At 31.6% G+C, this 144,179-nt stretch overlaps 2 protein-coding genes across 15 annotated transcripts; both read right to left on the bottom strand.

Annotated features, from left to right (window-relative positions):
* Positions 1-6,328: 6,328 nt before the first annotated feature.
* LOC143052108 (uncharacterized) lies at positions 6,329-33,898 on the bottom strand. The gene is made up of 10 exons (XM_076225081.1): positions 33,816-33,898; positions 33,151-33,206; positions 26,647-26,695; positions 26,136-26,338; positions 23,637-23,923; positions 14,727-14,867; positions 12,246-12,497; positions 11,453-11,562; positions 10,984-11,125; positions 6,329-8,498 (listed from the first exon to the last, which is right to left on the bottom strand). Exons 2-10 carry the CDS (start codon positions 33,176-33,178, stop codon positions 7,734-7,736), a joined length of 1,977 nt encoding a protein of 658 aa, XP_076081196.1. The 5' UTR covers positions 33,179-33,206; positions 33,816-33,898; the 3' UTR covers positions 6,329-7,733.
* A 4,087-nt stretch (positions 33,899-37,985) lies between these two features.
* Positions 37,986-141,409, bottom strand: LOC143052106 (unconventional myosin-Va-like). 14 transcript variants are annotated; one of them, XM_076225066.1, is made up of 46 exons: positions 141,241-141,409; positions 132,800-132,907; positions 120,072-120,183; positions 117,684-117,740; positions 116,992-117,136; positions 116,131-116,287; positions 115,588-115,718; positions 114,994-115,088; positions 114,317-114,424; positions 112,386-112,492; positions 109,809-109,940; positions 109,279-109,412; positions 108,815-108,896; positions 107,863-108,003; positions 103,682-103,891; positions 102,730-102,867; positions 101,900-101,929; positions 99,190-99,287; positions 98,528-98,614; positions 96,869-96,980; positions 96,209-96,253; positions 93,948-94,159; positions 92,883-92,997; positions 91,843-92,034; positions 90,838-90,927; positions 90,138-90,362; positions 88,993-89,086; positions 87,741-88,003; positions 86,765-86,845; positions 84,145-84,306; positions 83,325-83,501; positions 79,507-79,630; positions 78,567-78,608; positions 76,997-77,186; positions 56,196-56,316; positions 55,569-55,586; positions 52,292-52,369; positions 51,897-51,990; positions 51,132-51,281; positions 50,550-50,701; positions 49,986-50,075; positions 48,620-48,770; positions 46,700-46,833; positions 46,090-46,247; positions 45,018-45,189; positions 37,986-43,639 (listed from the first exon to the last, which is right to left on the bottom strand). In XM_076225066.1, exons 1-46 carry the CDS (start codon positions 141,265-141,267, stop codon positions 43,403-43,405), a joined length of 5,778 nt encoding a protein of 1,925 aa, XP_076081181.1. In that variant the 5' UTR covers positions 141,268-141,409; the 3' UTR covers positions 37,986-43,402. The 14 variants fall into 14 exon arrangements, with proteins under 14 accessions (XP_076081181.1, XP_076081188.1, XP_076081183.1 ...); XM_076225073.1 differs by lacking the exon at positions 83,325-83,501; XM_076225068.1 differs by lacking the exon at positions 101,900-101,929.
* Positions 141,410-144,179: the final 2,770 nt, after the last annotated feature.

Below are 144,179 nucleotides of genomic sequence, written 5' to 3'. Positions count from 1 at the left end.
ATGGACTTACTGTTCATTTATTTCCTGTATTGCCGCGGATGATACTGCCGATTGTATATCAAGTGATGGTGAAACGTTGGTAATCGGTAGCGGTGACAGACAGAGTACTAGAGTGAATGTAAATGACATGTCTCATACAATCATAGAAGGAATAGAAAGAGTGGGTTATATTTCATTATTTCAAGAAAATATCTATGGTACCATTCTTAGTGGGAAAAAAGTATGCTGCTCTAAAACTACTGGTGAACGTCTGTGGACATTTCAGTACCAGGGCATTGATTATTCAGCAGGAATTGCATTAGACATGAATGGCTTTGTTTATATAGTGTCGTGGTAGTATCTCCTGATGGGAAAACCTGTAAGACCATACTATCAGAGGCTGATGGAATCAAACGTCCTTATGGAATAGACATAAACAGAGAAAGAAGAATGATGATAGTGTTTACTAAAATATTTGAAGACAGCATCTATGACACAGCTATTGTGTATGAAATTTAAAATTGTATTCTATATTCTAATATGACGTACTTGATTCGCTTCGTAAACAACACCGTGATAAAATTCCCGATATATCTATACTTAGCGCAGACTTAGAGATATACATAATCATGGATGTCAAAATATACCCACGTAAAACCACATGTATCTGAACCGTTTTAAAAACACTGTGCCGATGTTATGTTTCAAATATTGCAATTTAAAAATTTAAAGTACTTTCCGTCTTATTCGGAGGCATAACAAAAAGAATTAATGCAAAAGAAATCGAAAAATCTTCAACATTCAAATAAAATAAAATTCCGCGAAAGTTCATTTATGCATTTGGTGCATTTCGCTCCTTTTAAAATATGAAGTCATATAAATGAATACGCTAAAGCTAAATGTTTTTCTGTTACGTGAACCATCGACATTCATAAAATATTGCATGAAAATACAATTTTGAGTTTCTATTCTATTGCTTTAATCGCATATTTACTGATTTCAGCAAGTCAACATGGTGGGTCCTTAAATCCGAAATGTCAATTGTTTGGATTTGACGGTAGCTTACAGAAAGATGTAGATCAAAAATGGCAATTGTTTGATTTGAAATTTAAAAAAGAATTAAATCAATTTTTAAAGCTGTACTTTACGAAATGATTTATCCAAGCTACAGATTTCTAAGAATGTTTTAGCTTTTATCTATCAGGCAGTGAAAAAGCCCTACATACTGCATACCAATTCTCGCAACAGTTTTTAAATTACTGTATTTGTGCTATTAGAATCGAAATATATCATGGAAGCCATAGATTTTTTGTAAGTTTACACATGACCTTGGCCGTGCTAATCGTTAATTTTATGAACTATTTATCATTTAGTTCTTTAAATAAAAGTATAACTGTAATGTTAAATGATAAGAAGATAATTACAATAATGCGCGTTTATAGAGACAAGATGATGTGTATGAGTGCCAATGAGAAAACTCTTCATCTAAGTCATAATTTGTAAAAGTAAACCATTATAGATTAAGGTACGGTCTTCAACAGCAAGCTATTAAGGACCCCAAATATTACTATTGTAAAACCATGCAAACGTTCGTTCATTTTTCATATGATAAAAAATTTAGATTTGTTCTCAGATAACTTAGCATAGCGTACTAAATATCAACAAAAAAACAGGTAAATATCAAAATGTAATAAAAACAAGTTTTTTGAAGCAGCTTCATTATTTATCCCTATTAGAACTAAACAATTTATTTGACAAGGTTCTCTCAATAAGTGATAACTTCGGCTAAGTAATATCTTTTCTGAAACTGTATACATATATCATTCAGCAAATCCAATGAAAATCATATGTCTTTCATCTCATTTTTTTGTAAAATTGCGTCAAAAACTTCGTGTAGAAAAAAAGTGTTTGTAAACATTACATTAATTTCTGGACCGATGGCCGGTCTAGCTATGAAAATACGGATTGTCAAACAGCAAACCGCCCATAAAACATGTGAAAAATAATCTTTATGATCTTATAAACCATCTTTGAAGGCTAAATAAGCACTGAGCTGTCTAAAAACTATTTTTTTACACAATAACTTTCTTATTTGAAAAATCCGCCGGGGCCAAAATGCGAAACAAAACTCCTAACTGTGTATTGCTACCTCAAGAAGGTGTGTTTTATATCCGAATAATTATGTGTGCTATTGAAATCGCTAGTTGTTCTTCGTCGTCTGTAGTTACTGTTAAACTTTTATTAGAAATAACAAAAATCACAAAACGTTGTTAAGACTTTAGCCGCCGTCGCCGAAAAATCAATTCCTGTACATGGATTAATTTTTTTTGTTAGCACTTGAATATAAATTTATTGCATTTAAGCTAGGCTTATGAAACCTAGTTGAAATGATGAGCGATACATGCTCCTTGTGGCCTCTTTTTATATTTGACATGTATGTAGATCGGCGTAAAGCAACCAACAATCAATCAATCTCAAAAAGGTACTAAATTATAATCCTGGTACCTTTGATAACTATTTCGTCGCAGGCGTGATAAAAATCTGCTGATTCGCCCATGTGATCTAATTGTAGTGCATTGCAATAATAATTATATAAAGTTCGAGATTGCATGTTAGTTACGTAAGCGCGTCACTGGTTTTTTTTTATATCATGTGGTGTTTGTCGTTGATAAAATATGTTCGTTGTTGTTCTGCTGTTTACGTGTTGGGTCGTCTATTATATTATATGTTTGTGCGCTTTTCTGTGATGAACGTTCTTGCGTGTGTTTGTGCTGTATTTACATGTTAATGTCACCTAGTGTTGTAATTTAAGCAATATTTTTCAACGTCGTCATAAGGAGGGAGGTTTAGCTTGCCATTTAATCAGGTTCAACTCACTATTTTGTCTTAACATACGTTATCAAATAGTTCGTTCTATGTATGTTACTGGTTTATTTTTGTCCACTTCAGTGTTCCAGTTGTTTGTTTGTTTTCCTCTTATAGTTGATGTCATTCATGAATGATCCTTAGATAATGGGGATTAAAGTTTGTAGGAATTAATGTCCTGCCGTACTTAGGGTTAAAGACCTTGGAGTTCTAAGTTATTATAAAGGTCTCGATTAGAAGGACGTTTTAAGAATCTCATTAGAATTGACAGTAGAAATGCAGTTATAATTTCTATCAATCATCAGTAGGACATTTAAATTCAATGGTGTGCAAATGAAGATACAGCTGGAGGTCCATGGGTTTGAACACTAGAAGTCCAAAGTTGAACAAACTTTTTATTGGGAAAATCTTATATTCATTTTTTTCAGAACATGCAATGGGAGTCCAGTCATATTTTACACGAGCCTGTTCATGCCACACATAAATAGAGACTCCAGCAGCCTGAATCGCACCCATATTCAACCGGGTCTCATTTGACTTGGTTATAGAAACAAGTTCTATTATGTGCAAGTAAATAACTTTAATAAAGCTTGATCGATTCAGTGTTCAATGTTCTCAAAAAGAGAATGAATTTGTCTACGCTATAAACTATGGCCTTACTAACGACCATTTTGAATTTCCTATCGGCTCAAAAAGTGACAACGCTTAGGTTGTCGTAATTAGGACATAGCGAATAGAAGCTTGTGATTCGGTGGTTGTCGTTTGTTGTTGTGTTACATAATTGTGTTTCGTTCATTTTTTGTACACAAAAAAAATGTTAGTTTTCTCGTTTCATGAAATTGTTTAACATTTGTCATTTCGGAGACTTTTATAGCTGACTACACGCCGGTTGTGCTCATTATTTAAAGCATTATGATGACATATAGTTGTTAATTTCTGTGTCATTATGTCTCTTAGCAATCATACTACATAATCTTTTTTATATATAGCGATGTCTTTATTACGACTGGGCCGTGTTGTGTCGTAAAAACGAATGACCCTTATCGGCTTCCGATCTTGCCTGAAATAGACACACAAAAAAACAGCTAATATCATCTTATGTAAAATGTAAAAAAATATAGATGCATTATTTTGTTCGTGGTTTTGTAATTGCTTTTTAAAATCGAGAACTGTTGCAAATATGTTTTGGTCAAAAGATCTTAGGGAGATATTTTTTCTTTCGAATTTTTCTGGTATTGAAATGTTACACCGATACATTTGTAAGGTTCATTATAATAATTTCCTTTATCAAACCTGTTACTGTAAAAGTGTGATCATATGGTTTTTATTTTAGATTTAAATTGTACATAATTTAAAATTTCCGGTGATTTTACAAATGTACCTGTGTGCATTGCGATTGCAAATCCTGAATCGTCTTACTGTTTTCTTGCTGTTCTTCTATTGACCTCTCTAAAATGTTTAGTGTGGCGAGTGTACCTCTCTCAGCATTTTGTATGAAATGTTTCAGGAATCTATGAAATTTAAAAGTGTAGTGTTCATTTCACCGTTTGTATTGTTTGCTATTCTAGAATTTATTGTGATAAACGAGATAACCCCTGGTTTTCAGCAAGCTTCGGGTTGATCTTCAGTTTTCTATGTAGTGGTTTTTAGAAATGTATTTTTCGTTACGTCGTTCTTAGTAGTCAGGGGTACACCCCTGTTCATGACGTATGTACTGATTCAGCTTGTACGAGCGTATGGTGTCAATTGAGATATGCCCACGTTTTAAGATGGCGCAGAGGATATAGTAGTTTTGAGAAAAAAGTGAATTGACAATTGGAAAGTTCAAATTTTCTTTTTGAAAAGATTTTTGATTGTAGTTGTCAATCGGTGTTAATATCAAAGTAAAGGTCAAGATATGAAGCAAACATTCTAGTTTCTGTAGTATCCTTTATCACAAGCTCACTGGGGTATTTGAAATGTAAGTACTGACTGACAGACATGTGGGTTAAAGAGAGACAGGAAATCTTCAAAATATATGAATTTGAATTCAAAGAACTAAGCAAAATGGTTTTCTTTAGCTCTTTGAAAAAGTTTTGCATTTCCAGTTGTAGTGTGAACTGTAAACACCATTATATTTTGTAGACTTATGCATCATTCGTATCCACTTTTATAATAAACAATTTCCAACCAAACATAATGAATATCCGCGCACTTTTTTGACACAGTTCATAAGGCCGTTAGTTTTATGGTTTCAATTGTTTGCCATTGTCATTTCGGGGCCTTTTTTTAGCTGACTTATGCGGTATGGACTTTGTTCATTGTTGAAGGCCGAACGGTGACCTATAGTTGTTAATTTCTGTGTCATTTGTTTTAAACAATTTTACCTCATTAAATATTTTTACATTGTTTTTAATTTATAGTAGTTCCGATAAAATTTGTATGATTTTGGATCAAGTAGAACACACAAATGTCCCCGTGTACAGTAATTTTTACCTTCATGATTTGTCATCAAAAGGCTTATAGGATTATCTTTTTCGCCTAATACATAGAACATTGTGTGTGATGTTTGAATGAAACAAAATGGACAGATATTTAAGGGCACCTATTGAATAACAAGCCAAACTGTATTTCACTAATGATCTGCATTGGAAGTCAAACTTGTTGACTAAAATCCAAAATAAAAATAAATACTGCCGCGTGATCATATAGCTGGACAACACGTATTATTTCATATAAAAAGGATTTGCAACCATAATCAAGTGCAGAAAACAGCCGAAGTCCAACACTGGGTCTTAAACACAGCGAGAAAATGCCGCACCGAAGGCTGCATTTTTGTTCCTCTCCCAAGTCCGGAGTCTCTTGCCTTTGTTAGTCTTGCATGATTATTAATTTTAGTTCATTTATATGTTTCTGACTTTAGTATGACGTCTATCATCACTGAATTAGTACAAATTTTTGTTTAGGGGCCAGCTGAAGCACGCCTCTGGGTGCAGGATTTTCTCGCTGTGTTGAAGACCCATTGGTTTCCTTCGGCTTTCTATTACTTTTTAAGTCGATGTGTTGTCTCTTTGACACATTCCATTTTCATTCTCACTTCAATTTTGCATAAAAAAAATCCCATTAATCGATTAGAAAAAATAAGAGGTACATAATAGCATTATGTAATTGCGAATCCATGACAGTTTGATAAAACCCATTCACAGGTTAAGGAGGAGATGCGAATGAGGGATTCTATATTATAATATGAAAGTCTGTGAGAGACCCATAAAATCATTTTGATCAAAAAAGTTAAAAATAGAATGCGGTAGAATAGTGACAGAGTTGCATAAGGAATTCTTGTATGTTTGAATTAAATATATTTATTAGTTAAGGAGTAGGTGTGGATTGGGGATTCAGTAATCTGTGTTCTTGTATAGTAAGGCCTAGTCATCATTATGATCAAAAGATAAAAACAGGAGATACAGTATTTTTTTATTGATTTAGGTGACAACTATCTGGTCTGTAATCAAATATGTCTACGAGTGACTTTCAATTCATTTACTGTCAAGAATATATACACCTGGAAAAAAGTATTGCAACACTTCCATTTAAAACAATGTAAAATGACATGATTGTATAGTTTGGGTTTTACCAATTCGTTAATGGTTTAAAGATGTATAAATGCATTGATAATTTCCTTCAACACTGCAAAGGTTTTCGTTTCAATTGGGATTGAAAGAGCATTCATTTTCGCATAATTAGTTTATTCCATATTAATTTGTATTAGAAATCAACTGTGATACAGTCATGGAATCATTCGTTTGTTATAAATTATCAACATATTTAAGAGATATACACGAGTTTTTGAAAAAATGTATATATAGTTTTTTTGTACAATGAGTCTAACGAAATTTATAATATAGATGATTGTGAGTTATATAAATTTCCTATTTGGACAAATTCCGATAATCTCGCAGTCGGTATTCATCGTTCATTTTTAATCATGAGACTTTCCCGGCCTTTTATAAGGCTCTCAATTCAGACTTTCAAGTGAAGATTTACAACTTGATACTTAAAATTAATTAATATGGTGTTCATTCAGATCAACTTCTTGATTCACAATAGTTTCAATGCCCGTACCAAATCAGAAATATGACAGTTGTTATCCATTCGTTTCAGGTGTTTGAGATTATGATTTTACTTTTTTTCAAAATCTGCATTAATGTTTTCGAAGTTACGGTCTGCCATTTGACAACTGTGTGAAATACACGTATGATATTCTGTTTCTATATTAATAAATAAGTTAATATAAAACTAACTGCAGTATTTGAATAAAAAGAATAAGACTTCTGTTTAGTTATACTAAAGAGAAGTGCAAATACTAGGGATGTCAACTCGGTAGAGATTTACTAAATGGTTACTCGTTGAATTTACCGAGCGATAAACTGTTAATAATCTAATCTGATGCAATTAATCATTTTATGAGGGTCGATACAGGGTACAAGGAATTTCAATTTGTATTTAATAGTATCATTTTGTCAACTTTTTTCTGGGACGTAGCGCGCGACATGTTCTACATATACCTCTGTTTAGAGGAATTTTAAATAATAGATAACGGAAACATTTGAAATGTATTTTTATTTTTATCAATTTTGATAAATATATAATTTCCCGGGAGGCGCTCGTAATAAAAATATTTTTTGTGTAAACTTAAGGTGACTTCCGATACTAAGAGAGATAACAACGTTTTACTGATGTAAAACTGGTTCCCTGTTTTTATCTTAGGATATGTCGCCTATATATCTGGGTCACGGTAACATTTTTGGAAATCGATACTCGATAGTACTCGAGTACTCGTTGACATCCCTAGTAAATACTGATTCCAACTGTAATATTGTATTTGTAACATTTCTTGTGTGCTTTCAATATCAATGACTACTAAACTCAATAATCCTTTCAAACTTCTCTATTGCTTCATGGATTTGCCGGATTTTCTCCCCCAATCGCAAATATGAGCCTTGTTTCTGCTTGATAATCTGATATTTTTTAAGAAGCATTTCGTTCGTTAAGAGCATACTGTCTATACGATTTGGCAAATGTTTATCAAAAATACGGACAATCACCTCGTCGTATTCTTTACCAAATGATGCTTCGAAGCTTTTATTCAATGATGGCAATGAAACTCTAGAAAGGAACATATTATATGCATCATCTATACGAAAACCGCGATAGTCGACACCGGCAAGATAACCTCCAATCAAACATGGTAAAGATATAGGAAGACACATCAAAGAAATTGCAATAATATAGTGTAATGTAAAAGGTAAAATGAGTATCGTCAGCAACACTAATGCACCGTCGGCCATAGTAAAATCTGGTGTCATTTTTCCTGTCATACTTATCTCAATTTCATGTAGTTTGGACTCTATATCTTTGATTTTTGATCTAAGATGTGTGTCGGCCGTTTTAATGATTGATGTCGCCTCCTGACCTTTGCACCATTTTTCTATTCCTTTTTTAAATCGTAATTTTACTTCTTCTTGAAGACTTGTGTACGCGATCTCGCACATCTGTTTTGTACCAGGAGGATTTAATATTTGCTCCCGTCCATTACGTGAGTGAAGGTATGCATGTAGCTTCGTTGTGAGTGAATGAATGATTTTGTATTTGTACTTTTCCAATGATTCTCTTGACTGCCAAAGTAAAAGAAAAAGTTTCATAAATCACAATTCATTTGTTGAAAAGTATATTTTAGTCGCATTGTCTATATCGCTTTGTTGGTCTGCATAGCCATGGTCAATTCCATAATTGACCCGGTAAATAAAGATCATGAGGAAATGCCTGTACCAATTCAGGAAAAATCAATTCCTGTGTTTCGCTATTCATGGCTTTCGTCGCAGGCGTGATACAATCTGTTAATTCGCCCATGTGATCTAATTGTAGAGTATTGCGATAATAATTATATAAAGTTCTAGATTGCATGTAAGTGACGTAAGCGCGTCACTGTTTTTTTTTTTATATCATGTGGTGTTTGTCGTTGATAAAATATGTTCGTTGTTGTTCTGTTATTTACATGTTGGGTCGTCTATTATATTATATGTTTGTGCGTTTTTCTGTGATGAACGTTCTTGCGTGTGTTTGTGATGTATTAATGTCACCTAGTGTTGTCATTTAAGCAATATTTTTCAACATTGTCATAAGGCGGGAGGTTTAGCTTGCCATTTAATCAGGTTCAACCCACTATTTTGTCTTAACATACGTTATCAAATAGTTCGTTCTATGTATGTTATTGGTTTGTTTTTGTCCACTTCAGTGTTCCAGTTGTTTGTTTGTTTTCCTCTTATAGTTGATGTCATTCATGAATGATCCTTAGATAATGGGGATTAAAGTTTGTAGGAATTAATGTCCTGCCGTACTTAGGGTTAAAGACCTTGGAGTTCTAAGTTATTATAAAGGTCTCGATTAGAAGGACGTTTTAAGAATCTTATTAGAATTGACAGTAGAAATGCAGTTATAATTTGCATCAATTATCAGTAGGACATTTTTTAATGGTGTGCAAATGAAGGTACAGCTAGAGGTCCATGGGTTTGAGCACTATAGGTCCAAAGTTGAACAAACTTTTTATTGGGAAAAACTTATATTCATCTTTTTCAGAACATGCAATGGGAGTCCAGTCATATTTTACACGAACCTGTACATGCCACACATAAATAGAGACTCCAGCAGCCTGAATCGCTCCCCTAATCAAATTCTATCATGTGCAGATAAATAAATTTAGTTAGGCTTGATCGATTTAGTGTTCAATGTTTTCAAAAAGAGAATAAATATGTCTACGCTACAAACTATGATCTTACTAACGACCATTTTGAATTTCCTATCGGCTCAAAAAGTGACAACGCTTAGGTTGTCGTAATTAGGACATAGCGAACAGAAGCCTGTGATTTGGTGGTTGTCGTTTGTTGCTGTGTTACATAATTGTGTTTCGTTCATTTTTTGTACATTAAAAAAAGTGTTCGTTTTCTCGTTTCATGAAATTGTTTAACATTTGTCATTTCAGAGCCTTTTATAGCTGACTATGCGGGAGTTTTGCTAATTATTGAATGCATTATGATGACATATAGTTGTTAATTTCTGTGTCATTATGTCGCTTGGCAATCATACTACATATTCGTTTTTATACATAGCGATGTCGTTATTACGACTAGGCCATGTTATGTTGTAAATACGACATAAAACAAATTTGAATGACCCTTATCGGCTTCCGTAGAAAAAATGATCTTGCATGAAATAGACATAAAAAAAAACAGCTAATATCATCTTATGTAAAATGAAAAAAAATATTGATGCATTATTTTGTTTGTGGTTTTGTAATTGCTTTTTTAAAATCGAGAATTGTTACAAATGTTTTGGTCAAAAGATTTAGTGAGGTTTTTTTTCTTTCGAATTTTGCTGGTATTGGAATGTTACAACGATATATTTGTAAGGTTTATTATAATAATTTCCTTTATCAAACCTGTTACTGTAAAAGTGTGATCATATGGTTCTTATTTAGATTGAAATTGTACAGAATTTAAAAGGAGTAGGTTCAGTAAGACCCCTTTTTGGCCCCAAAATATAGCAGTTTTTCAAAATTGTTAAAATGTAAACTTTTAGTTATTTATTGGACAGTAGAATGCTTATGCTACATAAATATGGGCTGTTTTTGACAATACAATGCACATATATCGGGTACTAGCACCATTAAGTCATGCTAAATTACTGAAATCTTCACAATTCTAGCATTTTAGTTACATTTTAGACAGTTTTCGTGTGAAACGAAAGTGGCCGCATTCGTGTTCATCCTTAATATTGAAATGTAAGTTGTATTTTATGATAATGCATAACATATATAAAGGTTTAGGATGAACACGGATGCGGCCACTTTCATTTTTGACAAAAATCATCTGAAAAGTGACATTTTTCGGCATATTTGGTAGATTTTTCATATTTGAGCTTGAATCGGGTTGTTTTTAATGACTATATCAGTTAAAATCTTTCACATAAATTAATTGATTCAAATGAAATAGACACTTAAGTGTTTAAAAAGTGGTCAAAATCTTTCGTAAGATAAACTTGAAATTTGAGGCCAAAATCGGTCCTTACCGGACCTACTCCTTTCCGGTGATGTTACAAATGTACCTGTGTGCATTGCGATTGCAATTCCTGAATCGTCTTACTGTTTTGAAATAAGATTTCTTGCTGTTCTTCTATTGACCTCTCTACAATGTTTAGTCTGGCGAGTGTACCTCTCTCAGCATTTTGTATGAAATGTTTCAGGAATCTATGAAATTTAAAAGTGTAGTGTTCATTTAACCGTTTGTACTGTTTGCTATTTTAGTATTTATTGTGATTTAGCGAGTTTCATTTCAGTAAATACAAATAGCAATAATAGTATTTCATAATATATTATACAAGTCTAATTGAAACTAATTTGTTTTTACATATCTAAGACTAAACAATGAGCATATAGCAAGTGTCAGTTAAACATAATTATTTATTTCTTTAACATCCGGGTTTTTTATCTGTATGAAGCGTCACGAAAAATACCTTAAAAACTAGAGGATCTTCAAAATTGTGATAATCCTATAAAAGAAAAACGTAAATTAACCTGTAATAGTATTCAATTCTCTTATTTTCATTCTTTTCTATCGTTTTCGTTAACACGGCTTCAAATCTCTTGTATTCATCAGTAAAAAAGTTCTCTATCCTTTTTCGTACCTGAAAAAAAGGATTTGATATCAAAATAACATGATTGAACAAATTCAAAAAACTAATAGACAATAATTCCCTAAGAATAAAAGCATATTTTGTTATTGACATATTACTCTGGGTTGACTGATTATGTACAAATCATTTTCTTTGTCATTTCCTATCACTTGGTCTATACTACTGGACGGGGAGTGCTATTCACGGAGGGAATCATTATCTGAGTAATTCGGTACTTACCGTATACTTATTCAAATTTTCACGTTCATAAATTAAGAAATTGTTTTAAAAAAAACAATGTTTAAGCTACATCAGTCAAAGTTGAACTTCGTTGAATGTTCCAATTCTGTCTATGAAAATAAAGAGATGTGGTATGGTAAGTTTTTTTTTTTGTCATTCAGTTTCTATCGTGTTGTAGCATATTTATCCATTTCTATGTAGTTAATGTTAAGGTTCGAACGTTCCTCATGAAGGTAAATCCAGAAAAGTTCTCCTGACGCACAAGATGTATTAATTGCGTTCAAGGAAATGTCCTTCCTTGTTTTTAAAGAAAATGAAATTGTTTATTTTCTGCATGATTATTTTTCATGACGTCTAAGAAGTCCCGCTGAACGAAGAGTAAAATGTAGGTGTTATGACCTCAGACAAATCTATATATGTGGATGGGAGTTATAACGATCACAAAAAGTGTGTACCTGTGCTAAGCTTACGCGAAATACATTCTCAATATTAAAAGAGCACCAAGCTTTTTCTATTTTTTTTTGGATTAGCTTCCACGTCCGTGTGTGTTGGTCTTCTTTTTTTACTTTGCCATCCTCGTCTTCGTCTGATGATGGATCGTCATTTTCGATAGCATCCCACTGATTTGTTAAAATCAGGATCTCTCTTGGATCAAAACAAGGCATTTTTTCTCGATTGTTCATAATGGTTTTAAAAATTTTCAAAAGCTGAAAAATAATAGTTCACAAATAAGGTTGTATCAGCCATAATAATAATATTAATATTGATTGTATATCTTGAGCATCTAGTTTTAGAATATCATGGATACGGTTAACCATGCTAGTGTTGGCAATTTGATCATTATAACTGAAACTCAATTTACTTGTCTAAGGACAAAATACACAGTTCAAACTTGGAAAAAGATTTTTAATTCAACTTACAATTCATAAAAAAACAAATCATTTAGCAAAACAAGTTAAAATGTGAGATATTGTTCCCTGAAATATCCCACTATAGTTTTTGAGATATCCCATGAACGTGATGTTTGCATAATACTGATTCATTCTTTAATATAATAGCCAAATATGATATTGTCGTTTCATTTCTCAGGCAATTATGGTCAGTGATTCTCAACATTTAGATTTAGATCAAGTTATCGATAGTATTAACTACCTATAAATAGAAACGAAAAGCATTCTCACAAATAGTATAATCCCATTTTTTTTATAGAAAACTTGATTTAGAAAACCAAAACCACACGCAATATTTTTCATGCTCTTTTCTAGATTTACCGCCGAATATTTGAAAGTCAAGGAAGTTCAGGAATCGAAACGAACAATTTTAGAAAGGTTTGTTGTAAATCATGTCTTTACTTTAGTACTGACTACTGAGCTGATGATACCATCAAGAAATTATAGTATACCAGCAGAAGACGGGTGGCGTTGCAAGAATGCTACAAAATATCATGGACAAGACAGGGTGGTTGATAGACGAAAAACAAATCGACAGAACGACAGATGACTTGATAAAAACCATTTTATTGTCCTTTTGTTAGGCAGAAAACACATAACCTTTCTAAAAATAGTGATTATAATATTAGAGTAAATAAAGAAAGAAAACAGTAGTATACCGCTGTTCAAAAGTCATAAAACGATTGAGTAAACAAAATCCGTGTTACAAACTAAAACCGTGGGAAAAACATCAACTATAAGAAGAAAACAAAGGAATAACAGGAACACTGAAGTGCAACAAAAACAAACGAACTATTAGATAACAACCGCCATATTACAGATTTGGTATAGGACCTTTAGAGAAAAAATGGTGCTTTGAACCTGGTTTTATGGATATCCAAACCTCCCGCTTATAAGGCAATGTTAAAAAAAATATCGCTAAAAAGAAAACACTACGTGACAGAAATACAACACAAACAAACACACAAGAACACGCATCATAGAAAACCCGACATACATACATGCTAACTGCAGAACAATAACGAACATCTTCCAACAGACAGCACAGGACATCACAAACACGGATACACTTACCCAACGAATATGTAATATTAACTACATACAAATATTTTCACAATACCAATCCAAACATTTATCATGACACTGACGATATATTGAAAGAACATTTTATAATTATCGAACTACAAACGATAAGACGCATAATCCGACCGAAACCACAACATAAACATCAACATTCGATATACATGAATGTTGGTTATATAAAATACCTAGACACGTCGTATAGTAATGCAAATGCACACTGGGTAACACAGACATATTCGGGTTACGTTCTGTCTTCTGTTTGTAAACGATATGGTGTACTCAACATTGTTTTTTTGTTAAATGATATAATTTCTTTTAATTTGGAAATTTACTAAACCAATGGAATAGTCAAGCTTATTAAAATAGTTATCTATAAATGTGTTGTTATCATAATGTAACATGATGTAATACAAATGTAAGTGCAGACTCAGAGGTGATTATTGAAAGCGTTAACGTTTGCATATCCAAGGCAACTATGGCTGTTTGCAACGATGTTTACAAACTTTTATTATAAACGCACCAACAATCTATCCAATGAGATCATAATAGATTATCCAAGGCTAAGGTTCGAACTTCCTCAGACAAAATTACTCTTTGTTGGATTGGACTTATATCTGTGTGTTCCTCTTAGTCATAAGCTCCCTTAGTCTTAGATTGTTTATTTCTCATAAAACCAAATATGTACAAAGGTTACAGAGAAGTTAAAAGCAGGCATACAAAATATAAATAATAATAAAAAATAAATAAATAAATAAATAGATAAATAAGTATTATCTTTTTGTTTTATTTGTTTAAATTGTAACGGTTTTTGGTGAAAGCTTATCCGAAAAAGCGCTTCGGTGCATGCACTTAATTTAATTATTTCAATTTGCAATATATGTATGATACATTTGTAATGCTTACCCTATTTTCATGGATTCCTCCGGTTTCTTTAGCATTTACTACAAAAACAAATGACACTGCATGTGGCAGAAAATGCAGTAAGATGTTTTGCAGATTGTCATCCTCCCCTATTCCGGGTGTGTCTACAATGATGACGTTTCCCTTAAATTGTATAAAACATATATTGATTTTTTTACAAACGGAATTGAGTTTCAAATAAATTGTCTAGTCGTTACTTTTTTAAATCGTTATAGATTTTACTCTCTCATGAGTTAAGCTGCTATACCTGTGTTTATTTGCATATGATCATATGTTTTCTAAACATAGAATAAACAGCTGCGCCATGTGCGCATGATACGCAATTCGTCTTGTGTGAGTAGTTTTATGCAATAATCATAAATAGTTTCTGAGATACGGCGCGAGATGTGAAAAACAAATTTTTTATTACAAAAAACTCAATAACTTTCAAATAAAATTTTGAATCAACACCAAAAAGTATATAGATCTTTAGATTAATATAATTAAGAAGTGTGTGAAGTTTAAAACAATAATCACAAATCGTTTTTGAGATATAGTGCGACATCTGAAAAATACACACCACTGTTTTAGTTATACAGTCTCGTAACTCAAAAAGTTTAAATCCTATTTTCACCAAAAAGTATACAGATCGTTTCACCATCATAAGAATAAACTCATCATAGATACCAGGATTAAATTTTCTTTTTACGCCAGACGCGCGTTTCGTCTACAAAAGACTCATCAGTGACGCTCGAGTCAAAAATGTTTCAAAAGGCCTAATAAAGTACGAAGTTGAAGAGCATTGAGGACCAAAAATTCCTAAACGTGTTGCCGAATACAGCTAAGGTAATCTATGCCTGAGGTAGAAAAGCCTTAGTTTTTCAAACTTTGTTAACAGTTAATTTATAATTATGAACATATCACTGATAACTCATGTCAACACAGAAGTGCTGACTACTGGGCTGGTGATACTCTCTATGAAACAACCATGTTAAGTTTCGTGAAATTTTTATAAGCGGTTATCAAGTTACGGTGCAGCATGTGGACGCCGAACAGACAGACGGACAGACGGACGCCGGACATTTGTATACCGTAATATGTCCCGCAAACATTTTGACGAGTGTATAAAACATACAAAATGCTATGAAAGTCTATGTTCATTAATGGAAAACATCGCATACTGCTTAAAACACAGCTATGCAATTTGAACCTCAATTCAAATGTCAGATATCTAATGACTAGTCAACTTACTCTGATTCAGAGGGTATCCATATAAAAGGTTTATATGAAGAAATGTCATAAGAGTGTCAAGATATTTGTTTAAGGATGTTATTGTACACCTCTGAGGGGCCAAAAAAAAATCTACAATTAAACTTTTTGTCTTATCCTGATTTTTGGGTTTATATGACTGTAAAAAAAATCATTGGTGGAGAAAAAATCATATGGAGATGCACTTCTTTTTTTTTGAGTCGGGTCCGATTTTCTTATTTTTCTTTTTTTTTGCTGCCGTTTTTTTAAAGGGGCACTAGATGCCAAAATTATTTTTACCGATTTGACTCAAATTCTCATATTTTATTTATAACAATATAAAACATTTTTTCAAACTATCAAAAGTATAAAATAAAAAAATTACAGGACATGGTCTCAATAAGATGTAGCATCGTTTCGTGTGAATTTTAGCAAAGACGCCATCTAATTAACCCTTTAAACATCTAATAACGCAACTTAAAGCGCAGCGACGACTTTGGTGTACTGTTTACAAACTAAAAATTAAGAAAATAAAGTTATAGCCGTGAAACTTTTAAAATTAAATTGTAGGGTTTATCTTTTAAGGATTTCTGATACGAATTTTTTTAATAAAAGTAAATCATACAATAGACATTTTATGATTTTTTTTCTCGACTTACATAAACAAACATATGAAACTGACATGATTGATAGTGTTTTGAAAATGCATGTTTGTATTCTGACCTTTTGCTCCAGTCTAGCAAACATTTCCAGCTTGTGTATAAATATATATTGTTCTGTGACACTTAGTGAATGTTGAATGCGTTGTTAAAGTCAAGGTAAACAAGAAGTTATTGTAACAGGATGCTGTTACGAAGTCTCCCAAACAAAGCTCCCATAACTCGCCATTTATATGGTCCCATGTTTATTTGATTTGATTTTTTGTCCAATACAAGAATATATATGGCTTACGGGTGGGGATCTCCACCATTTACAAGTATTCAAACAGGAGGGGGTGGTGGTAACCCCAAGAGACTTTACCTACATTTCATTTGATTTGTTTTATTGTCCCATACAAGTATATATGTGGTTTAGGGGTGGGGATGTTGACCGTTTACAAGTTTGCAAACAAGAGGGGGTGGGGTGACTCCCTCAGGACTTCCCTTTTATTTCATTTCATTTTTTTTATTGTCCCCTACAAGAACATGGTTTAGGGGAGGGGATCTGGACTGTTTACAAGATAAAAGCACATTCTCAAATTGAACGGGGTGGGGGTGACCCCCATGAACTTCCATTTAATTTCATTTGATTAGTTTTATTGTCCCATTCAAGAATATATATGGTTTAGGGGTGGGGATCTGGACCGTTTACAAGATAAAAGCATATTCTCAAATTGAAGGGGGGATGACCCCCCAGGGACTCCCCCTATATTTCATGTGATTTGTTTTATTGTCCTATAATCATTTCTGAAGACTGCATATATCTATCACTTACAGTTTTTAAGTTATATTCATTTGAAAATTTTAGAAAATAAAATTCCATAGGGTTCTATAGTAAACCCCTCCCTCCTTTCTACCCCCCAAAATACCCCAATGCACAAACGAAACATTGATGGCTCACCTAGACATGTTAGTCTAACATATTGTAAAATCCTAAGTAAATCTGACAAGCCGTTTAGGAGAACCGCCGCGGACAATTTCATTTTTAAAGTGGCGGAAGAAGAGTAAGAATAACTAGATTTGTAATTGCTAGCAATAACGGATGGCACCCTCGTCCCCCCATTGCCAGGCGAGCGGCAGCCATTTTGGAAATTACAAAGTCAAAGAGTGCATCTACACCTGCAAGTTATCATTTTTTTAAAAATTCATTAAGTTTGGAGCATTTTGATATTTGGACAATTTTGCTGTTTCCATGGTTACGGCGGCCATTTTGGAAATTCCAACTTTCAAATGCAACTCCGCACATGCCAGTCACTATTCTTGTAAAGTTTCATCCAGTTTGCAGCACTTAATTTTTTTTTGAAATTTTGAACATTTGTGCTGCAACCATGGTTACAGTAGATAATTCCAAAATTCTAAAAGCAGACATCTCATTGCCACATGTCATGTTATATATCAATACAGTTTCATTTACTTTGGTGCTCTATTCTCTGAGAAAATGCTGATTTTTTGCATTTTTCCATAGGGTCAATGCAAAACTTGGCCCCAGTTACCATGACAACGGCGGCCATTTTGAACTATCCATATATTGTCTTGACATCTTGGCATACTGGAGAACATTTTCATAAAGTTTCATCCAGTTGGATCTTATAACGAAAGAGTTAGAATTTTTGATATTTTAGCTGTTTCCATGGTAACGGCAGCCATTTTGAAAATTCCAAAGTCAAACTGGAAATCAGCACATGCCAGTTAACATTCCTGTGGAGTTTCTTCCAGTTTGGACCACTTTGATTTTTTTCGCATTTGTGCTGTTTCCATGGAAACGGCGGCCATCTTTTACCATTCCATAGCAAGGTGCACAACTTCAAATGGGGTTCCTCATTATAGTTGAGTTCCATAATCATTGGTCCGTTCAATTCTGAGAACTCGCGCGGACAAAATGTGTGGAAGAAAAATAAGAAAAAAAAGAAACGTAGAATAACAATATGTCACCTCAACTCCGTTGAGGGTGCCATAATAAAAATAACTAGATTTGTAATTGCTAGCAATAACGGATGGCACCCTCGTCCCCCCATTGCCAGGCGAGCAGCAGCCATTTTGAAAATTTCAAAGTCAAAGATTGCATCTACACATGCAAGTCATCATTTTTGTAAAATTTCATTAAGTTTGGAGCATTTTGAAATTTTGGACAATTTTGCTGTTTCCATGGTTACGGCAGCCATTTTGGAAATACCAACTTCAAAATGCAACTCCGCACATGTCAGTTACTATTCCTGTAAAGTTTCATCCAGTTTGCAGCATTTTAATTTTTTTGGAAATTTTGAACATTTGTGCTGCAACCATGGTTACAGTAGATAATTCCAAAATTCTAAAAGCGTACATCTCTTTGCCACATGTCATGTTATATATCAATACAGTTTCATTAACTTTGGTGCACTACTCTCTGAGAAAATGCTGATTTTATGCATTTTTCCATAGGGTCAATGCAAAACTGGGCCCCAGTTTCCATGACAACGGCGGCCATTTTGAACTATCCAAATATTGTCTTGACATCTTGGCATACTGGAGAACATTTTCATAAAGTTTCATCCAGCTGGATCTTATAACGAAAGAGTTAGAATTTTTGATATTTTAGCTGTTTCCATGGTAACGGCAGCCATTTTGAAAATTCCAAAGTCAAACTGGAAATCAGCACATGCCAGTTAACATTTCTGTGGAGTTTCTTCCAGTTTGGACCACTTTGATTTTTTTCGCATTTGTGCTGTTTCCATGGAAACGGCGGCCATCTTTTACCATTCCATAGCAAGGTGCACAACTTCAAGTGGGGTTCTTCATTATAGTTGAGTTCCATAAACATTGGTAGGTTCAATTCTGAGAACTCGCGCGGACAAAATGTGTGGAAGAAAAATAAAAATAATAAGAAAAAAAAGAAACGTAGAATAACAATATGTCACCCCAACATCCGTTGAGGGTGCCATAATTAAAAACCAATTGTTCAGAGAACAATTGAAGGTGTTTCCACTGAAAACAATGTATTTTAATATGAAAGTTGTAAAATTAAGTTTAAAATGTCATTTCAATCGTCAACTGATAGGTTATTGTACGCTGATTCCAGAAATATATGGTTTCTATACAATATTTTTTAAATAAGGGAGATAATTTGTTACTTTCGGTTTGAAAAATGTTACTTCCGATAATATTTGAATATTTAATTGACACTGATTCCAAAAAGATCTGGTTCTATATACTTTTTTATTAATAAAGTACAAAAATAGCTACTTCCGGTTTACACAAGTTCACTTCCGGTTTTTTTTTCAAGCTTAAATGGTTTGATACCTTTCGCCAAAAGTCTCATGGATATATCATGTATAATTATGAGGTGAAAGCAAAGGTCAAAAACTAGAACGTCAAATTAATCTATGACCTTGAGATCAATTTCAAGGTCATAAACCAAGGACCTCAAATCAAAAGACCATAGGACTTAATTATATTTGGTTAATCAGTTATATCACCATACACGTATTTTTAAATAGGCAGTGTCTGCGCGTACCCGCATGTGGGTACGAATAGTCAAATTGCCTTTCTAGGCTGCACGTACCCACATCCGGTTTTATAATAAAATGCCGTCGGATCGGGAATGAAACGTGAAATATATACGGAATTTGTTGCAATTAGTGAATAAATTGATTAAAACTACTCAGAATTTTTATAAATACTAGAACACACCCGTGATATCGCGGGTCCGTGACTGAATTAAAGTATATAACTATGCGCAAGCATTATTTTAGTATTAGTATTGTCATATGATAAAGTCATGCCGATTATAAGATACACAGTTTTCTCTGCTTTCAAATCTTTCTGTTTGAACCCGTCCAACTGGAACTTATCAATTATTGGTAATATTAATTATTTGGAAAACAAAAGGTCCTGAAATGGGGTATTTTTTAATCAACAACATTGTCCTATATTAGTTATAAATAAAGTTGAATTCTTTGATTCGCTGTTTTTTTTACGTCATGCCCGCTAACAAATTGAAAACTGTACCTATACGCCTTAGTTTTAGTCCAGATTTTAAGTATTCGTATTGTTATCTTAGAAAGTCTTACTGATTAAAATACTACAGTTGGTAACAATTCGACAATTTAGTAGTGTCAACCCTGTGATTATGACCCGTGTATATAGCATATTAATCCTGAATACACCGTTTGTTGGTGCGCCTGTCAGATGCGGAACATACAGATAAGGTAATAGGTAACAGGTGAATATACTATTGGTGTCGGTATCGGACTCGACCGGAAAAAGGCCGAATACAAGGTATTTGTTTTAAATTGTAGTTTTTAATCGAATTTGCCGCGTTTCTTTTCAGGTTTATTATTCATTATTTCTAGTTTTTGTATTGTAAATCGTTCTTGATATTAAGGATATGTCTAATTTCAGTACTTTCCAAATGTTTAGACTGACAACATTTGAAATGTGCAGGGTTGAAATCTGTGCCAAAACAATCATATTGGATATGTGAAATTTGTTAGAAATCTTAACTATAGTTACATGAATCTTTTATAATTGGTTTAAATTGATTTATTACTTGCTTCTTTAAGTTTTATAAACTCAAGCTTTAGTTTTAGTAGTTTTATATATTCTTAAATTTCAGTTTCTGTTTTACATTTTACTTAAAGATTATTTTAAAATATCATATGGGTATATTTTTAAATTATTAAAATGTTATTCTTTAAATTTTCATTTAAATTTTATAATAGTATTAATTTCTATCATGTTTTTCTTTTACAGGGACTGTACAGTTTCATTTTACATCATTGTGCATTTAATTTTGCAATGTTTATTTATATCATTATTTAATAAATGCAATTTGAAAATATTATTTTTCATACTCTTCACTCTTTCTACCACGAAATCCCCATATTATCGATAATTCCCGTATATATTTCACGTTTCATTCCCGATCCGATGGCATTTTAATAGAAAACCGGATGTGGGTACGTGCAGCCTAGAACGGCAATTTGACTATTCGTACCCACATGCGGGTACGCGCAGACACTGCCTTTTAAATACAAGAGGGGAGAAAACTCACTTTTACGTTCAACGTACCCTTGCAATCAAAATTTACGTGTTACGACATGTCGCAACTAACAATTTAGAAAAAATAATTTGTCGATATCTTATACAGTTTCTGGAAATTAGTGGAAATAAGCCAAATTCAAAAATTGGAATATGACCTTGACCTTTGACCTTGACCTAATTTTTTGGACCAAGGACCTCAAATCAAAAGATCCTTGGTCTTTAGCACTTATGGTTTACAAGATAGAAATGCATATCACTTATATCAAATGCATAAGGGGAAATAACTCTCATATGGAGCGTTCATATCACTTCGGTCAAAATAGGACAAATCATGCGAAGGATATAACGAGCAATTTTGTAAAATAAATTTGTCATAATATTTTACGGTTGCGAAGGAGATGCGCTAACAAGGAAAACAGTGTTTGGGGAGATAACTCCTACAAAGAAAAGTATTCGTTTACGCAGGGTAAATTTCAAAAGCGCATAAACTGTTCGATATCATATACCAAATATCTAAGCGACATATTGCGAAACAAATGTTTATCGCAAGAACAAAATTAGGCGGAAGAAAAAAAAAATAATCAGAAGAAAAACAATAGGTCTTTCCACAGAAAAGTGGAAAGACCTAATAAGAACTGACCAAAAACAATATGTCGCCAAACTTTGTTTGGGAGACTTAATAAAAGATTAGCATTCCGTAATTCGAAAATGTTGATCTTCACTCAACTGAATTAAAGCCGGCACAGTTTAAAATACTTGTAACCCACTACGCAGGTCAGTCCGTGTCCATCACATTTTTTTATATAATTTCTTTGTTGACAGAAAAAAATATTACAGTCATTCCTTAAATCATTGAACCGCTCTATCATTTAGTCATTTTACGTATTATGTTAGAAAATAAAAATATGAATATAAAACAATGAAAAAATTTGGTAAGTCCGAAGCACCTTTTTGGATTACCTTCATCAGAAACATTTAAACTTAAATGTTGAAATCCAATGATGTAAAAAAAAAACCATAGAAACATTAGACCAAAAGGGCAATTTTGTTCTTATGTAGTATTGTGTCATAGATCACTATTGCCGTAACTACAACAGGGACACCACCTGTCGTGTTGCTCATTTTGTTGCAGATAAATTACTAAATACGCGCGTTTTGTCTACAAAAGACTCGTCAGTGACTCTTGAATCAAAAGAGTTACACATGGAATTGCAATGCATAATGAGAAGTTGATGAGCACTGAGGAGCAAAAATTCAGAAAGGGTTTTCTAAATAAAGCTAAAGTAATCTATGAATTTAGTGTCTGAAAGAAATTATTTGACCCAATTGTATCAAAACAGTATTTGAACATGATCGTTTAAGTTTAAACAAATCATTACCGGTTGTTTTAAATGATCTAACAACAAAAGTGCAAATGCATCGATAGAATTATTTTATATTTTTGAAATCGACCCAATTTCTCAAAGAGAGGCGATAAGGAAAGACAATTCAATTCATGTACTAGAAAGAAACTGCCATTCAGTTAAAGGTTGTGTAGTTTTTAATGATTTTACTGTAAATGGTGATGTGTTAACCAAATATGAATGTGGCATAGTTCGGTCTCAATAAGTTGCTTATGGAGCAAGACTTTGATTAAAAAGTACCAATGAGTGTAGTGGTTTTTTTTTTATTATGCCCCACCTACATACATTATGTTGTTCGGTCTGTGTGTCCGTTCGTTTGTTCGTCCATCCGTTCATTCGTCCGTCCCTTCGTCTGTCTGTTCCGCTTCAGGATAAAGATTTTAGTAAGGAAGTTGAAGTCAAAACAACATGAAACCTATTACATATATCCCTGTGACTTGATTTTTCTAATTTTAATGCCAAATTAGAGTAATAATAATTTGAATCACCATGATCCTGAAAGCTATATTACTGATATACTTATTGTTGATATTCAAACAGTTTACCTTCAAAATAGGCACAGGTAAACACACATCCACATAATAGTGGTCTTTGAAATCCTTTGGTGATTGAGAAATATTAGTAAGCCTTGCGATGTTAGATTTCAGCTTTTTTTCATCTTGTACTTCTTCCCTTTTCGTTAGAGTTTCATCTTTCGTATAACATTTTATTTCCATTTTTTCCGCATCCCTAATTCTAATGATTGTACCAGTCGTTGGTAAATTACCTGTTTCGAAAAGTTTTTTTCCAACAAGTTGATTTATGAGAGTTGTTTTACCAGCACTTGTTTCGCCTAAATATAAGGAAAGCGTTATCCGTGAATGCTACATAAATAGATACAGATGTTTTACCCGCACTTGTTTCCCCTATAAATGAGGAAAGCGTTATCTGTGAGTGCTACATAAATACATATAATTGTTTACAAAGTGGTTGTTAATAAAACGTATACGACTAACAGTTTTCATCCTGTAACGGAACCTTTAACATGTTGGAATCAAAAATATTTAGAATTTACTTGCTTTATTCTGTGCAGGAGTTTGACTGTTGTCAAACAAACACAAAAAAAGTTAATGCCTGTAAGAAAGAATACATATATATAAATTGTTTGATAAATGAGTTTATTCAAGATATTAAATATATTTGTACCATTCAAGTCAATTACTTACGCGTTTTTTGGCAGGTGATCATTATTGAGTGTTATGGTGTCGTGGTAAAGATTTTTATATATGCATATAGCTTATTAATACCGAACTGTAGCACTATTGGTAGGAAAGTTACCCGTATAACATTGGAGCGATGAAGTCTGAGTAGTATATAAAAGTATATTTAACACTTTAGAAAAATCAACAAGTATAGAGAATATCTGCTTATATTCCATCCCTTAATTATTGGAACAAGCTGAATCGACTAATAAATGAAATCATCTATTTATTTCTGACATTCGCTTTTATTCATTGTTTACATTTGGTAAATTCTGTTTTAGGAGAGTAAATCAGATTCAAACTTTAAACTCTATATGCATCGTAGTGGTTTTCCAAGGATACATATGACTACTGTAAACCAACTTATTTTCGCGAGTAGAAAAATAACACCAATATAAATCGTTTCGAAAATGTAAAACTTGGATCTTTCCTTCTTAAGCTATATCATATAAATTTGAAAATCGCGATACTAAATAGCCGCGAAGTGGCCTAGAAATCGTGAAAAGCGACATGACGTATCCGCGACATTAAGTTGGTTTAGAGTAATAATGGAATACGGATTAAAACAGACGGATTTTGTGCAATTTCAGTTTTTTAATACATGAATAAAATGGATTTTAAAATTCAAACAAATCATTATAAGAATGTATTTGTTTGTATACTGATTTTTTAATCCATGCTTTAACTTTTTTACTTATACTTATAGTTTAGTCAAATTACTATAATAGTTTTCCATGTGCATCACAACTTAATTATACAAGAAATATTCAAATATCTGGTTAGGATTGAGAAAAATATAAAAATATTACATGCAACTTTTATTCAGAATAATTTGAAAATAAAATCAACAGTTTGAACGAAAATAACAACTTTTCTCTTTACAAAAATATTAAAGACCAATAGTTTTATCTAAGATATCCAAATTTTGGAACAAGACGTTTATTTACAAAAATTAGAATTAGTGACCATGATTTACTCATAGAGAAGGGTAGATATCTAAAAATACCTCGATACAATAAAACATGTCCAACTTGTAAAACCCTAGAAGATGAAAATCACTTTCTCCTCTAATGTCAAATTAATAATGTTTTATGTATAAAACTTTTTAATGACATGGCAATAGATAATTCTATGTTTCCAAATCTATCTGATACTGAAAAGCTAGTAGTCTTACTAAATCTTTCAAATATAAACGAAGTGAAAAAACAGGTTCTTTAATAAAACAGTTTTTAGAGCTGAGGACATGGGACTCTTAGTTATTTTTAACTATATATATATATATATGTGTGTGTGTGTGTGTGTGTGTGTGTGTGTGTGTGTGTGTGTGTGTGTTCAACTTAGTTATTTCATTGATGTTGTTACTTTTGTTTATGTCACAAGTATAATTTTACTTTATGACAGTAAAAAATCATTAATTATTATTTATTTGATAATCTATGCTTGTCACAATGATTTAAAACCGTTATATTACAATTTGTTTTTATTTAAAGAATAATAGGTTTTGACAATCAACACATACACTTTTTTTTCCGTTTTTCCGTAAAATGATGAGTGCCGTCTGTCATTTAAATCAGTGGTATGCTAATAACATTAGCGCAAAAATGTGAAAAATAGATTTTGTAATAATGTACATAATCAAAATGAATATCATTTTATGAAAAGAATAGAATGAGAAGCGATAACATAGAGACTCTCATACATGAATGCGAAACAATGACAGGGAAAAACAATTGGATGGACCTGCATTTAAAGATGAGTTAAAGTAAACCGTGTTCAAAGATCACAAACGTAAGGCTTACAAACCTACTACGACGATCCCACAATCATTTCTTAGTAAATCGCGCTTTGCTGCCTGGAATATTGCCATGTAGTTATGAAAGGCTTTGTCTAATTCTTCTTGTAAATCTTCTGCATAGTCTGGCGATCTTAACATATGTTCAACTGTTTCAAATATTACTCCCAATTCTGTTATTTGCTGGTCTGGAGACGTTTTTGGTGTCGAAAGCCTAAAATATATAATTCATTTTACATGTTAATTCTTCGTTGATTGTCGCGAGGAATTATTTTATCTAACACTACTTATCATGTTATATGCATATATTGGTTATTCTAATAATTCTAATATTTTTAAAAGATTAAAAGAACAATAGATTTTCACTGAATATCAAATGTTTTTTCGCATTAAACAGAAACCTAAATGTTTCTATTGTCGTAATTGTCGAGACAAAAGCAATTAATATAAGACAATACGTCTTAAGTGAATCAAAATCAATTTGCAATTATACTTTATCATATAATATAAAAACTCATTTACCGAGACTGAAACGATGCATCTGTATTGTTTTCCTTTAAATCTCTTGTAGCTGCAATTGTATAGCAAACATCACAGTTACCAAGGTTACTGCATGAGTTCGTAAAAATGCATAAAATCTTAGATAAAACGTCAACAAACAATAAAACATATTCCCGTTATATATATTATAGTTGTTTTAATACTACAGTGCTGAACAGTGAAACATGAACTAACACACACTATGACTTCATGTATTACGTGTTGTTGTTTTTTTTTGTTTTTTTTTGTATTGCAAACACATTGTTCAACATACCTTTAAGGTATAACATTATTGTTATACTAAATTTTGTCGTCTTCATCCAAGAACTCTTTTTGATAATGCACATTTTAGATAATCTTAAAATATGGATTTGATTGCTTTTACTGTAAAACTTATGTTTGTCATTTGTACTTTCAGATCTAACCACATCACACATTCACATACATTATACATCATGCTTTGATTGAATAAACAGTTAAACTGCTGCATCGCTATGTCCTTATAAGGCCAGGGCAGTACACATAGTAATTTATATGACTAAAATCTAAAATATGCACTCTTTATGCAACTGAGAAGATAATTTTAAATGCAAAATTGGATAACAAAAATTACGGAAAATGTCATCTTTATTTGTTAGTATTTTGATACCTCACTAAACTTGTATGCATATTTGTTTAAGGGCCAGCTGAAGGATGTCTCCGGATGGGGGAATTTCTAGCTGCATTGAAGACCCATCGGTGCCTTTCGGCTGTTGTCTGCTTTATAATCGGATTGTTGTCTCTTTGACACATTCCCTATTCCCATTTTCTCTTTTTTGTAATTGTTACATTGTTACCTTGATAAAATAATTCTGTGAACAAGTGGACAAGTTAAAGAATACGGGACTACCTCTACTAACTTAAATGCCACAAATTGTTGAAAACATTTATCCCCGAGGACATCATCCGCCCAGTAGCAAAACTAAAATTGCATGAATTTAAGAAGATCAAACAGAAAACTGGCTCGGACGTCGCCAAGTATAAAATGGTCCGAAACAGACGTCACTATGGACACGGTGTCGTCTGATACGGCAGGTGTCCCGCTCTCATCACCAGACATGACAAATATCTCAAACATGACTCATTCAGATCAGGCTGCAAAACTTGTAAAATTTTAATGACAGATGCTGAATATCCACTAACAATTTGACCAAGAAGTCATATTTTACCAGAAGTTACGGAGATCTGAATTGTAAATCGATAACTGTCGTCTCAGGATTAGAGTGCAACTTTGCGGATTGGTATACGTCGGTGAAACGAAAGGAAGGCTAAACAAACTATGTGCGGTCATAGATCAGACATTTACCTCAATGCTAACGACATTCTATGCCAGCATTTCAATCAGCCCGATCATTCCATCGTTTCTATATATAAAAAAGAAGATGTGGTATGATTGCCCATGAGACAACTATCCACAAAAGACCAAAATGACACAGACATTAACAACTATAGGTCACCGTACGGCCTTCAACAATGAGCAAAGCCCATACCGCATAGTCAGCTATTAAAGGCCCCGATAACTGTTCGCATTATCGAAAAGATATACCATAGCTCCAACAGTCCTAATCTTTCAACGACTCTCCGTAGACAAAATGAGGACTACTGGATTAGACAATTGGGAACTGCGACACCTTATGGTTCAAATGACAAAATTGATGGTATAGGTATTCTATCTAGTCCTTCGTGTAACTCGGTGAATGTGATGAATATTTTCAACTCGACTCCTCGACGTAGACGCAGTCGTGGTCATCGTCATTATACATCACCTTCTATGCACGATGTCTCTATTAATGACTTGCTGCCATTTAGACAAAAGCTGTTAGGTATTCATCACATTCGCACGAAACTTTATTCATTACCCCTTTCAAAACTTCATTCTCTGTTCAATTTATGTTTGGAATCCACTGTTACAAACCATCATTCAAACCAATACAAACTTGAAGCTATCATTTCGGATATTGCAAGTCACAGACTTTTCAAGCCAGTCCGCATTAGAAAAGATGAAAAAGAGAAAAGATCTTTCCTTAATCTTTCCTTTGCCAACAAAGGTCTCGATGTCGTCAACTTAGGCAATGTCCTTCATCATAAATTAGTTCAATCGAAAATACCTCCTTATTTCAAAGACCAATCTGTACCAATTATTTCTTATACCCATACCAAACCGATTGCAACTAAAATTACAAACACGTTTTGCAGGATCTCGTTATTGACGACTTCAAGTCTAAACCTCCTGATTGCACTTGTTCTAGTTCCAATTTCACATATAATCCGACTGGCAACGTTATTACCGGTGACTTAAACATTTTTATTAACACTTATCTACGAAATGTGTTATCGAAAGGTCCGACACATCGTGAGCCTAAATCCATCAATTAAGAGATAACTGTATTGTATTTGAAGCTTTAAGGACGTCGATCGGTAGTTTTACTGTCACAAATTTAGTTTACCTGGCGACGCGTAGAATGTTTGACTATAGGTCTGTTCTATGTTCCTTTGGAATTTCAACCAAAAATGAAGAACTGAATCTTCAATCACTGTATTGGATACATAAACTACATAAGTGTCTTTACAAACAACGGTATATTGATGGGTCTTCCAAGTGCTCCACGAAACCTCTTTCTAAATTATTAACATCTATTTTATCAGCAATCAAAGACGGGCTTCAAAGTTATTGTGAAACTGCCTATTCTAGAGGTGGCGTGAATCAGATGTGGATACTTTAAAATTCCAAAGATCTTTTAGAGTATATATAATCTAATTCTCTTTCATCTTGTAATAGTATTAAAACATTTGACTTTTCTACTCGTTACACAAGAATTCCACATTCCAAACTAAAAGACAAATTGAAAGAGTTGGTATTGCTTTGCTTCATAAAAAAGAATGGCCAACGTAGATACAAGTATCTTGTCTTAGGGAGGGATAAATCCTACTTTGTAAAGGATCACTCTGATTCAAACAATAAATTCTCTGAAACTGATATTATCAAGATGCTTGATTTCTTGATTGACAACATATTTGTTACGTATAAACGAATTAGGTTGATATTAGGCTGTTTCAAGAGACTGTCGGCATTCCAATGGGAATAAATTGTGCCCCTCTATTTGCCGACTTGTTTCTTTATTATTATGAGGCTGACTTCATGCAGGAACCTCTTGGGAAGAAAGATAAGAAGTTAGCGATATCCTTTAACTCTATTTTCCGCTATATAGATGATGTTCCCTCACTAAATAATTCAAAATTTGGTGACTATGTGGAACGCATCTATCCCATCGAACTAGAGATAAAGGATACTACAGATACAGTTAAGTCGGTCTCATATCTTGACTTACATCTAGTAATTGACAATGAGGGTCAGTTGAAAACAAAACTTTACGATAAAAGAGATGATTTCAGCTTTCCTATTGTGAGGTTTCCATTTCTAAGTAGCAACATTCCAGCAGCCATTTCCATTTCTAAGTAGCAACATTCCAGCAGTATGTATACGGGGTATATATCTCCCATATATCTTCCAACTTTTTGGAATTTTGGATCCTCAGTGCTCTTCAACTTTTTACTTGTTTGGCTTTATAACTATTTTGATATGAGCGTCACTGATGAGTCTTATGTACACGAAACGCGCGTCTGGCGTACTAAATTATAATCCTGGTACTTTTGATAACTATTGATACGATATTCCCGTGCTTGCATTTCCTATCATGATTTTCTAGATAGAGGGTTGCTGCTCACAAGGACGCTATTAAACCAAGAGTTCCAAATGGTAAAGTTGAAATCATCCCTTCGTAAATTTTACGGACGCCATCAAGAGTTGGTTGAGCGTTATGAAATAACCGTTTCACAAATGATATCGGATATGTTCCTTACGGCGTAACGACAATCCCCTTACCTTTCATGAATGTGACCTACCGCATTAGACTATTTACCGGATAAGTTATCACATAAGCAACACGACGGGTGCCACATGTGGAACAGGATTTGCTTACCCTTCCGGAGCACCTGAGATCACCCCTAGTTTTTTGCGGGGTTCGTGTTGTTTATTCTTTCGTTTTCTATGTTGTGTCATGTGTACTTTTGTTTGTCTTTTTCATTTTTAGCCATGGCGTTGTCAGTTTATTTGCGATTTATGAGTTTGACTGTCCCTTTGGTATCTTTCGTCCCTCTTTTAAAAGATTTATCTTTTTATGCGTCCATTATTATAATGGCATGTAGAGTTATAGCTGAGGCACTTTTTTGATAAAAATGGCGTGTCACAAATTGTTATATCTAGCAAAAACGGTTTCCTTATGGAGTTGACCACAGGAAATTGTAAGATTTATGTACATGTTAAGATGTTTATTTTGATACGATATTTGGTATTTTTGAAGTTGGGTCATGCAGTTTGTGATTGTTTAGAGCTTTAAGTGCAATTTCCAATTAAATCCACTGACCTATTCTTTATTCTATTCTGCAAGTAGTACAACTTACCTTGCACTATGTAGGACACCAAAATTCAAATGATGAAAAAGCAGTATTTTCGAATTCTTCACAGGTCAACCGTACAATATCATTGATTTTTTTTTTAAAGTCCCATTAACTGAACCTTCGCGTTTTAGTATATTTGCAACCGTTTAAACGGAGACGCCAATATATTGCATATTTAAAATGTTAAAAGTTTCAATATCTCTAGCTGATGTACTTATGGTCTATTTCTTACACAAGTGAACTGTTTTCTGCAATGCTATTGGGTTTTCTTATGTAAATGGTGTTTTTTTCATCGAATAATAAGCCTACAAGTCAATACAATTGTACCCGCAACTATTTTCATTTTTCCTCTTGTCAAATTGTCAGGACTGATAAATAGTTGTAGGATTGTCGTAGCAGGTTGAAATGGTACCGATATTTGAAAAGCCAATAAAATGAAAGCATGAGTTGTTTTATGCACACAGATTACACGTATATTTTTCTAAACATATTGCTAACGGGTTCAATTAATAATGTACCATATACTTCTCTACCTTTAATCCACATTCTTCCGAACATTCAGGCTTTTCTTTTCTAGGTATACATACACAAATTTGTTTCCGATACACATAGTTAAAACTTGCAATAAAAACAAAGAAGTGATGGAATAGAAAATGGAATTGAGCACACTCTGATTGTCGATCACTTTATGAAATCGTTAGAGACGATAAACGTGTCGTCTTCGACAGCAAAAGTGACAACACATTTTTTTTTGGTCGTTTTTTTTCTAAATATGGAATACTTTTCTGACTTTTTCAAGACAAGGAAAACAGTTTGAAATGTTTTCTCTGTAACCTTTTATATATTCATAAGGCATGACAATCAGTGCAATGCTAGAACTGCATTTCTATGGGATGTTTTTAGCTGCTTTATAGATACCCAACATAAATGCAAAATGAAAGTTTATTAATAAAAAGGCACTCCGAGAATGTAAATTGCATTTATGATTTAACTTAAAACATTAAGGGCTGACATAAAGCTTAATTGATATTTATGGACAGTGGATGATTTTAAAAAGACAATAAAAACATTCAAGGTCAAAACTGAATATGACCTGCAAATACTTAAAATGCAGTTCTTATTCCGAGTATTTGTTTTCAATATGTTAGACTACGATCAACGTTCGATCTCTTATCGACTTCCGCTTCTCAAATCGACGTCCAAGTCGGACGTCACAATAACATAACAATCCAAATCGGCGGCCAATTCTATGTCCTTATAATTGTCGATTTGAGGAATAGACGTCAATTAGAGACCGGGCGTCGGTCTGGGTTTAACATATATAGCGCATGTTAAGATTAAAAATATAACAATAGACAGAAAAGGTCTTCTATGGAAATTGCAATGGAGTCAAAACAAGATAGTGATGTACAAAAGAAAAAATACAGAACTCCAAGGAAAATTCAAAACGGAAAGTCCCTTAAGAATTGGCAAAATCAAAAGCTGAAACACACCAAACCAATAGGGAAAAAAACCTGTCATATTCCTTATTTGGTACCAGCATTACTTTATGTACAAAATTGTTGTTTAGACCTGGTTTTATAACTAGTTAAACCTCACACTAATTGGACAGTATGCATTTTATCATAAAAGATATAAGAAGATGTGGAATGAGTGCAATGAGACAACACTCCTTCTAAGTAACAATTTATAAAATTAAACCATTATAGGTCAAAGTACGGCCTTCAACGCCGAGCTTTGACTCACACCGAACTGCAAGCTATAAAGTGACCCCAAAACTACTAGTGTAAAACCATTCAAACGGGAAAACCAGCGGTCTAATCTAAATAAAAACGAGAAACGAGAAGCACTAATGAACCACAAAAACTGACGACAACCACTGCACATCAGATGTTCTGAATTTTTTGGATACTATTAAACTATTTATTATACTTTTATTTCTAGGATCTCATACTAATGACGAGCTAATAAAGGAATCGATTTTCTTACCGGTATCACCCTGGTTCGATGCAGCCATGTTGATTAAAGTACCATGAAGGTATTTCCTACAATGCAATTTAAAACAATTATTTGGACATTTAGAAATGTATTCGTATGCATTAATAAATGGCTTGCTTGCTCTGACAATCTGGTTATCCTTGTCAAGTCATTTTGTTTCTGATTTTCATACTTCTTAACAACCAAGGTAATTTTGTATCTGATAATTTTTTGCGGATATCCTCTTCAGCTTAGTTGTTTTTATTCATGCGATTCCCTCAGTGAGTAATCGTTTGTTAATCGATTAATGAGATTAAAATATCGGTAAACTACTGTTGCCTTAAAAACCTTCACCATAAAGCCGGAATCCTAAATTTGATAATATACGTTAGTGCTCTTTCTAGAGATAAACAATACTTTTTTTTATTGTGAACAAATTTTAATATGAATGTGTAATCATTTCATAATGTGTCATGGAAAATATCAAAACAGATAAAATAAATTATCTATACATCCTACATTTTCTAAATAACTTTGTCGATAGCAGTTCAAATGATGCTGATGAGACGAGATTTACGATTTTCAAACGTGTATCCAGTACAAATGAATATGATGTTTCTATGCAGATACCTTGGATTTTGTAAATGTATTTCTTATTCCGTTCATCCTATTCTTACCTCTAAAGTTTCACTTCTTCTCACATTTGTTTGTACAAGATAAATCTCATAAGTTTAGAAGATAAAGAGAACTGGTTCGAATTAGATACATTTCGGTCATGCAGATTGCGACATCGCGTGATCAAAATAAACTTTAATCGCTTAACTTGACACACTTAAATGATAAGGAATAGATTATACCAAGGACATATAGACAATGCATGCTTGTTAAAAGTCAAGTCACTTTACGGAACGTGTACCTATTCAATTGATTATTAATTTGTTCTCGTCCTGAATTTACATTTAGTATTTGCTAGTGGATGTTTATACACTAACCACCAAAACAATCAGAATAGAATGTTTCTCATAAAATGGTGACAAGTGTACGTTCTTGTATACATCATTTTATTCTATTTATTGAATAAATGTATGACGTGAACATATCTCAGTTAATGCTCTTTTGTGCTTCAACTTTTTGAACAGGGGGTGTGCTTCTTACACAAAGACCTATTCAAACAGATGTACGAGGAAAAACGACTGAAATTTACAATATATAAGTCATTAAAGAATTGGTTCTGCTATACGATGTGTCGGTGTCTCAGCTTACTAGCGACTGCCATCTTGGATCTTTAGATACAAGTAAAGTTGTCTGGTTTGTAGTTCCATCCATCCTATTATGGATTTTAACATTTTTATTTAGTGCGAATTTGCATGTGATGAGTGCATAACATGAGAGGTTTACCCTGTTACTGATTTTGGAGTAAGCGATTCCCTCATTCATTTTTTTTTTATCTCTTCCTCATCGATATGCGGGATTTTCTCTTTTGACCTTAATCTGTCCAGTGTCTGTTATACTTTTCACAGTAATATGACGTCATGCCATCCCAAATTTATGGCAGATTTTTTAGAATCCTAATCTATGGCAAGCTTTATATTTTCTTAATCCATGGCGGATTTTTGTTGTTTCCAAATCTTGGCCAGATTTTGTGCAAATGTAGAACAAGGCAGAACATATAAAATCACTGACTTGTCTTAAGCAAGTTGAAATGAATGACAACGAGAGCATTTATATAAACATTTGTAAAATAAAAAAATCCATAATGGCCAACCAAATCGTAATGTCAACCATAAACAAGTGTAGAAGTGATATGTCATAATACAGAAATCAGGATTAAAATGATCTTACTCGAAAAAATAGGCATTTCCTAATCTGTGTCTGGTACCTGTTTAACCCATTAATTACCCAACTTTAAAAAAGGAAGTCACTTAACAAACAAGAAAGCTGCCTGTTTTTTATAAAAAAAAAAATTTCTGACTTTTCGCATAACATTTATTTCAGCGTTAATCTTTTTTAACTGGTGACGACTTAAGTCAAGGTGGTATCTTGTAATTTCATTTTCTAACTTTAAATACTTTACATACTTAACCAACCGTAGACGCTAAATTATTTACTATAACTTCATTCCCAAAATATCCACTACTAACAACAGCTGTGCCTTTCTTGGTCGCGGGATTCGGTCAATACATCATATAAGTATAGTCCCTCCTATGAATAAACGATTACATCTTCCTTTAAACATCGGAAAATTGTTCTAGAGGGAAAGTGGAAAGTGTTTTCCTAAGTATTTTAAACACAGGACTTCAGCAAAGTTTAGAGAGCCAACAACTTTGCTGAAGTTCGCGACGAATTATAAAGCGTTTTTTATTGTGACGTTATATTTTACTCTTTTCCCCGGAAAATATCGTAATTCCTAAATCTGCCTTAGATTTGACGAAAACAAAAATCTGCCATAGATTTGATTTGTTTGGCGTTTGTAACGTCATATTCGCCATAGATTGGGAATCTGTCATAGATTGGAACCCGCCATAGATTTGATACCTACGTATATACATGCAGGAAGTCATTTTACCGTGCTTTATAGATCTTGCTGGTTATTTTTGCTGTGTCTGTCTATCTACATGTACTATAGTTATCCAATCATTAGTAAATACGACATTATGTCAACAAGTTGGCTATCAAGGGCAGTTACACATTGAAGACAAGTGTTTTAGTAGTTTCCGTCATGTAGGCATTCTTGTAAATTTTGCCTTTCTTTTTGCACTTCTCTGTTTAGACATATCAAAAATCATTTATGTTACGGATGACTTATTAATTTGGCAATGGATTAGATAATTTGTGTTGCAAAATCGCTTGATTACACCTAACATATTTGATAACACGACGATGTCGCGTGTTGAGCAGATTTTCTTACTATCTATCTTATTTCATATAAGTAACATTTCGATCTAATGTGGGTGAAATTGGTCATGTGCATTTATAGATGTTTTTTAAATGTAATTTATGTCACATATTCATGTTCATCACATAAAAGTTTGTTTATAGTCTCATATTTTTAAGTCATCGAACTGGTGATGATCAGTTTCGTTTTATCTTAAGTTGATTTAAAACATTTCTGGAATCGATGTAATTCAAAGCGTGACATATCTGCCTAAAGTTAAAAGAAACCAATCATCTCTTTAAAGTATTTGTCTGGAATATGCAGGCAATAGTTGCCACTGGATGTTAAGCCAATAACAAACAATTTTTGTACTTTGAGTTCATAAGTTACAGTTTGTTGTCTGCATTTGGAAATCATTTCGGTGCAAGTGTATTTTGAAAATTTTTAGTTAGTATCAGTATGTGTTTACATTTTAATCTTCGTCAAATTATTTATAGATTTTGTTTGTGTGATAAAAGTTAACCTTCACTATGGTCAGTTCAGTTTTATTGTACTTAAAATATACTGACGGGCATAAAAAAGCATCACACAAGTTTTTTTATTATTTTTTTTAGATTGTGATATATCCTCATATTAGCCCAGTGGTCAGTACGTCAGTGTTGACATGAATATCTATTATATAGTCGTTTTAATTAAAGAACCTTAGTGAGCACGCTCAAATACCCCACGTCCCCACATTGTCATTGGTGAAATAAAATAGGTGTAAGAAAAAAAAATGTATAAAAAAAATTGAATCTGCAATATTTGTATGGTCTAACCCAGATTTAATTTCATATCAATATACACATCTACATAGTATGTCCTTATTATCTACAAAGTTTCATTAAATTATGTTGTGTGGTTTCAGAGGATTTGGGATGACAAACTGTTGCAGTAGTATATTGGGCAAATAAGTACAAAGGGGTGTAACTCCTCTAAACAAAATTGAATTGTAATTTCCTGTCGATATGAACAACTATTTAGTATGTCCTTATTATATGAAAAGGTTTTGTGAAATTCTGTTGTGTGGTTTGAGAGGAGTTGCGATGACAAGAACAGGAATGACGGACAGACGGGTCAAAAACATTATACCCTCCGCAACCCGTTGCGTGGGGTATAATAAGATTCCAGTTGACAAAACTTTTTATTTTTTTTTAAAAACTAAGGATTGTTTATCCCATGAGTAGATTACCGTAGCTGTATTTGGCAAAACATTTTTTTGGGAATTTTTGGTCCTTAATGTTCTTAATTTAAACTACTTACTTGTTTGGCTTTATAACTATTTTGATCTGAGCGTCACTGACCAGTCGTATGTAATTTTTTTTAGTATTTTTCTTTCTGAAACAATTTTTTCAATCCATTACCACCCTTAAATCAGTAAAAAAGGTTGCATTTCCATGTTGCCAGGACTTAAATCTGGGTTAGACCATACAAATATTGCAGACCTGGAATACGCTTAGATGGGGTTGCTAGACATTTTCACGTCTGAAACTCCTCTTACTGTCCTAACACGTTATAACAGTACAGGTAGACGGGATTGATTGATGAAAAGTCACTACCCGATCAATATGGAGCGACAAATACATGGCAAGAAAATTTGGTTATGCAACGTTATTTTTGAGACATGTTTATGGCTGCAACAGCAACTGCTGATCAAGTGTTTTTCCAGTAACATCAAAATGTGGGAGTATAACCTATTCTTAAACTTATTTAACCTAAACTTATAATGTGCCTGTTTAAATGAAGGAACTATGCTGCTGGATTTCCTTTCTTACTTTTATATTTTTTTTTCTTCTCTAAAACAACACAGGGTGATGATTGAAGGTCTTTAGTAGAATATAGATATTACCGGTGTTCTTTTTTCGGCATTTAAGAGTTCAACAAAGTAAGACTGGTATATTGACTATATGGGTTGTAAGAAATAAAACAAACATTAAGCCTGGCAATGGTTTTATTATCACAGATTTACCATGGAATGTCATACTAGTACAAAATATTTATTGCCCAATTGGTTTGTTAGTTGTTCATGTTGAATACAAGGAACAGTAATAAATCATAATTGTTTTACTGCAAATATAAAATTCTCATCTGTAGGATGTCTTACATTTGTAACATTTTCATATTCAATTATATTTATTAAGTAGAATATCATTTGGAAGAGCATGTTATCCAGTACAACTCAGAAACCCAAATTTCATCTTTTCAAAATTAAATAAAAAGCCTATATCATGTTAAAATTTATACAATAAAATCCTTGATAATTTTTGTTGACTATCTTGAAATTTATTATGAAGAACAATAATTTAAATTCTGTAAAACAAATTGATAAGATTGTGTTTATCAGGATATTGAATTATCCAAACATTTCTTTTTTTTCAGTAAATTACACATTGATGCTGCCTTTAAAAAAATTATTGTTTGCTTGTTTTATTAAAAGAAAAACATCCTCATAACTTCACTCAAACACTTTGTCTTAATTATTCATTTAACAAAACAATCTATGGTTTTGACAAATTGACGTGATAGGCGTTTTTGGTTCCTCTTAGTCTATTCTGGATAACATCTTATAAATTGTATTTAGTCAGCATCCTACATTAAAGTCATATTGCAACATCTACAGTGAGTTGTTAGTACATCTAACATCAGTATCTTTACCCCTAATACTGACAAATCATATATATACAAGTTCAGGCTATTCCATTTAATTTGGAAGGGTAGGACAGGATTTATTGAAAGTAAGAGGTTTCTGAAAATCCCTTCCTATCCTTAATAAACTGAAAGTAAGAATATTGATTAAAGGGTTTCTAAAAATCCCTTCCTCATCCCAATTTAAATGGAGTAGCCCTTATATACTATCATAAATTCTGAAAATCCCTTCCTTTATACCCCAATTAAAATGGAATAGCCCTTACATACTACCATAAATTACGCCAATATACAGCATTACATTGACCTACAATTTAAATATTACAAAATTATGTGACCTACTTTCATCTATGATTTAAATATTATAAAAAACTGTTGTGATTTTATATATAATATACTACTACTGTTAGAAATGAATTGTGCAATTCTAATTTCATTTGATCAAATACAGTCTTTAAAACATTTTAGGCGCTAAATCAAAAATTGGCAAGGTGGAACTTCGGTAAATCTAACTTAGAGAATTGGAATCACAGATTCTTGCAAGTTTCTTAATTAAGATAAGGAGAAATTATTTTAGCCACTGATTTTATAATGCACAATACCAATTTGAAGATCAGTTTTATATTTATTTTTGAGTCAGTCTGTGAACTTAATTTTTAGTTACAGACAAGTATGAACTAAAGGGCTGTACAAAATTGTTGGGCTAGACTGTATACTGTATATGTTTACAATATAAACTTGTATAAATGCAATATAAAGGATTAGTTTAAAGACTAGACATGTCAGTATTTGATACTGATTTCATGAGACTAGACAACATTTAGTCATCTTGTATATAGTGATGAAATATTAGGTACAGCTATTTTACAAAATCTGGTATATAGTTATTAATTTATTAGTTAAGCTAATTAACTTTTCCAAAAAATATAGTGTAAAGTTACAGATATTCCACAAAAGCTAATACTTAGCAATACATTATTAGTTATAGCTATTTCACAAAATTTGGATAGTGTTATGAATAATGACAAACCTTAATATTCATGGAGGCATCACATTACAAAATTTTGAGGTAATGCACCATCTGGTTACACCAATATTAACGCTTTTCCTAAATATAAGCCAAAACTGTTTCTGATTAAATGTTATAGATGAAAATAGTATCAAAGTTTCAAAGTGAAACGAATATGAAAGTTCAAAGTCCAGTATAAAACTGATTTAGAAGATTTGATGACATCTTATATCGGTGGGATTCAATTTACAAAAGTATAAAAAAGCATCTATAAAGGTGTCTAGTTTAATAAGATATTTACCAGCAATCATATATGTTTAGGTAGATAAAGTTAGGGTATGAACTAAGATTATTTGATTCAACAAACATGGTATCATGAAAATACACAAATGAAGTGTCCATTGAAAAATTCTTTTGGCAAATGCAATCCATTTTCTTTTATGAAATAGGCGAGATGTTATGTCTGAATACCATATTTGATCATTGAATGGTCAAAAGTTCTGTATAGTATAAAGTCAGTCAGTAAATCTGTTTCAAGTTATTTTTTCTAACAGAGGAAAATACATCATACCTGCCAACATTCCAAAATGCCAATGGGTTTTTTACGTGCAAGATGGCTGTTATAGTTCTACAAAACCCTTAAAGCGGCCTTCAAATTTATTTTATATTCTTATTTGCTTCTTCATACTTTTACAATGATAAATCAATGATAAAATTGATTGTCTTGTTTTAAATTGTGGACAAAATTCCAATCGGGATCCTCCATGGAGAAAATCCACCTCAAATAGTGACAGGGCCCAGGTATGAAACATTCATCTCATCTTTTGCAACATGGAGTAATACAGTGAACTCAACTTGAACCATCTTAACTGGTGTATACTCATATCACAGAGACTCAAGTATAAAATTCCATCAAACATCAATAAAGTTTTGTATAAAAAGTAACAAAGTAAAAAACTTGTATCTTAGAGGTACAAAAACTGCTCACAACCAAGAATTCTGATCACATTTGGCAGTTTATCGTTGGTTTTACATATTAGTATGAAATACTGTGGATTCATTTTTTTTATGGGTATCAATTTTCATGAATTGTTAAAAACTTGCATATTCGTGGATATTTGAATTCAAGGTCTTTCCAATCTCTGTATACAAAGATTTCTAAGATATGATATTCATTGAATATTTGAATTCATGTTTCACCAGTACCCACGAAAATTGGTATCCAACAAATAATAATGAATCCACAGTATTATAAATTAGTCCTTTTTAAATATAAACAGTTGCTGCAAATTCAGAAATTAATGAAATGTGTAAATACAAATATGCCATTAGGTTCAGTAAATGAAACCATGTTTTAGTCAGTTTCACCTTAGTTTGTAATGGAATTTGCCATTTTAGTCATATTTATAAAATTTGCATACACATGAACTAATTTAAAATTAACAATAGTAAGACAACATCAAAATGTCAAAATTCTAAACTAAATCTCTGAATTATTTCATAGTCGGGAATGGGTAAATTATTGTAAACAGGGAAAAAATATACTGGAAAAACAGATAACAAATCTGTCAACAATGGAAATAAGGTATCTTAAAATGTCTCAAACATGGAATAATTTGTCCTAATAGAGACATAAGTAGCTTGACCAAATTATTATGCTACATTTTTTAAACAGCACTATTTTAAACTTTAAAAATCATTATCAACAGAGCAGCTTCCCTTTCATAGAGTTATTTCCCTTTTCAATGAAATACAATAAAACTGAAGGTATTCAGAACCTCACAAAATGCAAGTCCTGAATATTTGCGCATAATGAAGTATCATAAACAATACTGATTTAATGCATTATAGCATACATTATTAACCCTCACCAGACAAGAGACAAGTCTTTAAAAAGGGGAGATAACAAATATATATGTTTTGAAATTAAGGGAATGGAATTCAATAAAGTAATTAAGTTTGAGACAGAAATAGCGAGACATGGCTTTCATGAAAACAATCCCTTCCTTTTGACTTCTTAGTACAAATAAACTTGGTATAAAACAGTAAAAATATATATAATAAATCTGTATTACTTTTTATGATGGTAAAAAGATTTCATTCTGTAGAAAAATGAAAATATTTCAGAGACTTTAAATGAAAGAACTAGCTAAATACTACTCTAACTTTCATCCATTTTGATTTGTACTATTGGCCTTTAACCGTCAGTTTCATTTAATTTGTTTTCAATATTAGGAAAAATGTTGAATAATTCAATGAGACAAAAAGCACTCTGTATATAAATCAAAAGACATATAAAGTCAAACATATAGTCTTAAACAATACACAAGCATCTTCAGAATATTATAATCTTAAAACAGATAGTTTGTCAATCTTAATTGGTGATTTGAGTTTTTTTACAGACAATTTGTAGAAGAGACCTATTTAGCATCTTTCTAAAAGTATTTTTGGTAAAACAATTTACTACCAACATTTATTGTCTTTTAACTTCCTCAAAACTGGGGCAATTTAAAGCTTAATAAATATTGTATGGACATTTAAAATTTTGAAATTTGATGTTGAACTCTATATGTCTTGATTTTCAAGTGTTGTTTTTTAAGTTGCTGTTCAATTTTACTTATATGAATTGAATTTATGATTTAAAACAAAGTAATGGTCAATATTTTTAAAAAATACTATTCAACTTTACACCAATCTTTATACGACATATCACATTTTTACAAATTAAAAGAAACTCATAGCTTCAAGGGCCATATATAAATACACATATACCATATATGTACATCATGCCAAAAGATAAAAATAACGCTAATAAACTATCATATACTATACATAATAAATATATAAAACATATCATCCCTAAAAAATTAACAAATAATTTACATTAACAAAAACATTAAAAATATGATATGTAAAAACTGTCAGACAAACTCAATGAAAGAATGAAAAAATATGCAATTCCCAGCAAATTTACAGGCAAAATATATATATGTAGTTGTGTAGAATGCCACCTTGGAAAAATATATTTTGTCCCTTAGGTCAATGAAATTAAATTCTCCCCATCAGTTTTTTCTTTTCTTTTTAAAATTTGGTTACAAAAACTTTAAATTAAGGCTACCTGTTGCAAAAAATAAAATCTAAGCAATTTTGAAATTATGGATTTTATAAGAAAAAAATATCTTTTAATTTCTAAATAATATTCTACCTGTTCTTCAAGATCAACATATATTTTTAAAGGGCTAGTAATTCTAAAAACAGAATCAAATGAATAAGCTTCCTTTAGAATAGTTCAAGCAAGAAGAATTAATAATAGATTTTGTAGAAGATGTTGTTAAATCAACTATTATATAAGAAAGACTACACAAATATGTTTCCATTATATTTCTATTAATCTCCAAAAGCAAAAAATACTGTTTGTAACATTAATACCAGAATTCAGTGGTATATTTAGACCTGGTATAAGGGAGACTACTTTTCATGTCAATAATGCGTTAAAATAATCAAGTTTCAGGAATGCTTTTAAAGCCCTCATGTGAAACGGATGTAAACTTGATCTATGTTACTTCAAAGCTTAGAATTCATTTGTGAGAATCATTGACACAAACGCACAAGTGATTTGTAGAATTATACCCTTAACCTGGGTCTCCCATCTTAAATTAATAAATAAATAAACAAATTTGATTGGTTCTAAGTAGTTAATGTCTGTTGAGAAAACCTAAATGTAGTTGTTCTGGGACATCTATCGTTTCCATGGCTATACTTGATGGATTGAACGGGAATGTTACTGGGAAAGTGTATTTTGTGTCCATTAATAAAGTGTTGTCGGCTTCCTGCCGTCCTTGTAATTTCTTCTGAATCTTCCTAATGAAACTGACTGGTACACGCTCTTCAAACTCATCAACTGGGGTGTACAGATTAAGTATCTTAACAATCTGAAAGAAACCAGAATAATAAATAAATAATAAATAAAAATTATAAAGCGGCATAATATACAAAACAATTAACGACTTAACATAAGATATAATGAGCTTTTAACCAGCATAAGACCAGAAGTAACAGATAAGCAGAGATAGACCCAATAAATAATTAATTTCAGTTTGAATAAATAATATTGGTTAAGTATTGCTCAATCTAGTTTTCTATGTTGTATTTTGGTAACTGTTGTTTGACATTTTCTTTTTTGCCAAAGGCATTGTCAGTTGATTTTTTACTTAAGAGTTTGAATGTACCATACCTTTGGTATCTTTTACCTCTCTTCTATCATAAATTTTTCCTAAGCATAAATTTCTCCCCTCAGCAAGCTATGTACTTAACTGATTTGATTTTGATATTTTGTGATTTAAGGAGGCTCGCGGGTTAAGGAGGCTCGCGGGTATAAGATGTTCAGAAAAAAATTAAACATTTATTTTTCATTTCAAATTTTATTTATTACCTTTAGTAGTTGTGACTATCATATGGTACAAAATTCCTTTAAAAAAATCAATTCATGTTGGCCCCATGTGACTTTTAAAATGTAGATATCATTGAAAATGCTCCAAATTATCTCCCTTTGGTGCAAAAATGCCATTTTTTGGCATTAACATTGAAATACCTTTTTTAACTCATCGGTGACCTATATTTTTTATTGTTGTTTTCGTAGAAGCTGTACATAAACTAAATAATTGTAAAATTTAAGCGATTTCTGTAATTTAGTTCTTTTTTTATTTCGATATTACCGCTATTTCTGCTATTAGTTCAACTGAAAAAAGGGACATTAACAAAAATATATGCTTCTTTCGAAGGCAGATTGTGAGCGTGAATGAAAGGTGACCCCATTAATTTATTTTATTTTTCTATTAGGTATAAGATAAAGTTCATTTATAGAAAAATATAGAGAAATCCTATATTAAATAAAAAATTTGATTTAGACCAGCTTAAAGCCACTTTGAAGCACCTTTTATGCTATTATCTGGCGGCCAGTTTTTATTGATGAAGGAAGCCAGAGTGCCCGGAGAAAACAATCAAGCCTCTAAAGGAAAACTGACAATTCTAGTCCATATGAATCCACATGAGCAGGTTTCAAAACTCAAAACCTCAGTGGTGACTGGCTAGTGATAACAGAAATAAATACTTACCGTATAGCAGGGTGCAAATTTTTGCTTATTTTTGCAGATAGAACAAAATACCAAAAATAAATTCAGCCAATTTAAAACGGCACAGGCAAAGATATTGTTTAAAGTTTTCAATCCGCCAAAATATTTCGTATACCCTATTCAATGGAACACTCTCAATACGGTATACCACATGGCCACTGAGGCCACTGAAACCTACCTGTGGAGTTGTTAGTTTAGAACACATTTCACATATACTGTCCACATCAGCATCTGTTTTCCTGGCCTGTAATAACTGGGAGGCTTGGGTAATAGGTTCTAATGCTGACAGGGCACCAGATTCACCTAGTTTGTTGTCACGTAACCACTGTTCTAAATGGCTCAGATTGTATCTGGAATAAAATGAGTGTAAAAATAAGCAAACTGTTTTATGCAAAACAAGGCGAGCAATAGCTGTAATGCAGCCTTCAGTGGAACCACAATCTGTTGATACCTGTAACTTGGCATTGCACAAGGTCATGTTTTTCTCTGACTGTAAAACGTCTTTACACTAAATCTATTGGATGTTGGATGTGTACTGATTAATAATGTAGTCTCAGATGTTGGATATTTTAGTGTGTTATTGGCTTTCAACTAGCTGTAAGTAACTGCGAGCTCTCTCACATTAGTAATTAGTGTCTTTTAGTTGTTAATAAATGTTAACCGTACCAATTTTTCTGCACCAGATGTGGATTTCGACGATACATGTCTCTTCAGTGATATACATGTACCCGGCCACGCCAACTCTGTGTTTTTGTTAGATGTAATTCTATTTGTATCCATCTTATGAGTTAAACCTTTATCAACTAGTTTTTATAGTTCTTTCCTATGTTGTATGAGTGGTGATTTGTATAGCAGAAGGCACTTATCCAATCTCTTTCCTTTTGGAGTTACTATGATTCCCTTATCTTTTTTTTATAAGGTCTGAACAACCTTACATTATAATTGCCTAGACACTGATTGCTCAAATTGCAAAACAACTTGTGAAATCTGAGCAAAATTTCTGGTCACAAAAATGTGTTAACAAAAATTGTGTATTCCAAAACCTGTCATTCCTTAGTCCTACACTGGTCCCAATGTTATAAGTCATATATAATTGACTCTTAAGGTGAGTTGAGGCTTGTTAAAAGAGTTAAGTTAAGTGTATGATACAAATGCACTCCCACATTCAGTACAATTTAACACAATTCTCTGGCCGCCATTAGTGTGTTGGATTAGACAGGTTGTACTGTAACTCTGTATGTATACCATACCTGATCTGCATTCCTTTCGACCAATTGCACATATCTTTACGTAGAAGTAGGTTGTTGAGAGCACCAGAGGCAACAAAGTAATATAACTGTCGGAAGATCTGTTTAACCAGTTCTGGGTCCACGGCATGCTGGGCTAAAATCTGACTGTATTTGTTCATCTGAAACACATTTTTTTTATATATAATGTTTACAAGCAAGTGAACCATAACTCATTTGTTTGAAGTATCTGTGTTCAAATTTGATTCAATATGGAAATGTCATGGATCCTTATCATTTCGAAGGAATGATCCTCTTTCGAAAGAAAGTCAAAGGTCCTCTATAAGGCATTAGTGTAAAGAATTGTTATTCCTCAATTTTTGTACTTGTTCCTTCTCAGAAAGTAATAGATCCCAGATATCTGAACTACACAAATTTGACCTACACAATATATTAACACAAATTCCCTGAAAAGTAACTGAAACTTTCATATGAGATATACTGAAAATCTTATAATGTTATTAAAATTCAAAATGTGACATTTTTGCAAAACCTTTAAGGTTGCAATTCTTGCAATTATAAAACATCGCCAAAACGTCTCATTTTTTGTAATAAAACATGTGATATAACTTACCACTTTCATAAGAGAATCTAGAGACAGTTCTTTTTCCTCCAGTTCATTGGCATTGCTGGAACTTCTTCCTCTCATACCTGAAGGTTTGGAAGCAGTCAGTCCTGCTATGGCTTCATGTTCTAATACTGCTGGTACTGAAATTGTATGACAAAAAGTTAGAAATAAACAAGAAAACACACTGTCAGATTGAATAAATGTTGAAAGGATTAACGAAAAAGGTTTTACTATGTATCATGTAAAAGAGGGGCAAAAGATACCAGAAGGAAAGTCAACTTAGCATTATCAATGATCCATGACATTATGGTCATGGTCAGTTGATACATGCAACACTGACATATACACCTTACAATAGTTCCATAGGCATTAACCAAATATAGTTTCGCAATTGCTCTGGGATGATTCCATGTGTTTTCAAATGGGTCCCTTGAACATCAAATTGGGAATTGTTATCCCAATTAGGATTTTTTTATGCATACAATCTAAGACAAAATAATATCATTTTCCTGTAAAGACGGAAAATGTATATTAAGTTTCACCTGTACAGTGATTGTAGAAGTTATTGGATTCAGACCAGGGAAGTTGTAATACATGAATAGCATTGCACATGATGCACTATTATCTTAACTTTGGTAAACAAGGCCTATTACAAAAACATATATACCAGCTAACATAAACCTATGGCAAGCCTTTTAGCTATTTATTCGAATTTCCAATTATCTCAAACTATATAAGATATCTAATGAACTATTATATTAGATATCTTATAAAGTTTATGATATATCTTGAAGTTAGATTGAATAGCAAAACGGCTTGCCATATTAACCACTGAAAAAAATCATCCATTGGGTATTTTGTCAACAGATCATCTTTATAAACTTACCTTGATTCAAATGGATTTCAAATTGAACTGGCCAATTGTTGAATTCAGAAAAGCAATTACAAAAGTTTATATACCTAATTGATAAGATATTTAAAGCAATTGAACCAGTTAACTTTAAAATTATTTGGATTATTTTTATATCTTTTGAAACAGTTACATAATGATGACATCGTATTTCAGGGGGGAGGGGGGACTCATTTCATGAATGGTCTATCATCAATATTATTTTCAACAAAAACATACCGGCTATTATTTGGCGATTTGCTTTTACGAGATCGGCGGCAATTAAAATTTATTCATCAATGTCAAACAATTTTTTTTACCGAGGTCTGCTTTGACACCCATTTTGGCAAAAAGCATGTTTTTGATCAACCTGCTGAGCGATCTACTTTTACGACATCAAATACTCCCATAACATTTTAATCAATAGAATCTGGCTGCTAAAATTGTTTACCTCATGCTGACATAATTAAATCGTTGTTAATAAAATGCAATTGTGTTCATCATTCTTATCTAGATTTTACTACGTTTTGACGACAAACTATGAAAAATTATAGTTGCCTTAATCGGTGACAGAAACTTTTCCAGAAATACCGATTTTTATTTTATTTTCCTGAATTGGGAATCTATATTGACAAACATTTTTGGGGGGCCACTGGCAGATTTAAGGTGATGGTACTATATAGTGGAATCATCCCTGTTGATAATAGTTACATTATAAATGAAACAGACTTAACCAGGTGAAAAATTTACATTGATCATGTTGACCAATGAAACATAAAAATGCGGTCAAGGTCACATGTTCACCTTACAATCTTTCAGTGCACCAAATATTATTGACCCATTGCAATAGATTCTAAGAAACAGACTTGACCAGAAAAAAAAACTGACAAATGACCAAAGATTTTTTATGAGGAGAGGAGCAGTGCTCAATCTAGTAACACTTGTGACCTTAAATGCTTATACAGATGTCAATCTAGAGAATTTGTCCAATCTGGGTCCACTCTAAAGCAGCAAAACCCATGTGACCTGTAACTTACCAATCATTTGCTGGACTGATTCCTGCATCTGTTTAATCATGGTTTGGTAGATCCACACGGCAAGATCACTGAACACTTGTCTGTACTCTGACAGGTCAAAGTTACGTAGACCATGTTCGTTTTGTCGTGGGGAATTATCTGCTTGGAAAGCCTGCAAATGGAGTGTATCAAATGTAAAACCCTGTGGAATTTTTTTTCAGCAAACAAGTTACAAAAATTCAAAGAGCTTCTTAAAACCTGAAAATTAGTTAAAACACATGATGACTATGAATGGTTGTTTATGATTAACATTTGTCTAGATTTAAGAGTTGAAAGGTGTTCTTTTCTCAGAAAATTGCAAAAGTAAGAATGTTTATAATAATGTATTCTCCATTTCAACTTTAAGGAATCTAAAGATTTTAACAAATTATTCATAAAAGTTTAACATATCATTCTCATTGAAAGATCACCCACGTTTTTGGTAGGGTTTGTGTTCCTCAATTTCAAAAGTTCCATGTATTTTTGTGTAGACTGTTCATAATCTTTTCATGATTTTTTTATTTGTTTTTGACATGGAATTGTCAGTTTTTCTTAAACTGAAAAGATTTCAGTGTTATTTTAGTAGTCTTGCTCTTTTTCTGTTAGTTATGAGAAAAAGAAAAAGTATAAACAGTTAATTCAGTTTTTACAAATTCATAGATAACTAAGAATTTTTTTTATCAGAATTAGGATAAACGTCATCAGCAAGTAGAAAACAAGTTGAGTAAAACTCATTGATGTTTTATTACACAATATTGAATAATAATAATTATGACAAAAGAAGAATAATTTTGAAGATAATGGGGAATTAAAAAAAAACAAACATAAGAATGAAAAAGTTTATTTCTTAATGTGTTGGTTTGAAAGTATTTGAACACATTGAGGAATGCATTCAAATGGTAGGTACACCATGCACATTCTCAGACAGAAAAAAATAGAAAAAAATTATCTCACCTTTTTAACCTATCTAGTCTGGACAAAGGGAAGTAATTCTACATCAGTGTGAACAGTTATCATTCATTTTCTGTGTGTTTATAATTTAACATTAATATTGGATACAATTTCTGTTGATTTCATGGGTATGGGGAAACAATGAATTTATAAAATGCTCCATGACATACTATTTCTAAGTAACCTTAATATGAGCAAATACTAAACTATGGAATTTAGTAATGGATATAGGTGCCCTAATAGTAGCCATGTTTGTCTCCAAGAATGTTATCTGTTCCCTCAAAATAGTAGTTTTAAAACTGATATAAAATAATCTGCAGTACACCAAGTCACAGATTCTCCATCAAGGGGAATACATGTAGTAAATTCATACAGTTTTCAATTGCGAGGTACTTACTTTTTCTCCACTGTACTGTTTGAGTGTATGCAGCAGACGACACGTGTTGGTCAGCCATAACGTAACTCTCTCAACGTCACTGTGATGTTTCTGAAATAATAAATTCAATGAAATTAATGAAACAATCGATTTTTATTGCAAAATTTATGAATCATTTGAAACATAACAGCTTTTAGTTTTTATCTTGCCTCCAAAACAAATAAATATAGATGACAGGCTGATAATTTGTTAAATCAGATGTAAATTTCAATTACACAAAACTCATCACTTGCAGAGTTTAAATTCACGAAACCAAAAAATACAAAGAATGTTCCAATTATGGCCATCTTTGTTGAAGGCCATATGGTGACCTATAGTTGTTAATATCTGTGTCATTTGGTCTTGTGTAGAGAAGTTTCTTATTGGCAATCATACTATATCTTTATTTTTTTTATCTTGTTTAAATGGAAAAGCTATTGTACATAAATGTCCAATTGTTTTTTTTAACCTTTTCAACAAACTTTTCTCCCGTCTCCTGACATCAGATCAAAATATACCTTGTAAGTGACCTATATATTGACCTACCTTGACACATTTTTTGATTCCATTAATTGTATTTGTCAGCAGACCTCTAACTTTCTCGTCATCATTAACATAATCTGTATGTCTGACACACATAAACAAAACATAGGCTGGTAACCCTGGTAACAAACCAACAGCTACACGAGGTTTTAAATCTGAAATAAAAGTAAGAAACTTAAGTTAACATTTTCACATACTCCAAGAGTACCCAATGATGATTGTGGCCAAGTTTGAAAAAATTTGGCGCTGTAGTTTCAGAAGGTTTTTGTAAAAGGCAACAGATGACAAGGACAACGGACGCCAAGTGATGAGAAAAGGTCATTGTTTTTTAGGCCTGCTGAGCTAAAAATAAAGAAATACCCTGTACAATTTTTTTCCATGATCGTTTACCATGTTTTCTTTAAAGATTATAAAAGAACATTAAAATATTGATGCTGTAAAAAGCAGAGCAATGAAAATTGTATAATGCGTTTGAATGTCTCTATGCTATCTTTCCACCCTCTTTTTTGAACTACCCCATTTAATGTCTTAACTGTGAATAAAACCTTACAACAAAATAACCTTATATACTGTAAATTTACATACCCATGATTAGGTTTTTGATGAGTGCCTGTTCATCCTCCTTACGATATTCTAACATGCCCATGTAGTTCCTCTCCCGATGTTTTACATGGGCAACATTGTCTTCGTTTGATTTAGTATCGTCTTTATCTATCTCCGCAGCAATCTCAGCCGCTACAACAAAGGAACACATTTTGAAAGAGTAGCACAAACAATCATTTTTTAGTGGGATTCTCAGAGTCAAGAGAATTTTTTTTATAGGAATTTTTAGACTATATTTTGACTTGCGTTTTATGGTGTTATATAAGAAATATGCTGTATGGTTGCCAATGAGACAACTCGGCACAAATTGGGGTATTTTTCTTTTCTGTATGAATTATTGTTTCTGTATGAATTATAATTTTATTGTTCTCTAGGTATCTTATCTTTTAACTACCAGTAATAGAATTTAGGTATAATTTTTAGATAAATGTATTGATTGCAAAAATTATAAGAAAATCTAAGTCTCTAAATAAGTATCTGCTCATTTTAAAAGGTTGATTTTAATTGAAAATATAACATTAGGTCAGAAAATTCCAAGTAAAATTTCAAAATTTCCAGTAATGGGATCTATATAGATCCTTTACATGTATGTTATGTAGAACAGAATTAGTCTTCAAAAATACAACCTTTACATGTATGTTATGTAGAACAGAATTAGTCTTCAAAAATACAACCTTTACATGTATGTTATGTAGAACAGAATTAGTCTTCAAAAATACAACATAAAAAAGTTAAAGCAGCACATACCTTCACCATCTTTGAGACGTTTGGCGTAAGTTTTTAACATTTTCTTCAGTTTGCGTATCTGGTCTTGGTTTTTGTCATTTGATTCTCGCAGATCCTGCAATGAAAATAAATCATGATGTTTAATACATATACATATTGTTTACACAATTGTATCTATACTCAGATGAGTCTATTCAGACACATTTTTACATCTTAAAACCAGCAACATTGCAAAGATGTTCCCAAATGATCAGATTAAACAAATATACATACCTGATTTTCAAATGTAAGCCTTTTAATTTCATACTGCATAGCTGCTTTACTTAATGAACTAATTCATATATACAACTGAATTTTCAAATGTACAACTAGAAACTCTCATGCAACATTCTCTGAATCTTAATAAATATACTAACCAGATTTTCCGATGTAAGCCTCGTAATTTCGTGCTGCATGGTAGCCTCAATCTTAGCCTCCGGACCGAGCTGTAGATTCTGTAAACAAACATTAAGATATTTTTATCATTAAATATTTTGTCAACAAACATTTTCCTCATTGTTGAAGCAGATTCTTTAATTATAATTTAAACAGATGATTTAACACAATTGTTTGGACAAACTTTTATTGTTTATGTAAAATCTAAATAAGGAAGCAAAGGATAATAACCTTAGGACATTTTGCATTTATAAGGGTCTCGATGGAGGTTTTAATTCTATAATCTCTCATTTTTCATTGTTTCAAAACGAAATGTGTTGCCCATTATCAAAGTTGAGAAAGAAACTGGGAATGTATCAAAGAGACAAAAAACCAGATCAAAGAGCAAAATACAGCCCAAGGCCATTATTCATTCTTAACATTTAAGGACCATTTATTCTATATTTTTCTTAGGTCTATTTTTCTTTCTTCATTAAGCCCCATCCAAATCCTCATTTATCAGGTAATTTATATATGACGTCTACTGCTGTATTCTGCTCTTTAGTCGGGTTGTTGTCTCTTTGGCACATTCCCCATTTCCATTCTCAATCTTATTTGAATACTTATCGTTTTAATACTAGATCATAGGTGGATCCAGGGTGGGGGTCCCAGGCCCCCCCTTTCGTGGGAAAATTTGGTTGATTATATAGGGAATCATTGAAGCATGACTGGAACAGGCCCCCCTTAGGAAAAGTTCTGGATGTGCCACTGTAGATTCTGAACATGGCTTCTTTTAGCAATAAATAAGTTTATCCAATCATTTCATGCCATTTTACTGATAAAATATATAATTATAGAATTGCAAACTAAATTACCAAAGTTTCATTTTTAACAATATTCAAGTTGTTTCATTTGTCATGTTTGTTAACACTGTAATTTTTTGTCTTAAATTTCTGACTTTTAAATGTTCTCTTATTTTACTGATTGTTTTTTGAACAAATGTAAAATATCTCTTCATTAAACTTTTTGTCTTTTCTGATGAGTATTTTGAAAAAATGTATTGTTTATACTTATTTTAAAATAATGTGATGTATAATGTCTATTCTATAAAGCAAATATGTGAAAAATGAAAAATCTAAAGAAACTGTATATAAATATATATATATATGTATTTGTTCAATTTTGATTTTTGATCTGTTTGTTTGTGTGTGTGTGTATGTAAATTTTTAGTTAATATAATATATATTGTACATTTTAGTAGAAGTTTTGCATTCCATAAACAAATCAAACACAGAAACACTAGCTCTACATCTCAGACTGAATAATAGTATATCAATAATAAAAGAAAAATCAAATCTTCACTTTTTGTACCAACATAAATACTATTGTTGAACGCTAAAATTTCTAAATATTTCCTTTCTAGCTTTCTACTATTTTGTTTTCAAAGATTAAGCATCAATATATGTTTTTTCCATATAAAGCAAAAAAAAACAACTAGGGAATTTAATTTAAACTTGCATTTTTTTTTTAAAGTTTGCTCAATTTTTTCCTTCATTCAACTATCAACGTTTTTAAAATAATTTAAATTTTGACTTAAATTCTTTTAAATGTTAATAAAAAAAAATCTAAACATGTTACAGTTAATGAGCTTTTCCATAAATATTTTTGCAAAGAATTGCAGGAAAATAAAATTTAAAAAAAAAATTAAAACAATTAACAATTTTGATGTGACAGAAGGTAAACAGAGAAATAATCAGTCTGATGTATATAGCTTACACTAACATATCCCATTCCTCGTGTCATGCTTAACATAGGTGTAAATCCAATCCGTTCCTTAACTTAGGACATGTACAGTTTGTTTATAAATATTTCTACATGTAAGAGAGGTAAAAGACAGAAATAAATACGACAGATCTAAATGGTATATTCTAATGTAATGCATATTTTTGTGCAACAGATAAATGCTTACAATGATTCATCCTGACTTTTATATTATATAAATGTTACAGAATTTTGACTTAAAAGAAAATTTCAATCAAATGAAAATGAAATAAAATAATCATAAAATAAATTAAAAAATATTTTTTTGTATTTCTAGCTTTTTTCTAAGATTTTGCCAAAACTAAAAAAAAAACAATGAAAAACTTGAAGAAAAAAAAATTGACTCAATTATAAAAAAAAATGTTCTAGGATTTTTTTATTATTCCAAAACTAAATTCAAAGTCACTCAGAATGCATTTGATTTCAAAGATCTAAGTTGGCTTATATTGAGACAGTGAGATTAAAGGACAGCCCTTTTATACTTCAGAAAACAGGCTTTTCCTCATGATAAAATTTACCAAAAATAATAAGCATCAATCAAAGATAAATCTGTTGCATAAAAATGTGATAAAACTGCTGAAATTTTGAGTTGGTCTGTTCAACATTTTACAGTCACAAATTTCTGATTGTCAAGAAAGATGTGCAAAAATATAAACTCTGCTTCAATATCTGGTTTCTATGACAACACATGAAAATGCATAACTGAAATTTTAGTAGAGTCTTGATTAGTATGAATATAAATGGAGGAAATACTCAAAATATTCTTGATCGCTGTTTCATCATGTGTTTTAATATTTACCGATTCTGGCTAGGATTTCAAATTCAATTAAGTCTCATAGTGCCCTAGTGATGAAGATCTTTCAAATGGTGATAGTGTGTCCAATATTTATCTATATGCAAACTTTTACTATGAGCCCATTCATTTTATAAGGTACCAAGTCTGGCAGATTGAGAAAAATGTGATTTTTTAAAATAGGTTATTTCATTTCGTGGTTTAGCAAAAGTATGGATGCCTCTAAGCAAATTTGTATTTAATTGAAAATCTAAATTTGTGGCTCATGTTTAGCAAAAGAATCTTTGAAAATATGTACCCCAAACATAACAAATTGAAACGATGGTATATTAGGAAATTTTGTTAGGTTGCTGCTTCATATATAGATGGTTATCCCAAAATATGTCTTATAAATTTTCAGGACTTTTAAAATGACTTTTGTTGCTTTTCACACTAATATTGTGCATAAAACTACTGGTCTAACTATGCAAAAGAATGCAAATCATGAAATGTGTTGATAAAAAATCAAAGATGGCTGACATGAAAGATGTGTTCTAAGCAGAAAATAAACTAAAAAAGACAGAATACTAAAAGAAGTTATATCTGGAATAAAGCTGACTGACGAAATTATTTTATGTCAACAATCAAGAACATTCTGAATAATTCCTGTAACCATGGTTACCTACACGAGTTATACTGTTATGCTGAAAGAAAGATGGCCACCATGATAACTAATATTTATATATTGAGCCACACAGCATTATGGTTTTACAGCATCTTCAGCCTTTGTCATACATTACACTATTTTATAATATTCTTATATATAGACAACAAAAAATCCTAATCTTTTTAAAAAAAATCTGCATATATCTTATAAAATATGTCTTAAACTTGGCAAAGGAAGCCTTCATATTTCCAAAAAAAAAAAAAAATTAAAAAAAAACCAAGAAATTCAATATTTTATTAATTATTAATCATTGTATAAATCAGATTCAAATAATAAAAACAACCATTTAGGTTTCTTTTTTCTCAAAAATATACATAATTTCTTATTTCATCAGATCTTTTTTCAACAATTCAAAAATTTCAATTTTATTGAATTCAATTTTTATAATTGCAAAATTATTTGGTCAAAATTTTCTTATATAGCCTAACAGTTCTTAAACTACCCTTTCTTTTGTTGGTTGGTAAAAAAATTCTAGTTTCTGTCTCCAGAAATTAAAGAATTTTAACATTATTGGAAAAAATCAGAGTTAATTGTCCCATATTTCATTATAAAATGCCAAAAGGCTTATATTTTTTGGGTTACAAACCTGTTGAATGATCTTTTGCTGTTTCTCATTTTCTTCCTTTAAGTCTTTCACTTGTTTCTTTAATGTTACTTCTTTCTTCTTTGAATCTTTTTCTGTTTTCTGTAACTGGTTTTCTAGAAGTCTGAATTATATATCCAAAATAAGTTAAGACATTATCTTATTTTCCTTATCGATACACAATAAGTATTTAGAAAACAGAAGGTGTAGGTCAATATGTATTTAGAAAACAAAAGGTGAAGGTCGATACGTATTTAGAAAACAAAAGGTGAAGGTCAATATGTATTTAGAAAACAAAAGGTGAAGGTCAATATGTATTTAAAAAACAAAAGGTGAAGGTCAATATGTATTTTGAAAACAAAAGGTGAAGGTCAAATACTTCCTCAAGCCTATTGTGATGGCATTGCAATGCCTTCTTTAAGTTATATCTTATTTTCAACTGATATATTCATTGGTTATATTTATATAATTTTCTTGTATTTTGATGGTATTTGTTAACCATAAATTAAGAGTGGAACAAATGAGCAAATTCAATTGAGCTTAATTGCATGATTTGTCAATACAGAAAAAAAACCTATTAAACTAGATCCCCCCCATAAAAACTTAAATCTCAAATAATTTTCAAACTCTCGTCACTTTTGACTTACTCCTCGCAAATCTCACACATTAAAACATATGGAGCTTCATCTGGACACATTGTACTTTTATTTGCTGTGATAATTCTCTCGATACGTAAACGTCCCAAACAATCAGGACATCCACAGATAGACCCTTCATCCCAGTCTATAGTGTTGTCATGGTGACAATTTGTATATTGACAATCTTCAAAACTTTCTTCAGGACTTGGAACTTCTATATTTTCTACTTCCAATAAATCTTCAAACTGAGATTCAAGATGGCTATCATGGCTGAACACTTTATCGGTCAAATTAAAATCTGATGACATAGTTTCTCCAAAACCTGATTCAGGCTGTGAGTATCTCATACTAGAGCAATGTTCACCATGTTCATGTTCAGAACATGTGCTGTGTTCATCTTGTTCATTATCAGAACATGTTAAGTAAGCACCATCCTCAACAGACATGTCATCTGCTGAATGATTTAGATCAGGGAAATGTTTTCTGTTATGAAAATCAACATCACTCAGATGTTTGTCATATAATTCTTCTGCTGAATGTTGATGAGATTTATTTTTGGATGAAAGTTGTTGATGATGATGACAATGGCAATTATTTTCATGAACACAATCGGAGTGATCATCATGTGACTTAGTATGGTGAACACATTTATCACAAGATTGACCGTCTGGCAAGTTACACATATTGCATTTAGAATCACTTAATACTTTCAGATTGTCACTTATTTCTGAATGGCACAATTCATCAGATATATTTTCTTCTTCAAAGAATAACTCTTCTGAATCTACATGTAATCTAGATGATAGATTTGTAACCGGTTTGTCTATCAAGTCTGGAGCAATTTCACTATCATGATTTGAATCATTTTTATGATTGTTATCCAACTGATGATCATGATTAACTTGATGCCAATCATGATTAGTTTGTTCATACATTACTTTACCATCATTCTCCTTTTCAAATACAGAATCATTATTATCAGTTTTATCACAATCAATATGACTGCTATCAAAATTTTTGGTGAAATCACATGTTTTCTCAGAATGATCATGAAATTGATTAGAAGGATTAATACTCTCATGACATGATTCATTGATTGTCTCAAGTTTATAGTTGCCCAAATTTGAAGTCTGATTGTCTTTATCGGATAAATGATTTAAGCAATCACTAATATCATGATTACTATTATTGGTAAACAGGGCTTGAACAACTTCACAGTTTTTATGACAGACATGATGTTTATTTGATGTTTTCTGTTCATTCCCACATTGACAAACATCATCAAGTGGTGAACATTCAATTAAAACATGTTCATCCTCCTCATTTTGTTCATAACTCACATGATCATGATGAGCCTTAAGTTCACCGGACTCATGAGAGTCAGGTTCACAAATCTCTGTCATATTTTGTTCAATACTATCCCATAATTTTTGTTCAAATTTATTGTTTGATTTTTCAGCACTATATTCCATTTCATTAACGTCTCCTTGACATAATTCGGAAAACATTTTCTCATTATTATTTTCCACAACTTCTATCTCATTAATGGTGTACAGATTTTTGTTAAAAACCCTCCCACCAGTAGAAATATTATTTTCCAAGGCTCCTATTTTGCTTTCATCATTGTTTATAACAACTTGCTCTTTTTCACTATTTTCATCACTTAAACAAACTTTTACCTCATCATCAATATGATCATCAGTATTTTCATCATCATCAAAACTATTATCAATATCCCAAGTTTCACTATCATCTATACTTTTTACATTTTCCCTTTTTTCAAAGGCTGTTATTTCACTTGTAGAAGCATTGCTCCCATTTTCATTAGATATTCCTGGGGAATTATCCAAATGCTCTTGACACATGTAAACTTCATCTCCACTAAGATTTTCATCAGACATATAAAGCTCACTTTGCGAGTTTGTATCACAAGTAATTTCAACATCGCCTTTGTTATTCTCATGAGTATCAACAGATGTACTTTCACTATTTAATATACAATGGTCATTAGTGTGGTCATTTTCCTCATCTTTTAAAGTGTTATTATCTAAACTATGTAATTTAACATTTTCAAACTCCTGACCAATAATTTTCAATTTATCCTGGTTATCAATGTCAGAAGATGTATCACTTCCATCATCCATTACATCAACAGCCAAGTTATCAATGCCTTGAAATTGAGGCTCTTTTTCAGCTAGCAATGAATCATTTTCACTTGTATCTATATTTTCAGAGAATGTGACATTGCTTATTGCTAAATATCTAGACATCACATTAGACACATCATCCCCTTGACTAAAATCACTGGATATTTTGGCATCCACCTCATGAAAATTACCATGCTTCATTATTTGTAAATTACTATCACTTTTGTCTGTGTTCATAATTCTATCATTTTCATTTTCTACATCAATATCACTTTTTGGTTGTTCAATTTGAGCATTACAAACGTCTACAGGTCTAGCAATTTCAGATATATTTGCAGCCATGTTATCAACCCCTTTAAGTTCTGATTCTGGTTCTAATTTAGTAGTTATTAATGAATCACTGTCAGCATTGTCAACTGTTTGAGAGAATTCACTACTCTCAATACTAACATTGCATTTGAGATCCTCTTCGCTCATAATCTGGTTCTTCCCATCCTCAACAGGAGAACAGTCACTCTTGATACTAATATCACAGGTTACATCCTGGTTGCTTGTAATCTGGTCCATCCCAGCCTCAACAGGATAGCAGTCACTTTTAATATTAATATCACATTTTTCATCCTGGTCCCCTGTAATCTGCTCCTTTTTATCCTCATCAGTGCTACTGACACTCTCATCAACACTATTGCATTTGACATCCTGGTCACTCATAATCTGGTCACCAGGGTTACTAGTTAAATCACTGTACGAACTCTCACAAGTTTCTGATGTCACATGACTCTCATTCAATCCTGAATCACAAGATTCTACAACATTACTATCATTTAATTCTGACTTCGACTCAGTTTCATCATGTGACACAATATCTTTCAATTTCAGTACTTTGGCAGTCAGATCATGTGATTCAAACTCCTCCTCCTCATTTTGATCTAAGAGCACATGTGACACCCTTGTTTTTACTGAATCGTCAAATGTCCAATATCCACTTGTTTCATTCATTAAATCTAAATATTGGACTGACACAGCATTTGGATTGTCAATCAAAGATACTGATTTGTTATTGTTCCATAGAGTACTATTTCTTGTGGAATAATTTGAGGTGAGTGATTTGTCATCCTCATCGTCTGATTGGTTGTCACCAGTTGATGCTGCTGCCCCCATTGTTGAACTTTGACCAGGCTGTTCAACCTCTGTTCCACCTATAATTAAAAGAAAAAGTCTTTAGATTAGTAATTATTATCAAAACAATTTTCCAAACATTTCAAAAATAGACTATAAAGTTATTGTTGCAATAATATTCTCTACTTATAAGATTTTTACGGCAGGAAGTCCCTCTTGTAATCTTGTTGAACATGCATTGTCTGCTTGTAGAACAAGATAATGGTATGCAACTTTCAACAAGATCCCTCTTTTAAATCAAAAATATGAAGCTATTGGGCATATGCCAATGATACAACATCCCAACAACACGCAAACTCAACTTATGCTTAACATACTGTCTCTCAACTAACTATTTGAAAATACAATTCACAAATCTACGGTAACATTTGAATCTTAAAATAAAATTTTACATGTCTTACTTTAACATTCCACCCATTTGTTTTAGATTTGACAAGGTTTACATTCCATCAAATTGATACATAGTCAAAGATGGAAGCTTTTATTTATAAAATGTTGATAGATGTACGAAAACAACTGTTTGTGACCCAACAAATGCTATGCCTTGTAATTAAAAAAAAGTTATTGTCAAATCAGTCTGTCTCCATTATTCAGAAAAAACTGTGTCAAGGTCACACATTAAAAATTACAAACGACACGATTTTTGTGTTTTATGGCATTATGTTTAAGTTTTGAATGTTATGTTTAAATAGTCAATTACATTATTTTAAAACTTAGCACACAACATTGTGCTAAAAAATATTCAAATTTTTACCCCATATGAAATCTCAAAATTAAAACACATGTGGCATAGTGTTTTTAAATCTACAAAATAATTTATAACGAATGACCAATTACATTATACCCAATTTTAAATCTAAAATATTTTTTTAAAATTTTTCAAGATATACAGAATTTATTGATGCTGGATTTTTTTTAAAACAAAGAAATAATAATTACACAAGATACAAAATAAATTACACACCTGCTAGCTTTGTCCTTAAATTACCTAACTTCAAAAAAGTAATATTTAAGTAACAAATAGATAATAATGTTGACTTTCTGTCACTTATAGACCTTGTAATATCCAAGTATCGGCAAACTTATCTAACAATTGACACTTTGGTTTAGAGATTAGCTGACACTTCAAGTTAGAGATTAATTTAATATCAAAATAAAATACCTTTCTCTACAAAAATGTTTGGGTTAGAGATTAAAAAGTGTACAAATCCTCAACTTGATATTTTCTTTCTTTCTTATAAAAACAAACTTTTCCCTTTTGATTTAAAATTTCTGTTAAGCTTGAGTTTAGTTTATGAAACCATTTTTGTGGGTTTAGTTTTGAGAGATTTAGGAAATATGCTCCAATACTTTTGACCCCAGTGCTTTTATTCTTGAAATCTGTGTCCTCAAATTTTTTATCAAATAACTTATTTTTTGTATTCATGTGGAAACAATTATTCTTTTATTTGTAAATGAATGGGTGTTTTAATCATTTTTAATTCATATTTCATAAAGATAAAACAGAGCAAGGTTTAAATGACCAAAATACAAATATCAATCATCAAATGATTATCAAAATTATAAAATATTTAAATTTTCTATATTATATAAGATCATGCAGTTTGAAAAAGTTTTGTAAACTTTTTTAATACAATAAAACAATTAAAAGTTTTAACTTTTTAAATTCAATTAAACAAATTAAAGTTTCATAAACCTTTTTTTTTTGGATGATTATATCAATCATGTCAAGCGATCATTAATAATTAAAAAATAAAAATGAAGTTTGATTCAAACTTCTATTTTGAGATATATTGTAACTCACAGAACATGTCCTTTGGCATAAATTTCCAAAATTAAGTTCTTTAAGAATTTATGAAGTCAAAACCTAACCAGAACTTTCTTCCCATGTTAAACTACAAGTTGTAAAATTATATATTTATTATTGCCTGGGAAAACTTTCCTTGAAATATTTTTTTGACAAATTTTCCTTACTAGATATAATAAAATATTGTGTAAATGGGGAAAAAAACACTTGTATTACAAGATGACCACCTGGTGTCATCCAGGACTTGACCAATAACATAAAAATATTGTTTTTACTTTGACACTTTTCGTGTACCCAAAACAAATAAAAGAAAACATATAGTTGCGTAATGTTGTTGTTGGAAAAAGATTTACATATTTGATAACGATATTGAATCACATCAGAGATATAAAACAAGCCATAAATGTCTAAATCACATTAATTGACCTTGACATAGCAAATACAAATATCAGTCTAAATGTTCTCCCACTAAGCCAAAAATAAAATTCAAAGTTGCTGTACCTACCCACCTAAAAAACACTATACCAAAAATATTTTATGACATAATTTATTTCATATTATCTTTTAAAGTTTTTTTCATGCTCTTGATCATAGTTTTCTTGTCTAAAATCTATAACTAATGCTGCTGGCAAAAAACAAATGATATCCCTACCTACATACTACCCTTCAAGGCATGGGTAGGCAACAAAATGGTCAGTTTAAATATGGCAGTGTCTGCGCGTACCCGCATGTGGGTACGAATAGTCAAATTGACATTCATAGGCTATGCGTACCCACATCCGGTTTTATAATAAAAAGCAATCAAATCGGGAATTAAACGTGAAATATATACAGAAATTATCGATAATATGGGGATTTCGAGTAGAACGAGTGAAGGGTATGACAAATAATATTTTCGAATGTATTTATAAGGCCACGGTTATTTAATTTGTTGGTTTACGGATTTTCCCCATGAAAAAGTCGGGTCGGTCGGTCGGGGAAAAAAAATTAAAAAAATCATCTTTGAAGACAGAAAAATATGCAAAATCAATATATATTTCACCTTTCTAACAATATGTTTGTTATGCCATTTTATCATCATTTCTTAAATTTTAGTTCAATGAAATATTATTGCTCAGCTGTTATAAACATCGCATGACATTGTCTAATAAGTTACAGTAAAAAAAGGGGGGGTGCACGGACAAAGATGAAATTAAATCGTCATTTCAGAAACAAGAAAAATAGATTCGCGTAGCTCTTAATCAATTCCAAAAAACTTGATCTTCAAGCACGAAAACTGATAAAAAAAAATATGTAAAAACGTCGTACGAAAATAAGTTTCAACACACGTGTCAAAAACCTAATAGACTCGTCCATTGGAAAAACGAGATTATCGGGTCAATCTGTTGTCTCGCATTCCCGTTTTTTATCCAAATGGACGATAATTTTTTTTATGATCTATGAAACAAGAAAATTCCAAATGATTTGTTAATATTCAAAACTTCAACCTATCCACATTTGGACAAGTCTATTTCTATGAGATGATGCATCTTACGGACTGATGACAAATAAGGGAAACAAACTTATTGTGTAATTGGTTTTAAACACAAGTTCCGTTCCGCAAAATTATTTGTGCAAACGACATTTCAAGGTCAGTTATTATGATAATTGATTTGTCTATATTTAAAAACGTAAACTGGAAGTTTTATATTTTCACAACAGCAAGTGTTATCAATTTTGTTAGTGATTAATGCATTTCATTTCATAAAAAAAAATTATTTTAATTATTTTTCAGGGATAATGCATTTCTTAGGGTCGGCGGGAATAAAAAAGCATGAAAAGTCAATTTTATTTTTATTCTGGAAATCGGCAAAATCGGGTCGGCGGATCCGTAAACCAACAAATTAAAAAATCCTGGCCTAAGTTAATAATATATAATAAACCTTGCAAATTTTAAAAATGCATGTATACTGATTGAAAATGAAATACAGAGTCCCTGTAAACTATATATAGTCCTATAATATATAATATCCGAATTTTAAGTTGCTACCAGAGGTAAAATGTTTTATGATGCGCTGAAGGTTTACATTTTCGTCAAACATTTTGTTATTTATTAACAAAGCTTGTTCCAATTCATGATAACTTTGAAATGTCTGCCCCACATGTATATCACTCTTTTCCCATTTTAAGAATATTTATTAACCGAGAAAAACTGTTCACTTTAATATACATATATATAAATGTTTACAAAACTTCTAAGTAGTTGATCAATTTTATTCACTAATTGCGATAATTTCTGTATATATTTTACGTTTAATTCCCAATCCGATGGCAATTTATTATAAAACCGGATGTGGGTACGCGTAGCCTATGAACGGCAATTTTGCTATTCGTACCCGCATGCGGGTACGCGCAGACACTGCCTTTAAATATCACCCGAGAACTAAAAATTTACTTTTCATACAAAACTAATATACAAAAATATAGATACGTAAGAAAAAAGACACAACTTACAAGGTTATGCGTTAAAACTATATCTGTATGTTTTTCAACATAAAACTAGTCATATTAAAATGTAATGGCAATTTTATAGCAATTCTATTTTATTTACATGGTGTATATCTTATCATTTTGAAATGACATTTCTTCATCTGAATTAAAGTCAAAGGTAACAACTCAAAACATGAAGTAAATCTATTAACTAAGAATTTATATTAGAATCATGACATTTATATGTAAGCCTAGTGAATTAATCAAACAATTCTGACTATTTTATATCCTTGAAAGGAGTTTATTTATTGACTCAAAATAACTTAATATAAATCTAGTCAGTCCTTTAATTCTAAGTCTATTTACTTTTTTTTTAAAGTTACTGTTTTGTGTCTTTTTCAAATAATTAGTTACATGAAATATGTTTACACTGTCAAGAAGGAATTTGTTAAATGTTTTGACTGTGTTATTGGTGGTCTAAAATCTTTTTATCCTTTGTCAATTTTTAATATTTCAAATAAGCGTCCAGTTATTTCTCAATTCGATTAAATTTGAGAACAATTACAAATATAACATGGAAATGTGTTATTTAAGCCCTGTGATTGTCATTCCTGTGTAATGTCTTGTTTCATCAACAAATTTTTGTGACAAACTGAAACTTAATTTACTTCCTCAAACCCAACCTGCATTTATCTCATTTCCTAATTCACAAATGTTCAGGCTAAGTCTTAAACATATTTTTTGTATGAAGTATACTCACTACACACAAACTCAGAGGTTGTAAGCTGATTAAATCTAAAAATGAAAGTTGCACGAGAGTAAAGGTTTGGCACACCATAAACCTGACTTAACTACACAACTTTTATTTTCAAAGTATCTTTCCAATTAGTCTATATTATGACGGTAATTTAATTATCAATTATTCATCAAATTCATTTGAAAAGATTTAAATTGAAATTAAGCAGATTAAAACTGACAGATCTTTTTAATATATATATCTTTCAGACGGTACATTCAATGTACTTTCAAAACAATTTGAAAATTATTATGTAACATATCTACCCTGTGCCGTCGAATTCATTGTCCCGGTTTAATTATTCCATGTGAAAAATACTCCTATATCCATTTTCGTTATTTAATACTATAATAGTCGGTAATCGCAATGTGACGCCTTGAAAACATTAACAATGATTTATGACTACTGAATAATTTTATCTCTACTTTTAAAGTCTTTAACATGTTAAATGCACTTTCTATACATATTAAGGAAGTCCTTTTATTTCACATATATCTTGTCATGTAGGTGTACAGTCTTAAACTTTGACCGACTTTTTAACTTGCGTTGTAGAAGAAATTTGTAAATACAACAAAACAATGTGTAGGGCGCATTCAGTAGTTTTGTTTTGTAAATAAACTATTAAAGAAGGAATCTGATGTACAGTAGTTGTCGTTTGTTTATGTAATATATACGTGTTTCTCGTTTCTCGTTTTGTTTATATAGATTAGACCCTTGGTTTTCCCGTTTGAATGGTTTTACACTAGTAATTTTGGGGCCCTTTATAGCTTGTTGTTCGGTGTGAGCTAAGGCTCCGTGTTGAAGGCCGTACTTTAACCTATAATGGTTTACTTTTTAAATTGTTATTTGTATGGAGAGTTGTCTCATTGGCACTCACACCACATCTTCCTATATCTATTAAAGAACAGCTCAGTTTTGTCCTTACAATTTTTCACGTAAGGGATGACAGGCAGAAATTCAAAGTTGTCAATGGAAAACAGAGGGAAGAGGTGGAATTTTGCTATGCTACAGGCCTTCTACGGATTGGTCAAAGAGTTGTTGTAAAGAGTCTTTTACATGCAGAGAGTAGCAATAACCCTACACCACACTAAAAAGACCATTGACATTTACTGTTACAGAAACATTTATTGTACTAATGTCAAAGATAGTAAAAAGAAAAATGACAGAATTTAGATACCAAAAGGACAATGAAAAACATAACAGTGGTGGGTCCAGAAATATTGATAAGGGGAGCCCACTACCTAAGATGGGGGCAACTCCAGTCATGCTCCAGTGATTCCCTTTATAATCAACAATTTTTTTCCAACACAAAAAGGGGAAGGGGGATGGCACCTTGCCTCCCCTTAATACTGCCTCTGCATAAGCGAGACCTCAGGGACCAATATATATGAAATAGTCCCAGGAGAGACCTTAGGGACCAAAATATATGTAATAGTCCCAGGAGAGCCTATAACTTCACCCACAACAAAAAACGTAAATTGAACTATCACCTACGTACTGTATACAAAATTCCTATAGAGACATCAAACTGGTTTTTATATCTGTCAATCTGATCTTATCACCTTGTTCAACCCTAGGATCCTTCTAAGTGACAAAATATCAAATTAACTCTACCTGTGGCCTGAGTTGTAATAATGTCCATTTCACCTTAACATGTACATTTCTATTCAACATCAAATAGTTGTAATTAACACTTATAATTTCTCAGGTGAGAGAAATATCCCCCTCAAGGCAGATTTCAAATTTACTAGGTTAATTATTTGTAGTAGTTATGTAAATACTTTGTTCTAATGATAAAGCTTTTAAATCTTCTTTTCAACAACTTTGCTAAGAAATGATCAACTTTGAGTGTCGTTTAGAAAAATTGATTTTAAATAGTTAAATTGATATTTTAAAACGTTGATCTATAAATCTAGGATTTAGTTTTTATTAGGCATAATCGCTTTCTAAATCCAAGATGATTTCACATTTTCAAGTATTATGTCAAAATCTTTAGAGAAATTGGATTTTAAATAGTTTGATATTTTAAAACATTGATCTATAAATCCTAAGATAAAGATATATAATGTATATAAACAATTTTCCAAATACTAAAATAATTTGGTATCCCCAATTAGTCAGACTTAGAATTTGTCTTATTTAAACATGTTTAGAACTAACAAAATACACTACAATTTAGCAAAATAAAGAAGATTTAAATATTTTTTCTAATTCCTACTCAAGTTTTAAATTCATCACCTGTGTTGACTCAGTGACCTTTGAACTGTTAAACAGATGTTTTGTTAAAAAAAAGAATACTTCATCTAAAAATATTGGAAATATAAATACCACAACTAAACACATCGATCCACACTTGAAAAAGGGCCCCCACATCACTTCCTTTTGACCCCTCCCCCCTTTTACATTTACATGTATGTCTACCACCATAAGAATATTCTGTAGATTTTACCATCTTCTAATTCACGAAATACACTTAAGACAAACTATCTTCATTCAAGGGACAGGAATAATTTAAAACACCTATGATTCTGGGCAGTTCCGTTTTGAAATTTTATTAAAGTATGACTTACCGAAGCAATATAAATAAGTCAAGTTAATTGTAATTATCATAATCAAAATTATTGTGCTCAACCCAAGTCTCCTTTCATATACCTCATCAGAATCATCTGAGTTGGCTCTTACTAAAGATTTATCTCCCCTGACTTACCTGGTGGAAAGAGTTTATGGAGAAAACAACAGGTACAGCTGGACATAATTATCTCCCTTAGTTCAGCAGCTTAAAGATGTTAAAGAACCACAACATTCATGAATCCCACTGTGCACATTTCTTGTTTTCATTCTAAATCCTCATTTAACAGGTAAATTCCAAAAATTTCAATTAATCAATTCAAATGACATTAATTGTTATGTAAAAATGTAGAATAACATTAAAACCTATGTAATATTTCCATAAAATTAATTTATTTACGTAATATAGTTCATTCCGCTGCACACGATAAAAATGTAATATTTTCCGTAACAATTAATCAAGATTTTTTTCAACAACATCTTGTGAAACCAAGTCATTGACTGACTAAAAATTTTAAAGATGACCTTAATCCCGTCAACATATCCATGATAATCTAATATTACGTAGGTTTCTCCACATGTGACCAGTACAATGGTCAGTCAAAAACTGGCCAGAGATGTCCACTAACCGTGAGCTGAATTAATCTAGTCACAAGTATGTGTCAATTAATATTCATTTTACTGTTTCTCTCTTAATTTAGATTTATACTCCATCAAGTCAATAAATTACGATAACCTATTTCGTAACATTGTTTACATAAAAATACCAATTGAGCCATTCATTTAAAAGATGTTGTTTTTAAAGGCAAACATTAAACTATCCAGTTTTGATACTGTTGAAACACTAATAGATCAAAACAGTGTTCTAGCTTGCAAATTTTTCCATTTTTTTGTCAGCAGAATATAATTGTCCTAAAAATATCTTTTTAATAGGCAAACATTAAAATATCCAGATTTGATACTGTTGAAACACTAATAAACCAAAACAGTGTTCTAACTTGCAAATTTTGCTGTTTTTCCGTCAGAAGAATAGAATTGTCAGTTTCTCATAACTGTTGAAATGTTGGTGCACATGACGGTCAATAAAATATGCTTACACACCAGACACTATCCTAGTGAGCAATATCTTGCATTAAAAAAATCCAAAATTCTCCAAATTTGTGAGTTGTTTTCTAACAATAGGCATGTATGCACTCCATTTATCAAGTCGTCAATTTAAAAAATCGGAAGACAACAAAATATGTCAAATTTTTGTGAGAAAAGTTTTAAAACCATTCCATTGTTATCCAGGTTTCACTACTATATCAAATGATATCCTTTATGCTTAACCTTCTGAAGTATTTAACATGCAACAAAAACAAACACACCCTATCAGGTTTTCAAATATTTGTGATATAAATCGTAAAGCTATATTGTTGCAAAGTCAGTTTTCATAGTAACATTTAAATGTCATCCAAAATAATACACCCGACGTCCTCAATACAGGAAATATGATATTGTTCAAAGATAAGTTAACTGATTAAGACCGTCTTCATCGTATTCAGGTACTTTTTGATCATGCTGGGTCATTTGTTACAAAGATTTTCACATTTAATACTATGTTCACACACAACATGGTTCATTTGTAACTAAACTTTTCACACTTTCAGTGAATAGAGATTGTCTTGCAGCTATGAACCAGAAATTACAACTGCTTCTATCTTTGTCTGTTACATTCCTTTACAACTGATTTTTCCCACATTTCTTTTCATGTCCATTTAAAACAGTACCATCATAATTATAGTTCTAATAAGTTTAAGTTTAATAACGGTACTACCACCATACAACAAATGGTCTGAATAGAGACTTGAAATCATTTTGTCTTACAGCTATGAAACAGACATTACAATTGCTGTTTTCTTTGTGTGTAACATTCCATTAATAACCATTTTTTTGAAACATTTCTTTGAACATATGTCCATAAAAATAGGACATAAGAAAAATTCTTGAGGTGGTATAAAAGTCAACATTATTGCAACTTTAAAACAAATGGTTCCCAGAAATGAGCATCTGCATTCATAAAGAGAAGATAACTATGTAATGACCATTTTAGGAACATTAACAATCTAGATAAAATCCACATCAAATTAACGTTTATTCACATGCATTCATAAACAGATGATAAATATCTTCATTGAGTATATAATGACCAAATAAGGAACATTAACAACTCAGATAAAATCCGTATCAACGGAATGTTTATTCACACTGCATTCATGAACAGAAGATAAATATCCCGATCTCTTATCTATATTGGGAGCATAAAAAGCCCTATTTGCAGGTGCTGATACACATGATACAATTGCTTGAATTCCTTAGAACAATGACTGTAAATGCTAAGAACTCATCAATCCATACAGTGCTAATATAGGTTGATATCCAGAAGTAGTAAATATTTTATATTTTAATCATATCCTATCAGAATATCTTCACCACTTCATGGTCAAAACATAAAAAAATCTATAGAATTGCTAACATCTAGTTTTAGTCAATGTTCTGGTACCACTCTTGTTTTGTTTATTTACTATTTTTTCTGTTAAAATACATCAACCCATGTCACAATAAACTGATGTTTAGAATTATTGACTTATTTTCAATAACATGATTGTGTTTTCAATCGAAGTTCAAAGTCATCAACTATCTGTCACTGGTTCGCCACCCAAATAAATCCTCACAGCCTTGTTTGTATTCAATGTTTAAAAAAATTTAAGCAGTCACAAAAAATAAAACAGAGCTCCAATCACTTTTACATTCAACCTTCTTTAACATATATGAAAGTGTTCAAAGCCTTTCCTCAAAGAAACTTCCAAATGACTTTGACAAAGTCAGTTTATGCATAAACACCTTAACCTAAATAATACAATACCACCATAGAATGTTTGTTAATCCAATTAATTTGTTAAGGGATTATCTCCTATAGCTAATCCTAGGAATAATTAATTTCTTTTGTCTGATTCTTTTGAATGTTTTATTTGGTGATAATATCACTGAAGTGAAAAAAACATCAAATTGACAGATGAAAATTGCCTTATTGAGTGAAAATAATTGCCATTGGTGTCTTAATCACTGACAATGACTGGCATGCTATTTTGACCTGAATTTAACTAAATAAGTATAAATGTGTTACATAAACATTAATTTTCTAAGATTAAAAAGTTTAAATTATTCTTTGTATTCAATTTAACTATATAAGTATAAATGGGTTACATGATCATTTTTCTATGATTAAAATGTTTTAATTATTTAATTCTTTATTCTAAATTTTTATTAAGCATATGTATGCACACAAACAAACAAACATGAGGGGGGATAGGACCTTTATCAGGACTCCGGGATCAGGTGTTTTTCAGCTCGGGATTTCGGGATTTACCCCTTCGGGATCCGGGAATTCTTTTTTTCAAATTTCGGGATCCGGGATTTAACTTTATTTAAATCCGGGACCTCGGGATTTCGTGTTTTTAAGCCCAGGATTTCGGGATCAGGACCCATCCCCCCCCCCCCCCAACATCATGGTTCCGATAAAACTCTAATGTAACAAAACCTTGAAATGGTTCTTGATATAAAAATAAGACAACTATTATTGCCAATGAGACAGCTTTCTACCAAAGACCAAATTACATTTATTCTTAGTAAACAACTATAGATAGTTCAATGTGCAGCTTTCAACAATGAGCAAAATCCAGACCACATATAAAACAATAAGTATGCTGGGAGTGTGGTACATGCCAATACTGTCATTCTCTTAGATGAATTATATTGGAATTCCTATCACACTGTGCTATTGATATAATATCATTTATGGTGTTTTAACGCCACTTTTAAGCACCGCAGTAAGGCTATTTTCGTTGTGGCCAGTTTTTATTGATGGGGGGAGCCGGAGTGCCCTGAGAAAACCACTGACCTTCGATAGGAAAACTGACACTCCTAGTCAATTAAGATTGGAATCAAGTGCACCCGTACGAGAGGGGTTCGAACTCACAACCTCAGTGTTGACTGGCTAGTAAATGCAGTAGTAACTACTTAGACCACTCGGCCACCGAGGCCTTCTATTGATAAAATAATTTCTCTTATGTAATCTATAAAGTATGTAGTAAAATGGTAATTATGTCTTTTATATACCAGAGACTACTTTACAATTTATTACATAATATTTATATGCGCAATTTGTTTAACTGAATTTATACCTTTATATGTGACATGCCTTAAATTTTGACAATTTAAGCCATAAGATTTAAAGCTCATCTATATTAATAAATCTACATTTTCATTCACATTTATAATAACATAACCTTGCTCCAAAACTATTTGCTAATTGAATATATTTGTTGTTAAGTTTTAGTTTCAATATCAATTTTTATAAACAAAATATAAGGCCATTAAACAAAATATTTACCATATTTGTTATTTTGCCTCCTGAGAGAAAAATTAGTAGAGAGCAGGTCAAACAATTTATTTTTCTAAATATTTAGACTATAGAACTACAATTTTATTAATAAGAAGACTTGGTAACTTTTCAGCAGAGACCAAATGATGCAGAAGTTATCAACTTCAGGGGACTGTATGTCTGAATTAAGAAAGACAGAAAACACACTACATTTTATATTGGACTAATGCATTTTCAAAGAATCACATGAACGATTTGCCAAACTGATAAATCACATGTAAAATTGCAGTCTTGTAATGACATCTATGCATTGTGACAAATATAGGCCAATGTATTTTCTTTCTTGATGCAACAAAGACTAATTCACCAGAAACACAGTAAAACATAACTGTATATTTTTGGCCTAATGCATCTTTAAAGAATCACATGAACTGTTCACCCGACTGATAAATCTGCAGTCTGCATTGTGACAAAAAAGGCCAATGTATTTTTCTGTATTGATGCAACAAAGCCCACCTTACAAAGACAACAACATCACACAAGATATATTCTATCAGATAGTCTTATTGACTGAGAGGGTATTAACAGTCTGCATTCAAAACAACAAAGGAATTACCCAGACAACTGAAACTATTTTACCCACCATTTCACCCTGAGAATTTCACAGTTAATATTGACTTAGAAGTTAGATTAAAAAAAAAAGTTTTGGCTGAACCATTGTTATACCAGAAATCTTTTTATTAAGTAAAAAACAGATTTTATTTATAGAGTATTATGAGTGTAAATGTCAGAACTGAACAGAAAAAACAAATCACTTAACATCTTAACATGATCAATTTACATACAAAAATGTTAAAAAAAATCATGTAATTAAAAATGTTAACCAAAAATATTTTACAACTATGTCATGATGATATGCCAAAACACCAAAAATCCATGTCTTTTATTAGTTATCCAGAAAGAGAGAAAAAAAGGTGACCTAGAAATAACAGTCTTAATTTGAAATCTTTTAAAGAAAACATATGTGACCTTGAAAACAGCCTTACATTTAAATGTGAAATTATACTCAATTATATGATTTCATTTAGAGGAATTTAAATATCTAATAAATTACTATACACTGGTCCAGTGAATTACAGAGGTCATAGTATGACATAGTTTGAGACACGCAATTATCCAATTTAAAACCAATAAAAACATTGGCTTAATATAACTGTTAAGAACATAAAATGAACATTCCCATGAGTCATTTAAAAAGATTAAACACATTCTATAAATTTTCAGAAATTTTATTGTATATGGAAATACAATTGTAGATTTTTCAATATTTTGGAAAAAGTGTTCGACATTAGGCTTTTTGCAGGTTAATCCAGATTGGTAAACTGACTTCAACTATTATCTGTAGGGAACAATGCAATCTGGGTATATGTTAATCAGACAGCAAGCCAACATCAACATACCCAAAAGACACCTAGTTGGCAACACAGAGTCTTCATTCATAGATTGAGTCTCTAGATATACCACCAACATCAACTGTCAAGTTCTATATTATCCAGTGTCCATAAAAAGAAACAGAATCATACAAATATCTACCCTGCAGAGATATTGTTGGCTCCTTTCAAAAGTACATCTACTCTTTTTTATTGGGAAAATATGCGTAATTTTCATCAAATTGTGAATTTTAGAATAAACAATGGATTTGACTGAAACTTCAATTTACAGACCCCATTTCAAGAGTCAAACCCTGCTTTGAAATAAGACCCCTTTTTGTCAGTGATGATACATAAATAGACCCTCAAATCTGCATATATAGTAATTTAAGGCATGAAAAAAGTATAAATGAGTGTTTTTCAGTTTGAATTCATGCACAATTACTACTGAAATTGCACTGTTTGGGAAAAAAGTTGTCTTTTTGGGAATAATTTTCAGCCATTTTTTTTTCAAATTAGGATGGGATTCTTCTCCAGGGGAAAAAGCCTTTATTCTCCATTAATTTCAGGCAAACAATATCACTGACCCTCATCATCCAACTTCATACAAATAATGAAAAGAATTAAGAAAAATAATATAACCACTAATGAGGTTTCTGATTTTTTTATGTTTAATTTTTGAGAAAGGACTTATCACATAGATTTGTTTGTGAAATGTTCGTCAACTTTTATGATATCCATTTATTTTTTTTGCTTCTTCAAATACTGAATCAGAACAATTCTAGTTTTGTAAACAGGTTAAAAAAGAGTAAGGAGAAGTTTTTTTTATAATATGTGTTGTTTATGCCATAAATAATTTCATTTGAACCAAACGTCTAGTTTTGTTCTTTTCATATAAAAAATTAATCAATTATAACCTTTTTTTTAAAACCTTCTCTGAAATACATATGCAAAGAAATAGACATATATATTCTATAAATAAATGTACACTTACTATGCGGTTACTACAATTCTATCCATGAATGACAATTATCCACAGTGACAACAATGACCACATATTAATAGAATGCTTTTTTCACGGAAATGTGCAATAAAATTCCAAAATCATCCACTTCAACAAAATAACTAATTCCCTTTAATCATAGCACCATTTAAATCAGTATTTAAATATTAAAGCTTATTATTTATCCATAAATCTCAACTTGAAAAAAATCACTTTCACAAAGTCAAACTCCAGGATAAGGCTTAGCCACACCTTCCCTTCAAAATTCTTTAAAAATCAAGATTTGTTGTGATTATTATCAAAGTTTTCCTCCATTATACAAATGTACCCAAATATACATGTGCTCACATTCTGGGTATTTAATTCTCATATTTTCAATTTAAAGAAGATCGCTCAGGTGTGACAACAATTATAGACTGAAGAGTTAAATGACATGAAATATATCGCCAAACATCCTCCCGAACTAATCTAATTTCACCTGTGTCAAATGTTGTTGTTTAATTTCAATGATTTCAACTTCCCGTCAATTTTGACCATAGTTGTTACATCAAAGATATTACGGCAGATAAGGTCACTGTATATAGTGGCTCAGGTCAATTAATTTTAACAAAATTGATTTGAATTTTATCTCAGTCTTCAAGAATTTGTTCAATTATTAAATATTTTGGGAATTGATATTGGATTTTTATTGATAAAATTTTTAAATTTATAGCTTTACATTCACAAAAGTAATTCTTCTACTACAAGGGAAAAAGTCCTCATATTCTTAAAAATTTACTCATTATACTACCAAAAAAATCCCTCAAAAGGGAATTAAATCTATATGATTTTCTCCTACAGGAAAATAGGGAAGAATACTTTTTCCTCAATTATTTTTACCTTAGTTTAATAGAAAACCCGCAATAATGTAAGGATTGGCAGTCAAAAATAACAATACTGGGTATATAACAGAGAAAGGGGGGGGGGGATTAAAAACACTTAACACCTGATCCGAGAGTCCCAATAAAGGTCCGACCCCCAACCCCAACCCCATTATATACAAAATATAATCAGTGGAAAAGGAAAGGAAATTTGTGTTCAAGTATTTGATTCATATAAAAAATTCCAAAATGGGAGTTTTTATTATTGCGATTATAACCCTGTCACATTTGTTGCAATTATAAAAACATAGCAATAATTTCTGAATTTACATTATTGTTACAGCAGGATAAAAAGATAAATAGAAATTATATTTAACTTACCTTTGATTTCATTGTCTGGTACAGGGTAAGAAGTAGTAGACAACATCTTCCACGTCTCTCTTTTTTTCCGTTCAATCCTCTTTGTAAGATATTTCCTTGACGTGAAACAATAGACTAATCCAGAAATGGTGAAGAATTATTGTTGCAGATGTTGATGTTTGGTCAAGACCTTCTTTACAATATGACCTTTAGACTGGTCAATGTAATTGATAGCACAGAAGTTGAATTCTGAACATTTCCATTATGCTTCCTGAATGGAACACAGATTTTGATAAAACATTCCTGGTATAAGATTTGTAGAATATTCAAATTGCCATCCTTATAAAGTTTGCCTATCAGTATATCTTCAAATCGGTGATTCCATATTGTAACTTTAAAGCTGAAATCTTTTGATGTTGTATACATCCTTAGCGGTTACACCCATCTCTCACACATTTTGTTTCCAAATATAAATTTTTCGATTTCCTGAATCACATGATCTATGTCAACACTAAACCGTTGAATCAAATTACATAGGTATGTGAAATTTGATTCACATTTCGTTCATTTTATCATACATGAGCAGGTAAAATATATTGACATAATGGAATTTATATCAACTTCACTGTCAAGTGAAAATTGATGCAGTTATTTCAATAAAAACTTGGTCATTTTCAAAAACAAATGAATTATATATTGCAATGGGATTTATTATTCAACCTTCACCTTATATTCGTAATAACTTTAGAATTTGAACTTCACTTTATGTTTCCAATTCCTTTAGAATTTGATCTTCACCTTATGTTTGTAATTCCTTTAGAATTCTACCTTCACCTTACATTTGTAATTCGTTTAGAATTTTACCTTCACCTTACATTTGTAATTCGTTTGGAACTTGGCCTTCACCTTATGTTTGTAATTATTAAGAGTAATGTAAGATTCATGGTAAAATGTTATTACTGATCAATGCAATTTTAGTGATTCTAGCTTAGAAATAATCTATCAGAATTTGAAATTTGGGAAAAAATTGAAAATAAAACTTCTGGAACAGGCTTGACTGAAGAAATAGAGAAACACTGCTCTTTATCGTACTCATTAAGTATAGCCATCTCCTATCTCCATACCTGTTAAGTTCTTTCTGCGTTCTGTAAGCCATAGCCAGTTCATTATCCTCGTTCACAATATTATCATTCCCACCATAGGACTCCTTAGCTATAGCATGTGTTGTGATACTCTTTTCGGCCATCATGGCACGGAGTTGTAGACACTCCTCTCGTCGTCTCTCCAACTCATCATTCATAGCCTCAAACTGGTCTGTAATTATTTGGAAATATTATTGGAACAATTATCTTTTTTCTAGCAAAATGCAATTATAACTGTTAATCTTTCTTCTTTTTTTTTATATATATCTAAGATATAATGATAGTGAAGGAATTAATCTTAACGCAAGTCATATACTTTATATTTTCTAAAACACTTCTCTGGTAAATCCTTACATTTTTTTTTCCTTCAGATTAAGAAAGCAGAGATATTTCAATTGAGGAAAAACTGGTTTACTGTCAATGATCAAGGACTACTTAGTTTTATAATTGTATTATTTTTTTGTGTTTTTTTTTTACATCTCAATTTTTTTATTGCAATTTCAAATTTTTTTATTCAAAACTCAAACTTTGGAATTTGGCATGTTCTGTTATATCAAGGAACCAGTACTGCCTTCATTATCTGCAGTTAGTAAAATACACAGAGCTCTGATTCTTAAGTCAATAAAAGCTTTTTTACATTCAAAGAAACATCAGCCAACACATGCATGTCTCATTTATTGATGCAAAACCCAACCCTGTGACCCATTTCACAAAACTTTTCCAAAGAAAAAAGAAAAAAGTTTTTTTGGTCATACCATTTTTTTGTTAAAAAGATTTTAGCTTCAAATGGGGATAGCTGTGGTATTTCATTTTTCTATTGTTTCAGCCAAGCTGGCTTTTCAAGAAAACTCTAATGTATATATCTGAATCATTATAACTTTATATGTGTAAATGTGCTTTCTTGGTTTATATGTAAAGGTAAATGCTGATATGATGTCTGTGAAATAATAAGTTGTTTCAGGTAAATGCAGGTAAAATGGAAGAATGGGGAAGGGAGTGCAACATTTTCATCAAGAATATTTGTTATTTAATAAAACTCTATAGCAAACTCTCCATTTTCAAGATTTAAAAAATCATTCAACAATCTCAACCAAATAAGCAGCTGGAAAAACACTCTTTGTATAAATTCTTTTAAGCTTTTAAATTCATTAAGCAAAATTATATATCTATTTTGATTCAAATTGCAAAGGAAAATAACTTATATTTGCAATGCATTGACAGACTGGAGTCTTGTCTTTTCTGTCCCACATTTTAAATTAAGACAAATTGTTTTATGTTTCTTCCAACATTAATGTGATACGCTAAAAAAATTGAAATACTAATTTTTAAATTCAGATATTTTTGTATATTTTTTTTTTACAATTTTTGACTTTCTTGATAAATTTAAAATCTGAACATCAATAAATATTTAAATATATAAATTATTAAGATTAATACATTTCATTATCATAATTCAATTGAAATCTGCAAGAAAGAATCCAGTCTGTGGTAGGTATTTTATCTGGAATAACATTTTGGTCAAAATGCAAAGGGCAGATAACTCTTGTCTTACCCAGGAGTATTCGGACTGACCGACTGCTGTCTTTACCAAGGTCTATCCAAGTTAGGGAGAATTAGTTAATTGTTACCATGGTGACCAGACCAGTCAGGGAGAATTAGTTAAAATAACCAATAGATGATGGTAAACAAACCATACAGGAAAACAAAAATAGAAAATTCTGTTTGTCAATAAAATATCTGTTCTCCAAATAAAACATTGGATGTGCAACTTATCTGCCTTCAAACATGTTTAACCCCATCATATTCTTCATGTGCCTGTCCCAAGCCAGGAGCATGTAGTTCAGTGGTTGTCTTTGGTTCATATTTGTTCTTTGTAAATTGTTTTGTTATAACTTAAGCCATTAGTTTTCTCAATTACAATTTTTCATATTTTGCCTTTTGAACCCGAATATACAGTATGGCTTTTTCTGATTGTTGAAGGTTTTTTTTTTTTTTACATTTGCCTAAAATTGCTAAATATCACTTCTTTGAACTTTTGTGGATATTTGTCTCATTTGCAATCATACAACACCTCTGAATTTTTATAGACACATTTCTCTTTAAATTCATAATTTGCCTGTTTTTGTATTATGATAAATCCATGAAGACGTATTAGGCATTACTTCACCTAATACAGATAAGAAAATCATGAACAAAAATTTTGTTATACAAGAAAGTTAGTGCAAGAACTTGACCAAACACTTTGAAGTCTATGTCAATGTTTTAGTTTACAAGTATTAGTACAGGATTGAAACTGCAAAAAAATATAAAAACTTCTCATAAAATCTAAAATGAATACATGTACCAACATAACATTTGGTCAACCAAACTTACAGACACCTTCATAAACAATGGCCTAATCAATTACATGTATATCAAAGGCTGATAATTTGAACCGACTTACTAATTTTAGGAAAGAAATATTTCTATGATAGTCTAAGAAAGAAACCTACCCATTAGTTCTTTACCAGAGGGGGACACTTCTTGTTGGGTGAAGTCAGTACTGTCAGTAATAGCCTTCATTAATTTACCAACTTCTCTCTTTAACTTGTCATTCTCATTCTCAAGTTCTTGCATCTGAAAATATATATAAATATCTCTTAGCAATGTAATCTTCAAAAATGAAAATAGCAAATGTGATGTCTGTCTTACAGGAGGTCCTGAATTATGTATATTTAACAAGAGGTCTTACATTATGCACATCTAACATGAAGTCCTTCATATATATGTATGCATATCATAAGTTAGGCTTTTTTAAAAGAAGTCTTATGTAGGATTGATATAAACTTGCTATAAATTAATTCTATTTTTTCTGTCTTTTGAATTAATACATCGAAAGTAACATATTTAGATCATCAAAAATTATAAATTTAAAACATGAGCAAAGGGAGATAATTCTAACTGAACAGTAGGATCACATGTTTTATCTCTATCTTACAAAAAGATATTTTCAAGACAATAAATCTTAAATTGTTTTCATTTTCAATTGTATGCAATGGTCAAATTATTCAAAAAAACAACCTGTGTTTATACATGAAAATGTATACTAGATAAAATATTATTTGCATGATTGAAAACAGTAAAACTTACTATACATACACTTGTTTTCTAAAGTTCAAGGTAGAATTATTATCTATATAAAAAAACTACGACATGAAAATAGATAAATAGATTAATCCTGTCTCTAATATATACAGAATAGTTTATCATCAATCTTAATGACCTTGGATAAATTAACTTTTCCATTAAGATTTTGTTTTTGTTTCAATTCTGATACTAACAAACATTTTATGTATTTGGCCTTAGATATACATAGATGACCTTGGATGTATGACTGATAAAATTATCATCTATATGAAAATAACTAATACATAAAGACAGAGAAAACAAGAATGTGTCCAAACTACACGGATGCCCCACTCGCACTATCCTTTTCCATGTTCCATGGACAGTGAAATTGGGTACTAATCTAATTTGGCATTAAAACTAGATATCATTGAGATGGGAGCCATCTCTGTGGGCCCCGCTCTGAATAATGTGCATTAAAAAATTGTATCTTTACCATAGGACATGGGTTTGTCAACTGAAATCAAAGTTTTTGACCTTGACCTTTGACCTATGAAGTTGTAAATAAATTATGACACACCCTTTGGTGTTGGTTTATAAACATGTCAAGTATAAACTTTGAAATGATAAAGGTTCTCAAGATATAGAGCGGACACGATCTTTACCATAGGACATGGGGTTGTCAACTAAAACCAAAGTTTTTGACCTTGACCTTTGACCTAGGAAGTTGCACATAAATTATGACACACCCTTTGGTGTTGGTTTATATACATGTCAAGTATAAACTTTGAAATGATAACGGTTCTCAAGATATAGAGCGGACACAATCTTTACCATAGGACATGGGGTTGTCAACTGAAACCAAAGTTTTTGACCTTGAACTATGCCCTAGGCAGTCGTTCATAAATTATGACACACCCTCTGGTGTTGGTTCATATACATGTCAAGTATAAACTTTGAAATCATAACGGTTCTCAAGATATAGAGCGGACACGATCTTCACCACAGGACACAGGGTTGTCAACTGAAACCGAAGTTTTTTGACCTTGACCTTTGACCTAGGAAGTTGTACATACATCATGACACGCCCTCTGGTGGTGGTTAATAAACATGTAAAGTATAAAGTATGAAATCATAATGGTTCTCTAGATATGGAGCGGACACAAAGTGTTACGGACGGACGGACGGACAGACGGACGGACGGACAGACGGACGGACGGACGGACGGACAGACTGATCACTATAGGGGACCGCCTTTGGCGGGACCCTAATTAGAAAGCTTATATTATAGGGAACATATGTACTAAGTTTCAAGTTGATTGGACTTCAATTTCATCAAAAACTACCTTGACCAAAAACTTTAACCTGAACGGACACACAGACGGACAAATGGACGAACGAAAGGAGCCACAGACCAGAAAACATAATAACCCTCTACTATCGTAGGATTGGTGGGGCATAAAAATATTATTTCTTATATATCAACAATAGCATTCTTTTGTGGTATCAATGACATCTATTTTGACAATTTCTGCTTTGGTGTATTTTAATATTAAAATTCATTTTTTAAAATAAGTTTTGTTTTAATCAATTAACCAAGACAAGTAAGGTAAATATATATATAGAGATCTAAACAAAAATGTAATTAAAAACTGGTCAAGGGGAAGTAATTCACATTGAACTGTAATGTGTTGGTCTTTTATAGTGGATAGTTGTCTCATTGACAATCATACCATATCTCCTTATATACTGCAACTAGTTGTGTTTATTTCCTAAATATAGTAACACAGCTATATTTTGTATAATGTAAATTTCATCAAGGAACACTTTCTCAACAATAAGGGGTTCATTAAGGGATGAAAATAAAATTGACACTTGTGTTATGATTTAAAAGCTATGATGAATTAACTAAGGTTGCAGTATAAAACAATATTATAGAACCTCACTCTTCCCCAGTTTCTCAGCCTCATACAAAAAAGTTTATATTTTTATGACATTGACCTAATATTGTATATATATTTATATAATGAAGGTAACTCTAGAAATGTTTCCAATGTGAAAATAAGCATTGTATATATTAACAATACATGGTGCACTAAAATATGCTTTATAATATAATATAATACTTTAATATATTACAGTATATATCAAAATTAGACTATAAGTAAAAAGATTAAAATATACACAGATCTATTTGGTTAATATCTACATGTATATATATGTATAAAGTCTACAATATTGTGCTCAGTATAAGAAATTGTAACGTTCCCCTCTAAGTATTCAAAAAATCTACACCTCTTTCCATAATATAAACTACCACCATTTGTTTATCTAGCTAAAAGCAATAGTAAGCAAGTTCCCCATACATTAGTCAGTTTTGTTAAAACTAAATGCCACAAGAAAAGCATTCTTAATTTTTCAGAATTATTCCTATAAATTAATGCATTCCATTTTAGTTGTACGAATTTTTGAGGAGCCTCATTTACATAACTGTAAATATATTAAGAATTCTTGTATTTCTAATTCAGAAATTATTGCTATGTTTTATTATCCCGAAAAATTAAAAAGGGTTATGATCGTCATAATTGAAACTCAAATTGGAAATTTTTTAAATGAAATAAGCAGGATTTTTCTTAATATAGCCTAATTTACTGGGCTCAATTTTATCAAAGATGGGTAAAAACTTGTACCACTACAATTTTGTTGTGTGAGGTATACGAAATACCCTTTTCCTGCCCCAAACTTTTCTTACAATGACAAACAGACTTGGAAATTCAAAGAGTAAAAACAATATTTGTATTAGACTTAGATGTATTAGAGGCACAAAAAAAGCAACATAAGCCAAGCTTTAACTTTTTGTTTCAGTGAGTAAAAAATAAATAGGCAATTAAATATTTTCCAATTTAGTCCAGTTACAATAAATCAAAATACAAATTTGTGATTACAAGATAAGATTTTTTGTAGTGCTATACCTAATTATAAAACTTTACAAGATAACAAGGTTAAAGTATATGATCTGCAAATATAAAAGAAGGAAAAAATAAAGAGTAGTTCTATATGCATGTGTCAGCAATCCTATGGAAAAACAGATAGGTTAGTATTAGTTGAAAGGGCTACACACACTATGCTATACTACATCTAGAAAGTTAGAAGAATATAGATCCACTATCCACACAGTTATACACACACGCCACCCACTGTATACCTTCAGATTATTATAAGCAAATTCCGGTGTTGTTATTTGGAATTTTGTCAGTTCGTCATCATCATCGTCTCGGTCGTCTAACTCGCTCCTCAGACGAGATTTTGTTAACTCTAGATCCTTGACACGTTTTTGAAGTTTAATGACGAGTTGGACATCGTCAGCATTCACCAATTGTTTCTGTTTAAATTTGCATAGTAATTTATTTTAAATAAAATGTTTTTGAATAGGAGAAACTGATCAAATAAAACTTTTTTATTATTTGAGACCCATAATGGGCTAAAAGAACTAAAAAAATACAATTTTTGAAAAATATTAAAGGTTCTGGGATTTATTTGGCCCTAAAAATTAATAGAAATAAAACATTTAAGAAACCGTAACAAAAAGCCAAGAAAAATATTTTTCATGAACATTTTGGTCATGTTAAAAGAAAGCCCAAGCATTTCAAAATACATTTTGTGAGCAAATAATCACCAAAAACAATTCTTTACACAAGCTGTTGATGAGAGGTTTGTGCTGTATATTAGTCTTCAGCATTAAAGAGTGAAAACGTTAAGTTGCATAATTTTGCCATACCAATTTCATATAAATTTCCTTTTGTAGTTTTACATTTATCCGTTTATAAGGGAAAGAAAATAAAAAAAAAAATTTACCATTTGAGGGCCATTTTCTACCTTTTCATTTATAAGGGAACAGAAAATAAAAACAAATTTTTCCCCCTCAAAAAAAAAATACCAATTATGACAATCAGTAAAATAACAAGCATGTAAAATCATGCCGATTATCTCCCTTATCTACATCCTGTAAAATATTGTTTACTTACTTTGAGTGCATTAAATGCTGAATCAGTGATGACATCACTACTAGAGGTTGGTTTTTGTTCTTGTTCTTCACTTGTATCAATTTCTTTCTGCATTTCAGCTTTTTCTTTTTCTAGATCTTTGACACGGTTTTGTAACTTTAGTAGCAAGCCAACATCAATATCCTGTAATAAAATCAAAGTTAAGAAAATATGAAAGTTACATGAAGGTTTACGTTTAATCATATTTTTCTGGACAATTTACAGCTTGATATATTGTTTCAACATCTGTCCTTTTTTTAAACTGTTTGTTGCCCTCCAGATCTTTTTTTTTTTATTTTTTGTCGGGTTGCAGACTTATTAGAAAACCCTACTATTCCTATGTTCTAGTCCAAACAGATAAGATGCTGAAACATATTAATAGGACTAAAAGCTTGGACTTCTGTATTTTGGAAAATGACTTTTAACAGTTTAAACAAGAGGCTCTCAAGAGCCTGAATCGCTCACCTTAATTCTTTTGGTTAAATCTCTCATCAATGATTATTTTGGCTTTTCAATTTATTTAAATGTTTTTTGGATCGTCCTATTTTCTTCAAAAGCCAAAAAAAATAATCGTTTTCTCCTATGTTCTATTTTAGCCATAGGAGCTATGTTTCTTGACATACAAGGAAATAAAATATAAAATTTATACTAGATACTCTGAAACTCATTTAGCCTAAGTTTGGCTGAAATTGATACAGCAGTTTCAAAGGAGAAGATTTTTTGAAGTAAGTCAACATGATGAACAAATTGTGAAAAAAGTCTTTAAAGGGCATTAACTCCTTGAGGGTTCAATTGACAATTTTGGTCAAATTGACTTAATTGAAGATCTTACTTTGCTGAACATTATTGCTGTTTACAGTTTATTTCTATCTATAATTATATTCAAGATAATAAACAAAAACAGCAAAATTTCCTTAAAATTATCAATTCAGGGGCAGCAACCCAACAACAGGTTGTCTGATTCATCTGAAAATTTCAGGGCAGATAGATCTTGACCTGATAAACAATATTACCCAACGTCAGATTTGCTCTAAATGCTTTGGTTTTTGAGTTATAAGCCAAAAACTGCATTTGACCCCTATGTTCTATTTTTAGCAATGGCGACCATGTTTGTTGATAGATTATAACTTCGGATACAATTTACAAACTAGATACCATAAGGAACATTCAATTAAAGTTTGGAAGTATTTGGCCCAGTAGTTTCAGAGGAGAAGATTTTTGTAAAAGATTACTAAGATTTACGAAAAATGGTTAAAAATTGACTATAAAGGGCAATAACTCCTAAAGGGGTCAACTGACCATTTCCGTCATGTTGACTTATTTGTAAATCTTACTTTGCTGAACATTATTCCTGTTTACAGTTTATCTCTATCTATAATAATATTCAAGATAATAACCAAAAACAGCAAAATTTCCTTAACATTACCAATTCAGGGGCAGCAACCCAACAACGGGTTGTCTGATTCATCTGAAAATTTCAGGGCAGATAGATCTTGACCTGATAAACAATATTACCCCATGTCAGATTTGCTCTAAATGCTTTGGTTTTTGAGTTATAAGCCAAAAACTGCATTTGACCCCTATGTTCTATTTTTAGCAATGGCGACCATGTTTGTATATAGATCATAACTTCGGATACAATTTACAAACTAGATACCCTAAGGAACATTCAATTAAAGTTTGGAAGTATTTGGCCCAGTAGTTTCAGAGGAGAAGATTTTTGTAAAAGATTACTAAGATTTACGAAAAATGGTTAAAAATTGACTATAAAGGGCAATAACTCCTAAAGGGGTCAACTGACCATTTCCGTCATGTTGGCTTATTTGTAAATCTTACTTTGCTGAACATTATTCCTGTTTACAGTTTATCTCTATCTATAATAATATTCAAGATAATAACCAAAAACAGCAAAATTTCCTTAAAATTACCAATTCAGGGGCAGCAACCCAACAACGGGTTGTCTGATTCATCTGAAAATTTCAGGGCAGATAGATCTTGACCTGATAAATAATTTGACCCCGTGTCAGATTTGCTCTAAATGCTTTGGTTTTTGAGTTATAAGCCAAAAACTGCATTTGACCCCTATGTTCTATTTTTAGCAATGGCGACCATGTTTGTTGATAGATCAAAACTTCGGATACAATTTATAAATTAGATACCCTAAGGAACATTCAGTTAAAGTTTGAAAGTATTTGGCCCAGTAGTTTCAGAGGAGAAGATTCTTGAAATAGTTTACGACGACGACAGACGACGGACGACGACGGACGCCAAGTGATGGCATAAGCTCACTTGTCCCTTCGGGACAGGTGAGCTAAAAAAGATGCCTGGTCAATATTTGACTAATTCAATTAATTGTATCGAATAATTTCATACATAATCTTTATAGAAAATTGATAAAAATAAGCAAATCTTTTACAGTTTCTGTTGTATTTTTAAACAAAACTTGCATGGGTTGAGAGCACTATATGTTTAGCCACCTGTGTATTGTTGAAGATTACTTAGCTTGTTGCCCATAAGACTTCTTTTTGTTATTTTTGTAGTTGGGTAGCTGTCTATTACAACATTACCCCATGTCTCCCTTTTTTCCTACTACATCACCAACCTTAGTTTCTCCATTAACAGGTAGTGGTGGAGCTGGTGCTTTCTTCTTCTTCTTTGACTTCTCTGTGCCATATCCTTGATCCTAAAGATACATGAAAACAATTCCATTTTTATGTTGCATTATGGGAAATTAAATTCAATTTGATGATGTGATTCTTGGCAAGGTTGTGCACAATCATACTTCAATTTTTATTATGAGTTGTAAGTTGATGTGGTCTGCTGTATTGTCAAATAATTTAATTTTGAATGTAACACGTCTTCTGATTGGCTGACATTATTTTGTTATCAGCCCATAGACAAAATTTAGTCATGTGACTGTGATGTCATCAACGTTTTTTCATGGTTGTCTATGGTTTAAAATGGAATTAAGCATTAAATTATAAGAAATGACTGTAATATTTTTTCTGTCTATTCGAAATAACATAAAAAATGTGGTGCACACTGTTAAATAACCCACTACGTGCGTTATTCAGCGTGCACCAAATTTTTTAGGTTATTTCTTCATAGACAGAAAAAATATTACAGTCATTCCTTAAATATTTGTGGTTTATTGTATGTGTTATTTTGTTTTATGCCTGTTTTTAAAATCTATGAAGGCATGTGAACTGCTGCATTCTATTAAATGTGAAATGTTGAGTAATAAAATCATCCTTAAACTTTTACTTCTCATGTTCTATATAGATATAGGAAGATGTGGTATGAGTGACAATGAGACAACTCTCCATCCAAGTCACAGTTTGTAAAAGTAAACCATTAAAGGTCAAATTACTGTCTTCAACACGGTCTTCTATGTGTACCATAATTACATTTCATTTTGTCTAATTAAATTTTTAAAGAATTAAATTAAGGTGTCAATGAAATATCTACACATAAATCATTCTTTTGCATGAATCCACAGCACAATACTAATGTAAAAATCATCCAGACATTTATATGACAACATTAACAAATGTAATAAGTTATCTCCCTTGATTTACCTCTTTTTCATTTTCCTCTTCCTCTTTCTTCTCATCAGGAGACACAGAGCTGGTATAAGATTCCAGACTAATGGCACTAATGTCTGACGGTGTACGTTTGTGACCTTGAGGACTTGTGAGGTATTCCATTTCTCCATGGAGGTTCTCTAATCTTTGTTGTAACCGAGCATGTTCCTTCACAAGTTTCTGATGGTGCTCTCTTTCGGAATCCAACTCTGATAGCAACTGTTTCTTAGCGGCTTCAACTTTTGCTTTCACCATATCTATAAATACAAAGTTCCTTCGTGAATTTCATCAAATATATATTTCTTCAAGTGTTAAATCAAGTTTACAACTGGATGTAATCTATTATTTTAAGTTCCTTCATGATCATCCTCAAAAGTTTCATTTAAATTTGAATTACCAATGCATATTATTTTATGGGCTCTATTTTAAACATTATTTTTTAATTTCTTCTTTATCTAGTCTAAAAATAAACTGGAAAAAAATGATAAAATTGTAAAGTTCTTTGATGTACATCCTCACACGATTTATCAAGTATCAATTTTTTTTACAACTGCGTATTATTTATAATGTATTTATTTGTTCAATTTATATTTCATATTTATCTTATCTGAAAATAGATAAACAAAATCTGGTTTTCCCTACATTATATATAACTGAACATCAAATTCAGATAAATCTTATTAAAACATTCATTATACAATGTTTCCTTTTTACATTTCCCTAATCAAAAGGAAATTCCAGCATGAGAAAATCAAAATGCGAAAGCTAAAAAATACTTATTTTGGTGGCAACATATCCAACATAATAAATATTTCATATTTTTAATTTAAACTTTTTTATGATTTACTTTCACTTCTGGCAAATAGTAATAAGTCTCATTTATTGGATTTTTCTTTCCTGATGGAAATATATAGTGTACCAAAAGATGTAAAGGTTAAGATTGAAAGTCAAGGTACAGTAATTGGGTTATGTCACAGATTTTTATAAAATTTTGCATAAAGTTTTGGTTCATTGAACTATAACCGAAAATCAGAAAAAAATCCCATTATCTGTTTTATTTCTTGAAATATTACTGATTAAATTCTTTCGAAATAGGTGAACATTCATAAAGACTGCACATAACATCGACAAAATATCCATAAATTTCCAATTTTTAAGATAGAGTTTTTTCTGTAGGAAAAATTTTAAGAAAATCTGTGACATAACCTTTTTACTGTAACTTGATCTTAAGTTTAGCATAAATTACCAGCAAGTTCTTTTTCTTGTTCATCCAGCTGAGTTTTTGCCAGTTCTAAATCAGCTGACAGTTTGTTGTTCTCCTCTGTTAATTTGTTTGCAATCTGTGTAAAGAAATAAGAGATAAATTTAAAAAAAAACTCACTTCTCCGTTATCAATGATTGTTTGATAGATTGATTTTGCTTGCTTAATGTCCAGTGGCATTTATTTCGTGCATTTTCAGGCTGACTGAGAACATGTGTCTACTTTTTGGAAATAAAATCCAGTTCATCATTACATTTACAGGCGCGGATCCAGAGGGGGGGTTCCGGGGGTTGGAACCCCCCCTTTTTTTTGGACGATCAATGCATTCGAATGGGGACATGTAATTGGAACCCCCCTTTTTTAAAATGGCTGGATCCGCCCCTGCATTTATAACTATCTTTTTTTAAAACAAAGAATGGCATTAACTCTGGAAAAGGTATTCTAACATGTATGAGATAATGTGATAGTTTCAAAAGTTTGTCCTTCAATCATCAGAAATATATTAAAATAATAAAAGCTGTGGTTGAGCTTTTCTTAAGTTATAGCCCAAAACAGCTTGGAGCACCACATTACCACAGATTACTAACCGTATTCTCTACTGAAAAACTCAATCAAAACTGTAGTAAAACAATACTAATTGTAAAATTGTGCTTGTTGAAAAAAAAAGTTTGATGCACCATCTAATTCTTCTACAAACTTGGCATGAACAGAGAAGCTGGGTTAATACTCGTAATGCGCCTCAAATTGAGGAACTCTAAAGTTGTGCGTAAACAAAAAATCTATGTGTAGAGATATGTGTTTATATTTTTTAAGAAGTTAATTTGGAAAGTAGAGGATCATAGAATAAATGTGTAAAAAAATGGAGTTATTGAATGTATGCAAAGCATCAAATTTTCAAAGTACTTATTGTGTGAAAAAGGGTAATTATACCATGAGGCACAGCATCACCAAAGGATTTTTGGGGTGTGTCCAATTTACAGAAAAATTGAATCTCACTTCAAACCCTGAAAATATGAACTTAGCTACCAAAGAAAACATTACCAGTACCGCCTATGGGAAATCAATTACGGTTCCTGACCCAGCTTTACATTCACAGAATATATTTCATGACCTAAATATTGACCCAGTACCTCCACTTTGTCCTTCCTCATTATTTCCTTCTCAGCTATCAGATCTTGTTTTTCTATTTGTTCTTTCTCTAACTCAATTTTCAAAGCCTTAATCTCAGCCAGCAGTTCTGTAATTTTATTAGATGACTTTTCAACTTGACCTGACGAGCCTCGTAATTTCTCGAGTTCTACTTTCATCTTGTCCATTTCTCCTTCTTGTTGTTTGACAGCATTCATTTCTTGTTTCTAAAAATAAAATATCAACATGATGCATTTTATCTTCAGTATTAAAATTTAACATGTTTAACCAGGCCATATTCTGTGTGTATGTGATTGTCCCAAATCAGGAGCATGCTATTCAGTGGTTGTCGTTTGTTGCTGTGTTACATATTTGTATTTCCTTCATAATTTTGAACATAAATCAGGCTGTTAGTTTTGTCAATTGAATTGTTTTATATTTTTCATGTCAAGATCTTTTATAGCTGACAATACTGTATGTTTTTTTCTGTTTTTCACTGTTTTTCACTTTCATGAGTATGTCTTTTTAAGTTTGCACTGGAGCTGGTCTCATCCCTTTAGTCCAGTAAAAATATTTTCAATTTTGAAATTGTTTTTTTTTTATCTTATTTTCACTTTAGTCTATTAAAAAACCACATATATTTCCGATTTTGAAATTGTTTTTTTATCTTATTTTTCACTATCACCATGATAATGACCTTACCCTGACATCCAGTTGCTGTTGAAGCTGTATAATCTTGTTCTCTAAGCCTTTGTTTACATTCTTGATATGGTCCACTGATTTAGCCTCAATCTGAAATACAACATAGTCACTTCTTATGGTTTACTGCTCACATATAAATGTAAATGAATTATCAATGAAAAACATGTGATATTTTTTAGATAGGCAATATCAATACAATACAAGTGATTTCTGAATAAACAACCACCTACACTTAAGATAACATTGTAATGTGTGATGAAAAGTAAATTGTTCTATTTTGGGAAACCTGAAATGTACGGTTGCTATCTTATTGGTGTTCATCCAATATCTGTTTTATCTATATATGATTTACTTACAATATAAACTATAAATATAGATAAATGGGGAATGTGTCCAAAGGAAACAGATGATACCCCTGCTTGCATATCATATAAAGTTATAATTTCAGTAGACCTGTTTGGTATGGTAAAAGTGACGATACCCAAATTTTTAATTGATTTGTGTTTTGTGGTAATAAGCCTTGTGTATAAGTTTCGTAGCTTGGTAGCGGCAAACGAAAGTAAGAGAACAAGAACGAGAACGAAAAATTTAGCAATTTTTCCATTTGTAAACCGGCATAACTATAGAACTGTTAAATTGACGCCACCAAAATTCAAACTTGATCTGTGTTTTGTGGTAATAAGCATGGTCTAAGAGTTTCATTATATAAGCTTCAGGCAAACTAATGTTAGAGATTCGAAACCAACTTTTAAACGTATGTACAGACGGACAAGGGTAAAACTAATAATGCCTATAAAAATCTTAACAAGTTTTCTACAGAAATACTGTAAATTCAGAAATGTTTGCTGATATTTTTAAGTGACTGTTGTACAATGGAAACATGTGCAAGATTAAAATAATGCAATCAACATCTTAAATTCTTTTTTGTTTTGTTTTGGTTTGTTATTTTAGAATCTGTACACTTCATTGCCAAAAACAAGGAAACAATATATGATAAAAACAAACCTTTAGTTTTTGAAGCTCTTTCTTGGCCTTTCGTCTTCTATAATGACCTTGTAACTTGATGATACCTCTGATAACACGACGATATCTAACACGAGCCAACCATCCACGGGCATACCTCTGTATAACCACAGCTCTGTGAGTATGTAGGGCTTTCTCAAACTCTCTTCTTCCAAAGAAGCCTCGGATACTGGCCTGAAAAATTATTTTTCTTAATTAATTTCAGATTTTATGTTACTTCGTGAATATCTGAAGTTTGACATTTAGTTTGACAAAATGTTTTATTGTTTTAAATCATTTCGAATGGTTCTAATTCAGGAGTCTATTGTTCAGAGATGGTTGTCCTTTGTTGATGTGGTTCAAAAGTGTTTGTTGTTTTTTATATAGATTAGACCATTGTTTTTCATGTCTGAATATGCTTTCTCGCTATTTGGAAATCTGTTCAGCTTGACCATACAATCAGTCCTGCTTGAACTTTTGACGTCATACTACAATCACTTTTCCATTGTGGTGTCAGACATTTTATATTATGACGTCAAAATTTTACAAGAACTTTTGTGATGTCCAGTAATTGTGGTAAAATAGAGATGAGGTGTATTGTTTACACTAGTCATTTTGGGTCCCTTTGTAGCTTACTGTGCAGTGTGAGCCAAAGCTCAGTGTTGAAGGCCGTACATTGATCAATCACTATTTACTTTTATATTGTGACTTGGATGTAAATAGTTATCAAAGGTACCAGGATTATAATTTAGTACGGCAGACTCGCGTTTCGTCTACATAAGACTCATCAGTGACGGTCAGATCAAAATAGTTATAAAGCCAAACAAGTACAAAGTTGAAGAGCATTGAGGACCCAAAATTCCAAAAAGTTGTGCCAAATACAGCTAAGGTAATCTATTCCTGGGATAAGAAAATCCTTAGTTTTTGTAACAGGAAATTTTTAAACAAATGACCATACAATTGACATTCATGAGATGAAAATTTGTCTCACTGGCACTCGTACCACATCTTCTAATCTTCATCTAAAATCCTTCCTTACTAACCTGTAATATAAGAACTGCATTCCTGACATGCTCGTAGTGACTCCTGGCTTTGTAGCCCTTCCATCTCTTCTGAATTGTCTTTGCTGCCCAGGTCTCCCGCAAATGTCTGGCATATCTGTAGAAAAGATAAAACTTTGGATTAACCATTTTTAAATATCTGCATTTAGGACTTCATAGACATCTATCTCTTTGAAGGTAGAAGTGGATTAGAAAATGGGCTTTTATATAGGCTTAAAAAAAGAGTATAATTCTATCATGAATTTTTCAAAGTCAGTTGAAAAAGAACTTACTTATAGTCTTATATAGCTTATTTATGTATTACATAGGTGAATTAATGTGAAAGATTCAAGACACATGCACGTGTTGAGGGGGGGTCGGAGGGGTCCTGATCCTGAAATCCTAGGCTGAAGAATATGAATTCCAGAGGTCCTAAATTTAAAGAAATTTAAATCCCAACATCCTGAAATTTGAAAAAAGAATTCCCATATCCCGAAAGGATCAATCCTGAAATCCTGAGCTTAAATACACCCGATCCTGATGTCCTGAAAAAGGTCCTGCCCCCACCCCACCCCCACAGTGTTATAGATCGTTATACATAAGTACCAAGTAAGTCACTGATACCGTCTTGATATTGATCTAATGTGCAAGTTGGTTGCTCATTGAATACCATCAAGAATAAAATTGAAAAGCAATACTGGCTATTTCTTATATGTATTGTGGTTTCTATAGTCATTAGTGTTAAAAATTTACTATTTTACTAAAAATATCACACAAGTCAAATTAACAAAACTGTATTAAATACTTCAATTTACTGATTTAATAATTCTACACAGAAATGGAAAGTTCACAATAGGAAAGTTTAGGTTTCTTTCAGCCCTTACAATCAAACAACGTTTTGTATGTTTTTTTTCAATTTTAGTTCAACTATTACTGAACTAGTACACATTTTTGTTTAGGGGTCAGCTGAAGCACGCCTCCACGTGCTGAACTTTCTTACTGCATTGAAGACTCATTGGTAACCTTAGGCTGTCATATTCCCTATTTCCGTTCTCAAATTGAACATACCGTCTAGCCAGCAGTCCTCGTCCATATTTTTGTAGGAGTGTAATAGACTTCGTGATCTTCCTGTATCGCTTCCTCTCTAACCACCCTTTGACGTGCTTCTGTATCATGATGCCACATGATCGTAACTTGTCTGATCGGAGCTTTTCTAAGTAGGCCACTTGTCCTGCTCGGAAAAATATCTTTGTTTTTCCAAATCTGTATTTGTCTGGATCCTACAACATAAATGTAAATGTAGTAATTATTGTTAAATTTATTTCTGTTCTTTTCAGAGATATAAAATTTTACCACCCACCTATTTCTTTTTTACAACATAAAGCCAGAAGAACTAATAAATGAATACAAAATCAACAAGTATATATGTAAAATGTCGATGGTTTTAAGACTCAATAGTATAAATGGTTTACAGTATAGAGCGAAAATATGGAAATAGATTTCCTGTAAGCAAAAATTAAATAATTGAAAAATAAATTATGTATCTTGCATATTATTATATGAACATAAATATAAACAAACAAAAAGTTCATGCAATAAAATTTGAAGAAAAACATAAATAATTTGTTATGTTCAAGTTTCCATACTTAAAATCTTTATAGGCAGTCAACCACATTTTTGAAGAAAGTTATAGTTTATAAACCAAGAAATTGGTAAGAAACTAAGTGAAACTCTCTCAGGCAAAAATGTCCTTTGGCTTTTCTTTTTAGGTCTTTTTTTGTCATATAGCTTATCAACGGTTTGGACTCTTGGGTTCTTAGATATCATTAGATTTTGATCATTCGGTAATGAGCAGCATTCCTGATGAAAGTAAATCAAGAAAAGTGCTTTAAACACATGAACTTTTAGTGCGGTTTCGTTCTCATCAAAATTACTTAAAGATGTAAACTAAGTAAAAGAAGAAAACATTTCAATATTCTATATATATTTACAAGTATATAATTAACTGGCTACATACTCTATATATAGACAGATCTAGAGAGAAACAGCAGGGATATTACATGCTGTATATTAAACAGAGTCAATAATGTGAAATAATAAATACATGCTAAACAAAGTGATAAAATATAATTCAAGAGAAGAAATTGAGAGATATGTATTTGTTCAGGATGTGAACTTCAAAAAGAAAACTATATTTTTTGCAAAAAATGTTTACTGGGATCTTTCATGTGAGCTTAGTTATTATTCGACCTCAATTCGTAATAAAACATGAATTCCACAAGTCACTAAAAAGTTGAATTTCATACTTATACATTTTTTAACAGATACTTTTTGGTGTATAAAAATCAATAGCTAATAGGTTTAAATATAAAATATTTTTAGTTCTAAACTGTCGTACTATGTTGATTTTTTAAAGTTTAAAAGATCTAATAAAATAGATAAATAAAATGGCAATTATTTCATATGTATTCAACGAAGACTTTTTAATATATTTCGATGATAATTTTCTTATATATTTTCGTTTATATTATTATTCTACATTCCAAATTATATAAGAAAGACAGGTACAATTTTTTGTTTCCTTATTACCTAGGTAAGTGAAAAACTTGTTTTGTTCAGATTCTTGCACTTAAACAATGTATTTATTTCTTCTTATTCTAAATTTAATATTTCCAAAATACTCAACCTTAAAACTTTAGTCACTACTTATATTAATGATACAGATAAAAAAAAAAATAGAAAATAAAAAAAATTTGTTCATGGTCGTCATGCATTTCCTTGACATCACAAGGAAAACATTTGTTAGTTTGAAAATAAAATGGAGGAAAATGGTGGATTCTACAAAATAATAGATGAATCCACCATTTTTCTTTTTTTAACAGAACTAAAAAGTTTAAAATACCAGTGGCAGAAGTGAGTAAGGGGACAAATTCTTTTAAATTAATGTCACTTGCTTGTCAGAAACGGAAGGGCACAAATAATCATTTTAACTTCTGGAAAAAAAAATTGAACCCCAAAATACTTTAAATACAACAAAAATTAAAAAAATCTATCAATTATTTCAATTTTCTATCTATAAACCTGATCAAGATGTCTCTTTCCAGACAAGAAATCATGCTAATTTACCCTTCATCTTGAAACAGTGCCCTTTCTTTCCTTTAACCCAAGCAAGAACACTGCTACAATATTGCTTAGATAAATTGTTTACCAAACTTATGGCAAAAAAGCATCTAATTTTGGTTCTGCCACTGGTTACAAATGCAAATTTTCATTATCATATCATGCCCTTGTCTAATAACATAATGACAATGACATAACCGTCATACTACCTCTATAGGTTGCTTGTTTTTACGATGTTTTGTCGGTGACGATTCCTAGAATATAGCATAGTACTATATATCTCTATACTATAAATATATACCTAATATATTTATCATAAAATTTTATAGTTGCTCTCAGTACCTGTTAGTTTGGCTTTTATTTACTGTTTGTTCATTTCTGAGACTAGGAAAGATACTGTAGTTAATTTATCATCATAAATATCGTGAGAATTTCTGGTAAATCTTAAATGTTTGAAAAATTGTGATAAAATCAGGACTAAACCTTATTTCTATCAAACACTAAGTTAAACATGAAAATGTTAAATTTTACTTCATGCATTTTTCAATCATTATGCAGGGAAAAACTTTATAATTTTAGCATCGTCTGACTCTGTGTAATTAAATTACAAATTTTAATCATTTGTTGATGCTCTGAACAACATAAACAACATTACGTTGTCTTGCCTATGTCTTGTTTCCTCAATTTCTTGGAAACTACCATTGAAATTATGTAAATAGTTTCTACACAAAAAATACTTTTTTCCAAAAACACCTTTTTATTTGGATTTATAAAAGTGTGCATATAGAAAAAAAATCACTTTAAAATAAAATCTGTGTTAAACTGTCACAGATATTATATTGAATTTTAGTATAAAATTCAGTAGGTACCTGTATAATTGATATCAGGATATTCTGACATGTCTTCCTTGGGTTAGCTCTGTCTATGTCCTTAGATCTGGCTAATACTCTGTATCTCTGGAAAAACTCACTGTACGTCCATCTGTAAGGAACAAATTAAATATGTCAAAATATTTGTACATTCTTGGCCTCCAAAATTTTAGATTTGAGTGTTTCTTACCCTTCCCTTTTCACAAATGTGACCTACCGAATTATACTATTTACCGGGTTTGTAATAACATGAGCAACACGACGGGTGCCATATATGGAGCAAGAGATCTGCTTACCCTTCCGAAGCACCTGAGATCAACCCCCGTTTTTGGTGGGGTTCGTGTTGCTTAGTCTTTCTTTTCTATGTTTTGTCTTGGGTACTATTTGTCTGTCTTTTTCTTTCTTAGCCCCAGTGGTGTCAGTTTATTTTTCGATCTATAAGTTTGACTGTCCCTCTGGTATCTTTTGCCCCTTTTTTCCAAATTTATATAACTAAAAAAAAGTGCCTCTGATACAACAAAGGAGTAGGTCCGGTCCGGTAAGGGCCGATTTTGGCCTTAAATTTCAGGTTCATCGAACGAAAGATTTTAAACACTTTTTAAACACTTAAGTGTCTATTTCAGTTGATTCAATTAGTTTGTGTGAAAGATTTTAACTGATTCAGTCATTAAAAACGCTCCGCTTCAAGCTTAAATATGAAAATAAAATTGAGAAAGGAAATGGTGAATATGTCAAAGCGACAACCACCCGACCATAGAGCAAACAACAGCCGAAGGCAACCAATGGGTCTTCAATGTAGTGAGAATTCCCGCACCCGTAGGTGTCCTTCAGCTGGCCCCTAAAATATGCATAATAGTACAGTGATAATGGACGTCATACTAAACTCCGAATTATACACAAGAAACTAAAATTTAAAATCATACAAGACTAACAAAGGCCAGAGGCTAAACTATCAAATATGCCAAAAAATGTCACTTTTCAGATGTTTTTTGTCAAAAATGAAAGTGGCCGCATCCGTCTTCATCCTTAACCTTTGTTATGTTATCATCAAATACAACTTACATTTCAATATTAAGAACGAACACAAATGCGGCTACTTTCATTTAAGAAGGAGACCGTCTAAAATTTAACTAAAATGCTAAAATTGTGTAGATTTCAGTAATTTAGCACGACTTACTGATGCTAGTACCCGATATATGTGCATTGTATTGTCAAAAACAGCCCATATTTATGTAGCAGAAGCATTCTACTTTCCAATAAATAACTAAAGGTTTACATTTTAACAATTTTGTAAAACTGCTATATTTTGGGGCCAAAAAGGGGTATTTACAGATTGTAAGCATTAGATTGTCATGTTAGCCAAAACAAATACTTCATGTTCATTCCCTGAACCTGGGCTTTCTTGCCTACAAGTTTCCTCAGTACTTAGGGTACAAGATTTTAACTTAAAACACTAAATCCAGTATTTAGATTTACAGATTTCTTTTACATATTTTTAAGATTTACCAGTGACTGAAGAGAAATTGAGCAAATAGCTTTGGAATCTTTACTGTTGCAAACCTTGGTAAAATCTCAATATTGTTTCAATGTTATTTTCAGTTGGATTCAGTTTACATTTTGGGGACAATAGATTGTCATACATAATTTGTTCCTACAAACCTTGAAGGATAACCAGCTGCACTAATCCTGATAGTTTCCAGAACACCACAAGCTCGCAACTGTTCTACTCCTCTCTTAGGGTCAAATCTGTAATACAAGTATCAATAAAATTGAGAATGGAAATGGGGAATGTGCCAAAGAGACAACAACCCGACCATAGAAAAAAACAACAGCAGAAGGTCACTAACAGGTCTTCAATGTAGTGAGAAATAGTATTTTTCACAGTGAATTATTGTACAAATGCAATTCTTTATATTAAGATAAATAAAAAATACCTTTAAATATTTGTATGTATATCTACAGTCATCTTTTCGATTTTGGATATTTTTAAAATGAATAATTATCTCATTTCAGGGCCTTTTATAGCTGACTATGCGGTAAGGGCTTTGCTCATTGTTAAAAGCCGCATGGTGACCTATAGTTATCAATTTCTGTTTCATTTGGTCTCTTATGGAGAGTTGTCTCATTGGCAATCATACCACATCTTCTTTTTTTATACTATCTCGTTTAGACAGGTGTTCTGAGTTCCTGTGGAAAAAAGTATACAATTCAGGTTTTTCTAAGATAGATTTTACTGTATATTCTAATCCACCATTTTGTTTAAGTCACGGCTCATGTAAGATGGTTCTACTGTCTATTTCATCCCTCCAACAAGTACTTACTGAAATGCTTCTTTCAAGTCGTTAGGTTTAATACATCTGATATAATGAGGGGTTGTGGCGTTCAAGGTGGTCATTAACATAAACAAGGAGTCTCGGAACTGTAATGATAAAATATGATAAAATTAGATAAAAACTAAACTTAAATAAAAGAATGTGTCGGAGGATACAAATCAACCTGCTCAAGTTTTGCAACAATAATGGAACAGACAGACTTAAAATCTATGGTAACACTGCACTTAATGCTCATGTTGCCTACAGGTTGGGTGGAGGGGAGACATACAAATTTAATAATAAACAATATTTATAAACTATCAAATATCGAAACATGTTTTGTCAATTAATCTTTTTGGGGTCTTTTGACAATGTGACTTTATATTATGTAGTAAGGTCATCTCTGCACATGTCTGTAACAACTTTCCGTGATCTAGATATTGTCATTTAATAACAACTAAATGTCTAGAAACTTGATGGGTTTTTTTTTTGGTGTCAGTAGTACTTAGTTTTTAATATTGTATGGGTTTTTTTGCCTGAAAGTAGTTATATGCCTGTCCCAAGTCAGGAGCCTGTAATTCAGTGGTTGTCGTTTGTTTATGTGTTACATATTTGTTTTTCGTTCATTTTTTACATAAAGAAGGCCGTTAGTTTTCTCCTTGAATTGTTTTACATTGTCTTATCGGGGCCTTTTATAGCTGACTATGCGATATGGACTTTGCTCATTGTTGAAGGCCGTACGGTGACCTATAGTTGTAAATGTCTGTGTCATTTTGGTCTTTTGTGGATAGTTGTCTCATTGGCAATCATACCACATCTTCTTTTTTATATAGGGTGTTTTGTTTGGTTTTTTTTATGCCAAGGTGCTGTCAGTATTTTATTGACTTTTTTTTATTGTCCGTATGGTGTCTTTCTCCTCTTTTTCAATTGAATATAGTCTCATTGAAGATCACGTTCTGTTTTCACAGAATTTAAAGAAGCAAACTGTTAGGTTTTATAATTTACATGTATATCCTAGTATCTATAATGAATTCATATAATAATTCAATGTCAGCAAAAAAGAATTCAAATACTTTTAGTGTTGTATAATGAATACTAGAGGCAAATAATATTATCTTAACATTGCACGAACTGGTTCTAAAAAGATTATTTTTCTGTTAGTATTAATTCTAGCTCTATTTCTATGTTCATAGAAGACAGTGTTAAGTATTATTCAAATCTGGAGATCCTAAAAGTTAAAACAGCTATCTGGTAGAGCTATTCTAGAAAATTATTTGCAGCACTAGTTCAAGAAGGGATAAAATGATGGTTGTTGTTTCAGTATAGTGGGTCTAAAAAAAAAATAATTTAAAAGCAATCTCTTTTAATATAAATTGGCAGAAAGAATGACAAAATTTTCTTCAATCAAACACTGTTTCTAGAATAGCCCTTAATATCTTGCAGAAACTGAAATTAGCAACTGAAAAAGTAATAAGTTAATAATTCTACAGACACAACCAAACGTAAACATTTCAAATAACAAATCTACCAGTCTTCAATTAATTTTTGTTTTAAATCTGAAATTTAAAACATCTTAATTGCATAACTCACTAATTCTTTCTAATTATAAAACAATATTGTCTTCAAAAGAGTCAGCCTTCATTTAACTAAGGGGCCCTGTTTTCAGGTTCAGATTCCATAAGGGATTACGATTATGATAAGGTTAGGTTAGGTTAAGGTTAAGGTTAAGGTTAGGGTTAAGGTTAAGGTTACAGGTTAATGTAAGGTTACGGTAAGGTTAAGAGTTGAGGTAAGTTAAGAATAACAGTTTACCGGCTAGGTCCCATTACATAAATAAAAGCAAATAAGTTTACCATCTATAGTTTTGAAACAGGTAAAGAACTGTCACAAAAAACCTTGAGGACATTTTGGGAACAAACAAATTGTTAATTACTTTCATCTCAAGTTTCTGTGATGTTTCTAAACCATTAAAACCAGTTTCTGGTATCAAAATACAATTTGTTAATAAGTTTGGCTGTGTCTTAACATAAAAACAACATAAATTAACAAATTAACATTCATGCAGATATATATTGTTAGATAATATTATAACCACTCCTGTATAAGAAATATTAGATATTAAAGCTACAAGTGTCTTCTGTCAATAGTTCAACTGTTCCAGTACAAGTCAAAAATCTATAGTTGTGACACAAAAACTTTAAAAATCACATATACTCAATAACTCAAAAAATCCAACACATTTTTGTACATGATGTATATTAATTTCATAATTTCTTTTCATTTACAATAAACATTTGTAAAATTTGTGTATTCTTTAGGAATAATCTTAAAATGAATCCAACGGTCAACACAGAAGTTAATGTTTTCATGTTGTTAATCCAAAAACAGTAATTTATAAAATGACAATAAACATGATAAAACTATCACAAATTAAAGCATGCATTCATTATTTCAATTCTTTAACCACTTGCAACAATGTAAATTCAAATTAATGTGATTGCAAAAATTTTAATGATGGAAAATCAGTTCTTAAATTTTGCATTTTTTTTATCAGTAAAAACTTCCCAATAATTTCTGCATTTTGAGTACTAAAAAATGCTGTATAAGTAGAATTTTGTCATTCCAGGAAGTCTGAACCCTGAACTATTGACAGAAGAAACAACTAAAACTTTATTATTAGATTAAGCTAAACCACTCAAAGCTTTGTTATTTTGGTTACCTGATCTCCGACAGTTGCTTTGGTAACTTGCTATAGCAACCAGAAATAATGAAATATTATACTAAATAAACATAAAAATCAATAAAATTTTTAAAAAAAATGAAAAAAAAAATGTGTTGTTCCTCAGTCCCATTAGTATTGCTACACTAGAGTATCACAAAATACTTTATATAAGTTATCAATAAATGCCAATTGAGCAATTAACATTTATTTGTTTCTAAATGTATAAGATTTCAAGAAGAAAAAAAATATATGCACATAGGACTGAGAAACACAACTTGTTGACATGTCCTAAAACCTAAATTATAGAAATTGATAAAATACACAATACCCACAAACATGTAAAAATATAATTTGTAAACCCTTTGGTTAGTTTAAAAATACTTTCAATTTATTGTCTTTATAGATGTGCACAAATTTTCAAAATCAGAATCATAATTTTTAAACACAGCATTACAGGTTACATATTTTTGATACCAATCGTAATGCTTTAGTGTATTCATTTCATATTACCAAGTACACTTCAGTTGTGAAACGTTTAGAAGATCATAGAAGTTCCAAAACAGTCACCTTTTTTATTAATAAATTAAAGGAAAAGTTTTCATTCTTAAACTAGTTTCAACATAATGAAAACTAATTACATCAGCAACATAGACCATGCAAATTGACATGCACTATTTATTGACTGAGCCATCTGATAAATGTTATAAATCCAAAAATAATTAAAACTTGTTACAGAATAGTTATATGAATATTAAAATCCAAAATATTTTTTTTATATGAAATAAAAGTAAGAATTTATACGTCTCCATTATTGATATTTTCCTTACCTGTGAGCCAACTGTTTTCTTGGTACTTTTACTACCTTTTGGGTTGGCTCGTAAGGGTTGAGTAGGATGGGAACCAGCTCTCTGTTTCTTTTCATTAGGATCTGGTTTGTCTTCAAATAATTCTGCCACTAAGGCATGCTGGTATAATGAAAATAAAACAAACAATTTATTTTGTTAAAACACTTATCATAAACTCATTTTCTGGCATTATTACAAACTTACTTGATTTTATTAAAAGCGTTTGAAACCATGTTTTTTTCATCCAGAGAAAATCTGCTAAATTTAAGGTTTAACCCCAAATTTCTTTAAATTGCTCTTCTAAATCATGAATGACTATTATCTCTTAAATACTATTAGGTGCCTTTTAATTTTGCACTGGATTGCAACAACTATTACCAATAGTTTGCTCCAAAAGTTCAATAAAACAAATAAATGGGAATGTGTCCATGGGTCACAGATGATGGCCTAGCTAGCATATAGCAATATAAAGGGACAAAACTTAAGAACAGTTAAAATTATGCTACCAAAATTCATACAAGATCTGATGTTTGTAGTAAAAATCTGTGTGTATAAGTTTGATAACATTTGGTTAGGGCAAACTTAGGTAATCGAATATAAGTAATTTTTCACTTTGGAAAGAGCCATAATTCTAGAAAGATGAAAGTGACCCCAACCAAAAACTAATTTATGGCAGCAGCTTAAAAAATAGTAAAGTCTCCTTAAATAATGTTTGCTATGCATGTATAATTTTATTGACTTGTTTCATTTCTATTTCTATTGTTTGTTTGTCTATCACAAAAGGAGATAAAATCTTGACCACATACCACAATAGCTCTGAATATATTGATTATGGTCTTAGTGAAAATTTTTCTCATTGGCAATAATACCACATCTTCTTTTTTTTTATATTTGTTGGCCTGTCACCAAAGGAACTAAAACCTTTACCACATACCTCACTAGCCCTGAGTATATTGATATGGTCTTCTAATACTGTATCCCTGTTCTTCTCCAGGAATCCATCGGCCTGGTATGTGACTTTGTCAGCAAAGTGATGTATAATAAATGCCATGTTAGACATTCGTGGTTTGTCGAAGTGTTGAGCTTTGTTATAATGTTTATCATATAACTTCTGGCACCAGTTCTTATCTGAACCTTTTGGCATCTGTAAATATAAATTATTATATAAGCTGCGTCGGATAGAAATTGACTTGATGCAAATGAATATCAATACATCTGTTAACCTATTTTGGGTTTAAAATATCTCTATGTAAAGTCTGTAACAGTTTGAAAATTGAGTTTATATAAGAACCCTATAAAATAGACCAATATTCATCTTTTATTTAGTATTTGAATGTTCCAAAATCAATCAAAGTCGTACACATGTCACATGTATATGTGCACTTGCATAAGGTTTATTTCTATCCGACACAACTCATATGATGATGTCGATAGTTGATGGCTGTTTAAAATGTCTGGTGGTAAATCAAATTCAAATTCAGGACAAGAACATGATGATCATGCTTTGTACTAAACAGACCAGAATACCAATTTTGAGCTAAGCCAGATTTTTTATGTGCTAGTTCACAAGGATAAAGTCAACAGAAAGACATGTCACCCATCCTGGAGAAAATACCACAGAGCAGGGGTTAAAAATTTGTGTTACAGCTAACTAGCCCAGGACCAATTGGCAGCAGGATTTTACTAGCCCTGTTGGAAGAACTGCTAGTCCATCAAAACTGACCTGCTAGCCCTAGTATTTAAAGTACAAGAATTGCAATCAACACATGATACCAGGCCACCCAGACATGCCAGAGTTATTTGTTCTTTTTTTTTAAAATATGTACATCAGGACCTGTACAAACCAGTTCAAATTTTTGGAATCCTGGATGACTTAATTGAATCACAAGAGTGCACACGCTGAAATGTCTCGCCTTCTATACTAATCATTGATATAAATGTTGATAGTCCTAAGTATAAAGCTAAGCTTTAATACAACTGTCACATAAACTTAACATTAACCAAGATAACTAAACAAAGACCAATGAACCTTGAAAATGAGGTCAAGGTCAGATGAACCATGCCAGGCAGACATGTACAGCTAACAATGCTTCTATACAACATATATAGTTGACCTATTACTTATAGTTTAAGAAAATTAGACCAAACACAAAAACTTAACACTGTGCAATGAACCGTGAAAATGAGGTCACGGTCAAATAAAACCTGCACGACTGACATAAAGATCATAAAATATTTCCATACACCAAATATAGATGACCTATGGCATATAGTATTAGATAAAAAGACCAAAACTCAAAAACTTAACTTTGACCACTGAACCATGAAAATGAGGTCAAGGTCACATGACATCTGCCAGATATGTACACCTTACTATCATTCCATACAACAAATATAGTAGACCTATTGCATATAGTATGAGAAAAACAGACCAAAACACAAAAATTTAACTACTAGTATAACCACTGAACCATGATAATGAGGTCAAGGTCAGATGACACCTGCTAGTTGGACATGTACACCTTACAGTCCTTTCATACACCGAATATACTAGCCCTATTGCTTGTAGTATCTGAGATATGGACCTGACCACCAAAACTTAACCTTGTTCACTGATCCATGAAATGAGGTCGAGGTCAAGTGAAAACTGTCTGACAGACATGAGGACCTTTCAAGGTACGCACATATCAAATATAGTTATCCTATTACTTATAATAAGAGAGAATTCAACATTACAAAAAATCTGAACTTTTTTTTCAAGTGGTCACTGAACCATGAAAATGAGGTCAAGGACATTGGACATGTGGCAGATTTTACAATAAGAAGGAAATATTGTTTTTTTGTAAACATAAAAAAAGCAATTGCTGAAACTGTGAAACAGACTGTGTAATGGAGTAATGCATTATGTTATTGAATAAAAAGTGTCTTTCTGAGTAAATAAAAATAAAAATTACTCTGTGTTTGTGTTTTTTGTTAGAATTAGAGGGTTTTCAATTTCAAAATATTGGACATGGAATAGACATCATGACCTACTGTACTGACATCCAGCTTATTTGGAGTGGAATTTTGAAGTATTATTTATAAGTGGAGCCTAATAACATGGACTTATATTTTAATAAAAAGTCTTCTTTTGTGTTTTAATCATAACTTTAAGGCAGATTTGTATTGGTAAAGGCTAAAAAAGGTAATTTAATAATATTGTTGCTAACGTCACATCTTTTCCGTCCATTGTGGTATGTCACGATCGCAATTTTCTTGTTGGTTCTCAGACAGCCCATTGTAGTTATTTTTATCCCGGGTTTTATATATAATTGAAAATAGCAATCATATTAAATTTGGATGACGTAAAGGGGTCAAAGGACTTGAGGAATCAATATCATTGGCTGTTTTATTTTTTGCGAACGTTACTGCTCGACGTTTCCGTCCAAATCAGTGTCACGTGAGCAACATATATTTAGATCTGTAACTCTCCTGTATAGGAGTTACGATATCTCCCTTTGCAGAAATAGATTCAGAGTCAGTTCCTTCACATGATGGGGAAGCAAAGAAGGTAAGTTGTATGTAATATCGTTACAAGAGGACCTTAAATGTATTCCTTCCATCAAAAAGACGTTCGCAACAAAATGTAATGTCATGATAATAGATGTTGCTAATGTTACTATTACGAATTGGTTTCTTGTGTATTCATTTGATATAAAGTACACCTGCAAATGACATTCTAATTATTCAGAAATTCTAAACCAGACTGTACAATTTTATTACTCCAGGCATATATTAAACATCACTGTGTGCATACATTTTAACTTTTAAAGATGTTGTTGCTCATGTGACATGTCCAAATGTCGCTAACGTTACTCATTTTTTGGTTTCTTGTGTATTCATTTGATATAAGGTACACCTGCAAATGACATTCTGTATATTTAGAAATTCTAAACCAGACTGTACAATTTTATTACTCCAGGCATATATTAAACATCACTGTGTGCATACATTTTAACTTTTAAAGATGTTGTTGCTCATGTGACCTGTCTAAATGTCGCTAACGTTACTCATTTTTGTCTCCGTCACGTTAGCAACATGAAAGTAGGAGACAGAACACAATACTGTAAAATCTGCCATGTGACTGATGGAAACTTCGTAACATGAGGCATCTATAGACAAAGTATGAAGCATCCAGGTCTTCCACCTTCTAAAATATAGAGCTTTTAAGAAGTTAGCTAACACCGCCGCCGCCGCCGCCGGATCACTATCCCTATGTCGAGCTTTCTGCAACAAAAGTTGCAGGCTCGACAAAAATGGCTAACATAGAAGTGATGAAGGGATTTTTCACTTTCTATTTTGGAAACGTCAAGAATTTTTTGTTACTAGTCCGTCGGGCATATCGGATTACACATTTTAATTGCCCGAGGCGTAAATGATCTAGTCCCGGGCGTCGGGCTAGTGGATTTTTTAACCCCTGCAGAGGTGCTAAAATTTTACATAATTACACCAAATCGCTATCAAATTTTAGGACTTGTACAAGTTTAGTTTGATACTTTCAATGCTAGTAATACTGTTTGTTAATCTTTCACCGAACAATCTTGTTTGTTTTCTCTATTTGATTTTTTTCACATTTTTGTTATGATGGGAACTTTCTTATCTTAATATATGAAAATTGTTTTGATAATTCTACTAAGGGTCAACAACAGTTGTCTACAATTTCTTCTTATGGTCACTGATTGACAGTTATAGAATTGGCAATGATACCATATTTTCTTTAATTCCATATTGATAAAACATTAGTAGGGTTTTCTATATGAATGGGATTTTGAATAATTAAACATTTTCACCTGCGGAGAGTATATTCACCATGCAAAACATTGCATGCTTTTACCTGTATAATAATGATAAAATGTTTTCAGCCTTTGGCTTCAGCAATTATCATTTTTTTTTCAAAAGTCAATAAAACCACACATTTACCTCATCAAAAGACAGTAATTGTATAATACTCTTTTTGTATTATAAATAATACTTTTTTTAAGAAAATGAATTATAAATAAAAATTTTCATCTAATTTCAAAGTTAACTGATAAACCATTTTGACCTGGTATCCAGTCTACTGTTATAATACCTTACCCTACATTCTTCATCCAACAGATCCAGTATACCAAGTTTACTTTCGATCAGATCAATACATGGCTGGTTGTCATAGAAATCAATAAACGACCATTCTATGGCTTCTTTCACATATTCTTCTTGTTCTAACTTAAATACATGCTACAAAAGACAGAGTATATTCATACTTTTAATTCATCAATTCTTATATGTTTGTATCATTGAAGAAATCATTACAGGATTAGCATCAAATTAATTCAAGCGCCAAATTTTAAATAACGGAGGCATAGTTTGTAGTGTAGCACTTCTTGAAATTCCATTAATATGTTGCCCCCTTTTCCCCCTTGTTGATCATCAGCAATAGCATTTTAAGTGCACCTAATAATTAAACTGTATCTAAACTTCATATTTTTCATGTCAGGGCTTTGATGTCTTTTTCTCATTGTTGAAGATATATTGTTACTTATAGTCGGTTACATCCACTTTATTTGACTTTGGTGTATAGTTGTCTCATTTCTATCTATTTACTATCTTGTAAATTAAGATGGTACCTAACACTACAGGGAGATAACTCTGTAAAGTCAGCTTAACGTTTTAATTACGTTGTGTTGTATAGGGAATATTAAGCTTCTTAATGATCAAAATTGGTGTTTGTCAAACTGCTATATAACAAGTGTATTTTTTCTTACAAAACGGTTGGATCAAAATTTTTGAAATTTTTATATTTTTGTTAAAGGGTCAAAGTAAATACTCTGTCAAAATTTAATTAAAATTAACCGAGCCAAATTAATTTTAGTGAAAGTGTTAGATACCACCTTAAATTTTTTTTTTTTTTTTTTCAACATATAACAGAATATACAGTTAGGCCATTAAAATAAATATTTTTGTTAACCTTTACTGAGTGCATGTTGGTCAGGTGAGCAAATAACCAAAATAAATAAATAAATTCAGGGTTCAGATATATTATACTTACACTATTAAAAATTTGTTGTAGTTTTTCATTTGCATAGTTAATACAGAACTGTTCAAAACTGTTAATTTCAAAGGTTTCAAATCTGAAATACAAAAATTCACATTCAAATAAATCATTTTGCAATACAAACTATCCTTTTGTTTACTTGTTTGTGTTTTGTTTATTTTTTTTTGTTTTGTTTACTGGGGTATGTTTTGTCTATTGTTTAGTTTTTTGCTTACTGGTATGTCTTTTGTTTATTGTTTTGTTTATTGGTTTGTCTTTTGTTTTGTGTTTTGTTTACTGGTTTGTGCTTTGTTTATTGTTTTGTGTTTTGTTTACTGGTTTGTTTTTTTGTTTATTTTTGTTGTTTACTGGTTTGTAATTTGTTTATTTTTGTTGTTTTTTTTGCCACAGCTTTGTAAGTTTATGAATAATGAGTTTGATAGATCGTTCTGGTATTTTTTGCCTCTAAATAAACATACCCATAAATATCTAGTACTCCTATAAACCTGTGGTGTTTGGTTGTACTGTGTAAACTGAGATTTACTTTCTCCACGATCCAGTCGAACATCTTAGCATAAATATGTTTAGCCAGAGCATCCTGTGCATTACTAGCCTGAAAAATAAATAAAAGATTTTAGAGATCAGAATTTTTAATGACTAAATTAAAGGTGATTTAAGCCTCACTTATTCTAAATTAAGCGCTTGAATTAATTCAGTGAAAATAATATATTTACGAAAATTTTAAATTTACAATATATATTTAATCTTTTCGAAGGAAAAATATTAGAATGATAAGTATCTTCATGCTATTTATAAACATAAGTTGTCCAATTTTAATGTAGTATCAACTTTGATGTGAAAGAATTTCAGGTACCCAACAGGAAAAGTTGGGTTAAAATTCAATATACATATATGTCTTAACAATTGACTATAATTCCAGAGCTGGTTTTGCGCATTTTCTGCCATACTCATATCCAAAGGTTGGATACAATATAAATTTATTGTGTACCTGTTCTGCCGTCAGAGGTTTTGTCAGGACTTCACCGACGGTTGTAAATTTCTTGTTACAGAGCCACATCCTCATCTGTGATTCCTCTATACCTAGTAACTGACACATCAGCTGTAAATGTTTGTCTTTAGCCTGAAATGTAAAATAAAATTAATAGAATGAAGCTATCTTACAAATGTACATCAGTAAAATAAAATTAATAGAATGAAGCTATCTTACAAATGTACATCAGTAAAATAAAATTAATAGAATGAAGCAATCTTACAAATGTACATCAGTAAAATAAAATTAATAGAATGAAGCTATCTTACAAATGTACATCAGTAAAATAAAATTAATAGAATGAAGCAATCTTACAAATGTACATCAGTAAAATAAAATTAATAGAATGAAGCTATCTTACTAATGTACATCAGTAAAATAAAATTAATAGAATGAAGCTATCTTACAAATGTACATCAGTAAAATAAAATTAATAGAATGAAGCTATCTTACAAATGTACATCAGTAAAATAAAATTAATAGAATGAAGCAATCTTACAAATGTACATCAGTAAAATAAAATTAATAGAATGAAGCTATCTTACAAATGTACATCAGTAAAATAAAATTAATAGAATGAAGCAATCTTACAAATGTACATCAGTAAAATAAAATTAATAGAATGAAGCAATCTTACAAATGTACATCAGTAAAATAAAATTAATAGAATGAAGCAATCTTACAAATGTACATCAGTAAAATAAAATTAATAGAATGAAGCTATCTTACAAATGTACATCAGTAAAATAAAATAAATAGAATGAAGCTATCTTACAAATGTACATCAGTAAAATAAAATTAATAGAATGAAGCTATCTTACAAATGTACATCAGTAAAATAAAATTAATAGAATGAAGCTATCTTACAAATGTACATCAGTAAAATAAAATTAATAGAATGAAGCAATCTTACAAATGTACATCAGTAAAATAAAATTAATAGAATGAAGCTATCTTACAAATGTACATCAGTAAAATAAAATTAATAGAATGAAGCTATCTTACAAATGTACATCAGTAAAATAAAATTAATAGAATGAAGCTATCTTACAAATGTACATCAGTAAAATAAAATTAATAGAATGAAGCTATCTTACAAATGTACATCAGTAAAATAAAATTAATAGAATGAAGCTATCTTACAAATGTACATCAGTAAAATACAAGAGGCTGTCACAACGACAGCAAACCGGATTTATTAATATTTATTTGTGTCCTGGCAATATCACAAGAACCATTACTGATGAATGGTGAAAGTGAAAATCATCAATATCAAATTTGACCTCCATCTTGTCATCAGTATCAACATATTAAAATTTGAAAAGCTTAGATTGAATGGTTCATGAGTAAATGCAACAACGTGAATGGAAACGCCATTTTAAAATCTTTCAAGAACCATAACTCCTGAACGGTAAAAGTCAAAATAGTCATTATTGAACTTGACCTCTATTTTGCCATCAGTAACAACATATAAAAATTTCAAAAGCTTTGGTTGAATGGTTCATGAGAAAATGCACGGACACGACTGGAAACTTCATTTTTCAATCTTTCAAGAACCATAACTCCTGAATGGTAAAAGCCAAAATCCCCATTATTGAACTTGACCTTCATTTAGTTGTCAGTAACAACATATTAAAATTTTAAAAGCTTTGGTTGAACGGTTCATGAGTTAATGCACGGACAACATTTGATTGCCGCCCGCCCGGCCGCCCGCCCGCCCAGCCGCCCGCCCGCCCAGCCGCCCGCCCGCCCAGCCGCCCGCCGTACATCCCCAAATCAATAACCGACATTTTTGTCACAAAAATCCGGTTAAAAATCACTTATTTCAGTAAGTCCCCTGACTGTTGAATCATTCTTGTTTCTGAGAGCCTTCTATCATATGACTAATACCGATCAATATTTAAATTGATATGGAGTACCTCCTACGTCTAATGATGCACCAACTATAAAATGAATGCACAAATGTCAAGAGGGCTTTCATGCATATCTCTGCATTAACAAAACACAGTTATTTAATAGGTCATTTAGATAAAAGGAACAGAATATTCAAGTGTGATATCACATGTTGCAACTAATTATACATTTATTTTATATATATATAGATATATATGTGTTTGGGTATCATAAACCACTTCTATGTATGTATGGCTTGAATAAGTTAAGTACTGATGATTCATGTATGTTCATACATAGGAATTTTCTTGTATTGAGGAAAACATGTAAATTCATGTATATTCAATTGAATTCATAGATTTGCCATATTCTCTAGATGTATAAAGACCAATAGAATATTATAAATTTGTTGAGAATTCAAATTTGTTGTTAAGTCTATACCCAAAATTCCAAGAAATTTTGTATCCCACGAAAAATGATGAATCCACAGTATGCAGTAAATTAGGTCATCTCATAAGGTTCTGTAACTTCATGTCAATTTCTGAAAGTATGCATCTATAAATACATAAATCATTTTCTAAATAAACAGTACTTTGAACTTCTTGAAAATATATCTGTATAATTTTTTCCATCAAAACTTACAGAAATTTCTGATGTTTCCCCTTCAGCCTCTTTTATTCTCACATTTCCAAAATGTAAAATGGCTGCCAAAATCTGAAATATCATCATCTGATCTTTAGCAGATATACCTACAATTGGAAATAAACAAATAAGTTAAATACAATAAGCAGTGATTTTGCTAGCGCTCGTCACTTTCGTATTTTACGAAAGGATTTTCTCATTGACGAAAGTATTTCAAATCAATTTCGTCACTTTAATTTTGAAAGTGTAAAAAAAAATTTCGCAATAAAAACTATAAATCTACCTGTCTTCATGTTTTTGACAAGTTTATGACCTACAGGTAATTAACATTTTCAACAGGTGTTACAAGTTGTGATTACAACTAATCCGCTAATCACCATCAGATGGGTCACTTATCCGTAATTTATTAATTAGCCCCATAATTGAATGACCATCATAATTATTTCCCCAGGAAAATCAGTCAGTCGGCATTTCAACAACCAGGAGTATAATTTAGTTATTTAATCAAAAATGTAACAACCCGGACAGTTCGCATTTGAATTTCAATATTTCCCGATCACAATCTGAAGTTAGGTTTTCGTAGATTCGTCATTCGAAGGCATTTTCGTATATTTGATTTAAATTTTCATCAAAAACTTTCGACAATTTCCATTTAAAATAAATAACTTTAACTGTTTTTATTCAAAAAGTTCACGAGAAATGTTTTAAACAGGTGCTTCCTGTATTGTGTTCTACGCATGCGTGAAAGTATTCCTTTGACTATTTATAGACATTAAAAACGTAAAATACGAAATCATTTAGAATCAATCAAACGATAGAGACAAATATATATCTCTTACTTAAGGAATTTAAATCGAAAAATTATAATTTCCTGATATATCAGGACTCGTTTTGAATGTATTATCCACGTGTCACTTCCCATTTTCGTTTCATTTTAAAACCGAAAGTAGTAAACGTGATCTATTGTTGATTTGTTTACATACTCCTTTCAGTCATTATAACCGTTCAAAAAAGGATTTTATACATTTCCAACTTAATAGAAATGATTTCCAAATATCGACTTAGACGTTTTATAAGGATATTGATTATGCAGTGAAATAATCATAGCACAATAATTTCTACTGTGATTCCTTGTTTAAAAAATATAGAATACAACTTTTGTTGACCAGGAATGACCCCTGGAACAAACTGAAGAGAAATTGTGAACTAAATTTCTGGATTCCATGTCAGAATATTTCATAATAATTGCCAATACAGTAAAATCTTACAATAACTGCCAATCATGCTGGTGCCTCAATCCCTTAAAATCTGACTAAGTCAAAAGATGAAGCTAGTAATATACATCATTGGTCCATTGCTTTTACACAAAATAAGGTTGATTATAATAGCGCGCAAAAGTGACTAAAGCCCTCAAAATCCTAGCTTAAACCCTGAATAACATTCTATATAGTAAACCTTATCACTATTTTGGATTGTCCAGAACTTGACATCATATTTGGTTGATAGTTGTCTCATTGGCAATCATACAAGAGGGGGGTTGGAGGGGTCCTGATCCCCAAATCCTGAAACTCGAAAAAGAATTCCCAATTCCCCGAAATTCGAAAAAGAGATTTCCCGGCTCCCGAAATCTCAAGCTTAAAAACACCTGATCCTGACGTCCCACATAAGGTGCTACCCCCCCCCCCCCCTTTTCATACAATATTTCATAATTTTTGTATACCAGAATTCCATCAAGAAATCAAAATTGTGATGGATTGATTAATAGTCAAATTAAAGGAATAATGATTGAAGTTTTTAACGATCTTGAATGACTATACAGCCCTCACCTGTTTAGTGTGAGGACTGCCAGACATGTGCTTCCCTATTAATTGCCTCTTTCAAGCTGAGGTAACCTATTGCATCTTAAGATTTAGCAAGATCTTAATAATTACCTAAAAGAAGTAAAGCGTCCCTGGTATCACCGAGATCTTCAGCATCATCAACACCATTGATAACTGGATCTCCTCCGTGGGCTGTGTAAAAAAAGTCACCAGCTGCCACTACAAATAAAAATACAATGATTTAGAGCTCTCTTAAATTTTTTTTAGATGTGAACAGGGAATTATAATTGTTTTGGCCTAATTTGTAAAAAAATGTGTGTAAAAAAAACCAGTAACAACATAAATTAAGCCTTTCTAAAATTAATTAGTGTTAGAAACATAGTTTCTCAAAATTATTGCAATATTTTATAAGTGCATAAAATATGATAAGATTGTGACATAATAACAAAGACTCATTTTTAATAAATATAATGATCTTCAGGAAAACAAGTTTTTATTAGTTTGTGTCTGTAATATTTGTCTTTCCTAAAGGTTTTGTTTAAAATGAGGCTGTAGTTTTCTCAATTGAATCATTTCATATTTTGTATGTTAGGACCTTTGGTAGCCTTCTTTATGGTTTGAGTTTTTTCTTATTGATGAAGGCAGTATGGCTGCCTATAATTGCTTACATCAACTTCGTTTGAACTCTGGTTGATAGTTTTCTCATTGGCAATCATACCACATCTCCTTATTTTCATATAGAATTCATGTATTATTATCTGTTTTACAAGAATCTTAGAAGAACTTACTTAATTGAAACTTTTTAAATTCTGGAAGATCACTTGATGCACACATCTGATAAAATATATGATAGTTTCTCTCATCTGAGGCCTGGTAGACCACTCTGTAATCAAAAAGAATAAATTAATGCAAATAAATCTACAAATTCAAATCATAAAAGAATAAATACAAGGCAATTTTAAAGTTTATTTCTTGACCTGTTTTATATTTGTAATTGTGAAATTGGACAATTTTCATACTCAAAACAAATTATATTATGTATTTTTACAACATTCTTTAGCCCATTGTCATAAAAAACAATTTCTGTCCAATACAACACAATTTTAAGTATATACTGTGGATTCTTATGTTATCAGGGATAACAATTTTCATAGATTCAAAGAAATGTTTTGGTTGATATTCATTACTAGATTTTGTGGTTTGCACACTTCTTTGGGAATTACACCCAAGTATAATCCATGATTAATAATGAATTCCTTGATTTTTCCAATAAGTAAGTTTTTATATGACCAATAAATCTCTTTCCTTGATTTTCCCTATTAGTAAGTTCTCATGTGAGAAGTGACAATCTCCATGGCACGATACTTTGGGCAAATATTTACCTTGATTTTTCCAGTAAGTAAGTTCTCATGTGAGCACCAATGATTTCATTTTTCTTGTTGAATGAGAGTTCTATGTATTTTCCAAATCTACTACTGTTGTCATTTCTGGTTGTCTTGGCATTTCCTATAGCCTATAAATAAACACAAAATAAGTAAGTATAGAATAAGAAGATGAGGTATGATTCCCTCTATTTAAACAAAAAGAACCGTATATAAAATATTAAAAGAAAATGTGGTATAATTTCCTATAATCTTTAAATAAACAAAAATAACTCAATATAAAAATATCTATATAAAATGTAACTTTATAGAAAATATTGTTGTCTATTGTAAGTTATTCCTATCGATCTGACTTTTTAACGCAGACAACTAAACATTGAAAATTGCTAATTAATTCAAAAGTCACTGGACTATTTCCTAGGTGGCATGGCCTCAAAATAGTGGACAAGCTGATATGATCCTTATATCTTGCTTTCAATGACTTTTGTCGAAAGCAAGACAAAAAGTACCATCTTATATTTACGACGCCAGAATAATAACTACCTCCATAATTGGATTAGAAGCCAGTACTCTTTTTTCTACTTGTGTCTCAGCCTGTGATCCTCCCACCATGGCGAAGTATCTCATGGCATACTTAGCCGATACTGTCTTACCAGCACCAGACTCGCCACTCACAATAATACTCTGATTCTGCTCAAATCTGTAATATATATGTAATGAACATTTTATATAAAGAAAATTCTATTTAATTTATGCCTTGATTTAAAACCCAACATTTTTCAGTTATCTTTATTTATCTATGAATTGGTTGATTGATTACTGGTGTTTAATATCAATTTCTGGACTCTTAGCTATATCAAGTTTGGACTAAAGAAATGTGAGAGAACCACTGACACCAAGGATTGACAGAAAACTATGTCATTGAAATCAGAGTCAAAGTCAAAGTCAAGTGATCACTTTTAATAAACTACTCAACCCTGAAACATTCTGACTGTATATGCCTACCCAGAGTCAGGGGCCTGTAATTCAGTGGTTGTCGTTTGTTTATGTGTAACATATTCATTTTCTGTCCATGTTTTTTTTGTATATTAATAAAACCCTTAGTTTTCTCGTTTGAATTGTTTTACATTGTCATTTCAGGACCTTTTATAGCTGACTATGCAGTATGGGCTTTGCTCATTGTTGAAGGTCGTATGGTGACCTATAGTTGTTAATGTCTGTGTCATTTTTGGTCTCTGGTGGAGAGTTGTCTCATTGGCAATCATACCACATCTTCTTTTTTATACTTACACCACTTGACTATTGTTATTCATGGGAGATAAGACAAAAAATTTCAACCAAGCTATTTTTCAAAAACAGTAGGTAGAAACCTTCAAGTTCATTCCTTTTAAAAAGGATCATTACCTAGACATTTTTTTGTAAGCTTCTTCAGCCACAGCAAATATGTGAGGATCCATGGCTCCCATATCTTGTCCACTGTAGGCTTGGATGATCTCATTTCCATAGATGGGTAGGTCAGCATATGGATTGATAGCCACAAGTACAATTCCTATAAAATAAAACTATGACAATAATTTCAGTAAAAACTGAGAGAAAATAAATGTGTAGTTTGTTTAATCAAATGTTTTCACTGCTCAAAATCAAATATGACATAAAATATTCTTGCTTTCCCATGATTGCAATCGTATTGAGATATAAAGAACAATTTGTTTTGCAGATTATTCAAAAAGAGTAATAAAGTTAGGCCTATATATTATATAGTGTCTGATGAACTTTATTAGTGAATACAATTCTATCACTGCCTGAAGTATGAAACAATACTTCTCTGCTCAAGTTTTCACTTTTCAAAAAAAAAAAAAAAAAGAAAAAGAATACTTCATTGCTTATTGTTCCTTTTTTTGTATCTAATGCAATAGAAGAATTTACTTGAAAGTTTACTTGCACGTTGTCTATATGAGTAAATATTTTACTGAAACAACATTTGAACCAAAGAGAATTTAAGTATTGATGAGTAATAATGTATTACACATATCCTTATGGTGAAAAGCTGACAAACAAAAAGTATCCTTGGAGGATATTGCAGTTAAAAAACTTACCACAATATGTATATATAATGTTTTGGTCCATGAATCTGACCTGCAGATTGTACAAAACTGAAAAGATAAAGATAAATCTACATTAAAATATAAAAAAAAAGAAAACATCAATAACAAGACATGTTGTATCAAAACCAGGCCTGGGGCCATTACATTGCAATGTAATGCATTACATTACAATTACTTTGTGATTCTTCCATTACAATTACAATTACAATTACATTTTTTCTCACATGTAATGCATTACATTACAATTACTTTGCCTGTGTAATGCATTACATTACACATTACTTTTTCAATATAAAAACAAAAAGCATTTCAAAAACAGAGGTATATGTACATATGTATACAGTGTTAGGGACATAGACGTCAAATACTGGTTAATTAATATGTCCATTGCACTTAATCATCATAAGTGGTTTAAATGTGATGCCATTAAGAGAACAGCGATCAGTTCTGTACACCTTTCCGGCAATACTTAAAAGCCTTTTTACAGGAGCTTATGTGTCGGAAATGGCTAAATACTTGATAGCTGTATTAACCAAAGAAGAAAGGCACACTGAATTTGACTTCCATTATTCCAGTGCATTGATTGAAATTTCTTCACATGGCTCAGACAAGTAGATGTCAACATCATGTACTGCACCTTACCTGTGTCTATACCTTTTGATTGAGTAGTAGGAGGCATGAAACTGAAAAAGTCACTTTTAAGTTTCTTAGGTGGTGGTAAAAAATAAATAAATTATCAAATAATTTTGTTTCTAACATTGATCACTTAATCATTAAGACATCATTAAGGATTTCAAAGGGATATAATAAATGTGTCATTAAAGGATTATCTTGTGAATTGCCTAAGGGTTCTGTGAGGACAAACATAAGTTGAGAAGATTTGATTGCAATAAAAACATTGTGATATTAATTAGGTGAAATAACAACACAGACAGGACCCAAACCACAGTCTGGTTTAACAATGTTGTTTGATATATTCAATATTTCATTGAAATACATGTAAGTTGTGTATAGAATTATGAAATTTTCATCTTCATATTTTTTTTCATTGATCTATTTAGTTTTGTTTGATATTTTTTTTTATATAAGATTTTTCAAAGACCACCTAACACCAAAATATTCCCATATCATATTAAACAAATATCAGAAACCAAGATCAAAGACTTGATATTTTTTACCATTTTATATTTCTTACCTTAATGTGTGTTTTAAAGATTGATATAATTTATTTAATACAATAATTAACTGTGACAAAAATTTTATTCCATACTTTCTTTTGTTTTTGTTAATATTTTATTTTTATTATACAATATTCTTCAATTTTATCTATTTTACCAATTTGTAATGAAAAGTAATGTACTGTAATGGAGGCATTACATCAATTTTTAACTAAAGTAATCATTACATTACATGTAATTGTAATGCAGAAAATGTGCATTACAAATTACTTTGCATTACATCCAAAAAAAGTAATATTACAATGCATTACAATTACAAATTACCATTACCCCAGGCCTGATCAAAACATCAAAATCAAAATAACTTCTACATCATTTGGTCTCTGAGTTGGAGAGTTGTCACAGTTGCAATCATACCACATCTTCATATTTTTTTATATTGCCAAACAAATTGGGAGTTTTGGGTAGTTGCTGTTTCAATATGAACGGTTAGAGATTTCATATGATGTGACTTTTGTGTGTAAAATGAAACAAGTTTTGGCACTGTTGTGAGTAAAGTGAATGAAAGTATACATTATCCATGTTATTCAAAATCTCTGATTTTCTCAATGCCAAAATTTTAATTGGAATTTGATCTTTTTTCCATTCATTTCACCCGAGAAATTGGAAAAAAACTAAACAATCAACATAATCAAGTATGTATCCCCTTCAAAAAATTTCAAAGAAATATTGATATGAATCTAGGAATATTTTTTGTTCAATCCTTAAAAACCAAATGTTACAAACATGACAAAAGAACAATAGTCTTAACACCCATTATGGCACTACAGGTGAATTATCACATTGTGATTGGTTTAACGCCGCCATGTGGTGACCCCTATGAGACCGTAGGGGGGTAGTAAATTTCATAGGGGTTCATGACGGATTAATGGTGAAATCCTATTAATGTTGTTGTGTTTCATTGTTCACTTTTCAACTAAACGCTGCAGAAAAAGTCATGTGTGCTATAAATTCGTTATATGGTTAACTACTGACCCCCTACTGCCATAGAGGGTGAATAAAATCCATAGGGGATTCGGCCTCCATCCTCAACCACTATGGATTTTACTTACCCTCTATGGATCCATAGGGGTCAGTAGCGACTAATATAGCTTATAATATACATGATATATATATATCTAAACATATATGCATATTTTACCTTCTGGTTCATTGAGATAACTTAATGATGTCAAATCATTTTCACCAATCAAAATTTCTGGATTTCTCAAATGTGGTAGGTTGTTTTTATCTTTGATCGCCAGAACTGAATCCTGCAAAAAATACATGTCAACATATGAAATTAATGTAAAATGTGCCAATGGTACAAAGATGATGTCCCCCCTTACATAATCGGACATACTAGAGAACCTACGCCATCCAAATTCAAATTCCATCTGTTTTACATGTATATGGTAAAAACATTTTGTATTCATATAAGATTTATAACATTTGGTTGAAGCAAGCCAAAGTTAGAGAACAGAAACTATTTTGACTTTTCAGAAACTAGAGGACGATGGGTAATTTCATTGTTCATACCCCAAAATGAAAATAACGTCACGACATTGGTTGAATTTCCATTGTTTTGGACGTTTTCAACCAATCACGACGTTTCGGTGTACATTTTTGAAAATATTACCCAGAATGCATTAGATTCTCAAACGGTGAATTCTGAGATGCACATATGGATGACGTTTAATTATGTCACTTTTTATGGATTTATGATTTTTTTTAGTTCAGTACTTCTGTTATATTTTTTTACTCAAAGTTTCGATCTGTCTGTCCTCTGTTTTTCTATACTGCAAAAACTTTCAAATTTTGATTTGTTTTATCATAGATATATGGGACATACACAGACTAGAAACATATATACACACTATCTATTTAAAGCCTAGCAAACCAATATTCTAAGTTTGAGAATAAAACAATTCGGCAAAACAGTGTCACATTTCTGCCATTGCAACAAAAAATTGAAATGTTCATTTCTCATTCATTTGACACCTGTTAATACTTTAAATCTTCCCATTATTTACATCTGACATTTAAATCATTTTAATTCAGATTTTAAATTTAAACAATCTTCATCAAATACCTAGATACATATAAAACTTTTTTCTAAAGTGAAACAAATTTAAATTTAAACAAGTGTCATAAAATACCTAGTTAAATGTACATATAAAACTTTTTCTAAAGTAAAGCAAATTAAAATTTAAACATGCAATCTCTTAGTATATTGATATTAATTGTGAAACCCGAATAACATTTTGCTTTTAAAAAAACGTTGTAATTCTTCAGGACCCTGTAATTTAGGGGTCCGTAGAAATACCGCAAAGGACCTCCTTAGTGCACTAAGAACAAAAATGTGCACTAAGGACCTGATGGAATGATACAACGGTCACAAAGGACATGGCATGTAGAAATACACTTTGAAAAACTTCATAATTTCAAATTTTATAATCATTTCTTTTGTAATTAAAAAGTTATTTAATGTTTTATCGACACGTGCCTCAATCAGTTGATTGTCACCTGTGTAATCGATAGAAATTCATGTTCGCTCAACCTTGACCCGTTTATAATCCACTTATAAACTGATTAAACATGTATATGGTTTTTGATATTTCAAAATGTTCTGTGATTGTTGTTACTGTCGTGTTTATTTTGTATTTCTGTCTTTTTATTTTTAACTTCTATGTAATAACGTATTTTCTACTCTTATTTGTTGATTTTAGCTTTTTAATTTTGTTTACTTGTTTGTAAAGTTTATTTTTTGCTGATCTCTAGTAAATTTATATACAGATATTTTAAAATTGTATATATTTGTTTACAAACACATAAGGATACACATTGTTCAAAATATAACAGTTTATTACATTTTTAAAATATAACAGTTTATGACATTTTTAAAACAACAGTTTATGACATTTAAAAATATAACAGTTAATAACATAGTTTTTAAATTAATTTATATTGATATACATATTTACATATATAGATATACTAGTACAATCATTTGGCAAACCGCGGCATTGTTCTTGCAGCTGCACTTTTTGGTCTATGCCGTTGACCTGGCTTACGAGCTAGACGCTTCACATTTGGAATGACGAGTTTCCCATTTGACGAGGAAATCATTTTGTCTGTTAAGGTCTTGTGCGCTAGTACCTTTTTGTATAGTTTATCTTTTTCTTCGGGAGTTTTTGTGCCCCATATGTAAGGAGAAGTGTAGAATTTTTGAAACAATTCGGATAGTTCGTAATTTCCTTGACCATATATCGATCGCCTTATGTCAATAAAATGAAGTTTTGTGATGTCGAATATTTTGGTCAGCATTTCTGGCAAAATCTGCGGCTTCCAGTCTGTTCAAATGGAAGAATCGGCAAGAAAAAATATATGTAATTGCAATCTTTTTATTTTCAAAATAACTTGGTATTCCAAATGTGCATAACCAGATGTTTAAAATAATCTGTAAAATATGAATAATTTGAAGGTCAAGACTGAACACCTGAATGTTTTTAATGTCCAGCTATTATGTTACAATCTAAAGAAATGACGTTTTAACGCTATTTTCTGAAAAGGGTCCACGACATAGTCGCTAGTCATTTCCATTTCACTGCTCTAAGCATAGTTCTATTTATATTTCCAGAATGTGCATTTGCTGCACTTTTTTGTTCGAAAGAAAAAAGATATATGTTGAACGTAAATATTTAAAGTTATGTGATAAACTAAGTAATTTGAAGACGTTACGTTTGTGGACTCAGCATAATGCAAGTATTGTTTATAGTATAAAGTTTCTACGCCGTTAGTTTTCTCAATTAAATTATTTCTTAAAGTACAAATGACCTATTTATTTCTTACATCTACTTTAGTACTATTTAAATATATATATAAAGCGTGTGTGTGTTCTTGAAAAGATTTTGTTCGCCACCAGCTTATCAAAATGCACAATCGGTGCAAAGTTATTCCTCAATGTATTGTTAATAATGGTGTCACAATCGTCTGATCTTGATATATTTTGAAATACTCCGGTAAATTTTTTTTTTTATTTAAATACAATTTGCGATGTTAACGATTTTTATTCTTGAAATATACATTTTTCACATGCAATAGCGATTCAACTTGTTTTTAATAACTAATATCAAGTTTTTTGTAGATTTTGCTCAATCTAAATACTTTTAATGGATACACAGTACTAGAATAACAGATTTGTATATATTGAACCCAAAGTAAACTTGAAAATGAACTTCTACACCATTGTGAATATATTGGTTTCTCAAACCACTATGCCTATTACATTATAAAAGAAAATTATGTTCATCTTCAAATGTTAAAATTATGATGAATTGTAATAAAAAAAAGGCATTGACATCAGTAATAAAAGTATCTGTCATAGTACAGAGTCATGATGATTCTCTTTTTGAAAAATAAATAAAAAACGGTATGTTATTTCATAAAATAGTATTTACCTCTTGAAGTCTTTCTATAACATTTCTGTAATCGGTTTTTGAAGAACCCCACGGACGCCACATTTTTTTATTCTCAAATATCTTTCAAGGTATAATAGTATGCAAACTCTTGTGTTGTAAATTAGGAAATGAAATATCAGAAGCATTTTTTTTTTTCTCAATTTGTATCTCAAAATTGGCTTCTTTAAAAAAAACAAAAGAAGTTTATTTAGCAATTTCCTTCAAAACAAAATAACAAAATAAAACAAAGTAAACACAAAATTCAATTTTTTATTTTTCTTTCATCAACTTGAAATTATACCACGCTAAACCGTTAGGTTTATGCAACAACTACCATTAAGTAATCAATTAGTAACGATCAAAGACAATTGTTTATTCGATAAGGTTGATTGGACATAATGATTGGGAATTTGCAATAAGCCGTTGGTCACGTGTCGAATGGCACGCGCTGATTAAAAAGTCATTTAACTTCAATATTACAAAAGCTATTGATACCAAACTTTAAAATCATGAGTTATATACTTATATCTTCTTATATCCATGTTCTTTGTGGTCCTAAAACATCGTTTTAATGTCCTTAGTGCAAAAACTTTCTTCTTAGTGCACTAAGAAGTCCTTTGCGGTATTTCTACACACCGGTAATTTAGTAGTTGTTGTTGGTTCCTGTCTAGAGCTGTATAATAATATTTTCCCTATTGTTGCAGTCTGCATCAAAAACATTTTCATCTTCTAGTTTGGAAAATAAATATAAAGACATGTCCTTATATGAATTATAAAATTTTGAAAATTTTTACTTGTCCGAATCAATATTTTCTAGTCTGGGGCATCAGACTAGTTGCTAATGGTGCAGACGAATTATTGTGTCATAGGTCAAGCCTTTGTGTTGTTTTTTTAATAAATCAAGCTGGTTTTCTTTTTACTTACTTCACTTTATAGGACTATATACAGTATGAATTTAGCTTATCGTCAAGGGCTGTATTGTCCCTTCAATTCTTAAATCCATGCGAAAGGACTCTAATATTGTAAAGTTGTCCTACCAGCAAACATACCACATATCTCTATTTCATAATTATTTTTTTTTGTTATGTTCAGACTTTATAAACATCTTTTATTTTCCAAAGGCTTATCTATCAATGTAATTTTGTATATGTAATAAAATTTTGTGATAAATTACTGCTGCATGGTTAAATTCCTGTCTCATGTCAAATTAACATGTACATTATTGTACAAGGTCTATAGTTCGCTATAAAATTTTCTTTGTAAAATTTCATAATTTTTTTACCTTTAACATTGTTTGTATTTGCTCAAATTTTATGTTTAATTTCCGTACAATGGTTTATCATGTTTATATAAAAACTAAAATACTGGTTGAGAAATGAATGAATTTGAACTGAGTTTAAAAATACCATTGAAATTTCCTGATCTGAACATAAATTTGCATGTGACACAGTGTAGTTGTAAAATGTATCAGGATTATTATGACTAAATCTAGTTTCTACAGATTAACTTATTCAAATTCTGTATCCTGACTTTCTGTATTTAATAACCCCCCTTTTTCAAGCACAGATCTGCACGTCAAATAATCAAAATTTTACTCCAGGACTTTCAATTTTTCAAAATTATTATGCATATAATAAAATTTGATGTACTAATTGCCAGGTTGCTGTCTAATTATCATGTATCTACATCTGGTTTTACTCATTATACAATGTCATAGAAAGCTGCATATAGTTTAACCTATAGTTTTTTAACTTCCACATGATCTGGTCTCTTGTCAAGAGTTGTCTCATTGGCAATAATATTATACCATATAAAAATAAAATTTGATGTACTGATAACCAGATTGTTAATTGTCAAATTACATGTATCTATAAATTCACACTTGCATGATGTGCATGTCACTTATTTAAAATATGCACTTTAAAAAAAATTGACCACAGGACTTTTTTTAAAGACTTCATTATCGATTTTATTTTGATATACATGTATATATAGTGATAAAGATCACCATATTTAACTAGACAGCAGCCCGACAACAGTTACTGTCAACCTTATAGGCATTTTAAAATAGTAAGTACATGTATCTACAATTATATAATTGTCACTTATTCAAAATCTGCATTCATAAATTTTGTCTTAAAAATTTGACTCCAGGACATTTTCAAAGATTTTTAACTCATCATTATCAATTTTATTTTAATATACATGTATATATAGTGATGTAGATCTCCATATTTAATAGACATGTCATTGCCTGCTGGTCATTTATTGATTTATCAAACCAATGACAGGTTTTATTGTTGCTTCAGAGAAACAAATTACATGTTAATTTCTTATTATGTTGTCAATTACATTGTACATGGGGTACACTTGTATATACATATAGGTAAACATGCTAGGTCTTTATTATCTATTACTGACATGACTTACAATCCATATTTGTACACAGGGCCATAAAGTAAAAATTAACTGTTATAAATTGGAAAAGACAGGATATGGGTTTCTACTACAGGGACTCTCACTTAATATAAACTAATAAATATATATACAAATTAAAGTAAGGCTATAGGGTGCATGAGTTCTCATCCTGTGTTCAACAAGGACCTTAAATATAAAAAAGAAGATGTGGTATGATTGCCAATGAGACAACTATCCATAAAAGACCAAAATGACACAGATATTAACAACTATAGGTCACCGTACGGCCTTCAACAATGAGCAAAGCCCATATCGCATAGTCAGCTATAATAGGCCCCGATAAGACAATGTAAAAAAAATCAAACGACAAATTTGGCAGCCAAAAAATATATATTAGTGATAAAATATGTTCATTTTACTGTTACATGAAATTGAAGTCAAAACACTAATTTGGCATTAAAATTAGGAAAATCATATCATAGGGAACATTTGATGTACATGTACTAAGTTTCAAGTTGATTGGACTTCAACTTCTTTTAAAACTACGTATACATTGACCAAAAAACTTAAACCTGAAATGGGACACATGGACAAACAAACAAAGGAAGCACAGATTGAAGAACATTATGCCTTAAAGATGGGCATACAAAAATTTCATGCTTCTCTTTATCTTCACAATTACTAGAAAGACTTTAAATTGGTGTTCTATTAAAAAAAAAGCATGCTTAAATAATGGGTTTATCTGACCAATTCTGAATAAGGGAGTGAACTCTCAATAATGTATTACACTCTACTCTAAGGAGAAAGATTTTACATGCAGTTAATTTTCCATTTACATGTTCTTTTCTACCTGTTTTATAGACTTTTTTCAACCAGTTTTTCAACCAGTTCACTGATAAATACATATATACAATTTCTAACATCATTAAACAAATACAAATTATAAACAAACAATCCAGTTAAATTAAGTGTCTTGAACTTCTCATTATGTTTCTGGAATGTCAACAATTTTGAATTTCCTAAACATGTTGAATAACAACAAATAAACCTGATCAATTTAATGCTAATTATATAAGCATTTAACTCCTTTGGACTATAAAGTATTGATTTTTTACTGTTTAGGGTGTATTCTGTTTTTGATGCTTTTCATTTCAATGATCCAAAAGATGTAATGTTTATGTTTTTTTTCATGAGTTATATTGCATAAAATGTTGTTGTGTATCTAAAAATTGATAATGTACATGCATGAATTTGATGGTGATAATTTAACTAAAACATGCATTGGCATGTTCAGTATCGACAGTATGAAATACAATTAATCCTGTTGTTGCTTTTCTTTTCCTCTTAATTTTCTTTGTATAAAAAAAAGATTATGAGATAAAACAAATTTTCCAGTTACTACATCTTTGCATTCTTTGTATGGTTTCAGTGACCAAATAATTATACTTTTATTGAATTGTATACTTAAAACAGAAGATGATTTCAGGGCCTGATAAAGCTTGTGCACCTATATGACCATTACTGCTATCTTTATCATCACATATGGCCATGATCGTTGATACTAAAAGATAACCATTGATTGTACTACACATAAAAATTTACTTTTTTTTACTACTTTAAAATACATTTAAACCCAGATGTCCTTATTAAATGAAACTTTATTACCTGCTTTCATCTTACTTTTAAACATTTCTTAAACATACTGTCAAATTGCTGACCTCCCCCCCCCCCCTTTTTAATTGTGGAAAACAATAATGCTGCATGACAATAATATCTGAGGTGTAAATTAGATACATCCAATCAGGATAATGACTTCATAGACTTTATACATCTAATAAATATTGAAACTAAGTATTACTATAAAAGACTAAGAGAGGAGAAAGACACCATAGGGATATATTCAGATATTCAAACTCATAATGTCAAGGAAAAAATTTAAAAAAAACGATCAAAAGATTATAAATAATCTAGTATTATTACTTCCTTAACTGATTTATCACACCTTTTATCAAATATAATATCCAAGGCCATAAAAAAGATAATGTTTGTTTGCCCTAACACAACCTACCCAAAAAATAGCTGCCTACTCAAAATCTTCAAAAAAAATTATTTTTAATCCTTGTATTTGCATGACAAAAAAATATCTTACACTTCAGTCTCTTTTTCCAGTTAAAAAAAAAATGCCTAATAACCAACTGTCTCTACTTTTGGGTAAATTTGGGTAAATTTAGGTAAATTTGGGTAAATTTGGGAAAACCAAAATATTGTGTGGCCTTATCAAATATAATATGGCCAAACAATGAAACACTGCAAATGATTATTTGATTTAAAAAACTTTTTTTTTAAAAAATATTTAAAACTTCTCTGCATCTCACTAACGCTGTCCTTGTCTGACCTGTGACCTGCCCATAAATTGATAATATTATAAATAAAATTTGTTAACAAATCATTCAAATGCTTAGATTAATAAATAACATCTACAAGAATTCAAAATAGAGAAAAATTCAACTAGCGATCGAACAACCCATCAATTCAGAGCATAGCATATGAGATAATTATTTAAATTTGTAAAATTGTTTTCTTCAATTTTTATTTCAATGACCATCATGACCATGTTGACTTTCAGGACTTTTAAATGTAAATAAAACAGAAAATGTAAGAAACTATATCTTTTTCTAAACATTGTCAATTCACTTTATGCTAGGTCATGGATAATAGTTTAAATTCATAAATTATTGCGTGCATTTATTATTGCCATTTTGTCATTTAAGGCCTAAATTAAGATATTGTTTGTTTCCCCAATCCCGACCCTGCCAAGCCAGGTGTGGGTCGGAAGGTAGGGAAATAATTTTATTTTTTCCAAAAAGCTTGAACAACATTGGTCAATCCTGCAAGCCTGAAAATCGGAACTGAATAAAATAATATTTGACTTAAATTTGACAATAAAATTTTATGAGTAGCACTGTTTTTGCAGGGTCGGTCGGGATTGGGGAAACAAACAATATTTTATTTTAGGCCTAAGACTATTAAAAAAAATAAGATTTAAAATTTTTGTGATTTTCAGAAAAATTCTGCTTAATTCATATAAAAAATATCAAATTGCAAGTTCTAATTATTACCCAACTCATTAATACATTATTGTAAATTAACTGGGAAATATCATTATTTCATTGCAATCAATGTTATACAAGTACATGTTATAATGAGTACATATTTACTTGTCCAACATTATATTTATAATCATGATAATCATGCATGATAATAATAAATTAAATGAAAAACAAGAATTTGTACTTAAAATATGGATGCCCATTCTGCATTATAATTTGCTATGTTCAGTGGACTGTGAATATCAATATGGGGTAAAAATTCTAATTAAAACAAGAAGTAATTGTAACAGGATGCTGTTACGAAGTCTCCCAAACAAAGCTCCCATAACTCGCCATTCATATGGTCCCATGTTCATTTGATTTGATTTTTTGTCCCATACAAGAATATATATGGCTTACAAGTGGGGATCTCCACCATTTACAAGTATTCAAACAGGAGGGGGTGGTGATGACCCCCAGGGACTTTACCTACATTTCATTTGATTTGTTTTATTGTCCCATACAAGAATATATATGGTTTAGGGGTGGAAATGTTGACCGTTTACAAGTTTTCAAACAAGAGGGGGTGGGGTGACCCCTCGGGACTTCTCTTTTATATCATTTCATTTGTTTTATTGTCCCCTACAAGAACATATATGGTTTAGGGGTGGGGATCTGGACCGTTTACAAGATAATAGCACAATTTCAAATTGAACAGGGTGGGGGCGACCCCCAGGAACTTCCCTTTAATTTCATTTGATTAGCCTTGTTGTCCCATACAGGAATATATATGGTTTAGGGGTGGGGATGTTGACCGTTTACAAGTTTTCAAACAAGAGGGGGTGGGGTGACCCCCTCGGGACTTTCCTTTTATATCATTTCATTTGTTTTATTGTCCCCTACAAGAATATATATGGTTTAGGGGTGGGGATCTGGACCGTTTACAAGATAATAGTACATTCTCAAATTGAACGGGGTGGGGGTTACCCCAAGGAACTTCCATTTAATTTCATTTGATTAGTTTTATTGTCTCATACAAGAATATAGATGGTTTAGGGGTGGGGATGTTGACCGTTTACAAGTTTTCAAACAAGAGGGGGTGGGGTGACCCCCTCAGGACTTCCCTTTTATTTCATTTCATTTGTTTTATTGTCCCCTACAAGAATATATATGGTTTAGGGGTGGGGATCTGGACCGTTCACAAGATAATAGCACATTTTCAAATTGGACGGGGTGGGGAGGACCCCCGGGGACTTCCCTTTAATTTCATTTGATTTGTTTTATCGTCCCATTGAAGAATATATGAGGTTTAGGGGTGGGGATCTGGACCGTTTACAAGATAAAAGCATATTCTCAAATTGAAGGGGGTGGGGATGACCCCCAGGGACTCCCTCTATATTTCATGTGATTTTTTTTAATTGTCCTTTTATCATTTCTGAAGACTACATGTATCTATCACTTACAGTTTTCAAGTTATATTCATTTGAAAATTTTAGAAAATAAAATCCCATAGGGTTCTATAGTAAACCCCTCCCTTCTTTCTGCCCCCCAAAATACCCCTTAATAGACCCCAATGCACAAACGAAAGAGCGATGGCTCACCTAGACATATTAGTCTAACATTCTATGAAACCCTAAGTTAATCGGACCAGGGGTTTTGGAGAAACGCTGCGGACAAGTTCATTTTTAATGTGGCGGAAGAAAAAGAAAAAGAAAAAGAAAAAGAAGAAGAATAATAAAAATAATAAGAACTGAGCAAAAACAATAAGTCTCCAAACTTTGTTTGGGAGACTTAATTAGAAATATCATATCATAAGGAACATGTGTACTAAGTTTCAAGTTAATTGGACTTCAACTTCATCAATCAAAGCCTTAAAGGCTGTAAAAGCAATTGCTGCCATGTTAATGTTTGGGGACTTTTATTTTTCATCCACATATATACAAGAATTAAACCTGACATGAGTGTTGTCTAGTTAAAAGTAAGAAGGTTTTAACTTTATATAAATAAAAGACTTTAGCAGAAAGTCATTTTTAATATGTTTTATATTTCACAAGGAGACAACACGTTTACCAGGCTAAAGATGGGGTCAAATATACATGTGCTGAAACATATAACTCAAAAAGAAATCATCATGGATTATCCCCTGGTAGTGTTTGTAACTTCCTTGGCAATAATTTCCTTTATTGATTTAATTTTAACAATTTTCATTATTAGTTTATATTTAACCATTAACACAAATGATTAAGTTAAAACATTTCAACTTTCCAGACGCAAATGTTAAAAAACGGGAAAGAAATAAAATATCTTACAAGACATAAGCATGTAAAGAATAAATGTATATTTCAGCTTAATAAAAATATTTTCATAATGTTACTTTGTCATCATTTTTAAAACTAAGTTCCAAACATTATTGCTCAGTTGATATGTGTCCTTCTGATGCGATACGAGCACAGGCACTTGTTTCTATCCATAGGAAGGTCTATTATCCATATAAATAGTTTTATATGGATAGTCGACCTTCCTATGGATAGAAACAAGTGCATGTGGGTACGAGATAACTACAATTCTCATGCAATCCCGAAAAGTGGGGTCATCATAGACAAACATGACATTAAATCGTTATCACTGAACTAGTATATATATTGTATAGGGGCCAGCTGAAGGACGCCTCCGGGTGCGGGAATTTTTCGCTGCATTGAAGACCTGTTGGTGACCTTAATTCTGCTGTTGTATGTTTTTCTATGGTCGGGTTGTTGTCTCTTTGACAAATTCCCCATTTCCATTCTCAATTTTATTATACGAACAAGAACAAACAGCTCTACGTTGCTTTGATATTCATCAATTTTCAGGAAACATTGCGAAAAATGATCTTCAATATTTCGAAAACATGTGAAATAAAATTGCTAACACGGTGGACCGTCGAGTGTCAACAAACGTAGTAGACTTGTTCACTGAAAAGACGAGGATAATGGTTTCATCTGACATTTGTTATGCAAACCCAGTTTTGATCATGATACATTGTATTTAAAAAGACGTACTTTTTTTCAATCTATGTATTAATAAACTAGAAAATTCCAAATTGTAAATATCTCTTCATCTGGACCGACTTGGCATCTACTACGTTTGGACGGGTCCATTTCATTGGTAAGGTGATCGATAAATATTACGGAGTTTTGACAGAAAAGGAAAACGAACTTATTGTTATGTGTTTTCAACAAGGGTTTCGTTCCGCTAAATTATTTGCGCAAATAAAGTTTGTCTATTTTTAGATTACAGGTAATAATTTGACACTACGCATTAACCTGTGTAGTGATTTTGATTTTACGATAAATGTATGAATGAACGATAATTTTATGAATGAACAAGAGCACCTGACCTCTTAAAGAAACACAAATTAAACATAAAAAACCGTATTTATTAGGAGATAATTCAGTTAAATTTTCAATACTAAATCAACAACTGAAATGAATCCATATTTTGTTGAAACATCGTACGAACGGCGGAAAACGGAATCGCATTTATAAAAATGTACTTTTTTTCACTCGGACTTCTATGTTATTTGATAGTCAAACGGTTGACCCTTTAAATACAAAAATACATCTACAAGAACATATTCTGAAACTTCTTAAATCCACTAACTTTTTTTTAAAGTTTCAAGCTATGTATTGCATTAGAAAACATACATAGGTGTTAAAGAATGACTGACCAGGAGCCTGTTTAACAAAATACTATGGCTTGATCTGGGCGGAGTCTCTGATCTGGGTCACAAAGATGGCCATACGCGACGGCATAAAAGCAATTGCTTTAAAAATGACCTCGACCAAAAACTTTCACCTGAAGTGGGGCGGACGAACGAACAGACCAGAAAACATAAATGGAGCATAACAACAAACGTAAAAATAGCTAAACTTCATGTATCTCACCTCGCCATCCTCATACCGAACTTTGATCTCTCCGGGTCCTTTGTAATCTTCCAATAGTTCAGCTCCTCGCCAAATAGCTTCTGGGTCGGAAATCCATATCCTGGCACCCTGAAAAAGAAACAAATACAGTGTATAAACATTAAAAGTTTGCACCCTCTTTTGTGTCCACTCCTATGGTGGACAGTTTGAAATAATAAAATCCACATGAGCTGTTGTCATGAAAGTGATGCTGATCCACATTTGTCCACCATACTATCCTTTTTCAGACATATTACCAGCAATCACTTATCATTATTAACAAACAGTAATAAGCATCAGAAGTAAGGCCATAAAAAAGAATGGGTTTGTTTGCCCAAACGCTACCTACAAAAATGTACCAAGAAAAAAGCTGCCTACTCAAATTCTTTTATTGTCCTGATTTGAAGAATTTTTTTTTTAATCAGATAGACATGAAGACTAATAAACACCCGGTACTTCAATTTCTCTTTTTGAAAAAAAAAAAAGAAAATGCCTACCTATCTACCCACTGTCTCAACCTTTGGGTAGGGTTTGGGCAAACCAAATTTTTTTTAATTGTGGCCTAAATGAACAAAAATAACAAACTCTGAAGGAAATTCAAAATGAATATTCAAAATAAATATTCCTTTATAAAATGGTGAAATAAAATCTCAAACATAATAAAGAACATGAGGCCAAACAGAAATATATGTGTGGTTCCAGTAACCCTACCGTCCCTACTTTTTGGCTTAAAAATAGCCTACCCTAAAGATTTTATCATTTTTCATTAAGCACTGTTACATGTGTTAAAGTCAGAATGTTGCTCCCATAGACTCAATGTAAAAAAAAAAACATAAAATAAAAAAAATCCCTACCTACCTACCCTAACTTTTTTTCAGATGTAACTGGAACCACACATACTTTTTTATTTGGCCTAAAATAAAATCTCAAACACATAAAGAACATGAAGAATGGAAAACAACTTTCATATTCCTGAGTTGGTACATGCATTTCCTTATTTATGAAGAAAATTGACGAACAGATGTTTTCAAACTATCCATTACCATGACTACTAGTCATGAAATTCTTAATAATACTATCATTCCATGTGTTCCCCTTGTTCGTAAGACAATAGACCCCAAAGTCCCAAAGTTACAGACCTTTGCGAAAAGCTCCTGAACATCGGAATCTTGCAGAAAACTTTGAAAATTAAATCTCCGGTAAATACTATCACAATTCTTTAGTCGATTCATAGTTAATACACACAACTATATTTAATAATAGCTGAGTATTTAAGTAATCGTTAAATAATTATCCAAAATGTCAAATTTGTAATTTTGATTATTAGTCATGATGTACAAGATACTTATGTTAACAGCAGCAGATACAAGATTCAATAGGATTTGTTTATTTATGTGTGATGCACTAGATACTTATATTAACAGCAGCAGATACAATAGCTTTTGTTTATTTGCGTAAGTGTAAACTGGCAATAGATTTCTGATTGAGTTTATTTTTGGAACAATTAAATTTGAAGGGGTTTAATTAATTGTCAGATACTTTATAGCTAAGAAAACACTTTCAAGGATTTATTACTGGTAATTTTATTTCTGCGGGGGGAAATATTTCTTGTATTCTTATACATGTTATACATTGTACATAAGGGCTATTCCAGAAAATGTACAAGAATTGGACATACCATGATATTTCTATCTATGAGTAGTGTATAGTCATGATAGTGGATGCTACCAATCAAAACAAAAGTTATGGGTGTTGGGGTATCACAACAATGTAGCCACACCCTCTCATGCACAAAACTTTGCTTGTATTTCCCAGAATCTGACATACATTGTATTAATCATTGTTAATGGGTATTATTAGTTACATAGTGTGCTAGTGACCTAATACGGTATATATGGGGTCAGTAAATTCCATATGGGGTGAGAGCGAAGCTCGAATCCCCATATGGAATTTACTGACCCCATATATACCGTATTACGTCACTAGCACACTATGTAACGAATTTATCTTACCGACTATCTTAACGTGTGAAATTAAGACTAGTGATTCTCAAAATGAGCAAGTCTTCAATACTGTTAGCACTAAGAAAATACTTCCATTGATCCTACAAAAACAGATGCCAACAATAACGACTTGTAAGGTTTAAATGTGTTTTATGAATTTGTTTCCAATTTCTTCGTCTGTTGGAACTTTTAAGATTTTTTTCTCAGTACCGTTTTGTTTTTTATAAAGGGACCTAACACCATTACTAACCGTGGATGAAATATGCCCCGCCCCTTCTTACCTAATAAGGAATATAAAGGGACGTAACTCCACTACTAACCGTGTATGAGATAAGCCCCGCCTCCCTACTAACCTAATATCAAATATACACGGTTTGCACGCGGACGCTTTTAACCAATCATATTCCTGGAAATGTATAGGAGGTAAGATAATTGTTAATACATGTTATATATTGTATAAAATGTACAAATCTTATTAATCTCCGTTTGTATCAATGATCTGAGGAAGCGAAGGTAACTTAATGAATTATTTTTTTTGTAAACTTAAGAATTTAAAAATCAAAACTTATATTTCAAAATGACCTTATGCATCAGATTTCATGTTACCATGGTTACTGTTGACTCAATTTTTGGGTTTGAGGAAAACTTGCATTTTTGTTGATATTAAATTCTGTGGTTTTGCCATGTTTTTGCATATGAAACCTATGAAAAATTTGTAGTTTAAAATTGAAATTTGTGGTTCACCTATACCAATGAGTTCAACAAAAAGCATGGAAAAACTCAGAACTAACTTTCACATACGAAGTGAATCAGAAAGACCCCTTCATTTGTTACGGTAGTAAAGGGAATATACATGTACATCAAAGCAGAATTCAATAGCATAAATTAATTTGGAGAAAGTTCAAAATTGTATTTGATTGCAAAATATCTTTAAATGCAAAAGTTAGTCTTTGAGGACATTTGTAATAGTCAATTTAAACTAATATTGTAGCTACAATCATTTGACAATGTACAACCAGATGCTCCGCAGGGCGTAGCTTTATACGACCGCAGAGGTTGAACCCTGAACGGTTGGGGCAAGTATGGACACAACATTCAAGCTGGATTCAGCTCTAAATTTGGATTGTGATTAAATAGTTGACACAGCATAGGTTTCTGACACAGAATGAATGTGTTCTAATGAACTTAAAATTTTTGTTTTCTCTTAGAGCAATTCACTATGTTGTTGAATATTAATCCTCTCAAAACAAGAATGTGTCCTCAGTACACGAATGCCCCACTCGCACTATCATTTTCCATGTTCAGTGGACCGTGAAATTGGGGTAAAAACTCTAATTTGGCATTAAAATTAGAAAGATCATATCATAGGGGACATGTGTACTAAGTTTGAAGTCGATTGGACTTAAACTTCATCAAAAACTACCTTGACCAAAAACTTTAACCTGAAGCGGGACAGACGGACGGACGAACGGACGGACGAACGAATGGACAGACGGACGGACGGACGGACGCACAGACCAGAAAACATAATGCCCCTCTACTATCGTAGGTGGGGCATAAAAATGTTTGAAGAAATTTTCTTTTTTATTTATGAAATTTCAAATGAGAAAAATTGAACCCAATTTTTTTAATCACATCCCCCTTTCCCTTATTCCAAAACTAATCTCAATTAAAATTTCTAATGGAGTTTGCAACAATAACTACTCATTTAAATACATCATAAAATATTAAGATGTAAAAAAACTGCTTGTTATCACTGAATGTTATTTATTATAATTTATCAGTTGGTAGTAAAAAGTGAATATACATTGTATATTGTATATAACAAAGATTTAAGTTGATTCTGGACAAAAAAAGATAACTCCAATTAAAAAAAAATCTTGCTATTGCACAATATTTTGCAATTAGATATTTCTTGCTTACTATTCTGGACAAAGAAAGATAACTCTAATTAAAAAAAAATTTGCTATTTCACAATATTGTGCAATTAGATATTTCTTGCCATTGCGCAATACTGTGCAATTGAAAAGACTTGCTATTGCACAATACTTAATATAATAATTTTAGATCCTGATTTGGACCAACTTGAAAACTGGGCCCATAATAAAAAATCTAAGTACATTTTTGGATTCAGCATATCAAAGAACCCCAAGATTTCAATTTTTGTTGAAATCAGACTAAGTTTAATTTTGGACCCTTTGGACTTTAGTGTAGACCAATTTGAAAACAGGACCAAAAATGAAGAATCTACATACACAGTTAGATTTGGTATATCAAAGAACCCCATTTATTCAATTTTTGATGAAATCAAACAAAGTTTAATTTTGGACCCCGATTTGGACCAACTTGAAAACTGGGCCAATAATCAAGAATCTAAGTACATTTTTAGATTCAGCATATCAAAGAACCTAACTGATTCATTTTTTGTCAAAATCAAACTAAGTTTAATTTTGGACCCTTTGGACCTTCATGTAGACCAATTTGAAAACGGGACCAAAAGTTAAGAATCTACATACACAGTCATGACAGTTAGATTCGGCATATCAAAGAACCCCAATTATTCAATTTTGATGAAATCAAACAAAGTTTAATTTTGGACCCTTTGGGCCCCTTATTCTGTTGGGACCAAAACTCCCAAAATCAATACCAACCTTCCTTTTATGGTCATAAACCTTGTGTTTAAATTTCATAGATTTCTATTTACTTATACTAACGTTATGGTGCGAAAACCAAGAAAAATGCTTATTTGGGTCCCTTTTTGGCCCCTAATTCCTAAACTGTTGGGACCTAAACTCCCAAAATCAATACCAACCTTCCTTTTGTAGTCATTAACATTGTGTTTAAATTTCATTGATTTCTATTTACTTAAACTAAAGTTATTGTGCAAAAACCAAGAATAATGCTTATTTGGGCCCTTTTTTGGCCCCTAATTCCTAAACTGTTGAAACCTAAACTCCCAAAATCAATCCCAACCGTTTTTTAGTGGTCATAAACCTTGTGTCAAAATTTCATAGATTTCTATTAACTTAAACTAAAGTTATAGTGCGAAAACCAAGAAAATGCTTATTTGGGCCCTTTTTGGCCCCTAATTCCTAAAATGTTGGGACCAAAACTCCCAAAATCAATACCAACCTTCCTTTTGTGGTCATAAACCTTGTGTTAAAATTTCATAGATTTCCATTCACTTTTACTAAAGTTAGAGTGCGAAAACTAAAAGTATTCGGACGCCGGACGACGACGACGACGACAACGTGATAGCAATATACGACGAAAATTTTTTCAAATTTTGCGGTCGTATAAAAAACGATGTACTTACATGTAACAACATAACATGTAAATATTTTTTTCCCTGTTTGCTTAGGCCAAAAATAAAATATTGTTTGTTTCCCCTCACACGACCGACCCGGTAAAATCACCGTTACCCGAAAAATTTTATTGGCCATTCTTGTCCACTATTTTGTTTTTCGCTATGTTGGTTATTGGTGATATCTTTCCGATACTGAAGTCAATGATCGTTGGGTTTTGGGGATACCTTTCCGATGCTGTAGTCAACGAGCGTTTTAAATCAAGGTATTTTTGCATTGAAGCGTCTACATGATTCGTAATCAAGGAAAACAAACAAACAAAATGCTTTCCCACATGATTCGTTTGTTTGCAAGGGTGATCTTTTTTTGAAAATAAAAAAAAATGAAGCATCTTTCAATCCGCTGAGTGCATCTTGATTTGCTTTGTGTCTAACCTCTGTTCCTGTTAAAGGATGAAATCTTAAAGACTTTGAGTAAAAATGGTCTGACTTGTGCTTTAAAATCTATCTACTCTGTCTTTGAACAGGTTGGGCACAAGTCAGGAAATGTGGGATACATGTATTCCCTGCTTTCAGGGAACGTCCCTGTTTTCTGGTGTAAAAAAAAACAGTTTAAATGGGATTTCCTTTTTCAATTTATGGCATGAAAATTACAAAAGGACACATTTTAACGTTATACCTGCATCAGTAGAATTCGTAAATACTTATTAAAAGTATTTTAGGAAATACAAAACATGAATATAATGGGAAGCCTTGTTTCTTCTAGAACTCGAAAAAAACATACAAATCTTTGTTTGGGAATCAATTGACCAAGCTGCATGATCCAGGTGTAACTGAACATAACTGAATTATGTTCACTTCTATTGAAAATTTTTATTCATTGAATTTTAATTCCCAAGTGATAAAAATACATGTATCTTTTTGTCATCTCATAATTGATGATCAAGGTATGAATTGGGGAACCAAGGAATTGTTTTGTTGTGAGTTATGCGTCAAATTTTTAGTTACAAAAATCAAGCTTATTTCAAGTCTAATAATTAGACTTGAAATAAGCTTGATTTTTTAACTAAAAAAACACTTGCTATCAATAGGCATTAGTATCACAAGTAGAATGTGCGCTTTTGTAGATTTCATTAAATTAAATGAATAGGAAAAAAAAAAAGAAGGTCCCGGTATACTGTTTTTTTAACACCAGAAAACTGTGGTGTACACTGAATTAGAATACAGGGGATACCCCACTTTTCTTGACTTGAGCCTTACCTGTTGAATTTTGTACAAATTCACTGTGATATAGAAAACCATATCAAGGAATAAAATAAAATAATTTGCCTACCTACCTACCCATACCCTAACAACCTCAGTCGGGAGAGGGGAAACAAAGATATTTTTAATGTTGGCCTTAATTGCAAGTACACAGAATTAGGAACAAACCATAAGTCCATAACCCATTGAAAATCTACACACAAATACACATGTACATGTATTTCATCTCTTCCCTATTGATAATTTGGTATCAAGGACACCTGACAATACATCAAAGTCATAGGGAAAAGTGACTTCGCATTATAAAAGCATGTAGAGATGTGATGAATCCCCCACCCCCCAAAGCAGCCCCTGGATCCCACTATGTTTATTTCTATTTTGGTATTCATAGTATTGCTCATGTCCAATTTTATCTAATGCTTGAGATTACCATTTTAGCAATAGAAATGTTGTCACAGTGTTTGTCTTGAATTGTCATTTTAGGTTTTTCAAGTATTTCTTTGCCCTAGAGAATGATATCAGTAGCATAAGGCCTGACGGTGACCTGATTTCAACAAAGAGCGATAATCTTTGATGTGCAGAAGTGACCAAAGCAAGATATATGAGGGTCGTAATGGGTGAACTGTCATGACGAATTACACTAAAAAATCTTGCTAAATGTTGAAATGATGGTAACGGTAATTTATGATACACATATTTTCTTTATGACGAAAAAAAATTTCAGTACATGTTTTATGTCAGTTTAAATTCTTTTAAAAAACAACTGTTAGGCCAACATTAAAAATATCTTTGTTTCCCCTCCCCGACTGAGGTTATCAGGGTATGGGTAGGTAGGTAGGCAAATTATTTTATTTTATTTCTTGATATAATTTTTCTATATTGAATTTTTACAAAATTCAACAGGTAAGATAAGTCAAGAAAAGTGGGGTATTCCCTGTATTCAGTATACACCCCAGTTTTCTGGTGTAAAAAACAGTATACAGGAACCTCCTTTTTTCCTATTCATTTGATGGTATGAAACCTACAAAAGCACACATTCAGACCATTTTTACTCAAAGATTTTATCCTTTAAACAGGAACAGAGGTAAAAGACAAAGCCAATCAAGGTGCACTCAGTGGGTTGAAAGATGCTACAGATTTTTTATTTTCAAATATTACCCTTGCACACAAAACAAATTGTGTGGCAAGGCATTATGTTTGTTTTCCTTGATTCCAAATCATATAGACGCTTCAATGCAAAAATGCCTCAATTAAAACGCTTATTAACCACAGCATCGGAAAGGTATGACAAAAAAACAATGCACGTTTACTGCAGCATCGGAAAGATGTCACCAAAAACCAACATGTAGCAAAAAACAAAAACAAAAATTTTGGACAAGAATGGCCAATAAAATTTTTCAAGTCGCGGCGATTTTACCGGGTCGGTCGGTGGAGGGGATACAAACAATATTTTATTTTTGGCCTTACTAATAATTATTTTAGTCCTCCGACAACTCATGATAACATTTTAACCAAATTTTATGCTAACAGTAACCAAAAATTATCGTTTCAGGCCTTACAGTTAACGGCATCTCTCATATAATGATATTAAAGGAGTATTGTACATATATCTTAAGACAAGTTTAAGTTTTGGATGCAAAATTTAAGACACATTTGGTGATTCAAATTTATTTATGTTTTTGTGTGTGTTATTGTCAAGCTTTAACAGAATAAATGGTTCTAAATTTTAATAATTTATTGTTTAGTTTGGTGACCAGATGCTTTAAAATCAAATCCCGTTTCACAATCTGTCAAACGGTATATATATAAACACAACACTCAACAGTATATCCTGTTTAAATGGGCGTATTTACCTTCACATAAAGTTCATTTGCCGTCATTTTGAGACAAGAACTTCTTTTAATTCAAAAGGTTATTCTTCAGGGTTTTACATATTCCAAGTAATTTGTCTAATCCATTTGTTTTGATGGTGCTATATTGTCTTTAAAATTATGACCTCTTCCACCCACCGAATATTATCAAGATATCTTGATTATGTGCAAACTTGTTTTACCTGTGACAATATCTACATTGACCAGGTAACGATCAAACGCTTAGATGATAAAGAAAAGCTCGTGTTTCTTCGGGCGATTACGTTGATTAAGTTGTCGTAAATAAACTTGCTAAAAATAGATTTCTCGTTGCTTACTGTTTTCTTTGCTAGTATTTTAAGGGTGGGTGCATATATATATATATAAAGCCCATTCAGAGATCCTTAAGGGGTGGACGTAATAATGAGAAATTTGTTAAAAAGGAGGAAAGTTATGGGGTCACGAGAAGGCGGTAAAAAGTATAAACGGCAATACATTTATAAAACTGGAATGAAGTCAAATCATGTAAACTTACTTAGTCATCATAATGGAAGAGTCATGGAATGTGAATAATTATATATATGCACAGAGGTAGTCCAAATAATTATGACGTCTGGCAAGGCTATTTAATTTTTTTTTCTGGGACGCTAAATAGCCTTGCCAGACGTCATAATTATTTGGACTAGCACAGAGGCAGATCTAAAAGGGGGACTCTAGGGTGCCTGGACCCTTTTTGTGGGGAAAAAATGGGTTGATTATAGAGGAAATCACTGTATCATGACTGGAGAGGCGGGGTCAGTCAGTGCCCCTTTTTATTAAACTACTGGTCTGGATCCCGGCGCTACTTATGAGAAACTAGAGGCTCTAAAGATCTCTAAAGAGCCTGTGTCGCTCACCTTGGTCTATGTGAATATTAAACAATGGACACAGATGGATTCATGACAAAATCGTGTTTTGGTGATGGTGATATGTTTGTAGATCTTACCCAGTGGGCACTCAACGTTGTGACAACGCCTTGGTTGAAATATGGTCGTGACGTTGATCGACCTAAATTCAACGTTGATCTAACGTCATGGTATTCAACGTAACTTTACTAAACATTCTTGCTGCTTACAATTATCTCTATCTATAACAGTACTTTCTATGGAAAATGTTATTGAAAATCTTCAAATTTTAAGAAAATTGTTAAAAATTGACTATGAAGGGCAATAACTCCTTAGGGGGTCAATTGACTATTTTGGTCATACTGACTTACTTTTAGTTCTTACTTTGCTGTACATTATTGCTGTTTACAGTTTTAATATCTCTATCTATAATAATATTCAAGATAATAACAAAAAAAACAGCAAAATTTCCTCAAAATTACCAATTCAGGGGCAGCAACCTAACAACCGATTATCCGATTCATCTGAAAATTCCAAGGCAGATAGATCGTGACCTGATCAACAATTTTACTTCCTGTCAGATTTGCTCTTAATGCTTTGGTTTTTGAGTAATAAGCCAAAAACTGCATTTTACCCCCATGTTCTATTTTTAGCCATGGCGGCCATCTAGGTTTGTTGGCCGAGTTACCGGACACATTTTTTTAACTAGATACCCCAATGATGATTATGGCTAAGTTTGGTTAAATTTGGCCCAGTAGTTTCAGAGGAGAAGATTTTTCTAAAAGATTACTAAGATTTACGAAAAATGGTTAAAAATTGACTATAAAGGGCAATAACTCCTAAAGTGGTCAACTGACCACTTTGGTCATGTTGACTTATTTGGAGATCTTACTTTGCTGAACATTATTGCTGTTTACAGTTTATCTCTATCTATAATAATATTCAAGATAATAACCAAAAGCAGCAAAATTTCCATAAAATTACCATTTCAGGGGCAGCAACCCAACAAAAATGTCCGATTCATCTGAAAATTCGTGATCATGTCAGATTTGCTCTAAATGCTTTGGTTTTTGAGTTATAAGCCAAAAACTGCATTTTACCCCTATGTTCTATTTTTAGCCATGGCGGCCATCTTGGTTGGTTGGCCGGGTCACCGGACACATTTTTTAAACTAGATACCCCAATGATGATTGTGGCCAAGTTTGGTTAAATTTGGCCTAGTAGTTTCAGAGGAGAAGATTTTTGTAAAAGTTAACGCAGGACGACGACGGACGACGACGGACGACGACGACGACGGACGACGACGACGACGACGACGGAAGCCGGACGCCAAGTAATGAGAAAATCTCACTTGGCCCTTTGGGCCAGGTGAGCTAAAAAAAAAGGGGGGGGTAGGACCTTGTGTCGGGATCGAGTGTTTTTAAGCTCGGGATTTAGGTATTGAACCTTTCGGGATCCGGGAATTCTTTTTCGAATTTCAGGTTGTCGGGATTTAAATTTCTTTAAATTCGGGACCTCAGGATTTCATGTTTTTAAGGCCCGAGATTTCGGGATCAGGACCCAATCGACCCCCTTCACTTCTGCAGTACTTTTACAAATAAAAAAATCAGTAATAAAAAAATGAGATAAAAAGAAATATGTGGAAATGGGTTGGGGATAACATGGATAACAAAATTAATTCGTACCGGGTTACCAGGGCTCCATCCCAATTTGCTGTTGTATTCAAGGGATTAAATTATGGGCTCTATATAATGGGCTCTTTGCTCCACTGGCAGAACACCGGGACTCACTAGAAACAAAATAAATATACCGGTAACAAAATAAAAATGGTAATACAATATATGCTCGGTGATTATAGAAATCAAGGATTTTTGAGTAAAATACAAATCCTTGCAGAAATGAAAGACAGACTGTTACACATCCTCGATGTACCCAATAAAGTATTAGAAATCACCTCGACTAGTCACTACCGGCAGAAAATTTGAATAGTAAAACAATTTTCGTGAAGTTTATAGAAAAAACGTAATTTAAAGGTCAAGAAATTACATAAATATGTAA

The sequence above is a fragment of the Mytilus galloprovincialis genome, chromosome 11 (assembly GCF_965363235.1).
Source record: "Mytilus galloprovincialis chromosome 11, xbMytGall1.hap1.1, whole genome shotgun sequence".
Taxonomy (NCBI): Eukaryota; Metazoa; Mollusca; class Bivalvia; order Mytilida; family Mytilidae; genus Mytilus; species Mytilus galloprovincialis.
This window is presented reverse-complemented; position numbering and strand designations above follow the sequence as displayed.

Bases quoted from the DNA above. Each gene is read 5' to 3' on its own strand.
- LOC143052108 (XM_076225081.1), bottom strand. From the start codon at position 33,178: ATGGCTGCATCGAACCAGGGTGATACCG. The intron at 26,339-26,646 runs GTAAATGAGTTT...TATATATTTTAG, and splicing joins GATGCATCGTTTCAGTCTCG to GCTTTCGACACCAAAAACGT. The intron at 23,924-26,135 runs GTTTGTAAGCCT...CCTTATATTTAG, and splicing joins TTGTGGGATCGTCGTAGTAG to GCGAAACAAGTGCTGGTAAA.
- LOC143052106 (XM_076225066.1), bottom strand. From the start codon at position 141,267: ATGACGGCAAATGAACTTTATGTGAAG. The intron at 115,719-116,130 runs GTAGTTATTATT...GTTTATTTATAG, and splicing joins CTTCTAATCCAATTATGGAG to GCTATAGGAAATGCCAAGAC. The intron at 90,928-91,842 runs GTTTGTTTTTAT...GTTGTATTTCAG, and splicing joins AAGAGCTTCAAAAACTAAAG to ATTGAGGCTAAATCAGTGGA.